The 144,179-nt window shown below is 27.0% G+C and overlaps 7 protein-coding genes across 8 annotated transcripts in view; 3 read left to right on the plus strand and 4 right to left on the minus strand.

Annotated features, from left to right (window-relative positions):
- Positions 1-9,694: 9,694 nt before the first annotated feature.
- LOC113558929 (mitochondrial import inner membrane translocase subunit Tim23-like) lies at positions 9,695-12,639 on the plus strand. Its single transcript, XM_026964521.1, has 4 exons — positions 9,695-9,722; positions 9,834-10,074; positions 10,188-10,360; positions 12,512-12,639. Exons 1-4 carry the CDS (start codon positions 9,695-9,697, stop codon positions 12,637-12,639), a joined length of 570 nt encoding a protein of 189 aa, XP_026820322.1.
- A 1,923-nt stretch (positions 12,640-14,562) lies between these two features.
- Positions 14,563-15,820, minus strand: LOC113558092. Its single transcript, XM_026963607.1, has 3 exons — positions 15,560-15,820; positions 15,386-15,484; positions 14,563-14,646 (listed from the first exon to the last, which is right to left on the minus strand). The coding sequence occupies exons 1-3, from the start codon at positions 15,818-15,820 to the stop codon at positions 14,563-14,565; spliced, it is 444 nt and encodes a 147-aa protein (XP_026819408.1).
- A 5,614-nt stretch (positions 15,821-21,434) lies between these two features.
- On the minus strand, positions 21,435-34,662 carry LOC113556338 (venom dipeptidyl peptidase 4-like). Its single transcript, XM_026961212.2, has 16 exons — positions 34,547-34,662; positions 33,490-33,694; positions 32,461-32,555; positions 32,309-32,383; positions 30,733-30,785; positions 29,428-29,633; positions 28,710-28,879; positions 28,536-28,633; positions 28,240-28,372; positions 27,952-28,169; positions 27,060-27,267; positions 25,666-25,853; positions 23,253-23,447; positions 22,496-22,656; positions 21,737-21,942; positions 21,435-21,672 (listed from the first exon to the last, which is right to left on the minus strand). The coding sequence occupies exons 1-16, from the start codon at positions 34,547-34,549 to the stop codon at positions 21,583-21,585; spliced, it is 2,304 nt and encodes a 767-aa protein (XP_026817013.1). The 5' UTR covers positions 34,550-34,662; the 3' UTR covers positions 21,435-21,582.
- A 4,222-nt stretch (positions 34,663-38,884) lies between these two features.
- On the minus strand, positions 38,885-41,378 carry LOC113558091 (terminal uridylyltransferase Tailor-like). The gene is made up of 5 exons (XM_026963606.1): positions 41,306-41,378; positions 40,560-40,823; positions 39,663-39,885; positions 39,365-39,591; positions 38,885-39,306 (listed from the first exon to the last, which is right to left on the minus strand). The coding sequence occupies exons 1-5, from the start codon at positions 41,376-41,378 to the stop codon at positions 38,885-38,887; spliced, it is 1,209 nt and encodes a 402-aa protein (XP_026819407.1).
- Positions 41,379-43,986: 2,608 nt separating this feature from the next.
- LOC113558090 (relaxin receptor 2-like) lies at positions 43,987-57,331 on the minus strand. The gene is made up of 21 exons (XM_026963605.1): positions 57,221-57,331; positions 57,018-57,143; positions 56,472-56,573; positions 53,710-53,821; positions 52,858-52,926; positions 52,710-52,781; positions 52,449-52,592; positions 52,316-52,384; positions 52,131-52,202; positions 51,947-52,018; positions 51,794-51,865; positions 51,663-51,734; positions 50,976-51,047; positions 50,833-50,903; positions 50,550-50,717; positions 50,305-50,450; positions 49,708-49,858; positions 45,211-45,340; positions 44,921-45,111; positions 44,686-44,832; positions 43,987-44,126 (listed from the first exon to the last, which is right to left on the minus strand). The coding sequence occupies exons 1-21, from the start codon at positions 57,306-57,308 to the stop codon at positions 43,987-43,989; spliced, it is 2,286 nt and encodes a 761-aa protein (XP_026819406.1). The 5' UTR covers positions 57,309-57,331.
- Positions 57,332-71,401: 14,070 nt separating this feature from the next.
- LOC113556452 (SRSF protein kinase 3-like) lies at positions 71,402-118,434 on the plus strand. The gene is made up of 10 exons (XM_026961403.1): positions 71,402-71,598; positions 106,203-106,421; positions 109,740-109,827; positions 110,415-110,609; positions 110,732-110,879; positions 112,791-112,889; positions 113,232-113,356; positions 113,620-113,727; positions 115,202-115,364; positions 116,269-118,434. Exons 1-10 carry the CDS (start codon positions 71,528-71,530, stop codon positions 116,451-116,453), a joined length of 1,401 nt encoding a protein of 466 aa, XP_026817204.1. The 5' UTR covers positions 71,402-71,527; the 3' UTR covers positions 116,454-118,434.
- Positions 118,435-133,723: 15,289 nt separating this feature from the next.
- The window catches only part of LOC113556730 (histone-lysine N-methyltransferase NSD3-like), a 10,612-nt gene continuing 156 nt past the window's right edge, over positions 133,724-144,179 (plus strand). The window contains exons 1-7 of one of the 2 annotated variants that reach the window (XM_026961852.2): positions 133,724-133,946; positions 137,186-137,522; positions 139,946-140,070; positions 141,038-141,120; positions 142,228-142,375; positions 142,449-142,864; positions 144,125-144,179. The exon at positions 144,125-144,179 is cut by the window's right edge and continues 156 nt beyond it. In XM_026961852.2, coding sequence (XP_026817653.1) covers positions 137,201-137,522; positions 139,946-140,070; positions 141,038-141,120; positions 142,228-142,375; positions 142,449-142,864; positions 144,125-144,179 — 1,149 coding nt within the window. In that variant the 5' untranslated portion in view covers positions 133,724-133,946; positions 137,186-137,200. Of the gene's footprint in view, positions 133,947-134,612; positions 135,100-137,185; positions 137,523-139,945; positions 140,071-141,037; positions 141,121-142,227; positions 142,376-142,448; positions 142,865-144,124 lie in introns of those variants that run through there. The other variant, XM_026961853.2, reaches the window with a different exon arrangement.

Here is a 144,179-nt window from a genome sequence, read left to right on the forward strand (position 1 = left end):
AATTAAATAAATAAAAAATTTTTTATTACAATATCTGATGAGTATATTATGAGCTTAGTGGTAGTAGATGTAAAGCAGAGAAATATTACAACTAATTAACAAATAAATATATACCTATATTATCTAGACACCCCCCTCCCCAAAACCAATAAATCATATAAAATACGCCACTGATTACTACAATAATTACAATAATATTACTACATCATACGTACTTTTTAAAAATAACTTTTATTATTATTATCTTATTATTTACAAAACTATACTGGATAAATATTGAAAATATATTTAGAAAAATAAATTATAAATTATTATAATATATACTTAAACGTATTACGTATTTACGTAATATACGTAAAACATCATCATACCTATATATAATATATATGCATATGAACATAGAACCATCATATGGAATAATATATTATAATCTATTGGCTCAATTCAACGGTTTTTTTTTTTCAGAACAACGAGTAAATAATGTCGATGTAATATTAAAAAGCCAAAAATTTTATGAAAATAATAAGACTATGAAAAGCATGTACATTTCCAAAACAATCGTTCAGCAGTTTATACTTTATGTATTTGACTAGCTTTTAAACAAAATTTAAAATACTTCTCACAGTCCCGCGAAATAGTGTACTTGAATAATGGTTGTAACGCTGACATATTCGTACAGTGGTATCTATTTTAGGTAAAGGTCATAGACCATAGTAGGTATTCTATGATGAGTTAGTGCAATAGTGCGTTGCATCTTTATACCGCGTTACTACTGTTATTACTTATTAAATAGGTATGGCACTTCACTGCTGTCTACTATACTGTTAATAATTTGGTACGTAGCACATTCAACTGAAAGCAACGACTGTTTATTTGTGATGAAAGATTATACTGTATCACTCAAGTGCCAAAAAAATAAATAAAGAAAAATTCGCCAGCTCAAGTCTAGATGTAAATTGAATATCGAAAATTATTTCACTTATCGTTATTCATACATGTCTATGGGCTATGATGGAGCATTAATCGGCACACACGTTATATAGTTATATTGAAAGAGGCAAAATATTTCTAACAAACAATTTACCATCATTCAGTTATTTAACATAATGTTTCTTACAACGTGAGTGGTGGTATATCGTATATTTTAGGCTGCATACTAGTTGCGGTCATGGATGATTTTTGAGTTAAGTACATATAACAATATCTAAGTTGCGGTTATAGCAAAGACTGAGCTTTTACAGTAATGATAAAATGAGTAAAAAATTTAGAATTGAAGTAATATATTAGTATTAATTAATATAATATTATAATGAGTATACCTAAAAAAATTAATTTGAAATTTGAAGCCCACGGTTTTTAAGTAGTCCAATCTGGAAATTGTTTTTGTTTTTTGTATGTACAAGTTCCATGCTTTTATATTGGAGTTGGTGTTAGAGCTATTAAATACCATGTTATGTAAGTTTATACTATATAATATACTGTATAGTAATCTTAAATGATTATCAACCGCCACAGTAGTTTGTTTCGTAAAAAACGATATGATAATTATAAATTTATAATACTAAACTTAAACTGAAGTCAATTACTGTTGTTTTTGAAATATAAAAATACAATATATTTAAGACATTTTTATTTATTTTTGTACTTTTATCCCACTATTGAGTTATAAAAGCGCAAACAGTGACCGCAATTAGTAAGTAACCATTTAGTTGGTTGACCGCAACTAGTAAAAACCGATATTTTATATAGAGAATTATCTAAAAAGGTCCTCGTAACGACTAAAGAGTTATAAGTCATACTCAGTGCTGCTAACACGTTTAAATATTTGGGAATCTTTATCATGCCGTATCTAGTTATATAATTAATTTTTTTTAGGTATACTAAATACAATACATTTTATTACGTAGCATTATGATTAATTATTTCAAATATATCCATTTTTACTTACTATTAAAAATATTTATCATTATATTTTAAACCGAAACATTTTTATAAATAAACCAATTTTGAAATTTAATTCACTGTAATTATCAAAATGGATATAATATTAAAGGAATATTTTAGTTAGCGCACTCTATTCTCCGTGTGATACCCAATACACCACGAGCTAAACGCCACAATTACGTAAGTGGATAACAAAGGAATAGATGGCGCCGGGTTAACCATCATGCTCCGTGTGTCATTAGTTTTAGGTCAAACTTCACTGTATATAAATTATTTATATTATTATACAACATGTATAATAAACGTAACATAGTATATTATACTCGTACTATGTATTCAGTTATTGAAATTAATATGAATGTTTTTTTTTTTAATTCTAGTTATTCATGTTTTGTATTTAAATGATTCTAAATAATTTAATATTATGATTTATATAAAAAAAAAAAAATTAAAATATTGTTTGACTTATCTATCTTAAACAAAAATATATTTGAATGCTTATGCAGTAAACTATACAGTCTAAACTAGCTTATTTAATTTAATTAGAAATGATTCATATTTATTATATTTATTATAATATACTGATGTACTAATGAATCCTTAGACAAAAAAAATACTTGAAGTATTAAGCATTGTGAAATAAAATAATGATTTCGGAATAATGTACCATAGCAGCTTATTAAAATGTATACTAAATACCTATGTCAGTAATACAGTCATACAGACTTAAATTTAAGTTATCTAGCTACCACCAAACCACATACTTTAACTTTACACTAACTTATACTATTACTTTTAAATTTTAATGTATAAGTACTAAGTACGGCTATGTATCAAAGTATTAAACAAATTGTTACCTACAAGCTACAACATAACACATATTATGTAAATGATTAATAAATATATTAAAATGCATATTATTATGTACATTGTACATAATTTAGAAATAAAATTCAACAATAATTTAAAAAAATAAACAATCTTATTATAAAAAATTATACAATATTTAAATATTTTCGATAATTTTTTTTAGACAATACTCTTGAGCAGTTAACATTTAAAATTAAAATATCCATTTTTTTGATTTAAGATTTAATAATTATTTTATCATTATAAAATTAGTTACTAATATATTAATTATATTTAAATTATTATGTTTAATTAAATTTAATTTAATAAAATTTTTATATTTTTAAGCGCTTTTGAAAATACTATTTCATAGTTTCACTATTATATTAACACTTTTATTAACATAATAATATGAAAAGATAACATTTCATGAAACGGATAGGTAATTCCTACTTATATAATAAAAAACAAAATCTGATGTAATTGTTTTCATTGTATTTGTAGAACCATCTTGAAAAACACTAATACAATTTTCAGTTTTGTTTTTGTTAGTTATTATTTTATTTTATTATTCAATATTAATTCGTGTTTTTCTTTTTTTATTATTTATTTATTGCAATAACATAAAAATAAAAACAATTAGTTAACATTATATATCACCATAATATAATATTTATTAAGGAGTTAAATGTAGTCCATGAATGATGCCCATTAGGTTAGGTTATTGTTGTCAATACTTAATATTACGGTAATTAGTGGCAAGGATTTGGGAATCTGTGATTATAATTTGAAACTGATTTCGGTAGCTTTTATAGTTTATTTGGTACAAATGGGATATCAAATGCATTTATTAAAAATTATACCATTATAGGTCTATTGTGAAATACTGAAATATAGTAATACATTTTTATTTCACTAAATGACTGATATATTTTAAAGTGTAAGTTTTTATTAACTTCGATATTTAAACGAAGAATAATGATTTTAATTAATTCCCCGAAATTAAAAATATTATTTGCGGGATTTTTCCGATTGTTATTTTATTTTACTACTTATACTTATACTTATACTACTTATATAGAACCAAGACATTTTCACAATATTTAGATTTATTTTAAGCTATTGCCTATTAAGCAATAGACCGATTCACACCAAATTGTTCTGCAATATGTCCGCTACGACTCAAAAGTCAATAATAATAATAATAATATATGATGTAAATATAATATATTATTATAATAGTTTTAATAATGAATGTAATGTACTCGGAAAAAAATGAATTCAACCTGCCGTATTACTATCGTAGTAAAATAAATTACTAATAGCATTATAATTAATACAGTTATAGTGTTACAGCTGGCTGACAGACGATCTCCAATCCGAATATTGTTTTACGTACGAAACTATAATTTATCATTGAATTCAAATTCAACACATCCATTACAGTGACCTACTCAATGATGAAGTGCACTCCATACCTACAACTGGTACAGCAGAGTGGTTACCTACTTGCCTGCTTTTTTAAATTCCATTTCGTAACAGTTACAAATTCTGTGATGGATATTTAAATATTAAAAATTTGAGAAATGGAACCAATCGTGGCTTAGCTCTGTCGCCGATAATTTTTCAATAAATCGTTATCAATTGCTGTTAAAAACAACTGCGTTATAAAATGTTTCCAAATCATATTATCAATAATGCAATACGTCATTTACATTGGAAACACACACTTGTGAATAAACGCACAATCGCTGTACAAAGCGATACACATGCTCCGTTGGCAATATGTATATATGCTGAACCGTAAGACATAATATACTTTTACGCGCACGTAGCTTTTCCTCGACGTTCCGTTCGACCGGTACTCGTCGAAAGAAGAAGGGATAACATCACAGTAATCCTATATAAGGGTTAAACAAAAACAACACCGCGGCAGTCTCTGTCAGTAAACATTTCAAGACACATCGCCCATGCCAGTATGCGCTACGATTTATTTTATTATTCAAACGAATACTTGCCGTGCGCGCACTGTGCAAACTTACACATATTGGGTTTTTCAAACGCCCGGGTATGATTATCACAAGATTATCTATCTTATATTCTTTTACTTTTGAATTTTTTTTTTTTTTTTAGAATTTGAATTTATTAAACAAAACACATTGTTATATCTACTACATCTAAGCAGAGCTTGTGTTGATAGTAGAGAGTTACATGTTAAAAACTTAAATTATAAAAATATATATTAATTAATTACAGCAGCAAATTGATCATAATCATATAATCAATCATAATTATTTAACTTAACTTATTTTATTTATTTATATCAAATCTACCACTATACCTCATTTATTTTTAAGTCTTAAACTCTAAGTTGGTATCTATCAGCTTAATGTAATTTAAATCTCGTATTTATTACTATAGTTATATTTTATTAGGTCGTATTATTACTTAGATTATTATTAATTAGTTTAGTCAGAATTTTAAGATTTGTAGGTTTATTTAGGTTCTTATTTTATATTGTTCCGTTTCACATCGAGGTAAAAATCACACTATTCATCGTATGATATGTGTTTGTGAAATGAGCACTAAGCTTCTTTTAAATTTTTTATATTATTATAATTAATTATTATTAGAAGTATGATTTTTTTATTATTATTTATTACCACATTATAAAGTACTTAGTTAATTTACTAATTTTATAAATTAATAGTATAATAGTATCTGATTATTTAAATACATTTGATTGAAAATTAGTAAGCACCTGAAAAGATATCAATAATTATAGTATAGTCTCGTGTGTATTCAAAGTGTATAGTATGCTAATAATTAAGTTTTTAAACACCGTCATATACCAGAGGTCACCAACTAATTTCTATAGATGTCCGTTTTGAAACTTACCATACTGACCGCGGTCCCTAACAGTTTTAATAGTTTACACACGTTAATAAATACATTTTTTTTTAAATTAGTATTTATATTGATTTATTTATACAATGTTTCAATGCAGATTAATTTGTTTTTTTTTTGCCGTAATATAAATTTTAAAATCTACTTCGCGGATAAGGGTCCGTTAAAAAAAGTGTTTGTGGTCCAGATGCAGACCGCGGTTTGCCAGTTGGTGACCCCTGCCCCTATACGTTAAATCAAAATATATAACATTATGATTAATGTAAGATTCTCGTTTATCAATAATAAACTGTATGATATATATTAAAATGTATGAAATGGAGCACATCTCAATATTGTATTAATTTCTATTAAATTTATTACATCATAAACACATATAATTATACGCGTTAAAAAATTGAATTATAGGATGTAAATATTTTAGTGACACACTGATAGTTGATACTGACCATCAAAGTCCTAACCTTATTGTGACATTTATCTGTAATCATCACATACAATAGCAATTAAAACCAAGGTAAGTGCAATAAAGAGCATATTATGTATAATAAAATACAAAGAGTAGTATACGAAATAATAATACGCACACACGTTAAAAATAAAAAGATGAAAATCACTAATCGTTCTTAATCACCTTAAATACTTAAAATTGGCACATATCAACTGCGCCGATCGAAATTCGAGTGTAGTACATTATTATATGTTAATTGCACCGATAGATTCCTAAAAATATATATTATCGTGTATAATACTATTGTAAATTATCATTGATTTTAGTACTTAAAATAAACCATGTTGATCATTTGATAAATTAGAAATTTATAAATATTTTTGATGACTTTAGACTTAAATAACTACGAATCTTTTTTTAGCTGTTGGATTCCCTAGGTTTATCTAAACTTTTTAGTTATTAAAAGTTGACACTAAAGACATTTCAATTTAATGACATTCGGTACAATAAAAGTTGTGATGGTCATAGACAGTTTTATAATAATATAAGCTAGGCTAGCTTAGCTTTTTAATTAATTTTTAATGGCACAAATGATGTACATACGATTTTTCAGTTTGTTAAAAATACTTCGGCACAATTGATGTGTACCTTTTTAGTATAATTTTTTTATACCAGAGCAATAAATGTACATTACATAGGTAGTTTCCTAAATTTCGCAAAATTGATGACGAACACCAAATATACCGTTCACAACCTTTTTAGGCAGCTAGTCACCCATTATTTATTTTATTTATTTCACTGGCCAAATTTGTAATAAAAACATGTAAATATTAAATTATTAAAAATGTATCTATTTAATTATTAAAATTAAATATATAAATATAATATTTATATCAGATTATTATACTATTATTATTAACTTTTGTGTCAATGCTGCCTTATCGTAAAACAGTGTGAATAAGAGCATGGTATAAATATAGGTAGGTAATTTCTTCATATCTTCAAATTTATCTACTTATTTTGAAAAATTCATTCTTTATAATTAATAATATATATAAATGTTTTAAGGTAACCATAATATTAGAAAACAATTATTTTAATTGCATTATTGGATATCCATAAACATTCCCGTTTTTTCTTAATTTTTTGTTTGTTTTTTCCGATTATAAAATTGGGAATTGTATACCGCTCCAAAGTGCAAACTAGATCCAATTTACTACCCAAAATCACGCTCAGAGTTTATAACCGAAGCTTTTATCGACTACATCTTGTACATAGACACAGAACAAAAGACATATCTTTGAGAAATCGATACATTTATCACCCCACACAGAATCTAAAATGTATTGAAAAATACTTATCATGTTAAAAACGGGTTACCAAAACACCAGACTCTAAAAATAAGGACCAGGGAGGACACAGGTTGAATACCCCTGGTCTATAGGCTCTGCCTTATAATGTCTTATATTATATAATACATGTACAGTATATACTCGTACATATAACACAATAGCATGATACACAATATAAATAGTGGCCGGCCGGGTGCCTATAGTAGCATTTCTCTTTTATAAAAGGATCACAACTACCCGGACGGCTGTGTTCCCGGTAAAATGAAGGCAGCTGTGTTATAAATACCCCTGTTTTATCTACCTATTTTATACGTATTTCACTGTTTAACACGTATTCCATAGAAGCCGGGTGTCCTTATGGAATTTATCAAAAGTGAGAACACAAAACTGCTCGTATACGCGATGTACTTTCACCTATTCCTCCATAATTCACACAATGTTTTTTACATTTTTCTGCTCATTTTTAACAAAATATTCCCTTCTCATATTTTTATAATTATTGTATTCCTCTATACAACCATCTCAAAAGTCATGTGTATCACATCGCTATTTAATTTACTAATTTGTTTTAATTATATTTCATTCAGGTTATTATTGATATAGAACCATATAGATGTTAAATCATTCAAAATATTTATTGTCATTTACGAATATATTATATTTCAAATGGGTTCGACAATAAATTAGATAAATAAATATTTTTTTATAATGCGAATCAAAAATATGCAGAATTATAATTTTATTCGTAAATTTTATTGTTTATTTTTTTGTATACACGCAAGTGATTATTTCAATTGTATGTTTGGATTTGTGAAGAATATTGAACTTGATTCAAAATATTTCTTTTAAACGAAAAACCGATTTCACCATGGATTACACTAATAACTGCACGTCTTAACTATACTGTACAGGCATAATACATATCAAAAATTGTGAATATAAGTTTAATTCATATATTGTGCATACATAATAAGTATCCGATAAGCAATAATTATAGGTTCGTATGCGATCGTATTTCGTTTTTAAATAATAATCAGGATGATTATTATTTACTATAATATATATCGTACATTGTTGCAATATTGTCATTTACAACAACCTAGAGAATTGACTACTAAAAGATAAACGTAATTTTAGTAAAGTCCAGTCAATAATATTTACACTAAATGTAAAAGTAAAAGTCATATATTGTATATATTATTTTATACTATGTACAATTATTTTGTACTATCGATGAAAACTTAAATTATTTAACAAGCAGATTGCCTAGCATTTATTATTTGACTTTGTTTATACGAATATAAACATTATATATATATATATATATATATATATATATATGAATAGTTCATACTTATTTAGTTTTGGTAGGGGGTCGTCTTATCGAAATAAATTAATTCGATGGCCATGGATCAAAGAAGGTTGCACATCACTGATTTACAATTATAACTAATGAATTCTATTCGATAAGATTATCGAATGTCTTTTATTCTGAGTATTATCACGGAGCGTTGACCAGTCACAACAATCAATAGGATGGGTGATCTGCGGGTGGGAGAGGATGAAACAGATGTACCTCGACCTCATCACCATTTGCATACCATCGTTAGTTGTTTTTGTGACGGGCAGAGCTACCCGGCAAGAATCGATCACAATATCGCTGTCCAGCGCTAAATCATTTCCCGAATAAAAACTACTATACTTCCTGCGAAAATCCGGTTTTATAACGAAATACTGATATTCTACCCCGGGAGTCGTACGCATTCGGGAATATTTGTATGTTTGTCATCGACCACCGTTCACAATGGAATCAGTCCAGTATACTTCTATTATAGGTGGCGCCACTCCCGTGCTCGCCGACATCAAAAGATGTGACCCTTTGGCACGACCCTGGTAACTAATAATATGTTCATTGGGGGCCGTCAGTACGATCAATCTTTGTATCCGGAGGAGATCGTATGTGTACCGCAGTTTTCGTAGCGCTGTGTTTGTAGTGTACACAGTGATCGGCAAAGCATTAGCGTTATTTTTTTTTTTGTTTTGTTTTTTGTATACGTATTCTTCAAATCCGTATCGTCGACGTAAGTCACTGCACGTGCAATCTTTATGTAAAACGAAACAAAACAGAAAACCAACGGTTGTTTGTGATATTATTTATTTTGTCTTACATCATTCTTAGTTCGGCTATAACATGGTAGATATAAAAGAGGATGATAAAGGTATTTAGTTTAGAGCGCTCTACACGCACATAATATATATACATAAATCACTTAATGTGTAAAATATAGCAGTAAACTTAATTATTCTTAAACACTTCTGTCATTATATAGATAATAAAAATGAAGTATTGGTTACATCACCAAACTACGGTCAACCAGTTCAGCCTCATCAATCGGAGTATATATTTCTAGAAGGCGCTGGTTCCAAACAACGCGGACGTTTTGAAATGTGTTACATTGAAATCGGTACATGTTACACGATAGGCGCTTCAATCGGTATTGCAAGAGGAATACACAATGGTATGAAAATTGTGGCGCGTGATAAACTAACTCCTACATATAACAGAACACAGTAAGTCACTTTAATATTGTTATTCAATTTGTATGCGTACTTATAATTTTATATATTGTTATCATTGCACTTATTAGGAAGTAATAATATGATTAATAATATGTAATATTTAGGTTGATAAATAGCGTTTTAAAACATGGAACTGATATATCAAATACATTTGGAACGATAATGGTGTACTACAGTATTTTCGGTATAATACTAGAGAAGACTCGAGGCGATGAAAATTATATCTGTAATAATATTATTGCTGGAACAGGCACGGGACTTTTATATAAATCTACAAGTAAGTTTTTAATACATTTATTAGTACTTTAATTTTATAATATAGTTTAAGTTTATTGCATTTTTAGGTTTAGATTTAATGTTTACGGTTAATACTAAACATATTAAACATTATTTACATAATTTAATTACAATACACGTTAGGCATCATCTTATAACGTAATCATTATAATAAACTGAAAATAGAATAATATACTTTTTTTTCTTTTTGATGTCTCAGTAATGAAAAAATAAATTAAAACAAAAATTATAAAAACTGGTATTGGAAAAATTATTTCTAATGATGCCATTTCCCTTTTTAAAAAAAATTCTTTGATGAATATTTACTTTATTTACTATTACTATATAATATTTACTTTTCTGCTAAATTTTTCTATAAGATATTTACAAGTTACCAGTAAAAATTCATTAGTAAATATTCTCCCTTCAAATTAAAAAAAATATTTAAAAGTATAAGGTTGGTATATCATATCATATGCAGTGGCGTATTTAGAATTTTTTCAATGGTGGGAGAGATATAGAGTGGCAAACGTGTAATTTCTTCCACGGAAGGAGGGTTCACCTTCTATCACTACCGTTTCTAAAAAATATTGAAAATGTATATACTTATTGTCTTATTATCAATAAGTACCTACACATAAATATATAAAACTGTATTCTTTTGTTTTTAAAATGTATTATTCATAGTCAATTTATTTATAAAATGGAAAAAACCATAAGAATACAATAGTAGTAGGTACCTATTGATAAATATACAAATATATATGTAGGACGAAAACAGTAAAAAATAATGCACCAGCCAGTGATCCGAACTTAAGAGACTCAGGGCCTCAATAGAGCCACTAAAGAAAGGCCCTTTTTTGGTACTTGACGAGAGCCTGGATCCCGGGAAGGTAAAGGCCGCTGGGCAACTATCTATTTTGCTTAGATGGAATTCGACTATAATGAGTAGTGAATTTATTATGCTGGATTAAAAATAAACTATTGCAATAATTAATATTATAAAATAAGTAATAACTCGTATTTTAGTGTTTTAGTTTGATTATTATTTGTATTCCATTTAATTATTAGAATTTTTGTTTAGAATGCCTAATTTATATATATATATATATATATGCCTTTGCAGTGTAATATATTTTGAAATAGCAACCAAACGCTTATTATTAAAACCATGATAATAGCTAGATCGTTATTGACAATAATGACGATTGACAGAGTTTTACTATTCACAATACGAATTGTTTTCAATCATATACATATTTAGCAGTAAGTCGTGTATTGGTTGCGGGCATCAACCATAATATTTCAATATTACAATAAAATGTAGCGTTTTCAATAATTTTATTCTGTATTTCTGTAATATATGTAAGACATTATTAAACCTATCAGTAAAAAAAGACCAATTTGGATCTTTCCTTATATCCCCTCCCCTCGTAAATACGCCACTGGTAATATATATATAGCTAATATATTAATTTTAAAAATCATAACAATAATATATTACAATTCATTTGTACATAAAATTAGAAATTTTATATTTGTGCTGCCTTATAAATCACGGAAATATAAAATTATTATATATCTACTAGTGCGTTTTTATATAAAATTTATATTTATATTTATAATTTATAGTTTTACTATAATACTAGTAATACTACCTATTAATATATTAATCATGAATATTATTTGATAATTTAAAACCAAAAAGTGAAAACAACTTTAATATACTTATTCTAATCGATAACTTAATTTGAGTTTACCTATATGTTCACATCCGTTGACTGATGAGGATTCAAAAAAATATATATGAAAATATAAGTGTAATTTTAAAAAAGTGTGCTTGAAAAATATTTTTCATATTTCAAGTAGATATTATATAGCATTTAGGTTATTATAGGTTTATATAGCATCTAATTTGTTTCTACTTATGCGGTTTTTCGAAAAATAAGCATAATATCTTGCCTCAGTTGTAATACATAAAACAATTGTATGTTTAAATGCATAATGTATATTATAGTCTACTTATTATAATATCAAATAAACGTGTATTTCAAAAATCTTTATATGTCGGAGAATAAGTAATGATTAATTTGTTTTAATTTAAATATTTATTTTATAATAATGAAATTAAAATAAACTGGAAATATTTCAGGTGGCCTTAGAAATTGCGGCTTTGGTGGTCTGATCGGCTTCGGTTTAACAATGATGTACAGTTTGATTTCATCGAGAGTTACAATCATTGAAAATATTAAAAAAGCCGTCATCCATTCAAAAAACTGAAAAAATTTAATTTAACTACATCACAGGTTTCCAATGTCTCACACTACTGTCGATTTTGTTTCACTATAATATATCGTATAATTATACATTATATTTACATTATTATACTATTTATACTGATATACAATTCAACAATTTTAATTAAAAAAAAACTTAATTAATATTTACAAGAAATAGTCCTTTATCTTGAAATTTCGTAAAATTAAAAAGTTTCCTACCTAGTCATAATAAATGTTGTTCTTTAATGGTTATTTTGATACTTAATAATACAAATATAATTTTCAAACATCAAATTTAAAATATAATAATTAAAAAAAGTTTTGACAAGAGCAAACACTTGATATTATGTACGAATATTATAATTTTTTATACAATTTTGGTAAATTCCGAGAAAAATGCGAAAGTCTTATCACATTCTTTGTAAAATTGTTTATATTTTTGGCTTAAAATATACAGAGAAAGATATTGTAATTGTTATACGATGTATCTATTACTTCATAGTTCACATATATAATTATCTTTATTGACTTTATTATTTTAAAAGATATATATGTATATGTATATGTATATGTTATTTAAACTTTTTTTAATACAATTTTATTAACATAAAATATATATTATTTTCGTTTTAAAAATGTTTGGCACATTTTGTTTGTACAGGATTAGAGATTTTTCCTATAATCTCGCCTAAATATACAGGCCATCTATATATTTATTTGTTCAACTATTAACTATGTACCTAAAAATGTTTTATACCTAATTAAAATATATTGTATGTACCTACTAATGTATTCGAATTTAAATTTATTGTGTTAAGAACTAATTAATTATTTCAAATGCTATTGTTCTATGAATACTGAATGTATTAACAATATATTGTGTACACGTCGATCAATATAATATTCAATCAATTATTTTACAATCACTCAACGAGTACATCGCTTGCACGATGTTGGTCCTTTCACACTGTTTTATTGTAATAATTTATTCAAACTTATTATAACGTTATAAAAACTAATCAAAGTTGTGATAAATTAATGTTCAAAATAAGTTAAAATAATTGAGAGTCATGATATTCACCGGTATTTTTTTGTTGGATTGCCATCTAAGTGATTTTTTTTTTTTAATTATTATTGTTATTATTAATGGTGTACAATTAAATAATTTATAATAATAACTACCTCTTTTAAACAAACTTGTAATAACGATGATAAAGAGTTACAATTTTTATACAATTATATTAAAATAACAATCATAACATGAATACATATAAATAGTAATGTAAAATTATGTAATTACAAAATTAAACAGAACACCATTATCTGCATTCGCCGCCTCTTCCCATTCAGCGCATCCACCGTGGGAACGATGATGAGTTTTACTCTATGATCATTGATCATGGGCACGCGCACTTATGTTTAAAAATTTTGGTGATGAGCGTTCTTGACGACCATCTAGTTGGAGGCAAGGATCAGGTCGATCAGGAATGTCTTTTTTCTTAATATACTGGGAAGTTGTCAGCAGTGGCTATAGTCACACAAAGCGCAAGCGTAGGCACTTGACACGTTAGGCCTATAAATATTAATTTGTATCTACGTACTTCTATCGTATTTAATGTGTATCAAACGTCACAAGTATTTTAATTTTTTCTATTTTCGATTATGTAGATCAAAATTTTTTCTTAGTTAAAAAAATTTAAAATTTAGTATAAATAATATAATTATAAGACAAGATTTCTCATAAGTTTACTCTCAGCTATTAGAAAATATTAAAAATACATACCTAGTTACAATTTTTTTTTATATAATAAATTAACAACAAACAAACGCTGTATTTCGCTGTAATTCAAAAAGCATTAATCTTAAGCATTTATTTTTAATATATTTTAACACATTATTTGTGTTTTTTCCTTATTAACTACAATTACAATTCAGTGTTCTCAAGACTGCTAGTAATGTATTTCATCACTTCATCATACAAAAATTCCCAATCCTTCGACTCCAAATCCTATAAAATAGATAAATTATATTTGTCAATTTCAAACCATTGTTTCGCTGATATCTAATCAAACACATTTTGTTAGAAACCAAAATTACATAAAAAAAAAAAATGCTTTAAACATATTGACTGCCAAACTATGAGACTAGCTAATATAGCCATGTTAGATTTAATGACTCGACAGTATACTTTTAGTACTAGGCTTTATAACAGGGGTAATCAGCAAGAAGAGACTCACGAGCCACCTAATATATTAATAAATATGGAAGAGCCAAAATGTAAAAAAAAAGGTCATACATAAATAAATATACATAAATTTATATTAAAAAAATTTTTTTGTAAAAATGTTACAATAAGATACGAGCCGCAAAAGTCTATGACGCGAGCCGCGGTTTGGCCCCCCTGCTTTATAGGGTCTTCAAACTCTACAGTTTGAATTCATTTTTATGCCACGTAGGCCGTAGGGTTCTGATAACCGTCACAATACATAGTTTTGTAAGGGAAAATATTTTTCCATTACTTCCTTGGAAATTCTTAGAAATTTTGTTGAAAAACCAATATTTCCCTTTAATATTTTTTGTGAAATTGATATATTTAATGTAAAAAATTATCGAAGCATTAAAAATCATGAAAATGATCATGACGATCTCCTCAAAATTATTGTTAGATAAATTAACCCTACATGGCAGTCGACCTTGTTTTTTTATAAATTTCTTATAAACTATAAAGTGTTAAATAAATTACTAACAAAAATACTTTTTTCAGTAATAATATCAATATTTTTTAATTTAATTGGCACATCGTCGTTTGGAAGTTTGTTGGTTTCTATTATCGATTGCATTTCATTCTAAAAATAAGCAACGCTCAAAAACAAAATGTAAGAGTCCGTGTGTGGTATGTAATTGAAGATTTTTAATATTACTTTCGTTTGTTCAAATTGACTTTCGTTTAAACTTTCAATTTTCTCTTTGCATTTATTTTTGTCAGGTACTATCGCTATTGAATTATCAGCTTGATTAATAAGCACAAATTCATCGTTTAACGTAGAAATATTTCTATTACTTGATTTTTCAGGTTGATAGTAGGTCAATTCTTTACCTATTAAACCTTTAAAGAAAATAAATTTGAACAAACTGTATGAACATTTGAAAAAAAAAATTATTTTATTTATGGTTTTAAACATATTTTTGTCTTCAAATAAATCCGACCTTAACAAATAATATGACAAAGCTTGCAAAACATATTATTATTAGGAAATCATTTGCATGGTGATTGCTTTAGTTTATTTTTGTTTTATTTTTTTTTTTTTTTTTTGTTTATAGATAGATGAATTATTTACAAGGTATCAAACAAAATAATATCTATAGTAATATAATTGTAAATTTACAGCACTTTTTGGGAAGAAGATTTTAAAGTTAAAGTGGGATTATCTCTCTCAAAGCCATTTTTTTCGTGTAATACAAAATAACAATGATTCTCAAAAACCATAATGTGTGTTTATAGACAGCACCTTTTCAAGATCATACACCCAAATGTCACCATCACACAAAAATATTTATCTTATACATATTATAATTTATCACACATGTTGGTTCGTAACCAGTTTAGGCTTCTCTGTAATATCCATCCTTTTTTTTTGTCTTGGCAACTGGTTATCTGTTAGCATTATCCACGTTGTTTCGTCCTCTATTTTTTTTCTCCATCTCTCGATTCTTTCTTCTTTAGAATTTCTCGTAATGCACTTGGTCATTTTCATAAAACTATTTGTAAATTTAAATCGGTATGTGACTCCTTGTATCTAATAAACTATGTGTTGGATACTGTTTATCATTTTTATTCATTCCCAATCAGCCTGTACGAATCGTCAAATTTTAGATGGAGCTATACCTGTACCTATACCTGGTGTGCAGTTTGTTTGGTGGTGTATTCTTTAAACAGCCGGTAATTAGTTAGCACGTCTCATTTCAAGCTTTGTCTATCCTTAATGTGTGAACAAACCTTCCCTACTCGGAAGTCGCAAAATCTCCGGTTGAGAAAAAGAGTGCTAAAACTTTAACTGTTTAATCTTAATGTATGAGGTTCAGCACCCCAAAGAGATCCAATTCGAGTTATCTGCATATTTAAAATTTTTGAAAATTTTGATAATTTCTATATGTATTAATAACTGTTTTTGTAACTGATTTAAGTACACTTCTCCTCATCTTTAGAATTTTTCGTACTTTATGCAACTAAATAAATCCACTTTTTAGCCTTTAGTCCAAGGTTTCGAAGCATATATCATCGAGTCCGGCAGCCTTATAGATTTTCATATTGTGTATGGCATTTTAGATCACAGAAGCAAATTGTTCAAATAGATAGCTTGTTTCATTACATTACTCAAGTAGTATTTTTTTTCCGTATTACACTGTTTCAATGGTGTACGCAGAGGTAGGTTTAACCTTCCACGAAATTTCTTTCTTCTCCCATTTTTTTTTATATGTTAAATAATATGTCTATTATCTATAAACTATTCTATGTCTTTGTCTTCTGAACAAAAATAACGAGCTGAACTTTGAACTAATTAAGATAGTGAGCATGGCTGAACTAATGATAGTCTATGCCTATAACCGAGACTTACACCATAGGGTATAGACAAAAGACCTATTTATAATTTTTTTTTTTTTAATAGACTGCTATCACAGCAACACTGTGTCATATCACATTCATATCATAGTACAAATCATTATTCAAATATTTGATTAAATATAACATTTTTATTGATAATAAATTGTAGTAACTTTGAATAAATTTAATTTGTATCAAGGCACTTGAATGTTGACTTAACACTTACAAATTACCATTTATGACAAGTTTAAACTACCAAGTTATAGCTGTAATTTAGAATTTAGCTACTATTTACAAATAATATGAGTGCTAAAAGAAAATAATGTCTTAACATAAAGTTTTTTTTTCAAAAAAAAAAGAATATTGTTTAGTTTTATTATATTTTGTTTATAATGTAGGTATATATATATATCATATAATATGTTGTTATAAAATATGTTATATTTTAAGAGAATAATACAAGAAAATTCATACAAAAAAAGGAATTTAAAAGAATTATTTCGTATGATAAAATGATGGTGATATCTACTAGCTTATCTATAAAGTGGCGGAGCCCCCACAGGTCTATAATCAATCAATATTGAAAACCCAACTGAACTAAAATCCTGTGTACGCTACTACACTGTTTGTTTTAAGTGGTTTGCTATTTTGAAGTTCTGTATGGACGATCTCTAGTCCTCTAGAGCTTCCACACTATCTTTGTCTTCTTGTTTAGGTTAGGTTTATTTCCTCTTTTATTGTTTGTGCGCTAAATGGGTCTGTATGATATTCTTTTATATAGCAGTAATTTTGTTCCATTGGTTTTGGCTATAGTCCTGAAATATGCTCTTTTCAACATCCTCTTTGTATGGTTTTTGCTATTTCTACTAATTTATCGTAATTATATAACGTAAGATCTAGAAAGCTTATTTGTTTGTCTAGTTCTTTAACAAAAGTCGAGCTTTTTTGAAATTAAATGTTCTTCTAAAAGGTACGATAGGTGCCGAAATGTCACATAAAATAGGCCTACGTTAGATACTTGGTATTGAAGAAGTTAGGAATCGAAGCTAAAATCAATGCAATTAGGAACGTTTTACCAGTAAGTTACGCCATGTGCATCGAGGAAGAAGATTCATCCGTAGCCGTCTTCGACTACTATCATCAATGTGTCGTAGACAGTTTTCTGATCCAAAAGTGGGATCATTGCTCATATTGATTGACTCAAAGCATCTCAATCGTATTGCCGTTCTTGTTAAAATTCTAAATTAAATGCATCATATATGAAGCGGATTATAAGCTGGCATTCCTAATTTATACTACATTTTTTCGGTCATTATCAGGCCCGAATCCTTCATAGAGATAACAAGATATTCTATAGACTTACTATGATGACTAATGATTGTTGTTATTATTATTATTTTATGTAATAAAAATTTTAATTTTAAATATTATTTTAAAATGAATAATAATTCAAAATATATCTTCAATGACATTATTCAGTCTTTACGCGATAATTATCGTAACCATTTGTGTTTCTGTAAAACTCCCACTTATCTTATACCGTCGTATGTAAGTCAAAAGTTCATTGCATGGTGAAAACACTGCAAACATGCTGTGGTCTAGCACTCGTCTAGTGGTATATCTATAAAAAGAAGAATTTATTCACTCTCAGAGCTTTATGATACAAATTTCTCCATCACAGCAGTGATCAAAACAAATATCAAAGAGGTAAAGCAAAAAATTCCTCCATAAACAAAATCACGCCAATGATAGTTAAAAATTTCAATATCCATAATAAAAATATTTTTTAAAGCTAAACTTGATAACCATCGATGACTGTCGTAATATTACAAAGAATCTTTCCGAAATCGATATTTTAAACATTATACATATCAACTTCTGTCACCCGCCTTCAAAACCGTCATAAGTCACCAATCCCAATTATTACTGCTATCTTGGATAAGTTAGAAAAAAACATTTTTTTTCTCGATCATCGAACCTAACCGTCAGTATGTAATAACGGCAAAAAATCGCAAAAACATAAACTCTATTCCTCAATCTCAATACTGCCAATGTTTCAATCATACAAAAATTACAGTAAGCTCCCATCTAAATGTATAAAATGATCAAAACAACACAAATACTCCGAATGCACTAAACATAAAAATATTGCACCCGCCTATATAAGCTGAAACGAAAATCAACAACTCAACAACTTCTTCAAATTACAGAGCATATAAGTAAAAAAAATAACACACCAGATCTATTTTCACTCTTTGTACACCTAAAAACTTTAATAGGTACTCTTAAAATCAACGGACAACATATAGCATGGTCTCATAATATTAAATATCTTGAAGTAATATTAAATGAAAAAAAACTTACTTGGAATAACTCACATATCTTCCAAATTACAGCAAGATTACCCATCGCTTAAAAATATTGTATCCACTAATATTAGCCGTCAAACTACACTGAACTAGAAGTATTCACTAATTTTATATAAATAAATTATTCGTCATCTACTACTAGATAATGTACCTGTCTGTGGTCAATGTGCTAAAACTCACACTAATAAAATACAAATCCTACAATCAAAAGTATTATGAGTTATTTCAAATACTCTATGGTTTGTTCTAAATGATGCACTACATCAAATACTTATCGGTAAACTTCTTCGACCTTTCAGATAAAGAAAGCAAGCAGTCTTCAAAATTTCGAGCTAAATGTCCGCCATAACAGACGCAAACTCCATTTTGGTCGTCCTCATAACGTTTTAGATTAGTTCATTGACTTTACTAATGTAAGTAGGTATAATATATTTTGCATAACTGTAACATTTTTAATAAAACTGTACAATGTTAATTTGTAATCGTATTCTGTTAAATTTATCAACTAAACTTATCTGTTTTAAGAAATGTAAAAACATTGTAATTGTACATGTCTAAGTTTAAATGATTTTTTAGGAAAACTTTAAAAATAATTATGATATTACTATATTTATTAAACTATGAAATATATTATAAAAAAAAAAAAAAAATACTATTTTATCAAATAAAAAATACAATTAAAAAAAAAAATTAATAAAAATGAGTTTTGTTCGATGAAAAATATTGTTAATTAATGTGAGTTAACAAATACTCTATAGTCAGTAAAATACACATTTCTGCAGATGGGATAACATTAAGTAGCGATTAATACAATCTTCGCATAATAATCTATGACAACATAACATTAAAGCAGGCCACCTTTTAACTTTTTCTATATCGTGCCAAATAAAAAATACAAAATTGAGAATGTGTCATAAAAAATTAATACTTATTATTTACTTTACAATACTATAATTATAATATATATTATAACACATAATATAATATATGGTTATTTCATCTGGTGCTAGCGTGCCATTCAATAACGTAAGATGTGCCGCAAAAGGCACGTGTGCTACAGGTTGACCACCCCTACATTAAAGCATGTATTCTCTACGGCCTACGCCACAGTACATGCTATGCACATTTGATATTAATGTTTTGTAAAAGGAAATACGATCGGAATTTGCACGAAAGGAATATTTTCCATCTTTAATTGTCGTTGCCTGGTAGTAAATTCCGGCATAACATTCATGTTTTGATCTTTTTTTCCAGAATAAAATAATCTACAAAATTTTACACCAAATATTTTTAGTGGGACTCATCTTAATGCGTTATAAACAGGACTTTTAACGGTTTTGATAACATTATTTTAATAGAAATAAAATAGGTATTATATAATATGTTATAAAATGTTATAAATAAAATTCAAATACTAATGAACAAAATATATCAATAAACATAATTTAATAATAGTTAAACAACGTTTTTCAAAATAAAGTTTGTCCTTTTTTACGCTATACCTATAACATACATCGCCATTCCAATGAATATTTTAATTTATTTTTTTAAGATCTTTTAAGCATAATACATCCATATATTGCTAACCTTTATTAATAATGACTAATATTTTTTTTAAATGTACTTATTAGTATATGTCTATAATATACTATTATTATGTATTTATGCTAAATTTAATGACGCATACAATTAACACTTTTTAACTTAAATTAACCAAAAACGTAAAAAAATTAAATGTATTTTTAACATTGTAAAAAAATCCTGATTGTCAATTAAAAAAAAAAAGCTTGCAAATTATTGTTAAACGTTATTGAAAAATCAAAATTTAATTTAAAAATAGAATAATTTTATTAACAATTTAAAAAAATCTTGATACTCCATACAATTAAAAACGTACATAGGACATAGTTAAATAATATTGTTTTCTTATAATATAACAGCGTTTAAGGATATTAATACATCAAATTACACTTTATATTAAAGATTCTAAAATAAATAAAATAATTGTACGGTAAAAATGATTTCTCACATTTAGAAGTTGATGAGACTCGTCTGGATAAAACTAAAACATTAAATTATTAACTCTGTTAGAATTTGTTCGAAAAAAGGAAATTTAAAACACATACTTGCTGTTGAAATGTTATGGCTTTGTGTTGTAGCTCTTTGGATAACATTACGGAGTGTTGAAAATGAACATTAGTGTCAGCTAATCCATGAATAATCATATATTTTTTGTTACGTAAATTATCTGATTTTGTTATCAAACTAGCATTTTGATAACTTTCAACGTTTCCCTTGTACATATCCATAAGCCGTTCGGTGAACATTGAGTCTAGAATTTATTTTAAATTAATACAAAATAACATTTATTAGTTCACCATTGAATAAAGCACTCGACTCTGTGTTTTAAATTTAAAGATATTTATTATTTAGTTATTTTTATAGTTGTGTCTTCGACTACCATTTATTAAAATGTATAATTATATCACATTTAATTGTAATTATACCGTATAATGCGCCCTAACATTGCATGTATTACATGGCAAATGCTTCAAGCTGACTAAATCGAATCTTTTAGTTCTATTACTCATAAATTATAACTAATAAAGCTAAAAATATGTATATTTTTTTATTTTCGACCTATAGTTAATATGTGGTCATAAAAAATAAGTCTTCGATAACTTTACATCCCTTTATATAATACTGAACTGATTCTATATCTTTATCAAATATTTTTGTAATTATATTACTATAGGTACCTTCTACCTATATATTTAATTGTTTATCACTGAACTTTGGTCTTATATAAGTAATGAAATAATAAATAAATTATTATTATAAAAAATACGATAATAATATTAAAAAAAAGTAAAAATATACAATACCATAATATATCCAGTCCGTGACAGGTGCAACGGACAATGCGCATTTAAATATCTCCTCGACATCTTTAGCTAAAACCATACCGGCTATGTAGCCACCAAAACTCCATCCCCAAATACCGACTTTATTTTTGTCAATAAACGATAGCTCGGTTTGTAGAAATCTGTTTAGTATATTTATTAATTAGCAATAAGTTAATATTACACGTAAGTATATCTATATAACATAATACATTAGTCGATTATCAATATTTTAATGTTACAAAAACAATATTTGCATTTGATTTAAATATTGCCATATTAGGTATAGGTAACGCTAATAATACATTGGGTACACCATTTTTAAGATATCAAATCAATCGGATACTTGTTATTGAAATAAATTATTCCAAGACTAATTAACGCATCGGACAAGATTGATTAGGTTATAAAGTATATTTAATATACAATTAATTTTGGTGTATATATTTCATCATATTATGGTCTACCTAAAAATATATTATTTTAGTATCATCATTGTGTGTTGATTTTGATCTAAGAATCAATTTAAATAATGTTCAATAATTTAGTGGTTTTCATTCAAATGGATAACCATATTAAATCATTAATCGCATAATATGATATGCCTATGAATATTATAAAATATAAAAATATCCTATACATTCGCTGTTAGATTAGGTTATAGGTATATATGTATGTATTATATTATATAAATCATATATAATTTTAAAATTTAAGCATTCTATAATATTTTACTTACTTTGCGATAGTCATTTGGTCATAGATTTCAACTGTACCCAATTGTTTATAATTTGCAAATAATGTATTACTACCCCTTCGTTCTGTGCCACGACCATCCACTAAAGCCACAACAATCTTGTGGTTTGCACTTAAATACATATTCAAATCTATATTGAATTCGTCCAATGCTACATTTAATGTTGGACCACCATAACTATATAAAAAATAAATATCGTAATGAATTATTATCCGTCTGATGATTTTAAATATAATCAAAAATTATATACCAATAAAACGAGTAGGCAGTATTTTTACAAAAAAAAAAGGTGAAGGCCGCATGTGTTTTTATCTTGGGAATTTAAAACATGTTTGATACACTAATTCAACCAAAGCAGAAAACATGTCGGTCCTTAAGGTAGTAAAGTATAGGCTGCCTATCAAAGTAAACACCCAATGATGTAGATGGTTGAGAATGTTGAGATGCATTACAATAATGATATAATATACATAATTTGTGGTTAAAATTGTACACCCGTTACTTATTAAAAGGATTTCGTATCCTCGTGTGTTGTCACTGTTTAACTAACGTAGGCCCATAGTAAATTTTATTTTCAGAATAATCCATTTTGTTTAAAATATTAGAGAAATTTGAACTGTTATAAAATTTAAAGGTAAGAATATTGAATATTATTTAGGGCCACATGTCTTATATTTTAATTTTTAAAACAAGTTTTAAAGTGCTTAGCATTAAAATGTACACAAATATTACAATGTTGACTATACAGTCCTTGTTTAAAAGGTTATTTACTTGGACTGCTATTTTGTTAAATTAATGTAATTTTATAAATAATAATCGTTATAAAAATGAAAAGATATTAAAAAATAATAAAACAATCCACTTACTTATGAAAATAAAATATTAAATTTTATTATTATTATTATTATTATTGGTACTAAGAAAATTAAAATGTATAAAATAAATGAATTATTTATATTATGTGCAGTACCTACCTTTTTTAAAATTCAAACTTATCGTCATCGTAAATGTATTATTTATTATACTTAACCCCAGTGTTTTATAAATCGGTTTTAATTTTTACTCGTTTTATATCTGTTCAGTTTAGTTTTAATTCTATTACACGGCCGTAATAGGTATAATTCCATTTTTATATTATTACTCTGTTTTTATTTATTATAACTACTACGATTTTAGATAAAAACGTTTTCATTATCGATTGGCATGTGTAGGATATTTGTCATATTGTTGTACTTATCAATAAATCTAATCAAACAATATCCAAATTATACACCTATATAATATTATGTACACATTACATGAAAAGACCTGTTTCTACCACAGTCTAAATCCAATTAAATTACCAGTTTCGTTTTTAAATTCTAACGAATAACTTTTCGAACGGATAATTTTTTAAATAGGCCCATGCCTACCATGATTTTCAACCCTTAAATATATCCAAAATATACATATATGCATTTTAAAATTAAAATCTAGACATTTTTCGTTTAAATTTTATTAAACACACCGAGCAATGAAATGTGTTCACACCGCAGAGTACCATTGCGTAAGTAGTAGGTGCCGATGTGGTCGTGTAATGTTTATCGATCATATTTTGCGCCATGAAAAATTATCTGTTCATAAATAAAATTAACAAACATAAGGTTAATTGGAAATCGTTGATTGCTTTTACTGTTTCTAAGAAGAACGCGTATCTACAAACAGTCAATAATAAAAAATTTAAAAAGTTTAAAGAAGAAAGAATTCAAAGGTTAGATTAGGTCAGTAATACATTAATACCAATATTTTTCAAATAACTTTTAATAAAATATTTATCCTCACATTTTATCAACTTCGACGTATTTTCAATAGATATACTGCAATGTTCTACTCTCGGAATAATTAAATATTTAAATTAAGTTGAAGCTACTATAACAATGCTTGGATGTTTACATTCGGATGAAAGTTTTAGTAACTTTAATACAAAATCTGAAACTACTGTTTCGAGTTTAAATATTTCTTCATCAAATCATAGAAAACAATATAAAAATGTTAAAGTGCATTTATTGATTATTTTATTACTTCAACGACTGGTTTCAAGATTAATAATACTACAATTCAAAAAAAGCTTGTTATGTTATTACAATGGTAGAAAATATACTGAGTGAAATTAAAAAAAGGTTTAACAACAATGTCAATATTCAATCCGACGTTAAAAAATTTTTTAAACAATAGTTTTGTTTTTATAAAACAAAATAATAAATATTAATAAAACATTAACAAATATAAATAAAAAATATTTATATTATTATACGACTTATTTTCATAACATAACCGCCCCTGTCCTGAATTTTAACCCTAGACATGCCTCTGACCGTCACCATTTTATAATATAATACCATTAATCCCTACTTACGTGTAAATTAATAAAGGATATTTGTTTTCCGATGAAATATTAACTGTCGGTGGAATTAACAATTTGACACGAGCTTCACAGTCATCAATAAGTGGCACGTTCAAAAATGTCACGCGAGGTAAAGCGACATTTTTTAATTCTATAGCCAGTTTTTTATTTGTTTCCCAAACAGTAATACTATTTTCATTCTTGAAAAAAAAAGCATATTTACAATATATTGATAAATAAATAATAAAGATAAGAACTATTGACTAAATGTATGTATATTAAATATAACAAAAAGTTTAACGCGTCCTATTATTATTTTAGTATTTTAGATAAAATATATGTCAATAATTGATTTTTCATTGTCAAATTTATTTTAATTATTTTTTTAAAAACTCACAGTTACATAATTTATAGCTATTCATTTTTAATAATACGTCTCCTTTTTCGTTAAAATAATATTAATTATTTTATGATAATTTATAGCATTTGTCATGTAAAGTCCTTTATCATATTACTTATCTACTCAAATAAAATAAAATATCATTTTTTCGATTATAATAATGAATACATTTTAATCTTTGAACGTCAAGATGGGTATCAAGATATCTACGATGATATGGTTTTATGATAATCAATATAAATATTATTTTATTTTATTTCCAAGAAAAATTTATTATATTTTAGGTTGCATCCAAAAACCGCACAGCTTATCGGTCATTTTATAACAAATTACCGCACATTTAGAGTGGGTTAAAACCGCACACTATTTTTAGTGAAAATAGTGAAAAGATAAGATTATAAAATAAGTACTGTACAATAATCAAGACTTTAGTTGCCACTAAAGTTACCTATTTATTTTTAGGAGCATTTGTTTAAATTTCGGGAAGAATTTTTACGTAACGGAAATCGTATAAAGTTTTTAAATAACGTCGGCAGTCGATTTCAGCCAATCAAACGTTGAAAGTTTTAAATTTTTTTTTAAATTAATATTTTAAATATTTGAATGTATAAATTTTCTTGATGAAATATGAGAGTAATGAGAATAAATAATTAATTATACACATACACATGCGTTTTTTGTTTATCGACCTTTTTGAGGTCGAAATCATAACTGTGCGGTTTTTGGATACAACAATTTTGAAAATTGTGCGGTTTTGTCCTGTATTTTACCAAAAAAGGTTTTTGGAGTCAACGATATTTTAAATAAATTTCGCATATTTAATATTTATATACAGTCAATCGTTGTGGCAAACGATGAGGGTGAACTAAGTATAACATTTAACTATTATTGTAAAGAATAATTATTTTGTCTACAATCTACGTATAATATAGTTATTATATTATTTGATCGCTGTACGATAATTTGATGAAGGAAAATAACGATTATATTTAAGACAAGTGCATACAGTTTTCACTATGTTCACGTAAGGTATGTTTGGTCCTGTACATATATGTGCGTAATAGGTATTATTTTCACTGAGCACTGCTTTGCTGAAAGTACATCCCGTGTTACATGTCAAACACTCCGGTTTGCCGGGCTGTCGTTCCAAATCTATATGCACTCTGTACACGTGTTGTACTTCGGAACTATGCTCTATATTGGCTAAATAATATCTGGAAAATTATTATTGCACATGATTTAACGAACGTCAGTCTGCCTAATAATACGTATAAACAAATATATCTAATACCTAAGTAAAAATAATGATTATATTATCACTTATGCGTAGTATATAATTTGAATAATCACTATTGGCTGCAAACTTTAATGGTTGTGCATTATATAACATCATAATACATTATGATGGCGTAAAAAAAGGAAAAAAATGTTCTTTTATCTTTATTTTATTAATTTTGTGCGTAGAAGGAAAAAATATGAATTATTATTACGTTAATATTTTAGATTTTGAACAAAGGGAGGAACTTATTGATTTATGGTAATGTAATTTTCTTCTTTTTTTTGTTGGTTTTTTCTGCTATTATTTTGCTAGAAAAGTAAGTGTTTCAAAAGTTCCGTACAACTTTTTACCGTTTAATTGTAAAATGCATTTATCTAATTTCTAGGTACTTAGGAGATGAAATATCTGTGATTTTCTTATTAATTTCTTTAAGAGTAAAAAATTACTGAGAAACTCAGATATTTACGGAACAACTGTTTTTAGTTATTTAGCCTTGTAGTAGTTTCAAAAATAACGATCATAAAACTTAAATCTATTAATCTTTTATAGTTTTAAATAATTTAAATAATTCAATCCTATCGTACTGTATGGTACCTACGTACAGTTAATTAGGGCTTACATATAATTCAATTCGAAGTCCCATTTTATGAGTTTATCAACTTCAAATTTACCAGTGGTTATTGGCATTACTTTGCCATTTGAGATCACACAAACATGTCTGTACATATCACCGTCGTCTTGTTCTATTGGGTATATTAATGCAATCTGATTAACGGGGTTAATAAAGAATGACTGTCGAAAATTGAGCCAACCGTTTTCTTGTCGAAATTCCATCATCTGCCAAACACGATTACGTAATTATATGTTACACACATCACATTATTTTATATCGCTATAGTTTACTCACTTCCACGACCTCAGCCGTATTATTATGAATATAGTAATGTACAAGATGACATTCATTTTGAATTCTGTTCATCCACATTGCATACAAATGTTCATCATCTGACCATGCAACTGTATATAATATTGTCTCATTACTAGTAAAAAAATACACCGGTTTTTATTTCTTTTTTTTTTTTCAATTACTTTCTAAGTTTCCATGCCTGTATAATATACTTTAAGTATATTATATTCAATGGGTCTAATAGGTATATACTATACGTAAATATTTCTAAATATTGATATGTTGCCGGTACTTACGGGTATTGTTTCACTGGTTTTATTGGTATAGGTATGTCCTCATTTGTTATATTTAGAACTTGTACAAATAATTCGACTATTGGATTGGGGTCATCAACCTATATATAATATTGAACATTTGATTATTTAAATAAATCACATGAACTTTGAGTGTATACTATTTTGATCGAATACTTTTGGATAATGATAACTAAACGTTCTGCTATATTGGTCGTACATAGTATCTGGTATGCCATATGTTGGTAAATATACCGTTGGTACTAATTCTTCGTTAAACGTCGCGTAGGCTAAACTTTTTCCCCGTTTAGAAAACCACATTGCAGAATTTGATCCAAAGATTTCTTCTAAAACGTTAAATAAATAATTACTATACTTTTACATTATAAAGGTGTGGTATAAAAGTTAAAATTATTTATCAAAAATCCTTGTGGTGAACAAATATTCTTATTATTTGTATTCATTTTTTTTAAATTTCTATTTCTATATTATTTAATATTATGATTACCTATGCTAAATGTTTATTGATTATAACGTTTTATCATTGATAGCTGGATTGAAGAGACTATTGATTTTGTTTCATTTGTAAATGGTAACTGGCTAATTACCCATACCACTAAACCACCCTCTGATATCAGATAGGACGCAACTGATTATAGCCTACCACTTATTATTTTAGACCATTCGATGATTTAAAAATACATAATTTATACTATGTGAAATTCACACGTATCAAAATGAGATAGGTACATATCGATTAAAAAAATTGTAAATGTTTGTATTGGTTTATGTAACGATATGACGGTTAAGTTGATATTTCACAAACATAAATTATTATCTTCATACACGAAATATCGAAATTCATACATCAATAATTATAAATAAATATACTTTCCTGTGTACATCCAATCAGGGATACCGTTGTACAAATTTTCGGATCCGTGGAAAGTTATTTGCTTAACATGGTTTGGTTTCGCAGCTGTGGGGATATAATATATATTGTAGTTGTCGACAATGGCGAGACTTGAATCGTTAGGAGACCATTTGGCGACCATTATTTCCCTTGGATCATGTTTTGTGTCTCTAAGAGTTACTTGTTTTCTGACAAAATAAAATACAATTATTGAACAATTTATAGGTAGGTAACCCTAAAACTATACATTAGCACATTTGTTATTGTAATTTGTAGTACACGTTACATCTCTTCTACACCGAAAAGGTTTAACGAACTCGGTTTATTACACTTTCAGTTACCTTTCAGCAATTTCATCACAGATCTGACAAATTATTTTACCAGTTACAATACTTCGTGTTAACGAAATATTATTGTACTGTTAGCCGTGTACACCACTTTTTGTAATGATTTGACCTATGCAGCTTTAATATAAGTGATTTTTTTTTATTGGAATAATTAAAACACAAGTTAAAAATAAAACGACTTCGTAATTGCTCTCTTTCATTAATTTCATACTAAATTGACAATTTTTATGATGTAAGACATATGATATGTTGCAAATGCAACAGTGCTCCTAATGCTAAACTACATATACCTACCTACTAATACTTTTTACCTATTAATATTTACTACGCTAGTCTACGTGCTAGTTTGCTATAATATGTCATATTAATATGAATCGCCAACCATATCTAACCTATAATTTGTATACGTATACTTTTAAGTTTTATATTTTTTTCAAAAATGTCTGAAACGTATGAATAACACAAGCAATACAATTAGAATGTTTAGAGTGAAAAAATGTACGTTAGATACCTTACGCAACCGAAATTTGAGCTCAGAGTAAAATTCTAGAATAATAACATATTGTTATATTGATGCCATTTAGTAGTTGAATATTACATATAATATATTTGAAGATTGAAATAGCTTTAAAATATAATACGAAAATTTGTAATTTGTTTTAACTGTTTTAAGTACTGAGCTACATACAATCATAATACTTGTATTAAAATTGTATATATAAATACCTACATTTACATTTGATAATATATTTGTCTGATTGTGTTATGTATAGGAATACTATGTTCTAATTGATTTATAATATTATTATTTATTACTGAGACACTTTACAATAATGTTATTCAATGCATATATTATTATTAAAATATGTGAATTTATCAAAATAATTCAAAATGGGCTTCGTAAATATGTGAATTAGTTAAACGACTTTGACTTACTTACCCAGTTCTGATGTTGATAACGTCATAGGTTGCAGTCGATAAATAACTATAAGTCTTCATCATAAAAAAAAAACATTTCAGATAAAACTTGAAGAGCGTATGTATGAAACTAGGAGTATTATTTATTCAGTACACTTAAACAAAAATACAAACAAGTAGAAAATGTTATTCTGAAAATAATCATATACCAGAATAAAGTGGACCACTGAGGCAAATTTTTTTACATTTCAAAGGAATGAAAAGTTATTTCATTCTAGAAATGATTAGGTTGGAGTTTAGCTTTGTCAAATTATTCAAGGTTTTGTTTTAAATGGATACTTATTAGCTACTTCTTTCCCATTTTTTATATTTCTCAGCTTTTTTTCAAAAACATATCTAACGAACTCTCTCAATTCAAAAATAGACCAATACATGTATAAAACGTTGGGAACTTGCCTTATTTTATTATTTAAAAAATATATGAAGCTATAATTAGTATTAATATTTAACTTTGCAGCATTAAAATAATATTAAGTATTTATTAATTTAAATACTAATATTGTTTTTAAAGATACTCACATACACAAATAAGATATACAATAAACTAGCAAGAGAAACTAAAATCAAATTATTTCAAACATTCTAATATATCTATACAATTATAAAAATAATTTTATATGAATTTAATTTTTAGATGAGTATTATTTGAATTTAACAAGATAATAACTTGATTCAAGCATTTTTTTTTTATTTTTTTTTACCTTTCAGTCCATGAGTATTTCATAAATATTAAATATTATGTAATTAATTTAACAGTAAGAACTTATTATTAAAAAAAAAAAATTTAAGTATAAAAATAACATAATTTTAATTAATTAGGTATAATAAAATTATTTTTCTCTTTTTATCATGTAGTTATAAATTATAACTTATTTTATAGTGCATACAATTTTAATTTCGTAGCAGAATATTTTTCTAGGAAATTTGTTGTATAAATTCATATTTTGATCTAGTAGTTATACCTACTTTATAGATGCTTTATACGTATTTAAAGTTGTAACGAGCGGAATTGTGTGACACAAGGATACTTCGAAAAATTTGCTCTTATAAACTTTAGATAGGTACTGCAATTAATTGTTTGAAATTCGATGTTTATTATGATTTTGAATAATAAAAAATATTTAAAAAGTTTTCAGAAAAATGTTATTCTTTATTTATTAAAAATGCATGTAGAAATTCAAAAAACTGAATACTTCAAGTATAATCAATGATGAAATATATGTGTAAATATATATTTTTTATATCGTTTTGTAATGACTTTAAAAAATATTTTCTAAAACTTAAATAGTCTCAATGATACGAGCACAAGTTCACTAAGTCACCCTGTTATTATACCTAATGTAATACCCTCAATGACTTTTAAAACCATTTTAGATATAAATTTATATTTTAATCAATAGAATAAGTTACTATATTTAAATGTTAGATCAATTGTACTGCCTTTAAAGTGTTTGAACCTATTGAAACATCAATTGACTTACAGCATTACTATGGCTTGGAATAAAAAATATGCTCATAATATAATAAAAACAATTTACCTTATTGAGGTTATAAGCTATTAATAGATATTTCTTGTCAGCGGAAAGCTCGTATTTATGACAGTATTTCATGTGCTAAAAATATAAAAATTTAAATAAACATGTCATTTAACATCTATGGAACCATTGAGTTATAAGTTGTATGTGTTTACCTGCATTGAATTGAATGCTAAAATAGATTTAATAGATTTATTTATATCCAATAAAATAATATTTCCGTTATTATCTCGTGTCAATATTTGATCATCTAATTAGTAAATAAAAAAAACCAAAATTAAAATTAAACAAAGAAAAGTAGGGTATTTTATATTTAAAAAAAAAAATATTTTTTTTATAGACACATAATGGTTTTTTTAATATTAACAATAAAAACATAATTATGTACATAGAAATTGCAGATAGAAAAATGACTAATATAGGGTTTGAAAACCACATTTATTGTAAGTCAAACAATTTTGTACGTTGGAATTAAAATTTAAAATATGTACCATGAATTCGTAAATTATTTTCAATAAACTCATGCTTGAATAAGGGAAACAAATATGTAGGTATATGATCCACTTATTGGCTGGTTGCAGAATTTCCGAACGTAACAAAGGGAGATAAAAATATTTTAGAGATGTTAAGTTTTATTTTCTAAAAACATGTATGATATTTCAACAAGTATATTTCTTACTTTAAAGTTAGCGTTATGTTAAATATTTTTTTTTTTGTTCTGCTTAAATTATTTTCATGCCGGATATATTGCTTATTATTTACAAAATAACCTAATGTAGTATACTTCTTATTTCCTAGTATAGTGTATTATTCAGACTAGTTATATATTATGGAATATATTATTATGAATTTATATTCATATAAATAACAGTTTTTGAACATAAATTACCGCCAAAATATTGTTTTGTTAATAAGTACATTTGACAATTTCAAATAATTTAGTTAAATTAAATTTTTTAAATTTATTAATTAAGCCTGGTATGTTTATAATTGTATTTAGAAAGCTATTATTTAGATAAAGAAAAAGACAAATATTGAAATAATTTTACTTAATAAATATACACAAATAATATAAAACCTCTAATACTTATAAATAACTAAATTCCAAATTTTAAATGTTCATAATAAAAATGCATCATAACCAGATGAATTATAAAAATGATAACATGTGTATTACAATTTACCTGAAACCCAAGTTGCTTTGAAATCAAGTTGATTATTATTCAATAATGTTTCAAATCGAAGTGGTCTTGATTCTATGATTTGATGTTTAGAATATTCAGGCTCATCAATAGTGAAGTAAATTATGATAGTCATTATTGTTACAATAAAACAGAATGATAACCACACTGTAATAAATCCCTTTCTAATTGTCATTAAAAAGTGTTCCTGAAAATATTAATAAAATTAAAATTAAAATATCAAACACAAAAAAAATTATTATTTTTAATTCACATTTTATACTTAATTTTTTATTGGAGAGTAAGCTAACAAATTTTAAGCAAAGAAATTGACTTACGTTATCACTCACATATCTTAATCACTTTTTACTCAATCATTTCCCAAAATTCCCCTGTATCATGCACACACCCTTGTAATCTGCATCAATACAGCAATATATGTACAATTATTTAACTCTCGTCTTATTTAAAAAAAGTCGATCACGTAATAATTGATAAATTTATATTTATAAAATTATATTGATGTTTGAAGACTTCTGACAAGTATTCCTATACTTTTAAAAATAAATTTTTAGTAATATTAAATTTAAAGTATACATATGTATAGTAAGTATATAATATTTAAATTACTGAATTCATGTTTTTTTATTCAATTAAAATATCACGAAAAAAAAAGTTTAATAATAATAATATTTATTCCATATTATTATATTTAGTATTTATTTCATGAATGGATATATAATTAATATTTTTGAGTAACCATTAGATAAACATCATTGTAATACTATTAAATAAGCTGATATGCCTATTGTTAAAGTATTAAAATCAAATATTTCCTTAATAAAATCCTATTTTTAAATATATAGAATAATATATTATAACTATTTGAATTATTCATTCCATATTATACAGTTGTCTCGATAAACTCATTATTACTTATAAATCTTTATATTATGTTATATTGCATCTGTTTTTATGTTTAAATTAATTTTCAATCATAAAATAAACGTCAAATTAAAAAATAAACATGATCAAAAATTCAATATTAAATATCACTTACCATTATCAAATGTTGTGCGTGGCAATTCTTATTTACCAATGAAACTGTATAATGTCTTAATACAAAAATACGTATATGTGCGTATTACATACGTTCGCGTGCATTAATATGTTAAGTATGACTGCTTAGTATTCACGCAATGACAATCCACCAACCATATCTATGAAAACATTTGGTATTTAAACAGATGTTTCGGCATTGTGCTATTTAATAAATATTAAAATGTTATTTTCATTTTAATTTATATAGTCTAGTTAATACTATATAATATTTTTTTTATGACTAATGAAATAAATATTATTTTTTATATGCTTATTTTTCTTTAAAAACCTATAGAGAGATTTAAAAGTATTAGTAACAATTATTTGAATAGGTCCTAATGAGTAGAACCAGAATTATATGCATTTGCATATTTTTCTTTATTAGTTTAAAAAGTAAGAAATTAATGCATTATACATTTGAATCTTAGCCTAATGAGTTGGTATTTTCATTACTTTGTATACTTTCAAAATTTACTACAATACCTATAAGTATATTATTTTAGCGTGTTTCCAATATAATGCATATATTAAAAAAAAAGTAGTGATAAATCATATTATTTACTAACTTTGGATATCATATTGACATGTCAATCATTTTAGATTTTTAACGGATTGATGATGTATTGATTCAATGTAATGACATGTTTATATTTATCAATAAAAATACTTTAGTCTTTGATTTTAATATTTTTTCTGTTACTAGAAAAGTGAATATAGTTGGTACTTTAGAAGATTAAAAGAAAAAGTCCTCAGTACTTACTTAATAATTGGAAAACACGGTAATTTTTACGCAAATCGATTTTCTTATTTTATTGTGATTCAAAAACAAATTACTGTAGACACTTAAAATTTTCACCAAATGTTAAATAATAAAATATAATTAAATATTCAAATATTCAAATAATTTAACGCATATTATATTATGTTTAATGTACACAACGACATTTTCAAAACATTAGAATTAATTTTGTGCTTTTAACTATTTATACCATGAGCCTATTCATACTGTTTTACGATAAGTCTGTCGGTATTGACTCAATAGTTGTTTAGAATAATATAGTATGACAATGTACATTTACCTACTTACTGTATCACAGAGTGGTTATATTATAATTGTTTTATACATTTAAAATGCATGTTGTCATTTAAAAAAGTAAAAACTTAACTATTATAATTATAAAAAAAATAGTAGAAATATTTTTTAGAAAAAATTTGTTTCTTATTGACTTCAAATTATGTAAGAAAAATATTTTCAAAAACGTTTTTTGTTTTTGAAATAATGAGTGTTGTTTGATAAAAGAATTACTCTATACATAAAATATGTTTGGGATTTTTTAATAATATTCATTTTATATCAATTACCTAAAGAGTTATAGCTGATGACTAAAAATGGTACACATTTTCAAATAATCATACAAGATATTTTTCATTCAATATGTTACTGAAACCAAAAAATTAAAAAATATGTATATGCATGATAATTTATAACAATAACATTATTTTAAATAAATATATATTATTTTAATAAACAAATATATTATATTGTGTCTTTGTGTATTATTAAGACGTGACAGCTTTCTTTGGACAGCTATATTATCTGAAGTTCTACTACACAGAGTTTCGTGATTTTATTTTTTCCAAACACAATTACATATAGTGAGCACAGCAAAAGATCCATCTAATGAGAGACGACCGAAAATGTATCGATTAAATAGGTTTTAGAAATATTTTCTGTGTAGTTTCGTGGCGATGTGCGTCGATCGCCGTCGTGTGCACTGTGCGCACACACACGCAATATCATTATTAACTTTCGCGTCTACTGCAGTAGTACTGCCGCATCGTCGTCGACGTCGACGGCGAAGTGCGTTACTGTTTGACGTATACATTATGCACTACGCACACGTCCTACGAGTATTATACCTCTATTGCTGCGTTATCGTCGTCATAAAAACCCTTAATAAAAACACTATTTCCGATTTTATCATTTCGTGTACAGCACTTACAACAGAGAACACTGAAAAGTAAGCGTACAACTCTTACGGTGACATTTGTATATACATTTAGAGATTTTGATTAATATCCTTTAGACTTAGAATCCATAACTGTTCAAGGGACTAGCCAACGTATTTTATTACGTAAAATTGATTTGACCCCGTCACATTGTACTCTTACCTTTTCGTTTACTATAGACGTAGATTTCCGATAAGAATGGCTTTTGCGCTATGACAATAAACAAAGCACTACAGGGTCAAACATTGCAGGATAAAGTTAGAGTTGTATATTTACCCCAACCTGTATTTGTCACGATCAACGTTATGTTGTCCATAATTGAAAAATTAAAAATACATATAATACCAAACGACAGAAAAGATACAAGGAATATAGTTTAGAAAGAAATTCTATATAGTGATAATACACGCGTTCATTGAAATTTTCATTTTTGTTTGTTTTGTGTGAAATATTTTTAGTTTCCCCGTATATTAAAATGCCTTTCGTATAGATTGATCCATCTATAAATTTAGATAAAACTTAAGAAGTTTAATTTCTTTCCATTTTATGTTTTTTCTAAACATTAATGGCACATTATCATAACGGTATACACATTTTTTGTACTTATTTATATATATAATCATTCAACAGTCTTATTTTTTTACTGTAACCCGGTAGCGACGGGTAATTCAGCTAGTTATGATAATAATATGTACAGTCATTAGGCCTTGTGTCGGGACCTAGCGTTTTTCTAGTTCAATATATCGTTTTAGCGATGTTCGTTGTAGTCATTTCAACTGTAATTTAAAATGCAATATGTTCATCAATAATTAAATCAACCTACCGTAATACCAATAATTGAATAAAATTGCAACATAAAAACATATAACATGAAACATACTTAGTTATATAAACTGACTGCAGATCATCTCACTTGGAATCGTTCACGATGATATTATATCATTGTATTCAAATCAAACATAACATCCACCAACCGCGACCCACTCGACACGTAGTGTGCAATAGAGCGGTACCCACTTTCCCCTATCTTTTATTTTTATTTTTTTTCATTAAAATTTGTTAAGTTTTTATATTGAAAAAAAAAACACCACGGTATAGAAAAATAATATTCTTTATTGTAACATAAACATACGGGTAATTTAATTTCATATAAATAGGGTACCTATTCGTAAGTTTGTGTATATTAGTTCATTATTACACAACAACCATTGTTGGTACTGGCATGGAACTAAATTTAAAATATTTTTAATTAGTTTTAATACATATTTAAGATTAAACATTTTAATCCTTCTCAAAATGTCATTTTAATTGCTTATAAGCTCCTAAAATATTAGGTGTGTGGTTTTTTCTAAATCAAAATAAATTACATTAAATATATACGTTATACATATTATTTTAAAAGAAAAAAATTCAGTTAAAAATAAAAACGTTTATTAAAATTAATAGTTTTAACATTTAATTTATAAGCAATGTATAAACTGTACAGTGTACATACAATAAATTGTACCATCTTTTTAAAAGGTTTATCAAGCAATGATAAGACGGAAAATTCACAAGCGGTGACACACAACACAACCTACAAGTTCCATAGACTATAGAAAACTCTTTTCATTACAACTAAGTGCATTATTCATTTTATCTGTTTTTATCTTACATCTTAAATATTTGTTAAGTCAAAATAAAATGTAGGTAGTAAAAATAAAATCTTTTTTATTGGTTCAAATTGTGATGTTTCAAAATAGTAATAAAATGTAATAAATTCTTAATTATTATTATTACCATTATTATCTAATTATAGAATTATTATTATTTAACGTCAAACGATTGTTCTCTGTATTTTAAAATATGTTGACAGAAAACGCCACAGCTTCACTGAAGAAAAATTAGAAATGCATAATATGGTTATTAATTTTAATAAAAAATGTATTAATTTATAAATTTATAATATATTTTTTACAATATTTAAATATAAGTACCAATATTAATATTTCTATTGATTTCGTAAAAAATCATGATGTATTTAACTAAAATATTCTTGCATAATATATAGCATATTTACTTATTATTTTTTAGTGCATAAAAATCCGCGCTCTAGCTTATTATAACTAAATTGATTTTCGATTTACAATATTAAAATCCAGCGCTGACTAAGTCAGACAGTTAAGATTAATGAAACGATATATAAATATTAATTAGTACTTGATTTTATTTAACTTCTGTATTGTTGTAATTTCTATTAAATATAAATGTATATTAAAAACTTAATGTAATTATTTTTATTAACATATTAAATCGCATTTAACTTTCTTCTTTTGTTCTTCATGACTTCTAAAGACAAATTGCACGAATAAGAGAAAATTTGTAGCTTATCGGGTTTTGTACGTTTTGTTAAATTGTTTAAAAGATCTAAAGGATCTTGTAGGGCAAGACCTTCAACACGAAAGCTATTTTTCAATTTTATACACCAATCAATAGGTAGACCATTATTTTGGGGGTCAAAACCTAATATATCTGGATTCATCATTGGAACTTTATACATATTGTCTTTGAGTATAGAAGTTCCAATAACTGGACAAAGTACAATTCGGTTAAGTTTATTGGAATCTGAATAAAATTTTAAAAACCCAAATAATAAGTTCCAACGAGAAATAGCTGGTACTCTCCATATTTGTTTGGCTTTTTCTACAGTACAGAAGGTACAGTTCCAACCTAAAAAAAACATATCAATTAATATTACATTTAACATATAAGATAATGTACTTATTACCTTCTATAAATATGACATCTGATCTAAATGAATTCGAATGGTCTGCATGTTCTCTGAGTAATAATAATGGAGGTACAACTTTTATGGCCATCAAATAAAAGAGAACCAACCATGCTAAAGCATAGCTGTTAAACATACATTGTTCTTTTATATAATTGTCTAATGCCCAACATTTAACAACTGCACAAACTACCCAGTAAACACGTTCATCCAATGATAAATATAACCTGAAATGTCGAATGCAAATATTCAGTATTATTATAAAATAATCATTAATAGTAAAATATTTATAATTTACTTGACTAATCTAGTGTTATATATACTGAGGCCACTTCTAAAAGATAAATCACAATAAAAGCCAGTAGGGACATGAAAAAATTTAATAATAGGCACGCGTGCAGTAGTTATTGATCGTATTTGTGAATATTCATATTTTTGAGACCGAAATAATTTTTCAACGTAACGTATTAGATCATTTTGAGCATATGGATCATTACTTAATTCTCCGCAAAAGCTGTTAGCTATAGAATTTAATTAAAAATTGTACTGTTATTATTAAAGTATCTTCAAAAAATTTAATTCAATTTGATAGTTAATTAATTTCTAACATTATTTGTTCATAATTATAAACAAACATAATTCCTTTAAAAGAGTATATATTCAGGAAAAATCCAATTTATAGCATTATTGTCTATACTGGAAAAATACTCCTTAAACGTTCAACTCTATAGTGATTAAAAAAAACATACCTACATCATACATCATTAAAAAAAATACAAACAATCACACAATACATACAACATACAACTAAAGTCCATATGAAATATAAATCAAGCAGTTGACATACACACTTCAGTCATAAGCAGTAATCAATTCAAAAATCTACCACCATGGAAATGGGAGCTTACACTAAACACCAATCTCCTCGGCCACAGTAAAAACGACGTAAACAACGTCATATTATCTCTCAATTTTAAAATATAAAACAAACTTTCTCTGACTATTTACAAAACATATGCAGGCGCGTCAAAATCAAAACATGGAGTAGACCTTGAAGACGTCAAAGATGAATTTATCATACAGCACGAACTACAATAGACAGCATAATACTATTGCTTATTTGTATTGCTAGTCATTAAAATATTTTTATTATTAATTTATTCTTATGTTTTTAAATACCTAATATTAGTATTACCGATTTCAATGTATAAATCCACATCACTATGTTTATTTGCAAGACCTGTTATGCGTGATCCAAAAGCGTATGTTCTACTTCCTTTGAAATGATGGCAAGCACAAATACGTATTGAGTTTAATAACAAATCCAATCTATCGATTATATCATGATTGTAAATTTCTTGATTAATTGCCGCGAGTTGCGTGTTAATAGACTTTATAAGTGATTTATTATTTACAAACTGCATTACTTCCGTTTTATTTACTTCGGATAATCTGTCGTCTATGACAAATTAAAAATAAAATAAAATATTTTATATTAATGACTACACAGTACATACCAATCAATTTATAAGCAATAATAAATGTATAACAATATAAGGTAAAACTAAATAATTTTAATAACTATATCTAGTAGTTTCTGTCTTTTCAAAAAATGAATAAGTAATTAACTAAATAAACAGTCTATGATCAATCTGCCTTTTTATATATATAAAAAAAAAAATTATAGTTAATCAAAAGCTCACCGTATATTAATCCAATAAACAAATAAAATCCATTAAAACGTTTTTCAAACACTAAGTAAAAAGCTTAGTTTTTTATTGTATACTTTAGAAAAAAATTTATATTTGAAGTTTTAATTTTTTTTCCACTATATTTTCGATACTACTAAAAATTTTAAATCAAAATTTTAATATCTTTATCTCAACATATACAATAGTTTTCAAGAGTAAAACATAAATTAAAAATATAATGGAAACTTGCCTTCAGTTAAAATACTTGAAGTATATTCACGTTTTTTTTCCAACATTTTTTCATTATTTAACAAATTGTTCATGATGGTAGCTCTATCGATATTAAAAAAGATACAGTTAAAACTTAAGTTTAAAAAAACATAACAACTTCACTTTTTTTTTTACAATTACCTTTTAATTTCCTAATATTAGTGTTGAAAAACTTTTTTACTAACATTGGAATCACAATATATTTTGTTGTTATGGTATTTTATTGTTTTTATATTTTTTTTATTATTTTTTTAGTACTGTGAAATGAAATCTGTCATTTGAACATTAAGATCAATGATTTTAAATATTTATTAAAATTGTAATATATTATTAATTATTATTCATAAACCTTGTGTATTATACTTGGTACTTACTTATACCGCTTACGCCTTAGTTTAATTAAATACTAGACATAAAATCCACAGTTATTTTCATCAATATTCATATTATTTATTAGTTCCGATTTTACCTCCGTATACATTTGCTTGTACATTCACTTCCATTTAATTAATAGTTTTTACCTATACAAAATTCCACTAGAAAAGTTGATAATTTAATGTGAACTCGAAACCCATCATCGAGTAACGCCGTGAGGCCTATTAATCCAAATTGTACATAGTGATACAAGTGAAATTATCACTCTTTATGTATTTTGCCTGACTACGTGTGCTTAAATGTATAGTACATATTTTATTACTCATACAAACGAGCAAACGCGCATCAACACACACAAATGTTCTACACATACCTACTTCACGCAGCTAAATGTTCATTTCTTATCCTCATCATGATTTCCATTCCGCAAACGGTAAGATCGAAGGGAAAACTACAGGTAATTCTGTGGTGTTATTAAAAACAATATAAAACACCACGTCGTTTATCTCATGATATTAAATATAAATAAATCAACGCACTTACCGCGTTTAATAGGTTTATCTTTAAATGTTGTCAATACATTTATACTTACAAGTAACAACTTGAACGTAAATGGATTCCGTGTTACCATATATTAAGCGAAAATAGTCACGAATAAAATGTCGTGATGTGATTGATAATATTACAGGCTGAAATACAATATTATAACACGATGTTATTCCTTATTAGACGATGTTATGCTACGCGTGTTAAACAATAATTTATTTGTATCAAATTATAAAATTCCATTTAAGCAGTGACGTAGCCAGAATTCTTTTTTTTTGAGGGGGGGATTCAAATAATTGAATGATAATGATTATTATCACCAGTGCAGTCGACAACGTGAATACGGCATAACAGAATACATTTGACCACGACCAAATGATCCTATTTCTATATTATAAACATTATATTTTTGATAAAAATACGGTCGAAAGGAGGGGGGGGGGGGTTAAACACCCAACCCTCCCCCTGGCTACGCCACTGTATTTAAGGGTATAGATTTAATACAATATAATATCATATTTTATCGTGTGTGTATAGATTCAGTGTATATAATACGACTCGAAACGTTTCGATCGAAAAATATAAACAGATTTCGTAGCGGTTCTTACGCCAGTAAGCACTAAGCTGTCCTCATATCCCATCAATATCCCTCAATACAATATGAATGTCTGTATGTCTTATGGTGTTTTAGTAATAATCTAATCACACGATAAACATCTTAGTAGGTATAGCTTTAAACTTTAACAAAAAAAACTACATCTTTATTCAAATCCTCTGATTCCAATATATCTTCTCTAAATCTAATAAATGTCACCCGTTGTCTAAAAAAAAAAAAAAAACAATAATAATAATAATCCAACTTCACTCGTTCTCGTTGTTTATGTACACGCACATATACAGGCGCTAGGATCATTTCTTATCGTTACAGGAATCGTATAAAATAATGTAATAAATTTAAGTAACTACACATATTTTTTGTTGTTTATTCGTTTTGTATTTACTTAATGACTAATGCTATAATAAATTAAAAGCTTCAAGTGAAGATAATATATGATATGTCAAAAGAAAAAAAAGTACAATAAACGTACAACTGGATAATCCCAAATACGATAAGCCCGATAAAATGTTGACTGTTTCAAAATATGTGCATACAGTGTATCATGTGCATTGTAAAATATCTATTACGAGTACCATATTGTAATATGTGAAAAACATAATTAAAAAGTTAAAATTAAACTACAATAATGAATACAATATATTAGAAAAAAATATAAAATTTAAATACGACATATCGTTTAATATTTGTTTGAAAAATGTCATAAAATGCTCTCAATACACGTAGACTGTATGGTTGGATAAAATGTAAATTTATAGTGAAATAGGCTGTTTATCAACACTATTTAGATATTCTACTATCATTATAAAATTTATTTATAATATTTTTAATTAGCTGTTACGTATTATAGCCGAAATAAATATTAGGTATTTAGTCAGGTATCCATTATTCCATGTCATAAATAGCTGAAAATATTCGGCTTGTAGGTAATGTGTTATCGATTTTTTTTACCTACCTACAATGTACCTACAGTGCAATGTAAATCCATTTTTTGGTTAATTAAAAACAGACTAAATAGTATTTACTTAAACTAATTTTAAAAGTGGTTTACACAATACTATACATAATAGTAGTTATACTAGTTATACTAGTTATACTATACATTATAGTTGTTCGTCGAGAAATTATTCACCATTTGTTGTTTCTAAACTGTTTTCTTGAGTTCTATTTTTTTCTTCCCGTTTTTCTTCAAGTGCCTTCTTCCTATTTTTCTTGATGTATTTTCTTCTGTATATGGATATCGGATGCGACGATTGTGACATTTCTACATTTGGAAAATTATCAAAATAAAATTAACATAATGGATAGCAAAAAAAATTATCGGAATGTCAATATCAATATAAAAGGAATACACTTTTTATTCGTCCCACTTTTTAAAAAAAAAAATACGTTTTTTTCAAAATTGGAGATACATATTTATGACATAATCAAAATAATAAATTCTCAAGAGTATCTTTAGACTAAGATAAGTGGATAAATCTATTAAAATAAATCAGTATAAGTACTATTTTGTATATTTTATCATCATTATTGTATTATACAGTTACTAACTTACTATCACCAGTCATCGCATGGTATTATATGTTATAAACTATTATTATAAATTATATACAGATATTCAAAACCCCCGTAAAGTCTAATTTCTGATTTTAATTATCGTTTCAGTTTCTTGTTCTCTTATAATTAACTACCTTAGAATTTTCTGAGCTTACACGACGTACGTGTATTAAGCACAAAATATCAATGGTCCAATTTTATGAGTTTAATAACTATTATTAATAACTATGAGATTTTTATGAGATTTTAATATTTAATTGGATTACCACTGCTCGAGTAACGGTAAGTCATCTTGAAAAAATTTGTTGAGGTTACGGCTGTTATATACTTTGGTGTTGTAAAAGTATACAGTAATGGATTTACTAATGCATTAATTGGTACAACAAATATAATTAACCACACGTACATTTTACCTACAAAACATAGTATTGTAGTTTAATTAGAATACAATAGCTATTATAAGAATGCTTTGATTTATCAATAATGAAAACAATATTGTACTTGAAATATGGTACTTTCTTAAAGCTGCCAATTTCAAAACGATTATGGGTGACCAACATAAAATATTCGCCAAAACAATGAAAAAACAACGAATTGCAAAATCGAAATCACCAGCGGAAATGCGAGCAGCATGTCTTGTTTGTCTAACATTTATAAACATTAATGCATACAGAACGGACATCAGTAATAAACTGTAAAATCAACCAAATAATATTACTTATAACCTTATAATAAACATTACTAACTGTATATAATATTGTGATTAATTGTAGATATAATTTTAAAACTACCTTGTTGTATATAATCCCAAAAACATGAACGCCGAATATTGCCATCCATTAACAAATGGATCTTCGATATATAAAGGATAGCACAAACCGTTGGAACCGTAGAATTTTGACGAGTGCTTCCATAAAATCACTATAATTAATTATATTATGATACATAATAGTCATATCAAAAGTATATAGGTAAATAAAGTGTAATATTATATTATAAAGAATTATTCAATAAGTATGATCACCCCAATTTTTCTTCAACAATATAGTTATTTAAAATCTTATTTTTGAAATTTTTAAGATTTTTTATACTGTTAAAAGAGTGTTCTTCATTAAACAATTAACAATATAAAATAGGGGTTTTCTAACTAAACTAAGAATTTTTATAGCCACGGGATACTTGTAAGTAGAATAACAAATCTCAAAAATTTACAAATATGATTTTTAAATATATTTGAAAATTCACAAAAAAAAAATGAATTTAAATAATGGAGGTGAATACCCATGCATGATGGATCACTTTTTACTTTTACTCCAAATGTAATGAATGTTAATACCCATATTTGTGTGCAATCTATTAACCTGATTTAAAAATCGTATATTACAAATAAATACAAAAATGCAAAAAATAATTTGAAATTGTATAATTAATACAACCAATAGGGTATTAAGATAACACCAACCATGTATCTTCTAACTATAAAATTAAAGAATAACATTGATATATTAAAAAAAGCACCAAGATTTTTGAATACCAGGCTTATAGGATTTCTATGCAAATTTAAATAAAATTCCAGTGACGTAGATAGCTGTGTATTTATTTAAAAATAATTTAAAACTATGAGAAAATTATTTTGGTTTTATCTGTCGAAGATAGGTCGATAGTAACAAACGATTGTATTTTAAATGTTTATATAAACAGTTAAAAACACTAAAGCAGAATTTCAAATAACAAGTTTTTCGTTCAATTATTTTCTTGGTATAAATAAATGTATAAGTTTTAAAATGGGTCAATTTTATACATAATATAACCAAAGTAGTTACGCGAACAAAATAATACGTAAATATAAAATGTGAGATGGTAAGTAATAATCTATACCAATATATAGTTCATTTACAATTGATTTAATGACCTACAAATTCAAATACAATTAAGAATGATATACCTATTACTTAATCGGAAAACAATAATGTTATCCTATTGATTTTATCTAAGATAATTAGACCAGTGAGCACATTCAAACTTCGCCACAAGTATCTTTTTTTAGCGAAAATCAGGCAACACTATAAAATGAATACCTATTATTATAATTAAAACAAAAAATTTATAATTTTTATAATAATAATTGTCCACATTAAATAATATTTAGATATGCGTAATATTCCGTATAAAACATACAAAACTTAAAAATGAAAATAATGATTGTCTGATCAAATCAATAACACACATTTTGTGAGATGTATTACGTTAAATAATCTGTTAATACATAATCGTAGTAATCATTAAATATGTAGGTTATTATAAATTATAATATTTTAAACCGTGAGCTAAAATAATGTGATACAATTTGTAGATATTGTAAGTCTAATCTAAAAGTTTTATTTATTATATTATAACCATTTATAAATTTCAAGAGATGCCTAGTTTACAAAGCTACTTTCAAAAAAACAGTCCCAAGAGTTCGTCCAGCCAAGGACTCTAATTCTAACGCGCAGTCCAAGACCAAACCATATGGAAGCTACAAAAATTCAATTATCACACACAGCGAAAAATATCGCCGACATTATATCAACTTTTATTCCAAACTTAAACTCATTAATTGGTCCCCTTATCTTCCTCCTCACGTCAGTCCTAAATGCACTTAAAGCTAATAGCAGTATTCCATAATCTTATCTCTTTCCTTTTATCATTATATTTATAAATATCCTAATTAACTCTATTCAAAAACGTCAAATTATATTCCTAATAACAATCTCAATTATTTTATCAAAATATTAATTATTTATTACTTATGGTATAAATATGTTACTTATAAATTTTAAAATTGTCAAAATACTTGTAATAACACCCAGTGTGTTGAAACATTTTAAGTTATAATAAATAGAAAAATAACCATTTATAGTATCCTCTAACACAATCATTTTATTTTTTAATTTTTGAGTTTATTTAGAACAGAAATTTAAAAATCAACTTTAGAAATTTCGACGTTTCTCATCGCAATGGGCGTCAATATATTTAATGTGAGAAAGCCTTAACACTGGCTGAGTTTTCACACACACATTACAACTTAGAAAATAAAACTTGCGGAATTTACATTATACCTTTTCGTCACCGTTTTATCTAACCGGTATTCTAGCGGAGCTTACAATCACCCGAGACCAGCACAATATAAACAGTCAGTTATGTAAATTATGTAAGTGATTATTTTTATCAAACTCTAATCAAGAAAATTAGGGACAAAAATGTAAACAAAAGTGTATGTTCGTTATAAATAAAAGACTGTTAATTATGGACTACAATATAAATCAAATATACGTAAATATTTTCACTAGACATATTACGAAATAATATTTATATTTATATTTTTCGTAATCATGCTGATTCAAAAATAACGTACAAACAGGATGTCCATCACCAGGACAAACATTTTAAATAGGATCTTCTGGATCTTCAATAAATTCATAGACAACACAATAATTTACTTTCATCGGCAGAAGCGTTATATACTTCATTGAGTGAACTAAAAAAAAGGTATTGTAATATGGTTGATTATACTTATTCACAACATAAAAAAGGTAGGCAAGTGAGCACAGCTCTGCTGTACATTAGATACCGAGTAGATGACTATTATGGATGTGTTAAATTTAAATTAAATTAAATAGAATAGAATATATATATTTTACAAACAAACAGATAATATAATACTTAAGTTACATAACATTAATTACAATTGTTTATACACTTTCCTTAAGCTATAATGCTTGTGTTGAAGGCGTGAGTTCATAAAATAATAATATATCATTGTAAACAAAAAACGATTCTGAACGGAGACGGTCTGCCAACATATATACATATATATATATATATATATATCTCATTAAGTATATTTCAAATGGCTTTTTGGTAGAGGCATTGAAGTCGTTTATTTTATTTTTAGTATTATGAAAATTTAATATAACTTTCTCTAAAAATATTGCATTTTTATCATATGATTAGAATATAATTGTTAAAATAATATATATTTATAACGCACCTGTTGAAATAACTCAAAACATAATAAGATTTTTCTGTAAAACCCGTAAAACAGTAAAAATAGATTTATAATATGTATAATACAATATATTGAAATAAATCAAAAAATTAATTTTATACAGTAAAATTCATAATAATATAATATACGTTAAAGTTTTATGTTCCCATTACTAATGTTTTTGAACTATAACAAAATAATTTACATCGTTATTAATCCTTAAATAAGCAATTGCATCCAAACTTGAGCTTAAAATGTCTATAGAAAATAATTGCCTTGATATAATTTTTATATTTGATGGTTTCATTATGAAATACCTACAGGAAATCTTATATTACATTTTCAAAATAAACACAATAAAAGTTTAAGAATAAACTTTTATTTAAATTTACAACTAAAAAATAATTTTCACGATTTTATTAATTTTATTAAAATTCTAACTTTAAACACTATGAAAAAGTATTTTTTCGATAAATTTACGATATTTTTTATATTAAAAGAAACTAAAAACTTATGAGAAACTTTGTGTTAAATTTTCAAACAATTATACTCAATGAATAATTTTTAATAGACATTTATAAAAAAAATTTTAAATTTAAAATATATCATGTCTTTAAATAGCTCAACAATTTAGAAATTTTTAAAATTTTATCGTGAATATAAAATGCTATTATAAACGTTTTTTTAAGAATATACTTTACAAGTATCGACAGTTATTTGTTTTCGAGTTATACCAGAGTTATACAAAATCGATTTTGTCAAAAATTCCCGGTTTTCTTTTATTTATTTATTTTTTGTTTTTCCTAATTTAAAAAAAATATATTGGGAATAACGTAAAAGTATCGATTAGATCCAATTATCTACCAGAAACCACCCTCATTTTTAAAAATCAAAGCATTTTTATTTTACTTTTACAAGGAGATGATAGAGAAAAAAAAAGAAAAAACACATCGTTGTAAATCAAATCATTCTATTCATCGCTCCGCTTAGAATCTAAAATTAATAATTACAACGGCCAAGGTAGTATAGGTTATCTCACTATACATTGACAATCAACAATCAGCTATTCAATTAATGAATAATTAAAGTACCTATAAACTATAATGCAAGTCAATTGTTTGTATATTAGTAATCATAAGTCTAATAGTATTATTACTGTTAATCATTATATCTGTGTATTATTTAATCCAAATACTTGACGTACATTCATATATCTTAATTCAATAAAAAAAAAAACAATTTCTTGCATAATACTTACATGGTGCGATTGATATACTTATACCGACCACCCAAATTGATAACATACAATATACGGCTGTTTTCATTTTCAAGACTTGATAACCAGAAAATGGTACAGCTATGAGTAGAAATCTGTCCAAGCTGAGAAACACCAATATAAGCATAGATACCTATAAACAAAAATATTTAAAAATAATTCCTAAGTGGTTTATATTCTTATGCATTTAGACTAAGAAAAGCATATTACAAATACATAATTCCATTTGTCAAATTTTTAAGACATACTTTAACGATGATTTGCATAATATTTGGGAAATTATGAAATGTAAATAAAAAAGTATAAAAGAACTAAACAGTTTTATCTGGAGAAAATTTAATTATTAACAAATTAAAAAAACCAAATACATTTTAAAAGAAGCAAAAAAAAAGAATAATTTGTTTCCACAGATGCTTGAAAAGGAGCAAATGCGTTTTTAAATGATTCATTATCAGTATCTGATTTTTTAATGTTTTCTTAATTATTTCAAAAATAATACGTTGTGCAAAAAAATATTAAATAGATTGTTCTAAATATCTTGTTTGTAATTATTATAAATATTTCGAATAATATAAGTACTTCTGATGAAATCACAGCCATAATGCCGACTATGGTACACAAATTAGACGACTCCCACTCGTGTGCATACAAATAATATTCATTCCTGTATAATTGATCGTGATAACCAATAAACATTAAGTATATCACCATGAACAAATCAGCAACTGAAATATACATATGTGTACAAATATTAATTGTACGTTTACAATTATAATTTATAATATTATATTGACTTTGAAAACCAATATATTATTTGTTTTTACCAGCTAAATTCCGTATGACAAAGTTTATCGCTTTATTTTCATCTTTGAATATATTAAACATCCGGCCGTATAAAACTAATAAGTTAAAAATCAAGGTTAGAACTGTTACCATCCATAGGAACCATCGAAAAGTCGAATTTGGGAGGAGATTATAACTTGATGATAACCCTTTATGTATTGTATAGTTTATATTTCATAAAACAATAAAATGCTTAGATGATTATTTAAAATTTAATCGTTATTAATTTGCCTAAATAATATTTAATTATCATTGGGCACTTACCATCTGTGTTCGGATAACAAAATTTAACATGTTGGGCGTACAAAACGCAATAATGGAATTCTTTTAAGTAACTGAAACAAAATCATTAGAATAGTTTAAATTTCAGTGTCCACAATTTTTAATTTTTAAACAATTTAACTCACAGAAATTCCAGTGTAGTCAAGTTATTAAATAATGACAATTCAATATTTTCTTTATTTATGCCTTTCATATCTCTGTAAAATATATTAAAATTTATATTATACAAAGTATATTGTTTTATTTCTATTTATATAAACATTCAAAATACTCATAGTACTGATAATAAATATACTTAAATTATCTTAAAAATGGAAAATAATAATTATTCCTCAAAGAAATAAAAAAAAGCGCAACAATCACTGTTCCCCGCAATTTTCACTTTATTTTATTTGTAAAAAAATTTGTATTTTTAAAAATAAAATATTATTTACAAAGTTTTATTATTATCGTGTTTATTTAAATACATAATTATTTTACGATGTTATGTCAAATAAGTAACATAAAGTTTCGGCTCGTACTTAAGTAATTAATATATTCTATATCAATAAAAGCGAAAAATACCTACTTATAGACCCAAGTGTAAACAATTAGCATCATTAAAATATTAAGAATAAACACATATTTCTCGATTACTCAAACAATAGTTTATTGTATTACATTTATATCGTAAATATAATAAATATACATGTTTTTTAACTATGTCAATTTAATACAACTCAATTATCATAAACAAGGGTATACATTACGGGTAATTAGGTTAATACATATTTAAGTAATGTAGTATTCATCTCTAAATAAGTACTACTTACAACGAAAAGAGATTTTTCATTTCCGAGAAAACAACTTTGTTTATTCTTGTAATTGGATTATTTCCTAAAAATCTAAAAAAATCAAAAAAAAGTCTTATTCACTGAATTCAAAAATGTTTACTTAATATTACAATTTATTTAATAGTTTTAATGGCTGTAATATTTCATGCGTGATTATTGTAATCTGATTGTAAGTTATATCTCTGTAAAATTCATTATACAATTATCATATTATAAAAATGAAAATTTCAATATTTATTTATAAATAAAACTTGTATCATTACAATTCTGAAAGACTCAATAAGTTTTTAAACGCATTTTTATGAATCGATGTAATTGCGTTGTTACTTAAATTCCTGAAAATAATAAAAATACTAAGTACAAATACAATTTAATAATTTATAAGAACAATAGTGGTATGTTATTATTATTTTATTTTCAATCAAATTAAATAATATATCGTCTTACAAGGTCATTAGTGTTGGCAAGTATGCGAACAGGAACTCATTTATTGTTTCGATACGATTCCCTTGTAAATCTCTATTACATAATGTAAAGGATAATTATTTACAAAAATAATTATTTTTTATAAACTGTTACTTTCATCTAATATATTAGTTATATAATAAAATTATATACAAGAAGATACTTACAACATAAAAAGATTCGGTAAGTATGGAAAACATTCGTTCTTAAAAGTCAAGAAATTATATGATAAATCTCTAAAAAAAAAAAGTATGATCGAAACAATTGAAAAAAAAATATATCAAACATTTTGATTCTTACATCACTTTTACATTAATCATGTGTTTCCAGGAGTTTAGATTTAAAAACACCAAATAATTATTATCCAACATTAAGTGTTCAACATTAACCAATCCGTAAAGTGCATCTTTTTCCAAAATACTCAACTCATTATGTAGTAAAATACTGAAAAAACATAAGTACTTATATTAAATAAAAATTAATTAACATTAATTATTTATTGACATTTTTTTAATTGATTAAGTTATTTATAAATGCACTAAAAAAAAAAAAACTACTTACAGAAATTTTAATTTATTTTGATGTTTAAAGACAAATGGCGGTATTACAGATAATCTATTATATTGTAAGTGGCTGAGAAAAAAATATTCTATATAATTTCATGATTCATATTGATTGTATATTTTTTTTGCATATTTTCATAACTTACATCACTTTCAACGAATAATACCCATCAAATGAATCATTAGAAAGAACTATATTGTTGCTCCTCATTGATCTAAAATACATTAAGATAATGTTGCATGACTTTATGTATGATGGTAATAATATTATTAGATATTGTTTTAAAAGGAATTAATTATGTATAACATTTATGATAAATAATTTTACTCTTATATCAGAACTTGTGAGCTAAAAAAAACTATAAAAATACTGGAATATTTAATTATGTAATAAGATTGTTTCATACTCAAAATCTAATAAATATTAATAACATTTTATTAATAATAAATAATGAGAATTTAAGTCATACAAAAATATTTGAATGCTTTTGTATATATTCATGAAAATTGTTAAGACTCTTCAAAGTATTAGAACCCTAGTTTAAAACTGCTGGTTCTTTGGTATTTTAGAATACGATGATAAGGTATTCATTGATTTTACCAAAACTGACGAAACGGCCATGGCGAAAACAATTGTTTTAAACACTGAGTTTGATTTAAATTATAATATCGGTATACTATGATTCGGAAATTACCGAAAATACCGTGTAGTTAATAACCGAAAACATTACAATACATTGTCAGTTATACGTTATACCGTTGATGTAAACAAATATTGACATCACAATTTAAAAAACACCATCAGCCTTATCATTATTATTCCATTGAGTGAATTAGAAAATTATGTAACATAAATTAATAGCACAAAACATATCGATTACTATGAAATACTTATTATTATGTGCATATTATCAATGCATTTGTTATTATTTCGGATTAGTAAATTATTTAGATGATTAAATAATCTAAAAAAATGCAATTATACATTTTATACTTACATTTTTTTTAGATTAGAAGATATATTTCTAGGCACTTTTGTTAGTCCAATATTATTACATCGTAACCACGTTTCATTGAAACAATCGCATTCGGCGGGATAATTGCTTAAAGCTAAGGGCAGTACAACAGATAGTTAAAAAACGATTATATTATACTACGATATTTATTGTATTTATGTCGTTACTATGTTCTTAATTGTATTTAGTTTTATTCTAATTTATTCGAATTCAACACTTTTATAATTTTTCATTGAGGTACTATCACATTTTACTTCTATGATCATTTTAATATTGACATTGATATTTTATCAATTGGATACCGGCCAATCTGGAATTTGAACTATTACAATTATTCTTAAAACCAAAAATGTGTGACAACTCAATGTACAAGTAGGCAGTGCCTAGCTAGTACACAAAAAACAACAAAATGTGTGGCACGGCGTAATATATAGGCAATATAGCTACATACTCGTGTTGAATGAACTATAAAGAACTAAAGCTTGAGTTTAATTGAATGTGTTTCGTTTAATAAGAATATATTAATATATTCTTTAATTAATCCTTTTATATTTATTTTGTACACATTTCTATGCCGGGTTGAGGTAGGTTACGTACTTGCGTATTCTGTGATGGACATTTCGTTAGGAAGTGAATAGGTATTAAAATCACAAACATAATATATTATTGAATTATTCAAAAGGTTATTTAAATTTGCATAACAAACTAGAGACTAGTGGTACCGAAATATTAAAGTACCGACTACCGAGTATACAGTATAGACTCATTTATGTTCAAACAAAAATACGTGTTGTTAATATTCTAAATTATTAATTTAAATCCATATATTAAGCAAATATTCTTGAGTTCTTATTGATTCAGTAGTCGCAACATGATGATATTTAAGCGATGACGCAATATGTTATAACATTGAGTTTTATAACGATTATATAATTACTACATATTATAATTTTATTTTATATTTAAATTATATAATATATAAATAGTGCCTAATTAATATTTATCATCATAAATTCATAAATATTTATTTTCTAAAATATATAAATGCGAATGTTTAGATATTATAAATAATTTATGTATATTGTATATAGTCCACTGTAGTTCGTCAATTTTATTTATAGGCAAATGAAAAACTAATAACAGTAATCAAATCTCTCGTATTTAATACTCATCCATTACAATAAATTACTCTGTGATGAGGTGCTCTCGAAATAAACTCTATAGGACTATAATAATAACAGACTAATTTAACCATTTTTTCCTTACAAAAAATATAAAATATAAATATGCTATCAGATTAAGTTTATTTTCTTCAAGGTTTTTAGTGATTATTCATCTGAATATTATAAAAATTATATCAAAGTTAACGATTTTTTATAAAAAAAAAAAATATTTAATTTATGCAAAGTTAAGTATATATTATATATTTCGTAAGCTTCTAAAACAAATCCTTATTTTTATTCAATATATAATTGGTGTAAAGATTTAAGTTCGAAACCTCCATTTTTCTCTGCTCCCAATAAACAATTAAACAATACAAATATACTACGTAATTTACTAGTATTTGATTATTTTGTATAGTTATTATTTATTATACATTTTGTAATTGTACTTATTTCATAAAACAGTTGCTAAATTGAAATTTTCAATAACGTTTGTCATATAATTTTTTTAAATATATCAAACTGGCTGTGAACTTTACTGAAAATAACGTTTTATTTTTACATTTCCATGAATATTTGTTAAACTTAGGCATAAATCAACAGTTTTTTCATTTTTTATTTAAAATTAAATAAATTGATATGAAAAACTTGCATAATAAATCTTTGTATTTTAAAAGTATTATATATTTATATAGATACATACAATTATAAAAATAAGATAAATTTAAATACCAATTATAAAGTTTAAAATATATTTACTATATAGTGGGCGAGGGGGGGGTGGTACTATACTCAAAATCTCAAAATGCAATATAAATTTTAGATTAGTGCTGTTTGCTTTTTTGCATGTTAATACATTTACTAAAAAATAAATTTGAATTTAAGTAAATTATATTATATAAAAGCCTTATGCCGTATTTTGATAAATTTGTTATAAAATACAATAATGTTCATATATTTTATACAATATATATATATATGCATAATACACAACGTAGTAGTGTACATTTTAATATCCAACGTAAGTATATTAATCTAACACAGTGTACTATAATAATATTGTAACCTACTTTCCCTACCTTTTCTGCTTTTGTAAATGTAAATATATGAATTAAACAACTAAACATAAATATAAATAAACGTTTATTGAAATATTTTTGTTTATCATTTTTTCGATTAACAGATTAACCATCACGGCTTTGGTATTGACGGTGACGGTTAGTCCGAAATTCTACTGAACTCAACAACTTCAAACTTAAAAAAAAAACTGTATCTATTTTATGCCTAGATTGTACTAATTATATTTAACCAAGTTATGAATAAATCAAAAATATTACGATATTATTAAGAGAATAAATAATATTACAATTTAAAGTCACTAATCATCTATATTGATAATGTTCTAGAAAATCTAAAAATTATTAAAACCAATAGCATTTATACATTCAATTTGGATTATATATTTTTTCTACGAGATTTTAAATATTTATTTAAGCTAAACCCAACTAATTTAATAATAATTAATTATATTAATATATTATATTATTATGTATAATAACTTTAATTTGATTGTTAACTTACCACAAAGCGGAATTGATTCATTACATGTTGAATTTTGTTCTGTATCCGGTTTTGTGATATTAATTACTTTGTCATAATGTTGCATACTTCCAAAAAAATCGGCTATAAAAGTATTAATTTTGATGAAATACCTTACATATCATTATAAACACATAAAAACCAGTAATCAGTTTTACATTTTATATTTGCAAGTTTACATTATATAATAAACTCTCTATTATATATTGTATATTATATATGGAGTATATATATATATAATATATTGTATAATTAATTAAGATTAAAGACTTAAAAACTTATTTGAACAACATTTTAGTCGGAATTTTATACTTTAAGAAAAAAAAATGCGTATTAAAATAATAAAAATACCAAAAGATAAAATATACAAATTTATCACAGTTCACGAGATAACAAAAGTAATTTTTTTTCTAAACTTTAAAAATATATTTTATACACAACATAGTTACTTATTGAGAACCTGACCAAACATAACGTTAATATATGTTTTTTAAATAAGTTAAATATTTATAATTTTTATATACTAACTGCACATGAGAATATCTTCATCTTCTCCATCTTGGCAATCAGAAAAATTATTACATTTATATTTATTTGCAATACAAATGTCTGACTTACTGCACAAAAATGAACCTTCGTGACAATCGTTTGAACCTAAATGTGATTTAATGACATTATCCGTTTATTAGATTAATAACATACTTAAACATTGCAAAAACAAAATTACTGACCATAATTTAAATGCAGAGTAATAAGGGTCAGTGAAATAAAACAGGAAATAATGAAAGTACTAATAATGGCCGATCGAGTTGCGAGCATTGTGATTTTCAGAGATATGAACGTTGTTGAACACTACGAGATAGTGACTATATAAGCTTGGACATTTATTCAAATTTACCAATTGTTTACAATTTGTGTTTGTTCGTCATTATCCCTCACTGTTCTAATCTGTGATGAACTCAATGATTACAATATTATTTAATGGCAACTAAAATTCAAATTGAATGCAGTAGTGGATGGATGGAGTTCGCATTTAAACCCTTCGGTACACTTTGCATAATAATTTATTACAATGTATAACTAGCGTGTTCGGATTATGAATAAACAAATCTAAATTTATGGTCTATTCGTGTCAATGGATTATTAGTACATAACACATTGAACAATTTTACAATGGAAAATTAAATCAAAAATATTATATTGACCAGTTTAAGTATACAGAATGACTCGCTGAACATGCTCATCCCATTTTGTTCACTTAATAGTCTATTCAAATTATTTTATTTTTAATCTTTGTAAAGACTTTGTTTAAAAACTTTTGAGATTTTTTTGTACTACTTAAGTAATGTCCTGTTTTGAAATAAATTTCTGTTTTTCAAATAATAATCCCCTTTTTTAATGTAAATTATTTATTTTGATTTTGATTTTGATGTATCTATAACTGAAAAATTAAACAAATACATTTTTAGTTATTGAAAAGTTTATACTAAGAATAAATATTCTTAAAACTGCTTTTAAATAAATATGTATATAATAGTTGTAATACTAAATCTAGAATTTATTATACTTGGTCACTTGGAATATTTTTACAGATTGTCATTGTTGATAGATTAATATTAATTATAAATATTGCCGAGTCATCACTCATATTTTTTAATCCATTATCCTTAGTAGGTACACAAAGTTAAATGAGTAAATCACCCTATATATAAATTTGTATACAGATTTTATTTTATTGATATTGAAATAACAATATTTTGGAATCGACTAATGGACCATTGCCCATTAGCTTCACATTTACGTATATAATCGATTAAGTATAAAGTAAATAATATTTTAATTTTTTTAAAGAATTTTATGGTGTTGAATTCGTTTTTGGAATTTGAACCTAAACTTTTTTCAGTATGCAGAACAATTATTATTACATCGGATAATATATATTTTATTAAATTCAGACACTATAACATTTCAAAAATCTTTCTAAAATTAAATATATTATTAATAGTATTTATCTTGTTATTTATTTTTATTTTTTAAATTACATATATATTTTTAATATCATACCCCAAAAATGTTTTTTGGAGAATTTAATTCAATGTATAAATATCAAATTGTGAAAAAATAGTTAAATAATATTATAGTCAATAAGCATGTATATTTTAAGTTTAAATAAGCAGTGTATTGGACCAATATTTTTCGGGGCACTCATTTATGCTAATTAATTCAAACTTTAAATACTTATAACTCAAGATATAAGTTATACACTCATAAAGAATAATATATAACTAGTTAATTACTCTTTTGAAATTTAATTTGTAGACATCAAAATAATCCGACAAAAATTCTTCTTTAGAATTTTATATAAATGAAAGTTTTGATTCAAAATAGTAATACTTATGAAGTTATAAATTACAATTAAAAAAAAAATATGTATCATTTTTTAAATATAATTTTTTAAAGACTATATTAAGTAAAAAATATTGATTATTTTCAAAATAATGTGTCTTATGTCAAAAAATTCTCCCTTACATGTTTAAAATATAATATAAACACAATAGTCAACACTTTTTAAACACTCTTTATTATATTATCAAATTTATTATTTTTGTAAACCTATTATAATTACTTTATTTTGATAATATTTAATTCAATAACATTTTAAAACGATAAAATAACATTACTTTATTAATATATTTTTTATTGTTATTATTTAATATTATACTAGTGTTCGCTGTACGAATAAGTAAATTAAGCTATTAATATTTGCAAATTTAATTTTCAAGCAGTATCATCTTTGCAGTGTTTTAATGTGAAATCGTGTAAGTTATAAAATTATAATAATATAATAATTGACATTGAAATGTATTATGCATTTTATATTAACATAAGCGACATAATGTTTAGAACCCTATTTTAAGATAAATAAACTAACTTTTTACTAAAGACTAGATCAGGCTCACCTATTACACGTGTGTATAATATCTTATATAAGTAGTAGTCAGGCAAATAGAGAATATGAGAATATAAGACAAATAATATATTAGATGAGACAAACTACAATATTCTGAGATACTATAAAAATAGAACCTCGGCAGTGGCTGATTTGTTTGTGGTATTTTATAACGCCATTTATGCATGCTCACAATATTGTACTATTGATTTAGTTAGTAATGATTCTTACGCGATACCGTTAAGTCTGAAACTAACATTTCTATACATATATATTAATTAAAATAAGTAATTGACTAAATATATGTACTGCAACTTTGGTTACCTATCCAAATTCCAAACAATTAACCTAATTATACTCCCGAAGTCCCGAATATATTCTGTAAATATTTTTACCTACGGGCTACTATACATTTTAGTAGATTAACGATAAATGGCCATAATATGATCTTTGTGTTAGCTAATAATATGATGATGATAAGTTAAAAATATATTGGCATTATACATTTATACATTGAAAATATAATAATACATATAGATAGTGGAAACTGTCCAATTGAATATTTGAAAATAAAACAACAGAACGAAATATTTTTCTGAAAATTTGAACTTATAAAAATCGAATTTCCAATGATCATTATTTTTTTAACGTTGATTAATTATAAGTTATAAATATTCAAAATTAAGAGAATAAAAACCGACATTTTGCGTCGTACTCTCAAGCGTCTCAAGCCAACATAAGTCTAAATGCTAAAACACAACTGTGCTTAAAATGCCTACTAAAAGTGTTTGAGGCATTTAAACATTGTGTTTTTTTTTTTATTATTAATATACAAATATATAGTATAGGTAATAACTATTTACAATTTTACAGTTATACAACACAAAATCTAAATTTTTCTTTTAATAAAAGATCCCCCAATGACTTAATCGGGTGTTATGACTTATGAGTGATCACTGACATGACAATAAGATTTCAATTACTTGGACAGTGGACAAGCTAAACAATTATTGCTAATAGTACGTGTATCGATAAACAAGGCTGAGCATTAACGAGTTAAAAAGTTAAAGTTAAGTTACTTTTAATTAAGGTACTTAACGAGTTACTTTGATTTTCAAAACTTGAAAACTTGAACTTCTAACTTAACAAGAAAACCCAGAATAATCTTAACATATTAACTGTTAAGCAATAAATTCGTTATGTCGTCAACAATTATTATTTGTTCATAACAATAATTTATTCGTATTATTTCCTGTGACCTTTCATGTAATTAATTTTACAAGAAAAAATGAAAACTTACCTATTTTTAAGTAAGGTAAGTTACTTTTTTTTCAAATTAACTTTTAACGAGTTAAATAAATTAATAAAGTAACTTTTAACTTAACATACATTTTTCTGTATTAACTTAACTTAGAGTTCAAATAATTAGTTAATTTGCCCAGCCTTTTCGATAAATTTATTTTACATAATATTAAATTGTATAAATATTTAAAATATCCCAGGTATATTTTCTAAGAATCAACATTGGACATTATTAATATTAGAAAATTAATACATTAATAAATTATTATTGCAGTTATTGACGTCACTCGTCGTCAAAATAATTGTTTTTTTTTTTTTTTAATTTTTGTTTTTTTTTAAGTACTAACTATAACGTGGTTTTTCTGTATACTAGAAATACCCATCTATGAACATACATTTCCTTAAGATACGAATTAGGGAGGAAAGGTTATGGAGAGATATCTATCCCGTTTTTATACAGTTCTGCAATGCCTCGCAAATACGCCATTGACTAAAACATAAATAATGATTACTTAGAGAAAAAAAGTGAAGATTTATAAAAGGCCTATATCCTAATGATGTAACTACTCAAAAGTTAAAAGAAGACGTATGTTAGCAGAATGTCTCTTTCAGTAATCTTGAGAGACAGAACATAAAATAAATGGAAATATTAACTCGATCAACATCTGGGGACAAAAGATTAAATAATTTTTTTAATATCATTAAATGAAAACCAACCAGCTTGAGGTAAATTGCACGAGAGGAAAAAAATAGTTTGTCAAATCAAAAATATTAAAAAAAACAAATATTATTTTATCATTAATACTTGAAAAGTCTATAATAATTATTTATATTTGGTGTTTTACTGTGTAAACCTAACGCCACGCCCTGTAGGTTAATAGCTACTAATGTTTTAAAATTATTTTGTTTTAAAGTGATTTATATAACATGTACTGTCTTAATATGTCTTCATAGAGTATCAGAAAAGGCGTAAGGGAATTTTAGTGCTGTCAGCAGTGTAACTTTTAATGGCAAAATAATTTACAAAAATGATCATGACATATTAACATTTTCAAAAATAAAACACCTATTTTAAATTCGTTGACTGAACAATAACATGAAAATCTAATAAATAATAATAAAAATAATTAACAAACTAGAATGTTTTTAAACTTGCTTTAAATTTTTTATCACATATTTAAAAGTTTATATGCATATTTTTATGCGACACTTATCTCGAAGTACTGCTTATAACTAATTAATTAATAATCATTCAATTTTTATAATTAGCACCTATAATTCAATTTTTAGGAAAATATTCTACTTCGGAAAATGTAATCAAAAATATAAGCCATTGTCCTTAAAAGTAATAACTTGAGAAATTGAAACGCTATAAAAGTAGTTTTAAAAATGTATAGTCACGACTTCAAACTAAGCAAAAAAAAATATTTGGAAAAACATTATTTAATACTATTCAGTATACTCGGTTAAACGGGTGTTTACCTATAAAAGAATCGGCTTATATACATATTCATTGTGTATAATATATAATAACATTATGCAAGTAAAGTAAGTCTGAAAAATAATATAACAGAGAATGCAAATGGTCTCGATGAACAAAATTAATTAGCATAATACTTAATATCGGGTTATTTAAACAATATTAATTTTGCATAGAGATCTCGAGAATGCAATTAATTTTCAACGGGGCACTGCGGTTCTCTGTAATTGCACCTCTGATATTTGATTTAAATAGATTTTAACACAAATCGTCCGTAATAACTTATAAGGAAATGAGAAGTTTAAATAATAATATGTAGGAACAACATGATTAATTATTTTAATTATTAAACATTGTACTTTCGAATTCATTCAAATTTAAAAGGCAATAATAAACAATTAAATTTATCTTCAGGACATCTAAGATAAAATACTTCTATTTATTAGTTATACATATATTTAAGTAATTTACTAGTAGATAAATCTGAATTATTTTATTAAATTACTATAGAAGAAATAATTGTATATATTTATAGATATTTAAATAGCTATTGGATAAAACCAGTATAATGATATGTCTAATACATTATAATAGGGGCTGAACTATATTAAGTCATTAATTGACAACAACGATTAATTAATAAAAATTATACATATTATTCTTTACAATTTTATTTTTAGATTCAACAATAACTGTTTTAAAATTTGATGCATATTTGCCTATTTAACTTCCACAGTGCCCATATATAATATTATAGTGTACTTATTTAATACAAATAAAATATTCTTATATTTATACTTTTATGGCAATACTTTAGATGGTGATAAAACATGTAATTAAGTTAAGTCGGGAAAAATAAATAAGTTAAGCACTAAAAAGACTTAACAGAAAAGGCTCTTTTGAATTGCATTTATTTTACCTTTGTATATATACATCGTTTGTATCACAATATTATTATTTATCAAAAAAAAAAAAATGCTTTGATTTTATCCATTTTAAGTGAATTGAAAATTCAATTTTATTTATTTGCATGACACGAGTTATATTTATTTTAATTCAAATCGATTACACACAGTTTTGAATTGACATTCTTGTACATTGAAGTTTAAAAAATATTTAAACGAATATCTCCCTACTTTTTACAATTGACTTCGTTTAAATATTGGTATTTGTGAGAGAAAAAATTAATTGAAAAAATTCTTAAAGCTTTTTTTATTTACTTTTAGCATTATATTTTAATTATTCTTGTTAGCACTAAGCTGCAACTTGCGGTTTTCAATAAATTTACAACGAAGACTATTGATTTTTTTAATGCATACAATGATATGAAAACATAGATAATAATATTATTAAAAAATTGTACATACAATAAACTTTTAATATTTATACTTTGTATTTATTTATGGTAAACAAGTATTGCCTATTGATTTTAATAAAGCGTTAAGTCAACACACACAAAGGAAAAAGTAAAAACCTTACCCTAATGATACTCATATGTTACACACCCACTCAATAAAGTATATTTGTTTTTATTATACATAAATAACTACCCGATATAATATAATTAGAAAAGATATTTAAATGGTCTTGCATCTTTCTATTGTTTTATCAAAACAATAGCTTGTTTATACTAAAATCATGTTCATCACATCACTTATCAACGGTTCTATTGACTCTCCCGACGTACTAGCCACTGTTTCATCATTTCGTATTCTCACCCATTCTACGAGACATCATTCCCTTTTCTCTGTCCCTACCCATCTCACCTCGCATGGTAATAACCAGCCTCTCCTCGGAATGCTTCGCCTGCTAAACCAACCTTAGTCTTGCCAATTTACCTCTTTCTGTTTACTTATTTACTATCTGTTATCTGCTTTTTGTCTAATTTATAACTACTTTATTGTACTTTTACACAAATGCCCTCAGGGCGTATAATTATCAAATAAAATAAAAACGTGTTTCATAACCTAACAGTTTTAAACAAAAAAATGTATTTTATATATTTACATATAATATTAAGCAGTGATAGTACTAGGGGGGGGAAAGCCGGAGATTGATCCCCGCACGTAAAATATAGTGGGCGTATAATTATTTTGTATTATATGTTTAATTTTTGATGTTAGAAGTTAAAAAACTATTTTTATTTTACATGATTTATTTTTAAGATTTGGTGATGACCACGTTTAAAAAAAATGTAAAGCAAAAAATAAAACCATACACAGCGTAAAATAATTTAATAGTTATTCTATTATTAATTATTATTAGAGCGCGTATAGCTGCGCGATCGGCGTACGTCGACGTTCGACGCAGACGACAGTGCACATTACATAGAGACAGAATATTAACAAAAATTAAATGGAACATATATTATTATGAATAATAAACATAAATATAATAAAAAATTTATTTTTTAATCGATGATACTACAAAATCAATGTCATTTATATTACTTAATAATTATGTCGTTGTCATGACAAAATAAATTATTATTTTATTTTGTCATGATCGTTGTATTACGTTGTCGTTTTTTTTGTAATATAAAACTCGGGATTCGCCATTTTGGTCAACATTCTAGTTAACGATAAGATTTAGACTCGTTTAATTATACTATAATAATTAATATTCTGAGTGAAACTAGGCACGTATTGATGCTCAATGGCGTAAATACCGGGTAGGCGAGGCGGGCGACCGCGACGGGCCCACAACTGACGAGGGGCCCTAGTCTAAACAATAATACTCTATATTTTATATTAAATTCCAAATCTCACAATAGAATAAAAAATATGATAATAATATTATTTTGATATACATTTTTTTTTAAGTTTGTATACTGTACAATTCTATCGTGCATATTTAAATATCGGATTTCTGTGTAAGCATTTTTTTTTCTCAATATAAAGGTTCTTTCATTTAGTTAAATAAGTTTGTTATTATTACTAATCTTAATAGTCGCAGCAAATAGCTGTGTAAAAATCAGAATAGAATAACTTTTATTTAGTTTGATTATTGTCATATAAGTAGGTAATACGATTCTATGAGTAAGAACTAGCTTGATATTATTAACTTTGTTAATTAACATTATTATGTGTTTAAAATTCAATAAGTATGTAGTATTTTTGTAATTTTAATTACAATTATTAAAAAACAATTGTAGGGAAGGATATTTCAGTCTTGGTCTATGTTTGCGCATAATTTTAATATTTTCCCCGGTCGTAAAAAATTTAAGTTCCGCCTCTGCATCAGGGGCACACTGCACACCAGTGGTGAAAGTGAGGACGGCGGCCTCCGGGTCAGACGTTGGCGCAGGTTGCATGGCAAGTATATGTTGCTGTTTTACCCATTGCTCCCTGGCATTTTTTTTCTCCTTGAGCTTTTGCCAATCCTTACGAATTCGCGCTTGCTGTGCCTCCGTCCTCACTTTCCTACTGGAGTGCAGGATTCCCCTGACGCCTCGGGTACCTGTACCGGCGCATCTGGCATTTTGCCCTTTATCGCCGGTAGGTCCACCGCGGTCGCCACGCCGGTGCTGTGGCTAGCCGATGTTTCTGACTTGCCATTTTCTGCAGGGGCGGTTTTTCTGACTGCTGTGACTGCAGGAGAAAATCGCTGTCCGGTTGTCTTATTGATCGCTGAATTTCCACCATCCGGTCTTCTTAACCCGGGCGGTAAACGGCCGCCCGCACTGGGTTCTGTAGAAGTTTGTCAATGGACATCCGGTTCATCTCAGCTTCCGTCTGCAATTTTTCCTGATCGCAGCACACCAGTCCCGGCTTGGATATAAGGTCCGCCACACCAGTGCCCCGTTTCTCGTACCCGCCGATCTTTGTGTCTGGAAAAGAAAGTTAGTACAATGTAATTGTATTTATTAAAATAGAATGCTATGACAGAAAAAATTTATCGTAGCTGATGTTCGTTGTGTTAAACTAACCAAACTACGCGCGCGTTCATTGCATAATTTTTTTCGTGTTTACTACCGATCGACACCCGTTCACATACAGTTAACAGTTTATAAAAATTATAAGATAGTTACGTTTTTACAATAATACTCTATATTTTATATTAAATTCCAAACTTCACAACAGAATAAAATATTTTTAAAATAATATTATTTTGATATACATTTTTTTGAAGTGTGTATACTGTACAACCATCGTGCAATTTTAAATATCAGATTTCTATATAAACGTTTTTTTTTTTTAATAAAAAGGTTCTTTCATTTAATTAAATAAGTATGTTATTACTAATTTTAATAATTAGTAAATAGATGTGTAAAAAGCGGGAAAACTTTTATTTAGTTTAATTATTGTAACATAAGTGGGTAATACGATTGTATGAGTAAGAACTAGCTTGATATTTATAACACTGTTAGTTATTATATTTTAAAAATTTCAAATCTATAAGCCTACATTTGTATAACAGCAGTCACTTAAGAATATAGCGATGATTCGAGCATTCTGGATCGTTTATCTAATACGTTGATTTATTATACACCAATCATCATTGGCCATCGCAATCCAAGTTGAAATGAGGTACAGCATGTTAGTATTGCTCTGCGCCTTACAATATTGTTCTCCGTTTTATTAATAGACTGCGTATAGCCCTATTATAAATTTATATTATAATATCGGAGAATAAATGAAATTTCATAATACGTTTTACGTTGATACATGTTATATAATATAAATTAGACAAAATTGCGTATTTGTGTATAATATTATCAGTAACACAGTATACAGGTAGGAAATATAAACTATGAAGTAAATAGAAAACTGTCAATATTTTGTAGCAAAACATAAATACTTACATTTTAGATATCGTTTACCGATCAAACATAAAGCAAAAATAAAACGATAACATTTTTGAAAACAGTCACGAATTTCTCATAATGTTACCTTGAAATTCGATTTTCCACTTTTTTTTGAATTTTTACTCTAAACTTCCACTCAGATTTTATTTTACAATCTCAATATTTCAGAAATTCAAAACATTTATTATACCGTGCAATTAAAATAAATAAGTTTAAAAAATGATTTAAAATTGTTCTAAAGTAAAACTTATTATGTATTCAAGTCTATTTTCAGACGTCTTATCCGATAAACAGATCAATCAGTATGGTGGAAATGAAAATTACATGGTTTTAGTATAAAAAACGAAAAATAATGACACCATTGTGTACGTGTGTCCGGAAGTTTAATATAGCTATGCACTCAATCGTACCATACGCACGTACTTTTCATATTGCCTACACAAAAACTCCTTAAAAACGGACCATTAGCCTTAATATACTTTTATACTCATAGAATCAACTACTATGACCGTAGGAAATAGTTTAACTGTAAATAAGTACATGTATGCAATACGCATACACATTTTTTTTCCCATAAAATAACAAATCACATTTGCGATTGATTGGAATTCTTTCCCACGTACACTTAACACGTATAGCACGCGCGTGATGTACAACGACATGACAAAAATTTATTTCGTGTTATATGTATATGCGACGACCGTGGCTACACCCTACACGAAATAAAAGTGTAGTATATCACCACAGCAAGTTTCAATCGAAATTTACGAGTATAGTACTCGCTTAACCGCGATATTTTATTTCCGCGAAGATGAATATTGTAGATGTAATATTGTATAATATAGAACTTATTTATCTACTGGCTGTGACACATACAAATCGCAGTGCAAATCGCGATGACGGTATGTTATTAACTGAATTGTCTGGATCCGAAACATTTGGTCAAAAACGTTTCGTCAAAAGATATAGTTCATCAAAAACAATTCGTCAACAATTAATCTGTCGACAACACCTTTTGTCAAAGTAATACAGTCGTCGCACTCATCAATAATAAAAATAATTTATGTACCCACTTATTAATTTCGAATCAGAACAATTATTTATTGTACTAAAATTAAATATTTTTAAATTAATTAATCGGGGAAAAAATATTTTTACTTGTTAAAAATGTTTTTAAATAATTATAGGTAGACGTCAATAGTTTTCATACTAATATATGCGATTGTAAAATAATATCGCAGTATGTAATCATATAGTGGCATGTCAAACCGCATATTTCAACAACAACAAAAATGTTAAAATGTTTTTTAAATTTATATCATTTTAACGCTACCTACACAAAACAGAAGTTAGGTAAAAATAATATATGACTGCGACGACGTACCGGTACTGTATACCGTGTTGGGACTTGAGATATACGGTTTTATATTATTATCTATTGGACGCTTCTACTTAGCGTAGAATTTCAAAACAAACCTAAAATAAGTATTGATTGCTCAACTGTCAACTGTGCTTTTAATGAATTATGAATTTGGACCAATAAATAACCTTTTTACCGCGTATTTCCTTTTGCGACGAATGGTCGCTTTTAACGAACTTACTATCTCGTTATCCGTGAATTATAGACATATGGTATTATACTTACTTGGTTTGTGACCTGCCGCGACGACTGAAGCACAGTCCACCTTTTCTCGTAAATCTATTAATAGTTTACTGTTTAGTCAATCGTTTGAGTGTGTAAATCGTATATATGGCTGTTACCGCACGACCGTTTAAAACTTCAACAGATCGGTGTACCTATAATAAACGATTTATTTAACGAGGTTTGTAATAAAGTTCGTGAACTATAATAGACAATCGTGGTTCTGCGATTAAAAAGAAAAAATACAACCACCGCTTATTTTCATTTCGTATGTAATTTCTCTGTTCCCTGCAAGACGAAATTGCTGTTGTAACGATTCACGGCTTATTTATGGATTTGTACACGACGTGTATTGCGACAAAACCCGTAGTCGTTACGACTTTAATTCACGATGACGGATTTAATAAAATGTAATTATTGGTGGCCTGCGTCATTCGGTCAGACCACGATCGCCGCCGCGCTTTTCGTCCCGAATTTATTGTTCTTCCGTAAATACTCGCTTTACTTATCGTCGAAATCTCCAATAAAACTTTCGGCAATAATTGAAGATTACATTTTATATCGTGCACGTGTGTATACTGGGTGGTATTCACTTCGAGTCCGCCGCCTGTAAGCTCTATATATATATATATATATATATATATACTATAATATTATATACTATATTGACATTGTCATATTGTCATCAAAAAAAAAATATTCCAATTTTTTTTTTTTTTATACACATCGCGTGATAGTTTAAGATTATACCCACTGGCTACTGAATATTTTATGATATATTGTCCATTTTCGTTCTGCACAAGATATTAAAAAATAATAATAAATACAATTCGAATATGTAACGGTGAAATAATATTATAAGCTTGTCATTTATAATGTAAAGATTAAATAATGTTTATTACTGTTTTATCGAAAATAATAGTGTTGACGGTGTGGGCAGGGTTGCAGAAAAACGGTATAGGCACGGTTGCGAGCAGACGCGTGATTTATAAGTATTTTATTTCTTGAATAATATAAAGAAAGTCGAAGAGACCGCAACAACATTCGCTGTAAGACGCGGTCTGCTCGAAATAAAAATAAATCGTTCTGTGACGTGTGTGTCTGTGCGTGTGAATTTTGAACGACTCTCCCCGTACATCCGCGTATACATATAAAATATCAAAATTGATTTTTCGGCGGCGATTAAGCGTGAATTTCAGCAGAGACACACATCGGAGTAGCGTCGTCGGTGTCGTTGACCATCGCTAGTCATTTCTACCGTGTGTACGTGTGGTCGGACGAGGTGCAAAAACGTCGCGGCTTTGCGGCAGGGGGGGGGAGGGGGCGGGGACGCCGGCTGTGAATCGCAGTGTACGACTAACGTATATTGTATAATGACGCATACGGAGTGATCCGATTAACGTGCACAGATAATCGTTATTTTTGAAAACGGTCGTTTTAAAAAATATGGCTTTTACGCAGGTAATCTTAAATATCTTAGACTGGACAACGACGTTTTTGAGGCGAGGGGAACATGGTGTCTACTACATTACTATCGTTATGGTTTTGGAATTATTTTTACTCTTTTGAATGGTAACATACGTGTTTTTTAACGTCCGGAGCAGAATATCATTCGGAATATTTCGAAGTACACGAAAAACCAAACCATACACTTTAATATAGAATAATAGACGAGTTATGAGTATGCATTTGAGTATTAATTGAACGGAGCGGTCGACCCGTACCGAACTTTGAATTTCTACAACTTATGAGCTGCGGTTGAACAATAAAAACATCGTCATACGTCGACCATCATTTTGCCGACCCGAAGACGGTATAGCTGTGCGCAAAACGAATGTTTACAAAAACGTTCAAACAGTCTTTTCGAAGCGATAAGTGTCACGCGCCGAACGGATCACCCGGTATCCACGGAAAGTGCGTGCGTGTAAATCGCCCGCACACACATACGTATACCATGTACATACGCTTCACGCGCCGCACACGTATACGCGGGGCCGGCCAGCACTCCAACGGTGGGTGCGATTGTGCGCCGGCGCCCGCGTCCCCCGGTCCAAACGATTTACGTCGCCCGGCGTTACGGCGGTGGCGGCGGCGGTGGCGGCGGCGGCGGCGGCGACCCACATAACGGACTCGGGGGTGGCGGAGGCGACGGCGGCGGCGCTTTCCCCCTATAAAAGCCACGCGAGTGCAGCACGTACGGCGGCAAGCGCATAGCAGTCGCATTCGGTCGTCCTATCGACACGCACTGCCACCGCGGTTATCGCACTCGCACGAGCCCGCGCCGTCGTAACAGTATTATTACATCATAGTCGAGTACAGTCCGGCGACAATATCGTCTTCGCCGTGTCCTTCGACGGCCCGCGAGCACAACATTATTTCCGACGGACGAGCCGCCGCCGGATCGAACACTCGCAGAGAATACCGTGCGGACGCATCGCACATGGTGAGCATGGCCGATGCGGACGGCGGTGCCGACCACCGCGCAGACACCGACAACGGGCTACGGCTGCTCGATACGGCCACGAACGTGGACGGCCGCGGCCGCGGCCGCAGCGACTCGTCCAGTGGTGGCGGCGGCCGGCGTAAGGGCAGTCAGCGGCGAAACGGTTCGGCGGCCGCCGGCGACCGCCGCCGCAGCCGTCAGCCCGACGGGTCGGCCAGTTGAGGGTACGAGAGACCGCAGCCGCAGCGGCCACCGTCGCCACCCGGGAGACGGGCCGACGATCGCGGCGATTGCAACAGCAGCGGCACCAGCAGCGACAGCAGCACGGGCGCCGGCACCGGCACCGGCACCGACAGCACGTGCACCACGGGGCCCGGGACCGTGTTCAAGTCGGCGTTGGCCAAGTACCCGCACATGTCGCTGTCGCTGTCGCCGCCGTTCAACCGGCGCCGGAACCTGCCGTCGTACAGGGGACGCTGTAGCCTGTGAGTGTGCACATCAATTATTATGACTTGTTATTAGTGTATTTATAACGCATAAGGCGATCGGCAGTGGCGGCTCGTGAGGTTCACATGACGGGGTGCACAACACATGTATAAGGTGTGTATATGTCAGATGGTTTAAAAATTTATTTTGCTACTGGTGCGCACAAAAATAATGTATCTACTCTGTATCTTGTCTAAATACATTCACTGACGGCGCGTCTTGATGGATAATGTGCGTGAAGTTCCAAATTCGCGATCCGCGAAATTATTTAATCGTTTGTAGACACATTTCTTAACACATAAAAGCTGCAAAAACTTGGTTTTCATTGATATATAAATTTTATATTACGGACCATTTGCATAATAATCAATTATACGTTACTGTTATATGAATCTAATAATTTTTTTATACAATTTTTTTCGGGTGGTTCGCGTGTTCCTGTGCAACATATCACGAGCCGCCACTGGACTAGGTAGGCAATGCGACGACACAAAAATAATTATGAAATCGGTTTGCGTTCGGTGATGTCTGTACGCGGCGAGTCCGGAAATTTCCGATCGCCAGTGCGTAACGTAATAATAATATTTATAATATCGTTACGGCGGGTAGGTCGCACGTGTTTTTCGATTAGGTGAATAGAGGAAGTCGTGGAAACCGGCGGAAAACGACTATACCCGCGTATATAATATAATATTATCGTTTGCCCGAGACACGTCGATTTCGTATGTTATAATGCATCATAATACGTGTACGAGATTGCCGTGGACGGAACTATATCGGCCGCTACCGCGCGACGTACAATAATATCGCGACTTGCAGCAGGATTCGTCCCCTCTGCACTCGTGCGTGCGTGACATATTTTATATACCGCACAAAATGCTTATACAATGAAATGAATGTACTACCGGTAAAAAAAATATTTTATAAATCTTCAGTAATTTATGTAGTTGAAAATAACCTAACTTTTAAAACAGAACATGAACATAATGCTCGACAAATATTTAATATCAGAATACCAACTATGCACAAAACGCTAACACAATCGGTCCAAAAATTTACAATATATTACCGTTAGAAGTTAAACGAAGTAACTCTTTCAAGATTCTTTAAAAAAAAATTACACTTTGGTTACTACAAGAACAAAATATAGACGACGGACTCACAATAAATGTATAGGCCTATTGTATTATTTACTACTAATATTAGTTAATTTATTTTAGTAATTGTTGATAAATTTAGTTTTATAAATACGTATTATTTAATCAGACAATTTTTTACACAATACTACATTATAATATTATATTGTATATAAACGAACAAAAGATATGTACTTATCTATACTGATATCTAAATTATGTGAAAATGTTTATTGCAAATTGTAATCTTTTAATTTTATATTTAGTAATTATTGAATTTATTTAAATTGTGAACTCATAGGCCCCCACACGAACATGTTCAGCGGGGCCCATCATCTTCTTGGAGAATAAATAAAAATAAAATAGAATAATATATATCGTATGGGTGTGCTCGGATATCGAAAACGGTTTTTTCTTCGACGGCAGGTCGACGGCAGAGCGAGCGAGTTCGTTTGAATGTATAAATATTATAATATTTTCGGTATAGGTAATATAATATACACCTGCGATACCGCATTTATATCGGACGTACGCGCGTTCGACAGCCCAATGGGGCTTATGGGTAAATAATAATAATAATAATAATATTATTATTGTTATCGCTTACCTCGCGCGCGCGGTCGTCAGCCGCACGCGGTCCACGTCATCGCCAGCGCCCCTGATAACAGAAATCGATAAATTTATATTATTATTATCATCATCGTCGTCGTCGTCGTACACGCCGCGTTGCACAAAGCGAATATAATTCGTAAACAACGGACTTTAACGGGCGCAACGGGGTTTGCACGCTTTTATTGGGTGCCCATACCGCTGCTGCACTATGATGGCTGCACGAGTATATTATAATATTACCTGTGCACGATCGATATTCGTTCGACACGAATCGTTTTACACTCGTTACCGGTGTTGTGTGATCAGATGGTGGCATGGTGCACAGTATAATACGTATATATCCATAATATATAACGTACGTATATATGTAGTGGCGTAACGAGGGTATGTCGAACTGTGCCCACGTCAGGGGCGGAAATTTGTGCTTAAGAATTGATAATTCATTTTGTTCCACCGTCAAAACGACATTTGTTCGTTAAACGTTTTGAAATGTCTATTAAATGGAATTTATAAATTTTTAATTGCTAAAACGGCGCTTTTTAGTAGGTTTGCCAGCGGTGCTGCTAACGAGTCTTCCTGCACGCCAATGTATACGTATGCTGTACATTGTATATCTATAGACGATAGATTATAAACGAGTTGAACTGATCTTTTCAAACGACAGAAAACGTTGATTATTTGAAATTAATTATCTAGACAATTATTTTATGTTAAGATTTTCAATTTTATTTCAATCCGCGAGATAGAATACATTTTTTTTCCTCGCGGAGAATCGTTATTTTTCCAAGCTGTCGCTATAATTTAGCCTATTTAATCGATTTTATGTTTTCAAGTTATTTTATGTACCTACACTTATTACGTACGTTTAGGTATAGTCGTTTTCTAGACTTCTAGTATATCGTTCATTCTTTGTAAACTCAAATGGGTAACCGTATTTAGTACACATGCACACAATATACGAGTGTAAAATATCAAAACATTTAATATATTAGTATATTACCATTAAATGTGTATAGCAAGTTTTAAATCGTGTAAAAATATATTCAGATTTATTTCAACAGAGATTATCTAGGTAAAACTTCAATTGATTATCTATTAATTTTTATAATTTTTAAGTTACTTTTGCACACGCTACAGTGATGCATTGACATAATCTTCTTACTCTTCGTTACTTGCACGTGCAGCCTACATATGTTTGTTGTAGATGGTGGAAAGCGGGTGAACGAAACGACGCTTAATAGTCAAACGAAAAAATTGAAATAATCGCTATACACAATATACGTCGACAGATAAAAATTAACTAAATAATATTTTGTTTTTTGTGTCTAGTTTAGTGTGAAGTCTGTGCTTGTAATACCCCCAAACGAATTACAGTGTGGACCCACGCGAGTGCAGCCATTATACCATGTTTTAATCATTACGCATAGGTCTTATCGAATTAATCACAGTGTCAGGCGCCAACAATAACAGATTATCATTGATATAATATTTGTATTTAGTACGCGTATATTTGCGTAGGTCGTATATACATGTGTAATGGTGTAATATGTAGTATTTCGTCGAAGATAAAATATGTCACCAACTGCTAAAAAATTCAAACTGAACCAAAATACTAAAAATATTTCTTCGAAAGCCTAATCTATTAAATCACATTGACGATGGGTATTTTTAAAAATTTCTATCTCGAAACCTGCAATGCTCGTGTTTATATTATTACTATAACACATTTTGAAACAGATAAATCATAATTTTTAGAAACGAATTGATGCGCATTATATTATCGTGTAGCCTTCGGACAAAAGCTATTTTATATGGGAAAGGTATAAAAATAATAATAGTCTTTCAATAAGCTTTCAAAGTTGATTGAAAAATTCTAAGTTTATAAAACGATAATCAGTTCTTTTTGGCCGCAATATTTTTTTTTATAGTGTCAAAATATACCACGCCGTCCATCACTCACAATAATGAAATTTTTGAATACTTATATTTGAACTCCTGTCTTTTATTTTTAATCAAATATATGAGCATATAAAAGGAAGACATTAATTGGTCCGTCAAAATAAATTTTGTTTAATTAATTTACAATATAATATTGTAATATTGTATTTATTAAATATATTTTTATCAATTATGCATTTAGACGACTGCAATAAGTACTACAATAATTTAATTATATTTATAATTACATTTTAAAGTTACAAGTTTTACAAGTTAATATTCAAAAGGTTAATTTACTGTATTTGATCTCATAATTATGTATGATTCTACGTAGTACTTAAAACGGCAGACTATTTGATTATGAATTTTCCCTGGTGATAAATAACACGTGATGTGCATATATATATTTTAATCAATGTTTTTGTTGTACAATAATTGAAACTTATTTTGACCCCTTGACTATATTAAGAACCCCCTCGAACTCTTGACAAGTATGGCAAAAAGGTTTTTTTTTCTTTAAGATATTTTAAATTTCACAGGTGCCTCTTTAATATGTCATGATATTTCTCAACATAAAATAGTAATATGAACTATAAGCCATTGTTGTTTAAATTAAAACTAAACATTTATTAAAAACACTTGCCTCTTTTCAAAAATTATTATTGATTATACCAGAATATTATAATAAACCCACGAACCTACCCGTACGAGACACGAACAAAACTAAGATTCACGATATTTGTATAAACTACAGTAGAACAAATAATAATAATAATAGTTCAGAAATTGAAAAGTGTGATTTAGATATTTAATACATGTTCACAATTCTAAATATAATACGCTGTATAAAATGTAATAAATAATGTGTTTCTTCAAAGTTCAAAAATTTCAACGATTTGTAAGCAAGCCCATTGACGATGTCGATAGTGATGATCTGCTAACAGTAACTAAAAATAATTTTAAAGTAACTATCTTTTATACTATTATAGATACCATATTAGTCGTTGGTCATTTCTAAAACTCAAAATGACATTTTAAGACATAATAATTGTTTATCTGTACATATTACATACATGGTAAAACGATTATAATCTCAGAAGGATAGATAATTAAATCGTCTTATGATTTCATTGTTATAAGTGTAAGTTCTGGTTTTACTCGTCATATTTTTTCCTTTAGACGTTTTTTATTGTTAAATTTTTAAACTTTGTTTTCTCAAACAAATGATCATTAAAAATTTAGTAGAACACGTCTATCAATGTTTTCCTCCGCTATTTTTACAAGTCGTAATTTAATATTCATCATAATTCAGTATTCCTGTCTACTGTAACATCCTCTCAATATCAAAACTGATTATTTGAGTTTGTTATCTATACTATATTCGTAAAACACCTACACACATTCACAAGATCAACCATCAACTGAGTAACATCGATAATTCAAATATTTATAATAACCTCATACCTAAATCAAGAATCTGTATTCTGTAATAATAATGACATAGTGATTACTGATTGGTGAATAGTTTATATTATGTTAACCCATTTGAACCTGATATTTTTAAGCTCAACATTTTTTTTTATTTGTATTTATATTTTTAGTCTTAAAATTATTTTTTGTGAGTTTTAGAATTTTCGAATTTTTTTCGCAAAGTTTTTTATATTATTTTTCATAACCTGCACGTACATTCGTTCTTTATAATTATGGCAAGTAAAAATATTATGGTTTGCCCAAATGCATATACACAATTTTATTTATTATAGTATATTATTGTACGAATTTCAACAAATTTTGAATATACTAGTGGTTAATAATAAGTTTTTATATCGAAAAAAAATTTAAAAGATCCTCAAAACTAAATTTAGTACACGACCCTCAAATGGTTTAGTTAAAGTACTGTAGTTTTTATCATGTAGCTTACTTAAATGCATGTAATGTTTTAATAATATAAATTAAATATTAAATTTGAAAGTCAAATTCGGCAGGGATTTAAAATATTATGTCGATATAAAATTATCAGTTATATATTTTATTTTGTAGTTATACAACAATCTCAAGAACTTAACACGTAATTTTCGTTACTTATTTAAATCCTACTTTTAAAATTGTTTAAGAAATAATTAACACTGAAGTATAGTGTATCTATACATATAAAATATTATACAGAGTTTAATCTCATCCTAAGATGATGAATTAAGTTTAATTTGATTGAGAATTTTATAATTAGATTTTATAATCTTATAGTTTAAAATGATTTCGTTCACTAATACAATTTAAAGTATTAACCATTCGAAAACTTTTTAAATGTTCGTAAACATAAGATATATGAGTAATAATACATCAACATTTCTGCAGTAAAAAATGATATACTATTATCAGTAATAGAATGTTTAATTAAATTAAATTTCATAAGATCGAAAAAAATTGTTCAAATAAAAAAATATTTTTTATTGAATGTGAAATCATCTAAATATGACTAAAATTTATTACTCTGTAATTTTCCATAGGTAATAAATATAATAAATGTAGTAAAACGTATAATACATACAAACATAATTACATTTAATTGTATTAAATTAATATTTTGATGTATACTAAATAAACTGTACTTGAAAATATACTTCAAGTTTTTAACGTATTTTATTTTTAATTTTTAAGTTACTATATATAACTATAATAAATGCATCTATTTTTACTTACGTAATTACTTTTTATCACAATAGTATCACACTATCACTTTTATAATAGAACGTATTAAAAAGTTACAACGCTTAAGGGACGTTCTTTATTACGTGGTTTATTTATATTTTTTATTTTCCTATAAAATACGCTATATTATAAATTGAGAGTCCATGTTTTTATTTTTTTTCTATAGGTACTTACTAAATAACTTCACTGCTGCGTATTCATTTAAAATAATAATAATAATAAAAAAAAAAAATAAAACAATGAGTAGAAATCGTAACCAAACGTTTTAGAAACCAGGACAAAAAGGTCATAATATCTGATAGTTATAAAAGCAAAATTAAAAAAAGAAAAAAAAATTAAATTACTCCGTAACACTCGTACACGCACCTACATAATTGAATAGATGAAAAAAATCTTGTGTCATCATCTGCATTATAAATCTAAACACATTTTAAAAGATTTTCAAGTATTATACTTGATAAAATATAATGTTGTAAACAATCAATCATTCATATTTGTTCCTATAAAAATATGATGTATAAATACCAAGTAAAATAATTCACTTTTCTATGATGCTGCGCTGGTTTATTTTTTCTTTCTTTATCTTTTGAATGATATCCAAGCAAAAATTGATGAAATATATTAAGTAGTAAATTAACAAAATGATTTAACAAATACTGAAATACGTTTTGTTGTATTAATAATAATAAAGAAACTCTATAATGTAAATTACTTAACAGAGAAAAAATATTTTTATTTCAATTGTGTGATAGAGTGCGCCTATTATTATATTTATTCGGCATAAATATTGTGTAGCATTTATATTTTGACGAGTTGTATTATTATGAGTTAGTACGTAGTAAAGACTTTTATACACAAATGAAAACACAAAGTCCGCAAAAATTGTTAAAAGAAATTATTTCGATTCGATTCGTCTTTTTTAATTATACAAATTCAAATTAATCATTATCTATGTCACCATCGTCAGTCTTAGAGAGCGCCACTAGTAATGGTCTAAACAGTATATTAACTGCTATACACATAGGTAAGAGCTACATTTAAACTTAATCGTGAACACAAACTTAAAATGTGTCTACCTCGTAAATTTTTTAATTAATTAAAATAAAATACATCAATACAACTATATTAAGCTTTTTTCGAATTAAGGGCGTGCCCAGACACACTTGAAACACTTCGTGCCGTAGCTCCACCTATATGATGAGTGCAGACTGCAGTATATACATAAACGTCATAAACATATTCTCAAACCCATTATCCATCGTCATATTTACCTCTTGGTTGTTATTGATATTTTACAGTGACAAACAGTGTTTTTTTTTCACTTATCAGCAAAAAGAAATCGTAATGAGAAACAACAATGGATCCTCTCAATTGACACTTGACATAAATGTATCCATTGTATGAAACAGTCCTCTGATAGTCTGATGTATGCGTATTTAGTATAATAGGTACATGTATCATACATATTATAACATTGAATACGTATCATTGACATAAGGATTGGGATCCATTTATTTTATACAATTATATGGGTATTAGGTAGTGTTGGATGTGTCATACACTCATAACACGAGGTTCAGTATTTCATCAAGCTGTCATTATTGTATTTGTATAATATATACGTTTTATGTAGGTACATAAGTACATTTTACGCGGTTCGACATATTATAATATATTAGTTTAGTTACAATGTTTTACAACCTTTTTTTAATATGACAGCTCACTATAGATCCTTCTTCTACATAATGACCCATAAAAAAATACTAGTTGTATATTGTAATAGTCTTATACAACTATGTGTAGTTTAATCTTTTAATCTTATAATATACTTGTAAATTGTGACCCGTCAAAATAATTTCGAGACACATTACATTTTCATATCGAGTAGAGAAATTTACAATAGCACATGCGTATTATTATATTTGATGATTGAAAAATTCGATTTTTCGTGGATAGTTACTACATTTACAGTATTTATCTTAGAAGTTTAAAATAATAATAACTAAATGATTATTAAGAGAAAATGTTATAATTTTAATTGTATTTTAAAAGATTTTACACCGAGATGGATACATTTTACAAAATATATTTTTAATGTATTTTTCAAATATAAAGAAATTACCATATTTTAAATGGGTAACTACTTATTTATAAAAATAATTCAATAACTAACTGAAAATAGTTGATAATACTAAAACACGATCTAAATAATATATTTTTAAATAACGCGTTAAAAAAATGTGACTTACAAATATCTCTAAAACTACAACATTTCAGTGATCCATAGTCAGACACAGGTTCCAATAGTTGTAACTAACACAATTTAAGCCATAATACGAACTCAAAAACCGTTTCAGGTATCAAAAGTACACCTCTCATAAATGTATACACAATAATAGATACAATAATGGATTGTTGTTCGATATTTATAATTTTTTCAAACTTCTGATGTTATAGCCCACAGCCACTTTAGTGTGACGTGGTTGTACGCATCGACCGAAACAGTACTTAACTTTTCAGACATTCATCTCGAAGTGTTCCCACATGCACATGTTTAAGAATGTACATGCTATAAAGTAAGTTATAATTATATTTACAGGCTACAGTGAGTTGCACTATAACGGGAAACCTATGGTATCTCCACTCGTAAAAAATAACACTACAACGGCTCAGTTTCCTTTTGACAAATTTTAACGAATTTATAATTTTTATTAATTGTCAACTAAAATACTATCAGTTTTTTATAGACGGTCAAATATACCCGTACATCGAAATCTGATTAAAAAAAAATATAATAAGAAGTGTATAAGATAAAAATAATTTTCCATAAAAACGTTTCAAATAAATATAAAAATTTACAACTTAATAATAAAAACCTTTTTTTAAACGAACTATAAAAATATGCTGAACGTAATCATTTACGAATTTTTACAATCGTAAAACTATTACCACGCTGCTCCACGTTTTAGCAAATAAACGTACATCACTATCACTGATCCATTTTCCAGTGACTTTAGCGCCTAATAATAATATTGTTTAATAAATTTCATGGTGAAACAATCGCACGGCGTCGTGGATAGTCAACTAAATGTCATTTAATCCTCTCTCCAAATCGGTCACATAAAACTACGGCGAGAATTAATGTCTTATGTTTTCGTGTGTGGTCTTGTGATGTATTGATGATATGTCAAGTTATAAATTATTTTGACTACTTTGAGTATAATTAAATAATTATCACACGTCCATACATGTTATGGTGAAATCCCATTAAATTGTACCTTATGCTCTATAGTAACCATGCAATTATGACTATTATCAATTATTTTGAAATATACATATGATAAGAGTTGTATATATAATATAAACTAAATAACTAAAAAAAAGACATTCTGACTTTAAATGAATCATTTAAAATGGTTTTTTTGACTTAATTTATTTATAAAAATACTGAAACAACGATTAATTTATTAAAATATGATATGTAAATTGTAAATGTTCTATAGTATTAAACGATTGGTAATAAATCCAAACAATTCAATAATGGCGTTTGATTGAATATAATATAATTTTCTACACGACCATTTCATGAGTTTATGGTACAATCAACATTTTTAGCGACTCTAACATGATAATATGATGTATTATGTCGAATATATTAGGATTTATAGTCTTATGGCTAAAGATATACAACAAAAAGTGGATTATCATATTTTCTATTATTGTTTGTTAGAGTGTAAGCTTATACGTATGAGTACGGTGTGACATAATTTAATGCTACACAAACAATTTTCTCATTATTATTTATTCGAAAAACTGAAGAGGTATTATATAAAGTCTATAAAGAGCTTATAGTGTAATTTTTTCCACAACACTAACATTTCGGACATGGATACCATTCGAGTAAAATCTAATTCAGAATATTGGTATTTTTTTTGGGTGTAAACTTGTGGAAAAACTTCATAATAATATTGTGGGTAATGAACCGTATTTTTTTCTTCGAATTTTATAACTATTAACATTCGTGAAATTCACGTTGGTTGGTTGGTTTCCATAAAAAAAAATATAATATAACACGTGTACATAAAATTGAGAACTTTGAATTCGTTTAAAAAACTACACGAGTCGTGGCCAAATACGAACTACAACAGCTGGCCAATTATCTGACATTATAAATGATAAATAATTATACAACTTCCGTAAATTATTCCGTACATTGTTAGAACACGATCAATAGGTAACAATTGAAAAACAATCAGTTTCCCAATCTGATAAACTTAAATTTGTATCGTGATTTCCTTATTTATAAATAATTGTTTTTTTTTTCATTAAAAAAGTTTTTATTTAACGACTTATAAGTTGATTAGGTACCAAATATCTATTCTATAATAATCATATATAACAATATTGAATATTAATTAAATTCAAAGTCAACCCAAAAAATAAAAAGGATTATAAGTATAAAGAAAATTTGGTAATTTAAAATTAAACTAAAAAAAAAATTTTAATTTTAAAGCAACATATTATGAGCTATATTGTGTATGTAAAAATTACGAATATTATGATATGATTCAATAGAAAAATTGTGGTCCAAATATTTATTTGTATACGAATCGTAAACAAATAAACTATTATATTATAATAAACGACGATGTCAGCTAATTTTTAGTAGTGTTGTACCTTTGTTATATATGTATTGCTACTAAAAAAACCACTGAAAAATTACATTCTTATTCAGTTCTAGAAAATATGTTTGTTGATCAAAAATGAATTAATCACAATGAATCGAAGAAGAAAGAAGTACAGTAAAACTCCGATTATCCGGACTAATTAATGCCAAGGGTGGTCCGGATAAGCAAATATCCGGATGATTGGTATATGACATATTAAAAATTATATAATTATATAATTGTATGAATATATTGTATGTATGTATTTATTATTAATATGTATGTACTATAATTTAAAATTCGTAACAATAGGCGTTCGGATAATCGGAGTTCTACTGTACTCTGATAAAGGCAGTGGTGAGGGCATGGGTCGGGGGCACAATTCTAAAAGGGATACAAATTTCAATAGTAGTTATGTAATAATTTTTTCACGTAATATTTGAAAAATGTTTATTTAATTCAACATCTTACTACAGCTCTATTTTTATTGTAAATAGATTATTTATATTAAGGCTGTTGGGTGTTGGAGCACAACATTTGAAACATTGAAAATTCATTATGCCTGGAATATCTTAATATCTATATTATATTATACGTATAATTAATATGTGTGGTAATATTCTTGTAAAATATGTAGGCCGTAGGCATGTATGTATTTATAGCGGGTCTGATATGTTTGCCCGACAATTCAATTGCCCGACAATACTTTTACCCGACATAACTTTTACCTGACACTTCATTGGCCCGACACTACATTTATCAGATACAATAATTCAAAAAAACTAAAATCAGACGAATATTTTATCATGGATAATTATGTGAAAAATTAAGATGAATAAAACGTATCAGTGCAATTATAAATGACAGAGGAAATCAATCAAATTTATAATTTCTAAGGGGAATTGCTCATAACATTAAATTGTAATTTGTAAGTAGTATAGGTTATGTTTTAGTTATTATTAATTTTTGACATATATTTATTAGTTCTACATCAAATTATCCCGCGTAAATAAAAATAGGTATTCCACGGATGTAATATTTTCCCACAAAATAAAAAAATTATCGGCACTTGTTTTTGTACCTATATTGACAACATTATTTTTGCATTCGAAGATATGGATAAACGAATAAATAGTAGGTACTACGAATAACAATAAATACTTAAAAGCAATAGCTCATAATTTATTAGTATTATAATAATTATAATAAGTATAATACTTTTTGACGAAAAACATATCATTTTAATATTTTTTAATTTATTTTTTTGTATTTTATAAACGTTAATAATAATTATATTGTATTACTATCTATGTAACTTTTATAAAAAGGTTTACATTTTGAATTAATATTTAATGTTTTGTTTTCGGGATATTTTTACCAGTATATTTTGACATGTTACCATATTTATTTACAACACAACTTAATATGTCATAGAAATGTCAAATGTGTTATTATAAGTTGTATAATTTTGAATGTAAGATTAATTTGTAAATGACATAATATAATATTTTGTTGAAATTTTGAATAATTTTTGACACAAATTTATTCATAATTTAATATTGTCGGGCAAGTATAGTATCGGGCAATTAAGATGTCGGGCAATTGAATTTCGGGAAAATGTACTGATCCCATTTATAGCATAACTGTACCCATACGAATGTACGTGGCTTGTTAAATGCATATTTTTCATTGAGGGAGTGTGGGTGAGGGGGGCGCAAATGCAGTGATTCGCCAAAAGCGCCACCAAACCTCAACACGGTCCTGCTCACAGCATAACCATTGATACATTTTGATTAGAAATGGAAAAACAAATTGAATCCTATAGTGCCATACATAGCATATAGTATCTATATATCAATTGTTTTTTATTATTTTCTAATCTTAACATTATTCTTACCAACTACCAATGATAAAACTAAAACAAAAATTAAACGAGATGTTAAACAAAGCATCCAAACACCACAATTTAATTTTCACATATAATAAAGTTGATGTGGATAGTTATATTTATAATGATGAAATAAGAGTAGTGCAGTTCCAAGAGTACTCGACTACACACAACCCATAAATAGTTATACAATTTTAGTATACTAGATATGTGGTCATGTGGACAATTTTTAATAATAAAAACCCGTAAAATAATTACTTCTCCTAAAAGGATTTTTAATATTTTGTTGTCATTCAAAAATAAAAAGCTTTAGATGCTTTAAATTCTCATTAAATTTTTAAACTATAACTCGTATTATAATTGTCTAAATATTTTTACTCTTTTTGAGTTACCTATATAATAAAAACATTTTTTATTTAATTTCTATAAATATTGATAAAAATATTGTGCTCAGTTAAATAGCTTGTAATATAATATCACACATAATTTGTTACTCTTATAACTCTTTAAAAATATTAAAAATACACATGCACAATTTTTTTTTATAAGTATTTGGAGTTTAAATTTTAATAAAAATCACCAAAATTTGAAACTTATTTTGTAGTTAAAAATGTATAAAATAATGAATTATTATAGCTAAGATTTGAAAATTTATTACAAGGTTGCTCATAAATATTTCATACTGAAACCAAAAAATCTAAGAAATATGTAAGCACATTTTATTTTTTCATTGACATTTAAAATTCAAATTTAAGCGAAATTATATGTCTAAATGAAGAATGATGATGGCGTCTGTTATTTTGTTGTAATACAAAAACATTATTTGTAAAGATATAACTTTTTTATGTATTTTATGAACTTCACTAAACTCAATAATATTTTCAAAACATCTAGGCTAATTTTAAATTATTGTCTATTTAATATTTATTCCGCGAATTCACGTTATTTTACGGTAAAGTGAAAATTGACTTATTATGTAATAAGTAATACAACAATAATATAATATGGTATATAAATATATATATATTATCATTATAATAACTAAATATTAATAATATGAATTATAAATATATAATAAATGAAATGTTTTTGGCAAGAATTTGAAATCCGTCTATCATAAAAATAATAATAAAATTAATTATATAGTTTAATAGCAATATCATGAAATATATCTGGTGACAGGCTGTCTCCATTCAGAATCTCTTTTATATACAATCAATGATGTCAATAATTAAATTCAAATTTATCACATCCATTATAGTGACCCGTTTGACATTACTGTAACACTTTTTTAATTTATACATTACTTTAAAAATGGACTTAATATGTTTAAGTACAAATTGTTCAGCAAAATGAACGTCATAAAAACTTGGAAAAATATAAAAATGAATATAGAACATCTACATACAAGAAACTGCACTTTTGGTATTGATATCTGCAAATAATGTTTTGCATATACAAATAATATGAATACCGATAAAAAAATTGGCAAAATCAATGAATAAGTGTATTACCAACTACTGTACATGTTATCGTATCGTGTATTTTTTTTTTTTTAACTTAAATTTTATTTAATTTCACTATAGTATATTATAATACTAAAACAATATTTATTTTAACGACCACGTTGAAAGTTTTGGCTCAAGGCTTCTAAGATTAGGTTAATATAAATTACCTTAATCCCAACTCCCTGCAAGCTTGATATTGTCTGATGTTTCTTATGCGTTTTTATAAAATAATAGTATAAATAATCCCATTCAAGAAGGGGTGAAAGAAAGAAATTTCCCCGGATTATACATTTTTAGAGGTGACAAATTGTTTGGAGGTGAAACAAAACAAAAATTTGTTTTGTTTTAATGAGATTACCATGTATATTGCTCCGGAGTAACTCTGATCCTTAATCCGGCACTGTAGTATGCTTATTGAATTTTATACTTAAAATATTTCATTTGTATATAATCTACTAATTATTTTAGGACAGATACATTGTTTCATCTCTCACCAAGTCACTAAGACAGTCTAAGAGTAGTCGAGCTCAATTGATAGAAAAACAAATAATTTCATTTAACACCAAACTACCAAAGATTAAATTTAATATTTTATTATTCATTTTTTTTTTTTCATATGGATGGAAAGCTAATAAAATTAAGTGGTGCCGCTTCAGAAAATAGCCGAGGAAAAGCATTAATTTGTTTCTTATGAGTAGCAAAGTGTGCCTTTTAAAATCTGCCCTCAGGCGTCGTATTCGTTAACACGGAACTGAGTTAGCCACACAACTATAACAAGTAATATGAAACTATTCTCTTTGTCTGCTTGTATTTCAAATGCATATATACTCATCTCGTATCTATACAAATTTCTCTACTCATCTCCGTTAGTTATACTTGCTGAACACCGTCGATATAAATATAATATATGTATTATATTATACTAATTACTAAATTTTTATTTTAAATGATTTGGATATATAACAACATAATTATTATATTCTGTATATTTTATGTGAAGTACATCGCATTTTGCTAAATTATTTTGATTAATTAATAATAATTAATATCCACAACACATCATAGACACAAATAAATTTAGTCAAATTTTCCCAAAAATTAACATTTCAATACTTACCAACAACAATCGTATTTGTGTATTAATAATTTAATATAAAAACTAAAGAATTTTTCAAAAAAATTTAAAGAATAGCCCTCAAAATTGTTTACCGTTACTTTAATTACAATTTTTCAATAAATGTCGCATTATGTATAGTGAAAGTACCAAAATAATATAAATTATATATTTATATATTATACACAATATTCTATATAAACATCAGGAAATAATTTAAACATTCGTTTTTGTTGAAATTCATTTATTGAGCATTGGAATTTAAAATATTCCAATAAAAAAAATATAAAATATATCATTCAATCATAGTATGATAATTTCCTCGTTATGAGTAATAACATTTCAAAGTTGTCGTTGAAATGATAATTTTTATTACAATAACTATATTATATATATATATATACATATATACTTTAAATTAAAATATAATATAAATATATTGACTATAGTAATATAGTGTAATATAGGGTTATGCCGTGTTCTCGTTTCGTTATTTTCAATCGCGATAACTATATTATTATAAATAAATTAAATTAAAAAGTGAACAACTCTAAATTAAATTTCACGTTTTGAAATTAATTTATTGAAAAATGTAATGAAAACAGACCTCGGCTCTTAGAATTACGCAATATTTATTATTATAAATAAATTATGAAATTTAATATTGTTATAAACTTATATGTTATATCCATCAAAAACTTTTGTTAAAATTTATTTATTGAGTTTAAATAATATTATTAACACATGTATAATATTAATCATTTAGGTATGACAATTTGGTAGTATAACTAGTGTATAATACCTAGTTATTACCAACAGTTATAATACTCTCAAGTACAGAAAAGCTACTCGTGTATTTTTCGTAGAAGGAAATTTGTATTTTGTTTTATTCTAAATTTCATTCTATGTCAAAACAATATGATTTTAATTATTATTAACTAATATTAAAAACTATATTATTTTTCTGAATATTAAATACAAACGAGTAAACAAATTATCAATTACTTTCTTCAGTATGTTCGTAGGATGATAGCTAGGTAAACCAACAGCAGTAGCTTGTTGTAAGCAGAAGATTTAAGTATCCAACAACCTAACTGGCTTAACTCATTTAAAACTTGAATAAGATTTTGGTTGAGCTAACACCATCTATAGAATCAAAACTTATAACAATATAATAACATCCTTTATGATGCTGCAACATATAATTATATTAAAATGTTTAATGATTGGGAAATTATGATAACATTGTATACATGTAAGTAACACAACTGAGCCAGCTTTATAATAATACAATTTTTGTTTTTCTTTTACTATATTTTTGAAATTGTATATACGTACAAACTAAGGAATGACCTAGTTCTCGAAGATTACACAGTAAGTAGACGATTATTTAATTAGTTTATTAAGAAGGAAATTAATAAACTTCAATAATTAAATTTAATAATCCGTTGTTTAATTAATTTATTAGTTTCTTAATTTCAAAGCCCAAAATTCAATTCATAAATTGTATTACTATAATTGTAGTTTATTAAATATATTAATACTTTAATTTATATCAACATTCAACGATTAATTATTTTGAGTAGGTACGCTAATGATCGAGAAACATTGTATGATTTGATTTTATCATACCTGCTACGTAATATTATGTACATGACATTATTAGGTATAAGTATAATATTTACCTATGATAGTTTACTAATTTAATGAATAAGACATTTTAGACTTATAATGTAATTTATTTTGAACTTATTGACGATTACCTACCAATTTGAAACACTATAAATTCGGAAAAACTAGAAAACATTTTCTATTTTAATTTTTTTTATCTATACAACGTCATTGTATGACGTATACAGATATGTATTTTTTGTTCTACTCCATCATAATTCAGGTATTGAATGTAGTCAAAGAGACAATATATTTATAATTATTTATTTTTTATATTTCATAATTTTATATTCAAGGTTCTAAATTAACTAGCTTAACTGTGATATTTATTATTAATTCTACAAAAACGTAATATTGGTAATTATTAGTTTAAAATCAATCGTTTCTAAAGAATGCTCTAATATTATATCTATATTTTATTATAAATTTGCTTTAATTTTTTTTTTTATATAATATTGGACTTTAGGTATAAATTCAAGCAATATACATAAATACAATTTGTATTATTAATTAATATAATTTAATATGATCACAATAGTTTTTTTTTTTTTTTTTATGCAATTCTTAGAGAATTAAGTACAACTTATACAGGTTATTATCTAAATATAAACTTAACCCATATCATATTCTAACAATATGAAAAATAACTTTTACTTAACAATAAACAACATATTTTAACATAGAATTTATTTTTTGAACTCTAAAAAATCAACCACTTTGGTTTTTTTAATCTTCCTATATGCTATATCATACTAAAAATTGTTATTTTTTTACTTCTGAAGTTATAAAAATTATCTTTTTTCTCAGTTTTTAAAACAAATTATACGATCAAATTCGATTATATTTTCAGCATAGTAATAACTCGAATACTTATAATTTTTTGTTTTGCGACACTTTTATTTTGTAACATGTAATTACAATATCACATTTACATTTAATTTGAGAATTTATCTCCTATGGCAGTCACTGGTTTTATTTTTCAATTTGTATTAATCAATTTTATAATAAATAAACTAGGTTAGATTCTTAACAAGTTTATATTTTAAAGTTTTAACTTCAATATGTATAATAATATCAATAAACACATGTACTTATTAGAAATGTTTATAGAAATATATTGCAAAAAGTTAAAAATTGCAATGTATTTAATGTATAGTAATATGCCCCAGCATTTTCGAACTTTGTTTTCTAACTAATTTTCTGAATTTTAATTTCTAAAGATTTTACTGTATTCCATGGAAATATATTTTAATTTCCTTTATTTTAGCATAATATATTTAAGATAAAAACCGAACATTTTTTTGAAATTGTTGAAAACTCAATTTATAGAACTGATTTTTAATTAATTATTAGTTCAATGAATATCTACTATCAAACCTCTTTAATATTTAAAACTCTATCAAATAAAATTTTCAATACCAACTAATATGAATGTATAAGTATACGTAGACAGACTGTTTAGATAAATTAAACCAGTGGTCTTTAAAAGCATCAGCTGCTTTAAGAAATAATTTTAAGCATCCCATAAGCATTTAAATTCATGGATTAAGATTTTCAGTAAAGACATTTTGATTTATAATCGTTCGAGTATAATATAAAGTCAATTTTTAAATTGTATAAGACGTATCGTATATGGGCATATATGGCATGGGCTATTATAATCTATAATTGGTTGTCAATTCCATGTCTCCATACGTTCATTATATAGGGTTGTACTGACATAATTTATTGAATAATATTTAAGTTCACACTGAATAACCAGTGGCGTATTTGCGGACAGTATGGTGTATGGGGAATGAATACCGACGTAATTTTTTTTTTTTTGCTTTTTTTAAGAAAATATATGTAGAGAAGAATTTCTATAAAACAGAAAAAGCAGGCAATAGTACTTGAGAACAACTATTTATATGACGAGTGACGTCAATAACTAATGCTTGTGTTAATAATGTCAATCCTAAGAAAATAAACATAGGATATTCTAAATATTTATATTATATATTATGTAAAATTAATACAACCATATTATAATAGGTGGGTACTATAATAATTATAGAAGCTAATAGCTCTCATAGCCTAACTAGTGGCGCTATCCCAACTAACCAATCCATCACACACGACTGAAATAACCAATTCACAAATAATAATAATAATAATATTGATAACAGCCAGTAAGAAAAATTGGCATGTTGTCGATCATTCATAATAACATCAGATAAACAGATAAAGTAATTTAAGATGAGCTAAGTGCCTGTCACAAAAAAAAATAGATTTTATATTATACCTAAGTCCTAAATGTAAAGTTGGAAATATTAATTATTATTGTATATAATGAAAAATTAATATTTAAATGTTACTTAAATACATACCTTTATGAGCTTTATGGTTATATTATGTAATATATATATGTGTAGGTAAAGACTGACGCTTCTAAACTATTATTATTTATTACTTTACAGTTTACACAACAACCAAAATAATAGGTAAGATGTATATGTTACGCCTGTTACGGTCCAAGTAGATAAATCATTCATTGTAATACAATGCCTGGACATTGTATACAATATCTAAGATGTTTGAGTAAAGTAAATAATACATATGTAATTCCCATATAGACTAACAAGTAATCACTGTATAAAATGACAAAATTTTATAGTAAGCAATGCTAATACTGGTGTGGGCAATGTAAAAATGTGAGTGATAGAATTATCTTAGAGTGTTATATTTTACAACTAAATGACATTTGGACCGTAACATATACATGAAATTAACTTAAAAATAGTAGCTATATCGCATAAGCATGGGCTCTTAAGGATGGACCTGATTTTGTAAATACAAGAGCTATAGCCTATAAGTATTCAGTTTACACATCAATAAAGCTAAAATGGAAGTTAGGTTAAATATGTATACACTCGTGGCTCATAAGTTGTATAGTAATCAAGAGTATCTCTCATCATTGAGTTTTGAATATAGATAACTTTTATTGGATGTGATAAATTAGAATTCAATAATAAAACATTACATACGAAAAACGATTCTTAGCCGAGGACTGTCTGGCCAACTATTTTACTATAACGATATTTAACTACATTTATATCGCTATAGACTGAATTCAAATATATAATTTATTATACAATATGCCGCAGTAGAATGTCATGTAAATAATAAATAGAACCCTGGTATGAATAGCATAGAATTGATTAAAATATTTAAATACAATCTCGTTGTATGTATGAACTATTAAGTATTAAATATAGCCAATATATAGGTATGTAAACGTTTCAAGTACCCGCGAATAACATATTTTTGAATTACAAAAAAATAACTAAAATCGTTATTTTCATTTAAATATCTAATTTCATTCTAATTCCCACATAAAATGTTACGAGTAAGTATTTTTGAGATTTATAAGTTGATGTGTGAACAATTTAAGAAGTATGTGTAATGTATTAGATTCACAAATACACAGATATTAAAATACAAAATTTATACATAACACGTTGTTCACTACAAAATAATTTGAATATATTTTATATTTTTAAATAACTTTAAGCATACAGCGTATGAAGAATCATGCATAAATTATCAAGCTTTTTGACTGATCAAAAAAAATTTTATAAAAAAAATATTCCAGATATTTTCAAATAGCTTAAAATTAATGTAGAATGTAAACATATCATTGTATGTTTAAAAAATAATAATTTTTTCAAGCTTTAGCGATTAATATTTTTGTATTACAACAAAATAACAAAAATTGTTCAAGATAAATCTTTATTTAACATGTTAATGTGAAATTCGCGTCGTTAAAAATTGTAATATTAATTTTGTACAATTAATAATTAATTATTGTTTTTTAACGCTATACATAACTTTTTTTTAACTCCAGATAAAACTTTTGAAGAATCTTGAATACAAATTTTAAGCTTTCAGTCATATACATTTTAATCAACACTAAGTGTGTTTTATAAAAACAAATTAAATAAATCGAAAATATTGTACATTATAATAAATCCAGTACATCTGGCACATAGCTACATTTATATAATCTTATAAATAAATAATAAAATTTTTTTAACAAAAATGGATAGTTTATTTAAACAGTTAAAAAATAAGCCAATGGGAAAGTAGATATTTAAAATGAATTATTCAAATAAACAATGAACATTAATAATATTTAAATATTAAAATAGTTGACCAAATATTGATCCTGTAATCTTTTTTTCAGTATTCTGTAATATATTATATTATTATATTATTATTCTATATTATATTAGGCTTGAAAGAAAAGAAATTTTTTTTAAACTTTTAAGCTTCGAAATGATTATTTAGTATAATAATATTTAAAACTGTACAATTTTAATTAATTTAATTAAAACACGTAGATATGTGAAGTTTTTATCATTGATAATAAACTTATTTGTTTGAATGTTAGCTAATATAAAGTCATAAAGTCTTGTCTGTTTTTCATAATTTTTTCGTAAAAGTACAATCTTTTTCTTGAATTTTCAAAACTAAACCATACCAACTTCCTAACTTTTAACTGATCTGAGGAGAAAATAGTTTTATTCGATGATTCACATAATTGCCTAAAGAATATAATTTACAAGAGTACATCATTAAAACTTTATATTTATAGTTAAAAAGTATTTTGAATTTTCTTTGAATTAAGTTCTAAAATAGTGCCTTTAGTGGAATTAGTCATTTTACTTAGCTTATGTAAAAAAGTTTTTACTCGAACAATTTTACTTCATACTACAATGCGTGCATTTTTACAAAATAAATATAACTATTTGTGAAGTGATGTTGCTAATTGTTTCAACACAAAACTAACCGAAAAAATAGAGAGCTTCAGCACCTCGAATTTTTTCATAAAAGTTGCACTCCTGATAAATCGTATTACAAAGTATCACGGTTTAGTACACGGCATAGTACGTATGGTGTTTTTACAGAGAAAACTAAAAAATCCAAGGTCACTATATAAGCATGCAATTTATCGTTTTTTTTTAAATTTTGTTAACACCGTTTTCGATTTTAAACTTTCAATTATAATTTATGAACTCTTGCCACAGATAAAGGCTGTCTGTTTATATTTGTATAAAGCTGCTTCATCGTTATTTTATATCGATTGAGTGCACCTCAACCAGATCAATATCAATTCAATTCAGAGTTTCATATAACTTCTACTTTATTTCACGGATAAGTCCATTCTCTTTCAAGTCATATAAAAACTATTTTCGTTTCCACAGATATCTTACAAACGAAACGAGGTGATGAGCCACTTTTAATTAATAATCTTCCTAAAACTCACCGACCGTGCTATTTTTGTTTCTTGGCTTAGATTAATGAAATATTATATGATATAATAGAAAAATAAACATGAAGTTTAATATTCAGAGCATAATGTTATATTTGTATTATAGGAAGTATCCTTAATCCTAAATAAGGTTATAAATAAAACTTTTATGATATATAAATACATTAAATATAAATATAAATATAAACAAATACATAAAAACATATATGCAAAAAAAAATCTAATAAAAAATAATTTATTTTTGTGAAAAATAGTTGCGTATTATATGTGCTTTATTTAAAATCATTACAGATTTAAAAACACATTTTTTCTAATTAATCTACTTTAATTTTGTATATATATATACAAAATATTGACTTCAATATATTACACTGTAACAAACATCAAGCACAACAACTTAACTAATTAAACCTAGGTACAAAATATAAAGTGACAATTACAATAGATTTTTCAATTACTATTTGAAGAAGGTACTAGAAAAAGTGATTTCAAAAGAAAATAGTTCCCTTTAAAACCTTTATCCTATCCCAAAACACGCCCCTTTCATCTCCTTAATTAGGAATTATTTTTAACTATGTATTCACAGTCACGTCTCAACGATATACTTGGTGTAAAAGATTTTACAATCGTCCGAATACCTACTCCGAATTATTATTATTATTATTATTATTTTGTTTATTAACGCCTGAACAGCCAATATGACAATTTGTTTATGTAAATCACTGTATTATTAATGAGAATAATAAAAAAAAAACATAGGAAGATAACATAATAATTAATAGGATCATATCACTTGAAAAAAATCATAGCATGGGATGCAACCTTCAATAAAAACGATTAGCCTAAACGTGGAAAAACAACTAACTCGGATTAAGTGTTTGACAGTAACTATATAGGAGTGTAAATCCCCAAATAAATATTCAAATCGTTATCAAAGAGAATAAAGTGGGGTTATGCAAGTCACGTAATTTCTAATGGTATTATTGGTGAAAAGAAAAAGGAAAAAAATCACTCGGGAGAACACTACTGCAGGAAGAAACGTTGTATCGAACTTAAACACAGAATTAAGGATCTTGACGTAATTTTGTCTGTTATCATCGATGTAAGCCGTTTCAAACTCGCGGATGACTGTAAACACAATGACTGTAACGTCTGTAACGCACATTTTTAAACAATTATTTGGTGAATCTTCTGTGCAATACAATTGCATACGTATTGTGTTCTAAATTTCAAATCACTCGTTGTCTAGTAAGACTTTTTACGGGAATCTTTACGGCAAACTTTATATCATTGCTTGTTATTGGGAAATCGGAGTGAATGTGGGTAATAAGATTCGTATAAATTGTGAGTACCTCCATAAATCTCGATTCTGGTTTCGGGTTACCGCCATTAACCGAGTATCAAAACACCGTGCTTATATTATAAAAGTTATATAGGTATATTACATTAAACTGTTGTGTGTGTGTGCGTGTGTAAGTGCAGTTAAATTATTCATAGATCGTTTCGTTTATTTTAAAGTTTCATAAAATATACGCAATGGCGAACGACAGAGAGATAAACAATATTCGTATATTGTAATTCGTCAATACGTACTGGAAATAAAACTACTGCCCATTAGACATCGGCTGGCTACCAACGTACATATACTTATATACATACGGTTATAAACGAATTGCAAGTACGGCGTTGGAATATATTATTATAGCGCTGAATTATACATTATACCACAGACATTATAGAGTACTTACTATTTGTTATTACATCCGTGTCCAGTGTCCGTTTTTTCGAAGTCCAGACTTGGGTTCTAGAACTCGCGAATTTCGGATAAAACGCAAGTATCCGATCAGATGCAATCAAACGCAAAATAAGTACCAATACAATTTATTATTCTTGCGGTTGAAAAAAAAAACAATTTTCCCAACAAGCCCGTCGTTTATTCTTGTTGGATACACCATCAATCATCATCGTTCATCGTAAACCAGAATTGTATACCCGGAAGAGGAAATGTTTTCGAAACGATACCGATATTCATCACGTGATTTTCGGGGGGGGGGGGGGGGTTATGTACATAATATATTATTACGTTATGCGTAGGTACGACGAGCCGCAGCCGCATAATTAAACAGAATAATACACCGTCCAGAGGATTTAATCGAAAATCGATGGTCAATTAATTTAATCAAAAACCGACGGTCAATTAGTCTTAAGAGTATATTATTATTACATCGATACACAATATTATATACACACAATACACATATATATTGCAAGTGCCGCGATACGTATATAGCGATACCGCGTAAAATCCATTGTCTTTGTGCACGCCAAAAGTCATGTCATCGCCGCCGCTGTCGGTTCACGTGTGTTCAAACGGCGTCTCGTTCTGTTTACTCGACCGGGCGGCGGCAGCCTTTTCCCGTAATGGAAACGTCCGCTGTTGTAATAAAATTAATAACGGAAAAAAAAAATGTCATTCGACACGCTCCTCGGCCCCCGTGACACGCCAAACTCGTATAATATAATATCTCATTTCGGACGTGTAAAATAATATTTACCGTCGGCGAGGCGGCGGTGGTGCGCTCGTACTCACCTGTCCTGCGCGTATCATACAATATAATGTACCCGCGCGCGTGTCCATCGCCGTACGTTGTTGTTGTTGTTGTTGTTGTTGTTGTAATGTACGCGCGGCTTTGCGGGAAACCCGATGCAGTGTACACACACGGCACGCGCCCCGCCGGCAGGGGCAGCGACGGGCAGGGGCGACGCACCGTCTTAAATAGATAATAAATAACGGTCGCGCGTGTGGGCGCCGCGCCGGCGGCGGCGACATTGACGGCGGACGAACGAGCGACGTTTGCGTCACATAATAATAATAATAATATCATATTATTATTATTATTGTATATATTGTATTGGCATAGCCGCCGTCGCCGCCGCCGCCGCCGCCGCCGTTGCCGGGCAAAACACGCGAGTGCCAACACACACACACACACACGTACACGACTATACGGCGGTGGCGGTCGTTTTACGATCAGTCCGCGAAAAAGCGCCGTCCACGCCGTACGCGTACAAAACGCGCGCGACAAACACCCATAGTCGTCGTCGTCGTCGTCGTCTCTTCGTAAACGCGCGACACCGGTCTACGTTTACCTGCTGCTGCACACGACGGACTATCGTTTCGTCATCATCCACGCCACATACAACAATAATATTATATCGTTGTGCGGTGCGTTTCAGCGCTGCGGGTCGGTGAAATTTTGTCCGCTTGAAAAATGTCCGTTCTTCGGAGGAGTCCGTCGGACGGTGAGCTCTGCAGGCGGTGCGCGTTATAGTAAAATATACGTTTGTCTCGCCGTCGACCTAGCGAAGAGCGGCGGCGCGTCATTGCTGTCGTCGTCGACGACGCCGGTCAACGACGACGGCGGCCGCGACGTTCGCCGTGGCCATTGCGGCGGCCGCGGCCGTGGCGTGGTACGCTTCTGGCGGTGCGGGGTCGGGGTCGCCGCCGCCGCCGCCGCAGCCGCCGACATCGGCGGTGGCCGACACGGTGCTAATTCATGCCGCCGCGTGCGCGTGCCAACTGATCGCGTTCACGGCCGTCGTGTACGCGTTGTCCGCGTGCTGCGGCGTGCACGTCGTGCGGCCGGCGACGTGCCGCGACGGAAGGCGCAAGGCGTGCCACCGCTATCCCGGCGGCCCGCTGTCCGAACCCGTGACCACTCGCGACTCCGATTCCGCGGACGGCCAACGGAACGACGGTGGCCACCCACCGCAGACGTGCGCCGACAATCACGTGCACTACCGGCGCAGGAAGATCAGATCGGCCGCGCCACTACTACAGCGGTAAAGATGAATGCCCGCGCAGGACCCATTTCCTGAGATCGTTAGTCAGGACTATTTTCTAGGTGTTTTGTGGCTGATACGCGCAATAACAATCGTTTAAATATTATAATGCGTGTACTCCGCAGGAAACTCTCGTACACTACATTATTATGTATAGGCGGGTTCTGTATCACTGATTTCCCACCAACTCGTGCTTTACTTATGCCTACCTATACTAACAGACTTAATGACCAACATAATATGCAGGTGTTACACGAGGTGACCGCAATAACGTAGTGATAAATAGGTGTGCCGCGCAAAAGTATTTATTATAATATAGTATTGAGAACCAGTAGGTAGGTACCTATGTACGATTATACGTTTAAAGTGGTACGGGTCCGAGACTGGGAGATTTAAATATGTTAATACTTTACATATAATACTACCAATAGGTACATTTAATATGCATCGTACCCCGTGTTTCTCAGACAGTTACCTATATATATATACGTTAAAATAATGCGCATCCCATTGTTTTCTTTTCAAGTCAATCGGTTATTGCTTTTTTTTTATTTTAATATATGTACATTAATATATACCGGCTGGCGACTACCTACCTTATACATACATTTTAAAACGGATAAAAGATTCATGTATACCATATACACATACATATTCTATTTAGTATCTACATGATATATTTATGTGACATAACATATTATGATTATATAAGAACCATTTAATTCATAATTACATAACACAATACATGTTACTTATATATTTTACAAAATCCTTAAAAACTATACATAAATTCTATTCGTGTAAAAGTGTAAGACTAAATAGGCTGTTTGGCAATAAGGAATAAATATTACAAAATTGTAGTTAGTTAAGTGAATATAAATAACAATTTCAATTTTACCGTTATTTTATCATTTTTTGTAAGTCATTATAATTTAGTATTTACAGCGATTTAAATTGTATAAATACAATTAAAAAAATAAAAAAGTGAGCAAGTGGGTATCGCTCTGCTGTATAGTAGACTTGGAGAGTAGGTAAATAAATATAAATTATAATGGACGTGTTAAATTTGAATGCAATGACAGGTATCATTGTATACGAAAAACACGATTCTGAACGGAGATGATTTGTCAGTCAATGATAATTAGTTGGATATAATATATTATTACCTACATTTAAATTGTAATATATCGTTATTTTACTCGATTTCGTAAAAAAATAAATTTCATATGCTCTTAAAATTTTTTCTATATTGACACTTGAGTTTTTTTTTTTACAGTTATTTGAAGAAAAAGTTATGGAGAACCTTGTGTTTGTTTTTTTAACGTAAGATATAAATTACAAACATTTTATGAATTTTCAACTTCAAAATTCCTTGCAAATTTTCGGGATTTTGACATATTTCTTAAACATTTAAACTTTTAATGCTTATAAACAAAAATTGTGACTAACGATTTTTTATTTTTTTTTACTACAATTAGAATTACATAATATAATAAATCTGGAATTAAATTTTAAAGATTTTTTAGAAAGCCAAATTGTTTTTATCGGCATTTCAAGAAAAAATATTTAGAAAAATCGAAAATTTAATCGTAAATAGATAACGCTAATATAAACATTTTGTAAATATTTCAGGTATTTACAATGATTCGTTTTGGAGTTACAACAAAATCAAAAAGTCGATTTTGTCGAAAAATGGGTTTGCGTAAAAAAATCCCATTTTTCCGTTACTTTTTCAGGGTTTTTCCTGGCGCTTTTAAAAACTACTGAAAATTTTTAACTTACCACAGTACCAACTATACTCAATTTCCTTTTCAAAGAGAGGCTGAAGTCAAAATCAAAGCACTATTACTACTCCAAAACGTGATGACAGACACAAAAAACCACGCATCATTGTAAAATCAATACGTTCATCACTCCGTTCAGAATCTAAAATAATTAAACGTATTTAAAAAAAATAAATAACAAACAATAATGTACTCGTATAAATATTTTATAACGTAAAATTAGTGTACCCCTCTCAGATTCTGCCATGGCATTGATACAGCGTGATACAAAGCTTCAGCATTCAGCTAGATCTTTTTTATTGAAATAAACTTGTTGCTAGTCCAGAAAATTTCCTGGATCATTTCCATCGATGAGAATTAAATGAAAAAATACGCATTCAACTAATTAACAATCTTATAGCGTTAAACAATTTAAGAGAAAAATTACCGTGTCAAAATATCTATGGGCTCTATTGATATATTCTATCAAAAGTTGAGGTTGTTAAATCTAAACAATTTTATTTAATCTAAATGTTAAGACAACTGGGTACGCGGTCGACCAGCAGTTTTTAAAAATAACTACTATTATACGATTTTAACTAATTATATAGTAATGCAACTGTTTATATTATACAATTTAGTTTACCTTATAGTTCACGATACGATTTAATTAACAAATTACGATTTACAATAAAAGACATTTTACAATATCCGATTTTATAAAAAATATCAGGACATAGACACCAATTATCTAATACCTACTAATGGTATTTATAATTTTTAAATAGATATGTTTACTTATTGTATACATTACACCTATGTATTATATAATAATTTATTTGATCCTATACAAAAAATAGTATTTTTCATTACAGTTGTCACCTAATATAGTACGAAAATTTCAAGCACTACAAATTTTAACTATAGTGCATTTTTCTGATTATCTAAAAATAAAACACCATTGTGATAATTCAATAGGGTGGTACAACGAAATTGATACACTTAAGCCATATTAAAGCGTATATTATTACACGTTAGTGTTTGAATTGTATTATATTAGCTATATAATATTTCGATAAATTTTAAATTTTAATACTTTAAATGTCTTATAGATAGGTAATACATTAAGCATCAAAATTTATTTAGAAACAGCCCCAAATAAATCCATACATTTAATATTGAGTCACGACTCATAACATATAGATCTCGCTATTTACAATTTTTATTATATTATTACTACTTGCCATTTGGCCATTTGGTTTATAACATACAAATAAGAAATACACAGTTTTAATAAAATTATGATTGCACAATTTTATAAATATTGTCGGGCACCGGGCACTTGTCGTTGATTTAATGTAAAATAATTATTATAATTTATGCAAAAAAATATGTACATATTATACTTTTATCGCAATTTTCATCACTACAAAAATATTATTTTTTAGCTACATTTACAAACAAATATTATTAATTTACCTATTCTACTGTAAATTTAGTATTCATTTGAATACGAAAAGGTTATGGTATATATCGTGAGGCTTTTACTTGAACATTGTATTGCAAACAGTAACAGTTAGAAGTCCTTGAGAATAATTGATCAAATGCTTTTAGAACGCAGTCAAATAGTCAATACAATATATTACCTATAAAATAGTAGGTGTATATGCGTAACGTGTATAGTGGTAAATAATAACCAAACTGACTTTCTTTATGAATATGTTGTTTTGAAGAAAAATTAATCAAAATTGAATAATAACTAATAAGTAAATACTATGAGTGTTATTTTAATAAGTTATTTGTGCTATAGACCGTTGTTATACTATTTTAATAGTGAAAAATACATAACCTAATGTCGAATTATTGTTGTTCCAAATATTACATTAGTATAGTATTTTAAACACAGTTATTGGCAACAACTTACCATAAATACTTAGCCTGAAACTCGCATTTTATTATAGGTCAGGCCTTCGAACGTCAAAATAGTAAATACTATTTAGTATCTATTTAAATTATATTGTGTTCAATATTATGAACATTTTAGAAATCAAGTTTTAATATTAAGTATTAATTATTGTTGTATTTAACCATAGTCCATACAGCAGATAATTTCCAGATACGTAATATTCTTTGATCGTTAGGTAAAAAATATCAAAAATAATGTATAATATTATATTGTATTTTTATATAACCATTAACCATATACGATTTACCTATAGTTAGGACTATTTTAAGAGCTACGTTATACGAATAAATAAAAATAGGGCAACTGGAATTATAGACATTAAATTTAAAGTTTTATCATATAATTTAACAACGATTTTATTAAGTACAATCCGTTCTCGAATTTTAAATATTGCTATAATCCTATATAATATGTAGTCATTAACAAATATTTATTAGGTTTAAATATTATATCACATTAGTGGATCTATTCAGTATTCACCACGATCATTTTTAGAATACCTATAATAAAATAACCGATATATTATTCCTTTATTTTATTTGGTCATACGTTTGAGAATTTTTCAATAGTTTCTAGTAATTTTCCGAAAACCAGAGTTTGTAATTTATTTTAAATAATTTTTTCAACTACCTTTTTACTAGTTGATTATTGAACCTAACCAAAAATTGAAAGTTATCTAGAGAAAATATTTTTGTAACAACCAAGATTTGAACTGTTTTCTTAATCTATTATCTATTTTCAATTTCTATATGAGTCTATTTGTTTGAATCTAATACTTTGCGTCTATATACTAATAACATTTTCCTAACTCGATTGGCTACAGCACAAACACCTTATAAACTAGAATCTTAAAGATGCAATTTAGACTTTAAAAGTTTAAAATTGATTATTGTGATTACACAATGTAAAAAATTAAGTATTATTGAATTAGAGTAAATAGATAATTTTATTAAAATTCTATGAAATGTATTATTATGAGTCCGATTATCATCATATTAATTTTTTAAATTTTTTTACACATTAGTTAGAAATCTATTTTATTAAATTATTACTTCATTTTAGATCCACAGGTAATAATATAATATAATATTTCGTTTACCTAAACTCATAAAAAATAGTTTAAATTTATTTAATAATGTGCCTTAAAAATTGAAAACGGCGCTAATTTTATACAAAGTTATATCCAATTAATTAATAATTAATGACAATTTTGAATGGCTGAATAATTAAATACCATCAAGTAGTATTCAATTAGCATTGAGCTTTTGAACTTTGACAGGAGGCGGGCATAAGAGTATAATATAGTTGACGGGAAGGTGATGTGAATATGTATTATGGCTAATATGTATAGAGTACCTATATAGCCGCTATTAAGTGATCAAATTCTATACGAGTGGCAGCTATTCGACAAACAATTTGCCATAAAGAATTGCGGAGATTCTATAGTTATATTTATATACAATATATAATCCTCTTATACCACTTAAAACCATTGAAAATTATAAATTTATTTTCCTTATATTATACGAATAAATTATAAACAAACGTTATAAGATGATTTCCTTGTACATTTGGTTTTCCATAAATTGGAGAAATTTAAAAGAAATGATAATATGGTATATTCATTATTCATGACATCTTATGATCAACTAATGCAGTTCACAAAAGTATATCTTTATTTATCTTTATTTTATTCTGTATTAAATTCTGAAAAACAATTTAATTAATTAATTATTTAATGTTAATTACGAACGATATAGTGATAACAATTTGTAGTTATACAAATGGTATCACATAAGCTTAGGCCTATCACTTATTAGTTATCCACATTATTAATTATTATTGTAACATAAAATTCATTTATTTTCAGTTTTCACGATGGCACTTCGAGTAGGTAATATTATTTTAAAGCAGTACAACAAAAACACATTATTTATTATAATTTATAAAGCCGAGTAATGTATAATAAAAACGGTGTTATTTTTCATATCTGTGTTTACGCTTTTTTTGAATAAAAGCGTAAGATTTGGTTGTCAAAAGTCTTATAAAACACCTTAATTTAATTTCTAATAGTAGGTAATCAAAAAACGTGAAAACTATTAAATTTACATAAATTTACAATAAATAAATTATTTACCGATTTATCACCTTGTAATAAATACATCAATAAAGGACCATAAATATTGAAAAATCTCAATTTAAAAAATATATTATTTATACTTCCGATATTCAATCTTGTATAATGTTATGTATTTTTTTTTTTTAGATTCTGGGTGGAGATAATGTGATTGTATATTGATTTTACAATAATGTAAATTTTTTATGTCAAAAGACACTATTATAATAAAAGAAAAAATGTTTCAATCTCTAACTTTCAATGAAATTTACGGTAGAAAATCGGATCTAGTTGGTATTTTTGGAAATTCAAAAAAAAAATAATTTTCTCATGGTAGAAATCCAAAAATGAAGAATTCAGACTAGTTTTCAAAAAAATTTTATATTTATATTTTTTAGAGGCGATATATTTACAAAATATATTCTTGTACCATTTATAAACATTTGAAATTTTTCAATTTTTAATTTTTTTGAATTATATAAAATAACATTGTTGTTAAAAAAGTTTGAAAATGTATTACAAGGTTTCCCGTAAGTTATTCTTACAACCTTACTGCAAATTTTAAATATCAAAAATAGCCCTACAAAAGGTACTTTCATGAATAATTATTTTTATAAACGTTTAAAATTCATATTTTTCAAAATATCAAAATGTGTAAACACATAAATTATATTTATACAATTAATAATATTTAAAATTAAATGTTTGATTCTTTTAGTGAGATTTAATTAAGTCAATAATATGAGCCATTTAATAAAGTTGAGCAATATTTACTTTGAAATAATGGATATAATTTAAGAGTAGTCTATAAGACCCAAGTAGGTTTCTGATTCGCAGTTATCTATAATATCCAAAAAAAGTCCCAAAGTCTCAATTTAGTATACTGTTTTTTATGCCCCCACATATTAATAAGATGGAAATAATTTATACATTTTTTTTTTATAAAACTAATGTATTTTAACATTCTTAAGTCTGTAATTAAATTTGTAAAATACTTTAGATCCAACTAATTATATGAATATAGTTATGCGCTGTATAATGTATATAAGTACCGATCCATATATATATCAATATATATCTTATTTTTCTTCGAATTTGCAAATAACTATAATACATGGTGTTGGTCATCTTTTTCATAAATCTTATCTAATGGCTATGGCTCTATACCCTACCTCACCTTTATTCCTAACACATATTTTCTGTTCTGTCTATCCATCTCTTCATTGATCTTCCACTTCCTCTCTTTCCATCTACATTACATATCCCATACCTATTCTACATATATTATGTAACTTTCAGGGGAGGGGCTCGAGCAAAATACGTGCAAGAACATATTTAATACATAGTATATACCCATAGGATTTTCCGGTAACTGAAAATAATATTGTACTTACATAATAGTATGTACAGTGAAGTACACATTTTTAAAACCTCGAATAATAAAACCTAAACAAATTAGTGTTTATCGCACACGAATACTTCCAGATCAATGATTGTCAAATAATTTTGTCATATAGGAAGGGGCTGTTATAGATATTTTATCATTAAAAATATAATTTATGGTTATACTAATAGTAGTATACTATTAATATAAGAACCAATGTCATGAACGATGAACGTTGAAATTAACAGCTTAATACAATAGTTTTAATTAATATTATCATTTCCCTCGCAAATAAAACATTTGAAATTAACTTAATAAAAAAAATATTACCACTAAGTCCACAACTTGATTTTCTATAATGATCTTAGTCATCTTACTATTTTTTTCATCCACCGAGTGTTTAGAAGTAAAGCAACTCGTATCGAAAAATAGACAGTAATATTCCTTTCATTAGCTAGACATCATAAAATAGTAATAAAATACACAACACTGAACACGGAAAAAAAAACAAATACAAAACACGGCGATAACTAAATATTATGACAAACAACAATCAATGACCAACTAATGGCCTAGGGCTACGTAATATAGTGTAAATAGTGTATTACGTATCCGTCGATACTTCGGGCTGTTATTGAATATTCTCGATCATTGATCGGGATAATTCCCGTAAATTTTGTATAAACAACTAAATATTAACAATAACAATAGTCTAGTTCTTAGATATGAGTCGAAATAATAATATACTGTACACAGTGACACAATGTATGAGAATACATTCATAATACAAACATATTCTGTGGGAATTTAGCTGTTGATTATTTTTTTTTAGAAAGAATACCTATACATACAAATACCAAATATACATTTATATAATGTATTAATCTAATAAACATACATAATTTAATCATATTATGACTTGTTTAAAAGATATACCAATTATGTTATACAACTGTAACTGGTCGAACTGCTTACAGGTCTGAACCACACGAATCAGAATTGTTCAAAAGCGTTGCCGACAACAACCCCGAAGACTTATTAAAATCATCAGACTCGGACCTGGACGAGCCGTTGGACTATAAAGAGAATTCCTATTTTCCAGTCCGTGTGGGGTCCGTCATCAACGACCGTTATCACATAATAAAGAAACTGGGTTGGGGTCATTTCTCTACCGTTTGGCTCTCTTGGGACGACGTGTGAGTATAATAATATAATATAATAATACATCGTATTTTATTACTCGAGTAACGCACGCAGTTATCATGGCTCCAAAGACATATACAGCGATATAAATACATATATAATACAAGTTAGTGCCTATACGGAGGTTCGTTAGCCGCGTATAGAAACAATAATAGGGGGCGGGCTTTGATGTACCGAACCCCTCAAACATAAAGAAGTAAAAGTATATACGGGTATTAAAGTAGTTGAAAAAATAATTAGTATTATATTAGTATTTTATGTAATGAATATTGTCCATCTATTAAATATTATCTTTACAAAATTCATTAATTGTTACATTTATATACATATATAGAAAAAAAAACATAAAATTATAAGAAAGCGTGATGGTAACAAAATATTGAAAACTATATTAGTACTAATATTAGACACATACGTAATGAACGATATTAAAAACAATTTTAGAAACTGAAATACGATTAGGTATATAATAAGTAAAATTATTATAACTGTAAGTCTGTAAAAACTGTTTAAAAAGTTTCTAATGTTACTAATCTAAAAATATGTAAAATACTACGGGGCTTTGTCTTTGCTTCCGAAAAGTTCTGGAACTTCAAGCATTTGCATTTCTCTACTGTGTCGACTGTATTTTTTCCTAATTTCTGTTTTTTTCTACTTTGAAAAAAACGGTAACCACTAACAAATCCCAATTTTTTCTACAACCTGTCAACATGTATATTTACAACACAAATTTGACTTTGTTTTGTATTGCCTAATGGCTAATACCCATAGACTTTATACTCATAAGTGATATAAGTGATTTTTTGGTATAGTTTGCATAAAGTTTGCCATCAGAGTGATAAACACTATAACGTATGATTAGTAGATTCTCGGTCAAGCTATTCATCGTATTGATTGTGTTCGTGTCTTCGTGAATTAATTTAATTTATAAATTTGCTTAGGAAAATATAAGTGATCCGCAAGTGTAGTTTTAAAAAGTTACACATCTGAATTAATTTATAAAAAAAGGAAGATTTTAAGAGAACATCGTATTTTTTTTTTTACTTATTTGTTATTATTATCATCTACTTTGTTTGTATTTTTTAATCTACTATTATATAATATAAATATATGATACTAGAGTACTAGGCGGTATGCAGACGAGACTGCCGCAGTATATATTATACACTGTTGTAGTCTTGTACAGCTGTACCTGACACTAGAATAATACACAGAGGGTTAGTATACTCACAAGTTATATAACGCATAATACGTAAATTTGTCAAACAAACTATCGGACTTTGAATAGTGTCGTCATGGTACACATTAAACATAATATAACTGCGGAAAGTCAGAATAATAATATTTTCATCGTTTTCGAAATTTTGAAAATTATCATTCATTCGGTGCACGATTCCGATCATGACGGAATAACCACGTTTTTACATTTAAATTTGGAAACTACTAACTTATTACGTGTATCTTTAAAATATTAAATAATACGAGAATGACAAATATAAATATCGTACCATAGTAGGTATTTTAATTGGTTTAAAACCTTATCCGTCACTCATATTTAAAATGGTCCTGATAATAATTATAAGAATACGTTATAAAGGGATTTGCATACTTCGGAAACTTGTTTAAATGATTATTTATTTAAATTATTGCGGTGATGTTTTTCATATCCCAGACTTTGATTATTTTATTTAAAAAAATTATAAAAAATTACATTTTTTGCATTAGTGGTTTATAGTACTATCAATCAGATTATTAATTTATTTAACATTGATTTATTAATAAATTTTTTTAATAGAATGTCATTAATTTATGTACTTATATGAATCAGCGATAAAATATCATAATATACAAATATGTTTGTTATTTTTTAATTTCATAAAATACTAAAATATTATTTAATCATTTATTTATTATCATTTTTCATTTATATACCTAGATAATATAGAATTTAAAATTAATTATTTTAATACATTTAAAACTTATTTTGTAGATAATACCTACGTATACATAAAAAAAAGTTGACATAAAATTTACCAATGAATAAAAATTCTTAAAAACTTTTTATGAATAAAATATTTTTTAAATTCACTTAATTTTATCTGTATTACCAATTCTTATTCTCCTTGAACTGTTTGAATTTTTTGTTTTTGAGCTTCTACATTATTCAAACTGCCTGTAAGCTGTATTATTCTTATTAATAAAAAGTAAAAAATTAACAGAAATATAAGTCAATTTTATTTTAAACATAGATACGTTATATTGTTGTTATTTAATTTTTCTTTATTTTACAAAAAAAAAATGTATATTAAATTCTAAAAAATATGTAAAAATATATTATTTACTGCAAAATATGTAAAAAAAAAGCTTGATTTTAATTAAAATTACTTCAAACAAATTTGTAACTCATCACATTTTCATTACTCGTTAAAAACATGTACAATAAATTCCTAACCCTAGTAATTTTATAAGGACAATAATTTATTACTTTCGAAATATAATCAACTATTATAGTGAATATTTCAAAATTATAAATTATGACTTGTTCTAAAATAATAATTAATTTCAAATCATCTTCCTAATGGTCAAAATGTCGCATTAAATGAATGTAGATGTAGAATAATATTAAGTATAATATTTGAATACGATTGTTTTGAACCTTAAATAAAAACTAATCGATTTAAATTATTTACTAAAATAAACTCTCTAAATTAGATATTTTATCGGTAAGGCTTGTTTAAATGGATTCTAGTTGATTTTCAAATACAGGCCTTTACCTGAATTTAATTTTATTTGGCTAAAATATTAAATAGCAGGTCTCTGATATTCCAAATAGAATTTATATGTTATATTAATACTGCTACAGTTACAAAATGCCTTTTGTAGTCCCTCGAATTACTTTTCAGTTTACAAAAAGAATATTAAACGTTATCAAGGTTAGCTAATTTATCTACCTCTTTAAAATAAAAGAATAGAGATATAATATAATTTAAATGTTATTTAAAATTGTTTAGTCTACTGTAAACATTGGTAACAACATATCACTAACTTATATATATATATATAGTAATAATGAAGTTTAAAAATAAATGCTGGAAAATATAAAAATATAATTTAAATAAGCTTTTTACAATATATATATTTTTTTTTATATATACGAAAATTGAAATGTTATTATTAAAATTATTATTATTATTATAACAGCATAAGCTAGATATTTAACGTAATAGTTTTCTGTACAATAGGGCATAAAAAAATTTAAATAATTTAATTATTCTAACTTTGTATAATAAGATTTTTTTGTCGTTGTATAGGGCACACAACTTTTCAGCCCTCAAGGTCGTGAAATCCGCAGTTGATTACACAGAAAGTGCGTTGGATGAAATTCGAATGTTAAAAAGTGTAAGTATGTCACCGAATTCGTACACATAGTACATACCACATACGTCATACATACTAATATTAATAATATTTAATATACTCTATACCACGGAAATAATAATATGTTATCTGACATTTTTAAGTCATTTTCCCACATTTTTAGTCATTTTTATTGATTTCACATTAGTTCACTTCTTATTGTTTCTTGTTGATTGTCATTATGCCGATAACTTACTAAAAACTGAAATTATCACGGACTAAGATTAGTACCTATCCGATTTTATTTCACCGATTACGTCGTTGTCGTGTTGTTATGAATATTATTGTACCTAAATTTTATTGTTTTTTTCGTAATATTTTCGAAATGCTGAAAATTAAAACGTCGGTTAGTACTCTACTATATTTGTAATTTTTTTTATTTAGTTTTTAAGAACATTTTTTGTCATTTTATAGTAAAATAGAGTACAATTTTAAAAAAAAATTCATTTTTATTAATTTAAAACAAATATTTGTAATTTTTTTAGGTCATTTTTTAATGTTTTAAGGTCATCAACTTCCGAGCCCTAGCTTATCATAATAATAATAAAATGATATTATTTAATATTTAGATTTATCGTCATCGAGATTTGGATACAAATCGTACGAAGATCATTCAGTTGTTCGACGATTTCCGAATAGACGGTTTGCGGGGTATGCACGTGGTTATGGTATTCGAGGCATTGGGACCCAATTTGCTGAAGCTCATCAAGAGGACCAACTACCAGGGGATACCGTTGTACTTGGTAAAACATATCATCAGACAAGTAAGTTTGAGTGAACACGTTCGCAGTAAATAAGAATATATAACAACGAACTGCGCGCATCATACAAGTATCATTTACGCTGTATGCATAATACCGATTGTTGTGTATATTTATACATTTAGGTGCTGCAAGGACTAAAATACCTTCACGAGACTTGTCACATAATTCACACAGACATCAAGCCTGAGAATATATTGATTTGTGCACAACACCAATACATAAAGCTAACAGCAGAAAACAGTTGCAAACAGATGTCTATACTGAGCTTACGTAAGTTCACCTATATATAATAATATTATGTGCCAATATGTGTCCACAACATAACAATATACTGTGTAATAAGTTCGTTATACGTTGCGTTCTATTCAATTTGAACTTCAAATAAAAGTATTTAAATACTATTTATATTTTCAATTTATTATTCAAATTATATTTACTAGAAATACAATTATTTGGTAGGTATTTATTCTGAATACGAATGTATTCAGAATAAATCTAGGACACAAACGCTAATGGATCGTGAAAGTTCAATTTAAAAATGATGGATTTACAGCACAGTAAATTTTTCACCAACAATTCTTAGAACGTAATGTGCCTATATTAGGTAGAGTGGCAGACAGTTAAAAATATCCTAAATAGGATTTATCAGAGAGCCGTCAAACCAAAGTAAATAGATTTGGCCGGAGAAAAATTTAAACCAATTCAAAATAAATAAAGAAAAACATTAGATATATAAAAACCACGATTATACAGATAAATGTAAATTATCGGTTAATTCATTTAATTATATTGTTTTTTTTTTTATTATTAATGTTTTTTAACAGAAGCAGTTAGTGCTTTAAAAGTTTTACTCGGAAGAAAATTATATTTTTTGAATTACTTGGTTTCCGATAAGTGAAGGAAAAATTATCGAAAATAATTGTGAAAAATTAAAGACACAATTTCGTATAATTTCGTTGTATTACGAAAAAAAATATTTGACTTTTCTTAAGTAGGCGTTATAAGCAATATATGTAAGCAATTACATATTTATAAATGTAATATTTTTAAAAATAATTATTTTTCATTTTAATGAAAGTCTTGACATCGAAGTTTGATCCAGAGTTATATCTGTTCTAATTATCTTGCTAGTCGGTGTGAATTATGCTTTTACTTGAATACATATTTCAAATTGAAAATCCTTAAAGGACATCGTTACCGTATGTGTTTTTCCGTCTTACTAACGTACAATATAGTAAAATTGCGTTTATTAGAATTAATTTCATGCTTTAATATTAGATTCAATTGACCTTTTATCAAACTTAAAGGTAAGAATATCATCTAGGGCATCTCGTAGGTTTTATTGATATATTAATTTTAAAGTGAGTTATGAGCATTTTGAAGTTTGAATATTTACCTTTACAAACTATACAACTCAGTTTGAAATTAAAATATCAATAAAAGCCTACGTGTTTCCCAAGACAACATCTTTACCTTTGAGTTGAATAGTAAGTAAATTTACTCTATTATTAAAGCAAACAGCATAATGGATTCTACTGAACTCAAGTTTGCTATGGCGTACGTTAGTAAGACGAAGACAGCACATGCAGACGCCCTCTTAAATATTATTCGATAAACTAAAACATAGGTCGTCAAACTTATTTCATTCACCGCCTTTTTTGAGGATCAAACATTTTCCAGTCCCCAAAATGTTTTAAGCTTACCGTCAGTAGTGTATTTTAAAAACAGTAGCCTTTGAGTCTTATACCGCCCCCTCCCCTGAAGACTATATCAACGCCTACGGGGGAACGATATCACCCACTTTGAATATGACTGGACTAAAATAATAATATTATATTTGATTTCCACTATACGATTATTATTTATAATTTATAGTTAAAGTAAATATACTGAAAAGTTAAGACAGGAAAGTGTAGGTATCTACATCAAAGCATATAACTGCTATAACTTTAGGATATTGTTTATTCTTATACCGTCATATACTAATATATACATTTCCATACAATCCATATACACATATAGATGAGATATTAATTTATCATTTAGTTAAATACATAAAGATGGTTTATGACTTTATCAGTGTTATTTATAGTCATCGTTAAAAACTAAGGTTTAACCTAAGTTTAAATAAACTTGATTTTCATATAAAATAATTGTTCTAAATATATTTTACTTTTATAGGAAACAGAAAAAATGGAAAAAATAACGCTGATGAAAGATTACAGGGTAATTATCGATTAGACGGAATTCGATCGGAACAATCGTTGGATATGGAAAGCGGTTAGTATTAATATGAATTATCGTATTAAACAAAGGGGAAATACGAAATTAGTTCCAAAGTTTCAAAATAAAGTGTACGAATTGATTCCTGATAAAAATTACTTACTAAAACAATTATTCAAATTAGTTCCCGTGCGCACAAATAGGTAATACTTATTACCATGACTGATTTGTTCATTAAAAATCTGGGAAAAATATTCACCTACGTGAATTTTTAAATATATTCGTTCAAAACGAATTACAAAGCATTTACCCAATGTCCCAATAACCATAATATTATTAATTATTATTATTTATTATATTTGTTGTATAAAATATTATTACATTGTGTGTTTTATCTAGAGAGTTATGCCGAATCAAATTGTTATTTTAGAAAAATTAGTAAATTCAAAAGATTATACGAATTGTTGGATGATTTGGGGAGTGTAAATATCAAAATAGCTGATCTTGGTAACGCTTGTTGGGAGGTAATAATTATATATTATATCTTAACTATTAATAGCGTGATGGTATTTGCACCATTAAATAATAACATTATGTTCACCGTAAATTAATGTTTGTGGCTATTAATATCGAGTGTATAAATCCTATATTGAACACTTGATGCTGTAACACATTATTATAATACTCACCTTGAGAATATTATACATAATATGTATTTGTGTAGTATTGCAAAACAGACATAATTTCTTTAGATAAAATTTGTTATAATTATTTTTATTTTTCATAGGATAATCACTACACAGAAAACATTCAAACACGTCAATACCGAAGTCTGGAGGTTCTCCTGGGTGCTGGGTACGGCACACCTGCGGACATTTGGAGCACAGCTTGTCTGGTTAGTGTGTTTATATAAATCATATAATGTATTATACATATATGTATGAATATTTGTCAACTGTGTCCAAAAAATTCTAAATAATTACTTTAAACCTTTTCCTAGAAATATTTTATCACACATATAATACATTTAAAAAATACTTAAATACCTAATATATATTGTATTTCTTAAATAAATATATATTTGTAATGATTTTATGTAGGTAATGAAAAACTTTAAATTGGTTTTACAATATATAGTTTTGTTTGAGGGCGTTTTTGCAAAACTCTTTATAGGATTCCAGATTTGTGTATCTAAAATTAAAAACTGTACATTAAATAGTAGACATTTTTAAATTTTCAATTGAAAAAAATTTATATTACATTATTTATTAAACAGTTTTACAATTATTAACAAAATGTAAGCAAGCTCTCATAACATAATGCATATGGTATGTATACCATCTTATATATACATATAAGATATGTGTAAAAACAACTCCGCTGCAGTTAAAAATCCTAAATTTCGAACTCGTTTATAATGTTTATATATCTTAGTGATAGTTTTATAATGTACAATCGTATAAATCGTATGTACTATCTATATACGTATAAGTATAATACAAATGTATACGGTAAACGGACAGTTTGTGCTATCTATCGTTTGAGTTGCATATCGCGGACACTTAGTACGGTGATAATTGATAGAAATCGATCGCGGGCGTTTTGTACGGTATTTAAATGGTGTTGTTTTTATTTTGAATGTTTTTGCATATTTTGGATAAAATGTATATTATTGTATATATTGAATAAAATAAATATTATTGCGAAAAATTCATGTTTTATAGTATATTTCGTAATTAATATTTATAATTTAATATTAATATTTCGTATTTAATTCTAACCCTGCTGATTAAAGTATAAAACTTGGTTTTTTTGTCAAACATAAATTTTCCAATTTTTCAAACATAAAATTAAAAATATTTCCACTATTGAGTGTGAATTATAAATTTTATTTCTCAATTATATTATATTAAGACAAACAACCAATCACTAATGTATTTCAATAAATAAATAATTTTGTTTTTGTAGGTAACTAAATTTTTTTGTTTATCATAAAACAATTTAAATGCATATTTTTGCAAATTTTGGTAAATATAATGCATATTTTACAATTGTTTATTTTATACAAATGTTAGCCCTGATATTATTATTTTTATTATTTATGTATGTTAACATTTTTAATTACCTGTGTTTTGTAATAACAAATTATGTCTAACATTTCATGTCTCAGCATTTTTTTTCCTGAAAAAGTACAAACTGTTTACCATATACATTTTATTACGTTCTGAAATAGTACAAACTGTCTGCGGTTTTTATTTTTTCCGGGTGACCATACAAAGTGTCCTACAACCATTTATACATATTTATTGTAGTTTGTATGTCATAGGTTTGAACAAAAACACTTAAATGAAAAATATTAAAATTTTCAGGCATTTGAGTTGGCTACCGGTGATTTTTTATTCGACCCGCACTCTGGGGCCACTTACAACAAAGACGAAGACCATATAGCCCACATAATCGAGCTATTAGGCCAAATACCGATGTACGTAATTCAAAGCGGCAAACACTCCAGCAGCTTTTTCAGGACCAACGGTAATATTAATGGTTTAATACAATTCATAACCTCATTGTTTTTATAAGGCCACACGATTTTGATAAATCACGTTCATATGCACTTGAGAAGACACTGCAAGTTTGATTTTTAAGGGATTATATGTAGGCAATTTTAAATGGAAAAAAATCAGGAAGATTACATTTCTAGATAAAATTTACACAATAAAAATTAAAGAAGTCTTACTGTGCACTATCGTTTTTATTTTGAAATACCATGTCTGTAAAAAAGTTGTTCAATATTATATAAATCTAAACATATAACGGACTCTAAATCTATATTTATAACTATATTATAATAATTAACTTTTTTAGATTCTGAGTGAAGTATTTAATGTACCTATTGATTTTATAATTTTGTGAGATTTTTACTGTCTATTAGTCATCAACTTTTTAGAACAGTAAAAATGCTTTAATTTTTAACTTTTAAATGGTTTTTGATAGAAAATTAAGATTTCCTTATAATTTAAAAGCAGATAACCTTAGATTAAATTTATATTAGCATTTTCTATACATGGTAAAATTTTGACATCTGCCAATTTACAAATTATTTTTTAATTAATAATGTATACAATTGTTAGTTATTTAAGATTTGAAAAATTAAAACAAACATTATAGTCTTTAATTAATTCGGCAAGGTGGTTAATGTTCTTTATAAATGTAGGTATTCTATATTGATATAACCTGTTAAACCTAAAACATATTGCTGATTCAGAACTTTTAATTAACGGCTCGTCTTAAAACTCCTTTAAATTAACCTTTAATTGAATGCCCATTATGGCGCAAAATAATTATAGGTACATAATTTAGGTGAACCTTTATGTACCTGTTATAGCGCTATACCTATAATTATTTTTATTTATTTTTCCATGATGCTCCGTTACAGGAAATTTGAAGCACATCAGTAACCTGAAACCGTGGTATCTGTACGACGTGTTGACAGAGAAATACGAATGGAACACTAAAGAAGCCAAAGCATTCTCGTCATTTCTAACACCGATGTTGGACTTGGATCAGGATAATCGAGCTTCGGCTACCCAATGTCTCTTGAACCCGTGGATGTTGGCATAACATATTCGTAATTCGATTATTAATAATTATATTATCATAAGTAGGTAGTTATAGTGAAATTTCCATTATTGTATTAAACATGCGTGTGTTTGAAAGTTTTTATTTTTAAACTAATTACACAAACAAATCATTATACATTACATACATACATATATAATGTTTATATAGTAAAATAGTACCAACTGTATAAGCCCGACTGTATACTGCGTCTATATAACACCAATTAAGTTATATTTAAATGTTGTAAAAATATAGAATATACTCATGTATGACAATGTATTTTTTTTTTGTGATAAAGAAAAAGAGATGGAAATTTTAAGAATTCGTACTTTTCTTCAAAAGAAAAACGGGCTTAACTATCATATACTGGCCTCATAGGCCACGACCTCACGCACTACATTTATATATGACTCAATTTTTACTTATATAAATATATGTTTTTATGTATATTAAGATTTGCAGAGAATTGGCATATACTTGATATTTATTGTTCAAACCTACGTTAAAAATGTTAAATAAAAATAAATAATAATAATTTTATATCAATATTAATTGATATAAAAATTATAAAATTTACAATGTATTAAGATTTCGATGAGAATAAAATCTTTGTAACAAATAATGATATACCATACACGGGGTGCTCGATTTAACAGTAAAATAGCAAGACACTTAAATAATTATTGGGTTACGTTAATCGATCGTTGTTATTACTATTATTTATACAATATAATATGTTATATGTACCTATTGTACCTTTGAATTTGAGTATTTGACCTAAAATCGCTATCCGTTTCACAAAATTGTACATGTCGTTCATGGCATTTATGTGTAATTAAGTATAATTTTTAAGTACCTACTCGTATAATAATTACAACTTATTACATATCACCAAGCTATTAAGTTTATTTAACGTTATATTACTTTATGCAGAATGTTAATTTCAAGCTAGGCAACGTTTGAATTTATGTTGCATAATTTATTGTCAATTTTATCTTTTACGTTATCGTAAAATAATTTTTTGGAATACCCTCTTATCGTATAGGCTCAATCAAAAGGGTTTGGTAAATTTACACGTGAAATATGGCAGCTAATCAGATACATATTAACAGTTCTTGCGTGAAAATAAAGATACCGTTACGTGTTAATATAATTCCTAGATATAGGAATACAATTAAATGTAATACTTACTAAACAGTGTACACGGCGTGCTTAACATATAGAACTAGGTACATTATAATATAATCTTAACTATCTAAATATATCTTATGTCTTTTTATATAAATTATATAATCTATCTGTATATCTTTTCTAAATAAATAATAATGGCCTTAAAACAATTTTTGATTGAAATACAAATTTTAAAAAAATAATTAGTTTTAATTAAAAATTAAATTTAAAACTTTGTAATGTAACACAAAAACAAACCAATTTCAACCTCACCAACTGTATTTAAGTTATCACTTTAAGAATCAGCTCAGAGGAATCGGCTCCCCCCGCCAAAAAGGAACATCATAATTCATTTCACCGTCGACATATCCGTAACAGATATAATAGGCCAATAACTATATTTTTCAATGTATATATAAGTAAATCTTAAAAAGGTGTATAATTGTTTGAACCATAGAATAATAAATACGATTTTAGGAAAACAAATTTCATATCTTTTTTCATATATTTTGTTGTTTTTATTTTGTTTAATTTTGTATAAGCAGTAAATACTTAAGCTATTTTTCATTTGTATACGCTATACGGTATACCTGAATACATAGCGATTCAAAATGTCGAGTATTGTGGTGTAAATAATTAAATTTTAGTTTTCAGTAAAATGGTGTACACTCTAAGTTATTTAATATTGTTATGACTTATGATAAAACGTATTATGATGGTAAATGGGTGAACTGTGAAATCATTATGGGTAACTGTAACCAAAAAAATCTAGCTTCCCCCCCCCAAAAAAAAAAATTTAACTGTAGTTTTGTTTATGTATCATACTGGTAACAAAACATTTTTTGTACAAAAATGATTTAAATTATTAGTATATTTATTGGAAATAAATAAAATCGAATTATATAAAATACCGTATTTTATGTTTTTAAATCTCAGTATATATGTACATAAGAAGGTAAATTATAATAATTGTATAATGTATATTGTATATACATATAGAATATTATAAATCTTACGATTACCTATTAAATAAATAACATATAATTTGTTAAAAAGTATAAATTAAACTATTTAACTATATATAACTACATTCTAAAATATGTATAAAATAGTATATACTGTACCGAGTACTGACAGCCAAATAATAATTTATAATTATCTAGAATAATATTAACAAGTTGAAAACCAAATATTTTTTTGTTCCTTTACTGTTCAATTACTCAAAACTCAATAAGGTACAAGTAAAATAAAGTTATTGTACATAATCTACATAATATTAAATATACTTGTAGCTGGTTATAAAATTGAAACAAATGATTATAACTGTAGGGCTCGGAAGTTGATAACCTTAAAAACATTAAAAAATGACCTAAAAAAATGCAAATATGACATAAAAATGACAAAAAATGTTCTTAAAAAATAACCTACAAAAATTACAAATATTTATTTTAAATTAATAAAAATATGTTTTTTTTTTTAAATTGTACTCTATTTTACTATAAAATTATATATACCTTTATCAAAACTTACAAATTACTCAAAATATGACATAATAATGACAAAAAAAAAAGTGGGCAAATGGGTATCGCTCTGCTGTATAGTAGAGATGGAGAGTAGGTCACTGGTCACTATAATGGATGTGTTAAATTTGAATGCAATGGCAGGTATCATTGTATACGAAAAACGATTCTGAACGGAGATGATTTGTCAGTCAATGATAATTAGTTGGATATATTATATTATTACCTACATTTAAATTGTAATATATCGTTATTTTACGCGATTTCGTAAAAAATTAAATTTCATATGCTCATAAAATATTTTCTATATTGACGCTGGAATTTTTTTTTCAACTACTTGAAGGAAAACTTATGGATAACCTTGTATTGGATTTTTGAACCTTAAGTATAAATCACAAAAATTTTATGAATTTTCAACTTTAAAATTCTTTGCAAATTTTCGCGATTTTGATGTATTTTGTAAACATTTGAACTTTAAATGCTTATAAACAAGAATTGTGACTAACGATTTTTGATTTTTTTTTTACTACGATAAGTACAACTTATAATAAACCTTGGATTAAATTTTAAAGATTTTTTGGATAGCTAAATTTTATTTATCGGCATTTTAAGAAAAAAAACTTAGAAAGTCGAAAATTTCAATTGTTTATAAGTAGCTTAAAAATGTCAAAATATTTTGAAAATTTCAAGTATTTACAATGATTTGTTTTTGAGTTACAGTAAAATCAAAATATCGATATTGTCGAAAAGTGGTTATGCGTAAAAAATCCTGTTTTTCCGTTATTTTTTCAGAGTTTTTCCCGACGCTTTTAAAAACTACTTGAAATTGTTTACTTACCACAGTACCAACTATACTCAATTTCATTTTCAAAGAGAGGCTGAAGTCAAAAATCAAAGCACTATTACTACTCCAAAACGTGATGACATACAAAAATAAAAATACACACATTATTGTAAAATCAATACATTCATCACTCCGTTCAGAATTTAAAATATCCTTAAAAATTAAATAAAAAACTACTAATATATATATATATAGAAGACGTTTTGAGTAAGTTATCGGCATAATGATCGACAAAAAACGATAAAAAGTGAACTGATATGAAATTAGTAAAAATGTCAAAAAATGCAAAATAGAAATTAGTTTTTAAAATTCACTTACTAATGAACACATTTATGGCCAGGAGAGCATCATCCAAAAAGTTTCAAAAAAAAAATGCAAAATGCATCAACTTCCGAGCTCCAATTATAAGACTATATAAATATTATTGTGACGATACTATTGATTAGTAATTAATGGTTATCAGTATTATTAATTACTTTAATAGTTTAATCACTTTAATCGTTTATTTAATTTAAAATTATTATGTTTCAAAAATTGCTAATACTATGGTCTATAAAATTTATATGTATATAAATAAATAATGATAAGCAAAAGTAAGACAACACCTTTACATAAACATGTATAGGTATAAACTAGGACTAGATAATAGGTATGTTTTTTATAATAAATTAATTTTATTATTTATTAAAATGTATAAATGTATACTATATATACCTATTGGCTATTACCTAATACCTAGTGTATACGAATATTTATATTATTTATATAATATATTATGTAAATCTTGTAACGATGTTGAACCTTTTTTGATTTTTTTTTCATACATTAGGAAATGGATATAAAAACGTTATCAATTTAAGTATAAAAATCATCAGTTTTTAATTTTTTAGAAAAAAAATATAGTGAAAATTAAATTTGAATGTCGGACTTCGATAATTATATAATAATTAATTGAAAATTACCTATTTTAGTATTTTACTGACCAGGTCCGGGTAATAATAATTATCAAATTCCACAACACTTTTACACTATTACTAATTGTTTTCGTTGTTCAATAACGTTATACAAACAACGAAGTACGAACACTACAAATACTATCGAAGGCCGTTACGCATCGTAAATTCATAACCAACTAAATTTTGTGCACATTTATTTTTTAATATTTTTAGTTTATACTTTTTTGTACATAAAGTCACAAAACATTATAAGGTTTTGTAAGTTTCACAATCACGTGCGTTTTTCAATAAACATTTCCAAGCCAACAGCATAATAGTTCGTAATTAATTATAAGTGTAGCGATTATTTTAAAACATTTATTGTACCTACCTAAACTTGCAAATAATTAATAAATAATATACATATTCTGATATTCATAAATAATAGATCATTTATGTAAAATAGGTACCTAAATAAAATAATATTATATACATATAACATAATATTATATTATAGTGTATGATTTTAATGATTTTATTATTTTCTATGTATAGCTGTGGGACGCTATTCGGTGATCGTCGCGTGCTTATCGCACCGACGACCGAGCGATTCCACATCTACTTTTATTATGTTTATATATATATATGTATTTATTGTGCGTGTGCATGAGGCGACCCGACGACGGATAATATTGTTCTATTCTATATTTGTCAATTATTATATTATACCATTGATTATAAATACTATAGATGGGCCACTCCTGTAGAAAATATGCTACGCCGTAATTACTCCCGATAGAGAGTGCAAAGGAATTCGGCATTTCGGCCTATAATAAAATGAAGTAATTATTTCTAATCGTCGTACTCGTCGACGACCGCCGCCGCGGACAACCTGTGTCGTGCGTCGTCGTCAAACGTCACACTGCGAAAAAATAATCAGTGTTTGACATAAAATGATTCCGTATGATTGTAATATAGTGCAAGACGCTTACATGATATTTTGTTATTATTTAACCTATTTTTACTTTAAACACAAAAATCGGCCATTAAGGAGTACTTGATTCCTACAGGCTACAACAGTAAATAAAATAAAAATAAAAATAAATTTTAATTATTTTAAACAGAAATTCAATTATCCAATTATATATTTATATATTTATATACAACACCAGTCATAATTTGACGCTAAACGCTATAGCCACGGTCTTAGATTAATAGTAGCCAATAGTCGACGGAAAATCTGAAAATAAAAAATAAAATCATGTAAAAGAGTAGGATCTGGATTTTTAGGTTTAAATATAAATATATTATAATACAAAATAATCAAATACTAATTAATTACCTCTTTACAACTTTAATTTATTATTATATTTTTTTTTCAAAAGATTTTTTTACAATCTGTATTTTAAAAGTTTATTTAATAAGCAAATAAGATAATACTGATACCCTTACAAGTTACACGCTGTAGACGTATAGTTTGGCGCGCGGACGCGATTTTAAATCGCCATGAATTCGGTGAAATTCGAAAGCGCAAATCGACCTTTTTTTTCAATAACTCAAAAGCGCAAAATGAATTTGCGGTTTTGTACCTTGGTAGTGGGATAAAAGCGCAAAAATAAATTGTACTGCTTGATACAATATTTTACTGACCTAACGAGCGACGCTTGACGCTTTCCATGTACACATGGCCTTACCTGTTCTCCGACAGATTGCAGCAACGCATAGTGACGGTTATTCCATTTGTACTGCATTTAACTATACATCGTAATGAAAAATTTTTCCATGTGGATCGAAAATCGTAATATTCAAGACAAACAGTAATTTAGAATATTTAGTTAATAATAGTTATACTATTTATTATCAATTTACGTCAAAGTAGTATTGTCTATTACCGTCCGAAACAACTGATATTTATGAAAAAATGTTGCATTTAATAAAAACATTATGTAAGAAAGAATTAAAATCTCAAAATATACTTTTGGATTTTCAACTATCTGCTCATAATGGCGTTTGCGTATATTTCCAAATGCACAAATTACATAATTTAATGTTTTATTGATTTTAAAATTATAATCTTATTTTTTATGATTGAATAGTCAAAAATACCATCTGAATCAAATAGAATGTCGTCAAATACAAATAAAAAAACTTATATTACCAAATTAAGAACTAATGAAACATCAAATAATTCATATTATCATCCCCGACATGGACCAAACTTTGATTCTGACTGGCTGAACGATTCTGTAGCGTCTGGTTGTTCACCGATTTCAAATTTAAGTGCACAAAATACCAATTAATATATATTTACAGTAAAAAAAAAATAAATAAAATTACCTTTTAACATAATTAAAAAATAAAATATTAAGAATTGTATAACAATTGCATAATTTAATGTTTTATTAATTTAAAATAATAATCTTATTTTCTATGATTGAATAGTCAAAAATACCATCTGAACCAAATAGAATTAAACGTGGAGGTAGAGGAATGGCCATTCAAGAACTAGCTGAATCTATGGGTTTAAAATGCAGTAAAAGAAATTCAAATTCGGTTTGTTTTTTTTATATTTATAATTTTTAATATTTTTATGTGTAATTAATTTGTTTTATAACATTAGTGACTATTTACCTAATTAGTTATCTTATAATTATTCTTATTTATTCCTTTATAGTACTTCTCAAATTCAAACATAGAACGTCATTTCAAAAATCTTCAAGAAGAAAATTTAAAAAGTAAATTAGTAACTTGACTATTGATTACATAATTTTGTTTTAAGTAAGTTTTTAAATTTTGCTATAAAGGATATATTTTACACAAATCCCTTGATAATTCCAAAATCTCACCAATAGGTGATCTACATTAGTGATTTGTCTGGATTATTCAACATTTTTAAGTTTACTTGATTTTAAATCCACAAATTTCATTTATTAGTTTTGATAAGTAACATCTGATCAATTACAAAAAAAAGTGGTAGACGAGTGCACCGCTTTGCTTTACATTAGATGTTGAGTGGGTCTCTATTTTGGGTGTGTTAAATATAGATTCAATGATACATGAATGTATACTAAATAGTAAATACTTAAATTTAAAATGACTAATATACTAGTCACCTTTTTAGTTTTTAGGTTTATATTAAAGTATACATTTTAAATTCAAGATAATTAGTATTAAATGAATAACAAAGATAGAGGTAATTATACAATTAATATATAATTGTGAATTGTATAAATTGATATTAATTGATAGCAACAATAAGCTTCAATTGGATATAAAATATGATTAAAAAAATCAGCCATTAATATTAAACCTTAATAATAACTTGTATTATGTACAAATGTGTCTACACAAAATGATAGTCCTTATGATGAGTTATTTTTTGTCTATAAACTCGATTCCGGTGTGTAAAAGCCGCCTTTAAGGTGCTTGAGTGAAAATCGTTTCACCGGAAATACAATAGGAAATGATGATCTAGAAATTGGTTGTTTGTCGCCGCGACAAATCTTACGATATATGGGCAGTTGTTTGTCGCGACTCACGTGGAAAAGATAATAAGGTTACCAAAAGTAATAAATTATTATAATAATAAATTAATTTCAAATACTAACTATGTATAATAACAAGACACTGTCGCAAAGTGTTACAAAATAAATATTATATTAGAATAACACGGGGCCCCAAAATAATGATAATAATAACATATAATTAATAATAAGAATAATAAATAATATAAAATATGAATTTTACAATAAATTATGACCTGAATAATTAAGTTACCTTTTAAAGGCCAATAATGGTATACAATATAAAACAAAAGATATAGACCTGATTCCGGTAGCGGTGTCAATCCCACGATCCGAGTTGGCAAACTTCACTGGTATGATGGAATATGAATGGACGACGTAGCAAGTATAATAATACAATATAAGTTAATAATGACGCGAAAATGTGTGTAATAAAAAACACGTGGTTTTTGGTGTCATTGGACAACAAAACCGGGCACACACGTACACAGTGTAGAGCCGACATAATGACAAAAAATCGACGAACGTAACTTTATACGACGCAAACATTCGTATTATAAAAAAGGCACGTGATTTTTGTGTCACCGGGCACACACGTACAGAAAATGTATCGAGCCTACCGCGGCAACAACACAGGTCGACCGGTTTTTGACGAATGTGTCAGAAGAAGATGTGAAGATGGCGCGGCAAAGTTGATGAACCGACCGTGACGGTGGCGATCACAGCTTGACCACTCGGGAGGGAAAATGGACAATTGTGAATTGTGATGACCGGACTGTCACTTGCGTCGCGATAACCTTTGACCCGGCTGAAACGCGCCAAGAGGGTAGGTGTTCGAACTTTGGTCACTAAAAATGTGATAAATTCGATTGCCATGTCTGAGTATTAGAAAATCCAATATTATTTTTTTACCAACTCGTACACCAGAACACTTTTTTTTTGTATTACAGAGCATATCTTAATTGATAACTGCATATTTTCTTCTTTTGATGTGTTAATAATAAATAATAAACAGTGGTGGAATAAATGAATTCAATTTAAATTGCTTAAACAAATATTTCAAAACCTTTATAGAAGTTACATTAAAGGTAAAAAACACAAAAAATATACGTCAAATTTTTAACCACACACAGAATAAAGCTATCAATTCGGCTGTATTATGATGGCAAAAAAACATTTATAAACTGATGTTTGGTTGGTCTTTTACAAAAAGTTTTATGTATTGGTATAAGAAAGGATAATTTTTTTTGGTTCAAGTACTACTTATAGTATTGGAAAAAAATATATATATAGTGTGCAAGGGCCTCTGAGTAGGACAAAAGAGAGAAAGACGCCCTAGCCCATTGGCACCCTGGAGAATGAATTGTTTATATCATTACATATTTACATTATGTAAAATAAAGTTTTATCCATAAATGAAGAATTATTATTTGTATACTCTATTTATAGTTATACTTTGTTTTTAATAAAAGAAATTGTGTATTTGTAATGATTTCTTGAATATAAGTTATAATAAATTATTGTAAAATGAAAAACTTATGAGTTATTATGAGTAATAATGCAAATAGAACATAAAATTATCAAGTCAAATTAAAATTATGATTTAATAACTGAATATAAAAATATACAAAAGTATTTTGTTCTTAGAATTTACAAAATATTTAAAGATATACTAGATTTACAATTTAATTATATTTTTTAATGGAACACTAAATATTCCCTAACCCATTGCAATATATTTTCAAATATATAAAATAAACTCTTGCTTGTAAATTATGTTGAACGAATCGTACACAAATTGTTTACTCTGTTAAAACTTAAAACTGAATATGCAAAAATCAAAAATGTTAAATAAAAGCTTAAACATCCAGATATTAATTCCTAGTTATACTTTTAATTTTCAATGGGCATTTCAACTAGTGGTTGAAAATTAAAAAATAATTAATATCTACCCACTTACTAGTTACTAGTCTTCGACCATAGTACCTATAGACAGCTATAGTAAAACTATAAATCTATAATAGTATATAGCTATAGTATTAAATTTCACCCTGTACAACCTTTATACCTATTATAAAAAAAAAAACAAATTACATTATAAATAACACTGTTAATATTGTTAAATGAATATATGATTATAATATATTTATGAACATATCATAACATCACTCATTTTTTAATTAATATTAATAGAACTTTCAAGTTTTCATCTTAGTACTAAAGCCGGCTAACATGCAATTTTTAGTAGCGCAACAGTTTAATACTAGCCTAAGTGGCTAAATATACACATTTAAATTTTAAGTACAAGTTGATATTCAGAGTTGGAAATTTACAATAATTTTTTAGATATTTCATATTTTTTATTATTAATTATTAGAACTAATTTACACAACATTGTTATTTTGTTTTAATTATAAAATATGTATCATTATTTTACGTTAGTCTTAACTTTTTTATGAAACTGAATTTTAGGTGTCTGCGAAATAATTAGTCCGTCTTTTTATTTTTTATTTAACTCTTTTTTGAAACTCAGCATTACTTTATACGCTTTCCAGTGTAAGAAAGTATTCGGCCCTTTTGATTTTTAGTCAAACGGACTTGTCGAGAATACGATTACGAGAGACAAATAGATGATAGTGTAAGAAACAATTGTTTGGTAATATAAGAATAAAATTTATAAACCCATATTAATATCATAAAAAATGATGGGAAAATCATTGGGTTTAATGCTAGTTTATTATAAAAATCACTGTTATCTTATTATCATTTAATTTTATTTATTAATGTTTTGAAAACTTGTGCATTTTATACCTAAGAAAAAAAGATATTGCTAACGTACAAAATGTTAGACGCATAAGGAATTTAAAAAATTTCTCCCCACTTTCCCACTTTACCAGTTCTCTTTTTTGTTTATACATTATAAGAAACAATTACACGATTTAAATTATAATTCAAATTTAGAACATGTATATTATTGTATCGTCTTATCTTGTTTATGTACATTAATTCTCAAACCGTAATAGTTTTGTACTTATGGCTGAATAAAAAAAAAAAAATTAAAATTTTGAATAAATAAAAATACCATTAATAAACTCTAAAATAGAATACGAATCAAATATATTTTACAAAAATTCATAAAATATGACAATAACAATGACATGAATAAAAACACCTGGAAAAATCGTAAAATGTAACGTTTACGTTAAAATAGTAAAACATAGAATGTTTCTACCTTTTTTTTTTTAGATTAGCGTCAATTAGTAATCATATGGAAATTTAGGGGCTTTATGGCTGTTCATAACAAAACTAAGATAATTCACGGTTTTTAAAAACTTAGCCTAGTCCATTGACTGTGTTGATTAAACCTGAGCTTAACCGAGGTCTAAAAATTAAACCAAGTTTTTCTAAACTTATGTTAAACCTTAGTTTTTGACAATGACTATGAATAACACCGTAAAAGTCTAAAGTAAGTTCAATATAATAGTATGGTATTATTATTATTATTATTGTTTATATTTGTTTTGCAAATTTGTCATCAAGAGGACGCCACGCCGCATGTATTGTCTCCCAGTAGCTATTTTTTCCGTACCTAGTGCACATTTTACAAAAAAATGTATTTCTTACGTTCAAGGCATGGTTGCAGATATAGTCATAGTACTATAAAGGTGATACACATTTTTATGTTTCGTAGAGCACATTTGCAATTTCTTAGTGCACAAAGTGTGTCATAGACCATAGTACACCAAAAATAGACACTGTTGTCTCCGTCTTACAACTACATGTCTACATAACATAGTAAATTTACGCTCAGCAGATGACGTTTAGTTTCGTAAGCTTAAAAATTAGAGTCAGGTCGACCTATTATGAAACTTGATAACATAATCTGTGTTTGTATGTTGGTTTTTCACGATCGTTCAACTTTTTCGCAAGTTATGCGTATATAATACATCGTAAATTTGCCAGCCAGAACAACTTAACCCTTAATCTCACTTTCATTTAATAATATTTTTATTATTCTGATATATTTTTACCATTTACCACAAATACAGTAAATTCCTAATTAAAAAATGTATTTGAAAATTATTTTAATAACATTTAATTACTATAAAAGTTTTTTTTAAAGTAAAGTAAAATTGTAAAAACCAAAATGAATTTGTTGCGCGGTGTTGTTTATTTTAGTTAAAATAAAATTGTAGTGCCTCGTTTTCGTCGGTGTAAAAATAGCGATAATGGTTAACGGTTTACGGTTTACTCACACTAATGTTCATTTACTTCTATTTCATGTACATTGAACGATTGAACTACAAAAATGTCAATATTACTGACTAAAAAATATTTTATGCTCATTGGCGTATTAAGGCTAGAACAAGATTTATTCTGCGCTCATATTAATAAAAAACTGTCAAATAAAATATTAAAAGAAATCTTTAGGGTTTAAGCTTTAAATGAACAAATTAAATGGTCTGTCAGTCAATCAAGCTTTTCTCACATTTTTTGGAGAAATGTAAAACTAGAATACGGAAGTGTACCTAAAAATTAAAATAATTTCTATGTAATAACTTATTACACTAATATTACTAATAAGTAATAAATAATGAACAAATTAAATATTTTAAACTGTAATGTATACCATGTTGTTATAAATTATAATACGGGGAAATACGAAATGAATACAAGTGACAAACGTGTATATAATAATTTATACTTGAAAATAATACGAAAATAGAAATGCGTCGGTTAAAGTACTATTAATTAGGTCTTTCCAAATTAAACACACTCGCACACTGGCGCGGTACTGATATGGCAGGCGGCATAATGTACATCGAACATAAATATTATTATTGTTATTATTTATTACCACTACAATTATGCCTGTCTGAATTTCGTCAGAGCTACGGCCAGCGGGGCATTTCCAGAGCTAAAATGTGGTGTACTTTAAATATTTAACTCGTGCATAGTTTTAAAACCATTTCGAACTATATTGATCAAAATAATTATTTTTAGAAAAATCATAATATAGTAAGACGATAATCTAAGACTGGTGTGACTTGTGTATAGTATTATACTTACATATAGTAAAAAGACCATATGTACTATTGTGCATAGGACACTATTCTTTTTTAATTTTTATGCATTGTCCTAGTGTTATGAACACTAGGTACATAAAATCTTACTCGTTTTTTAAAAATATTACGATTGAATACATGATAATGATTTTTTATAATTTGATAAGTCATTTATGTTTTATATTTTATGATTCGACCTAATGCATATTAATACAAGAAAATAATTTTATGTTATTGAAGTTAAACATATAGGAAATTTGTATTTTTATTTTTTCAGTAATCTTATACATTAGAATATTCATTTTTCTTATTTTTTCAATGTATATTAAAATTCGAAATATTTTCATCATAAAGAAACACACATAATAAGTTTACATAATAATACAATTTTAATTACAATTTTTTTTTTTTTATAGTTGATAAAGTAAATCAAAATAAAAGGGTAATCATATAAAAAAAAACAATTTTGAGTTTATATAGATGAAAATTATGTATGAGCAAAATAGGTAGAAATGTAAAATAGTATTAGTATACAGTTACGTACTAGCCAGTATTCTCAAAGAAAGGGACTTGTATATTAGAATTTACTTTTTTTTTTGGATTTTTTTAACTAGTCATCATAATTCATAGGTAATAGCATTGATTTTAGAATATACTAATTTAATTCTAAAATCAATAGTAATAGGTATGTATGAAGTATTTAATTAAATTAAATTTTATTAATTTATTTTTGTGTTTGAAGTAGTAAGTACTTTTTATTGTAAAAAAATGCTTGAATCTTTAACTTCAGTATATTTTTCGTTAAAAAAGTGAATTTAGTTCATACTTTATGGGTTAAAAGTTAAAATTCCCAATTATTTTCCTCATAACTTAGAACTCCGTTGTCTTTCGACATCAATAATAATAGTAAAAATTAAAATTAAAAAGTGTATTTTATGTTTTTATGTACAAATATACCTCAAAATTACAAAGAAAATAATGCTTTATATTATGTTTTTACATATAAAATAACCTAATAAAATACTTGTGCGTTAAAGATCGCCTCACATCATATACATAATATTATAATAGTCAATAGACATTATGTGATTATGTCATATTATTATGTCTATGCCTGACACCAGTGGTGTAATTATACATAAAAGCGACCAGAAACAAATTATTTTTTTTCTTGAAAATAATAAAAATTATAATATTTATTACCAAAACAGTGCTAATTTTGATAACTAACTGATTAGATTAAGTAATAATGCAATACGTAATTTGAAGATATTAAAAGTGTAAACTAATGTCTAATTCCAGTATTTTTTAAAACATGAGAATTAAATTTATTTTTGATAGATTACAATAATAATTTACGAGTCCTAAATATAATATTATGATATTATTGTAAAAAGTAATTTTTTTTGCCAAACAAAGATTTTTGAATTTTCATCATTCAAATGAACGAGTTTCGTTGTTCGTTTTTTAAATGTAGAAAGTAAGTACTAGGTGCATTTCACTTGTGATAAATAACAGTTATTAATAACATTTTTAAACAAATCCATAAAATATAATATCAAGAGATAAAAACAGGTACAATGTATAAATGTTCATAAATTATTTTACATGCAATAAATGTCTTATTTAAACATTTGAAACTATACTGTCTATTTATTATATTAAATTATAAATTTATAATATCGCATCATCATCCATATTTCTAAATTATATACCAAAATAAATAATAATATAAGCAAAACAAGTTGCCAGACGTTAGAAAAAAAAAACAGGAATTAATTACATGATATTAATTGATTTTGTTTTTATTCTAAGACAAATATAATACACACCACACATGATGAGCTATAAATTATTTATCAATATTTAATAACTAGTGATGAAAAATAATTTTTATGAAACAAATTTAAATTCGTTTTTATAAAATTGTAAATTAGAAACTAGTTGTTTCGAATTTTATAAATACTCGCCCACAATATATGATCATGACCCGCTTTGCACCATTTTACATATAATATGACACTCATTGACAATGGCGGATCTAGGATTTTTTTATGGTGGGTGCTATTTTGTTAATAATAATAGTCCTAAAGTACTTATTATGTACAATTTGGGGAAAAAAATTAATAATTTGGTACTTAAACATAATTAAGCAATATAAAAATTGTAAGCAATTTAACATATATTACTTTTTTTAAATTGGCGATTTATTAGTAATTTTTAATAAAAATATGTATAACGGAGGGTGTTTCCAAGCACCCCCCCTCTAAATCCGCCACTGCTCATTGACATTAAATATTAAATTATATTGAATATACAATATAATTATTATTTTTATTACTAATACCAATAATATAAAATTAACTACCTTGGCAGTACCAGAAAGTAATATGTAATTTTGAGAATTGTGATTTCAAATTTCCATTGAATGTATAATGTTGAAATTATAAAATATAATTCTATAGAATTATGTTATACGTATACGATATACCCATAAATATTTAATATATTATAGATACCACCATGATATTATTATTTGTAGAAAAGTTATTAGTGCTATTACTTATTAGTTAGTACTATTGTCTATTATTGAGGTAATGAGGTTGTAGCTTGATTATATTTAGATATTATTGTTATCACTTGTCGGTATGGACGCCGAATAAAGATTTCCAATTAATTTACTTTAGTATTAATTGTATTAATTGTTTTAACTGAATTAATAAATAATAAGTTACTAAGTTTTTCAATTAATTATTCAATAAAATTATATAAAATAAATTGATGTTAGAATATAAATTTTTTTTTTTTGTAAAGTTAAGAGGACGCTCACCCGCATGTGCTTACACACGTACGACATTGTAAAATTTCGTTCACCAGTTTCAATAGCGTGATTTTAGTTTTAATATTAGAGTGAATTAACCTATTATCAAACTTTTAGGTAAGAATATTATTTGTTTTCTCTCGTTGGCTTTTTACGATATTTTAATTTTTAAGTGAATTTTCAATTATTTAATAATTTCATACTCATAACTCGCCTACAAATTACGTGTGTAAGACAGAGACAGCACACGCGGCTGAGACGTCCTCTTAACAGTTTTAAATACTTTTCAAAAAAAAAATAATTTATATTATAACAAGGGGACTGGATAAATTCTATTTTTCATGTATTTAGTGTTTAGATCAATGAGCTGAAAACAATATATATATTGTATGGTATTATAAAATATATATAAAATACCGTATGGGACATGGACATATTGTTATTTGCTACTAGGCAGCTTAATTATAATTTTGAAAACTAAATTTAGTTTGTATGCTTTTTTTCTAGGTTTGTTTAAAAATGGATTTTTATTTTTTTCATTCTACAAATAAAATATGACAGATTGACAAATATAAGTAATTTTTAGAAAAAATAAACTCGCTATACTATGGTATTATTCTATTATTAAAATTATAATAAATTACGATATTAAACCAAAATAGTCCAAACGAGCTGACGGATTAATTTAATTTCAAAATGTACTAAGTCTATTAACTAGTATATTAATCGATCAATACAAGGTGCATTTTTCGTTCCTTTTAGTAGGTATTGTTTATAGTAAATTTATGCTGGAGAGCTCGGAGCAAATTATTTTTCATTGCATTGGCTTAAATAAAATTCTTTTAGTATTTTCCATATTATACTTTCATGTACGCCTATTTTTTTTACAACAGTCGGACAATAATATTTTTAGTCGTCGGACACTGTAATATTATTTTCATTTAAAAATACGTACGCACTATGTAATAACATAACATAATATCATATTATTATCTTTCGGCTTCGGTAGGTTATTCCAATGGAAATTCAACCGAATCGCTTACGAGCGGCAAAACAATACGGTGTTATTATTATTTTAATCGGAATTCAGAATTCAATAGTTTACAAAGTGCACTTTGGTCTGCAAATAATATCGTGTATATCTTATGTTATTATTAGTAACGTATGAAATAATCGAATGCCGGATGTCCAAGTCCCCCCCGTCGACGTGTTCTAGCGAGACTCTTTCGGATTACACCGATAACACACACACACACAATGTACGTACACACCACCGGCGAAAACCTGATTTGACTGGTCGGACGGGGTCGCGGGACGAACAGCAAATGGCAACGGGCACGGGGACCCATTGGACTCGGCTTATTATTCACATTCACATGGTCGCCGCCGCCACCCGCCTGGCCGGACTCGTGTTCTCGTCGGCTCTCATTCTTCCCGCGTCTGCCTTCGCGCTCTGTCGTCTGCTGCGGCGTATTGGCATTCGCGTGTCTGGTCGGTACAGCGGCGTTAAAATCCTGTTGATCCCGAGTGGTTTTTTACTCGTCGTGATATTCCAACAGTAGTTATCGCCGTTTTTGCCGTACGTTTGACATCATCGTTGACTTCGCCCTCAGGTACGTATTATTATTAATAATTTATTATTTATCATGCGTTCGTTCGCGCCGTTGACTCCTCGTGCTCGATTTATTACAATAGGTCAGTTATTAATTACTGTTGGGTTAGGTCCGGGTGTCGCGACCATGTCCACATAATTCCTACTGTTCGTTTTTTTTTTTTTTACGAGAATCCTTTTTACGCGGTTAACGCTCAAAGGCTTCGTCAATAAAATATAGCCGCGACGACTGCGTAGCGTTTCAATACCGTTCAAATTTTGGAATATTACAGTTTGTGCGGTCAGCTGTCGCTTCTATTTTATTAATTTTCTGGAATGTCTATGTTGTTGTTAGTCTACAATATAATGATGCGCAAGTTTGATAGCGCTGTTTGCGCACCGTCGTCCGCAAAACCAAAGAAACCGAACCATGTATAAGTTACAGTGTTAGCATTCACTTCGGAATCACGATCGCCGAGCCTTAGGTGCATTTGGTATAGGCATTTTCTACACATTCTTTTATTATCTATAGTCGTAAGTGACGGAATTCTCTATCTAGCTGATCGTAGTTGTCTTATCATTGTTCGTTCCGGCGTAGCGGTGGGTGATTTGCGCGGGACGACGTTATCAACTATGTGTGTTGTTTAAAACGTTAACACAAGCTGATGGTAATATTATTATTTTGAGTCGTCGAATGGCTCTTAAAAACACACACACAAGACTCGTTCATTAAATTATATATTTTTTTTTTATTGTCGTATCGTCAGCCGTCGCCGTAATTTGATTTTGGAAAAACCACTTTTTAGTTTTTTTGGATTATCGTGATTTAATAAACTTTAGTTTTTATTTAATGTGTTAAATGTCATGCCTATTTTTTTTCTATGTATATTTTCTTACCGATATCAACGTGCTAATCTATAGTCGAGTTATACGGATTATGGATGTAGATATTTGATTAAATATTATTTCTGTAGCCCAATTTTGTCTTGGTTAATATACTTGGACTATTTTATATAACTACTTTTTGAGCTATAAAAAAAATACTGAGAGCTTTGTTCTAAATCAGTTTTCAAGTGCTACATTGAAATTAAATGGTTGACATAACCAACACTTATTTACTGTAATATCCAGTTTGTACTTGTGAAATGAATGCTACTATCTGTCAATCTTAATAGGTAATGTGAACCATTCATTGTAAAATGGCTGCTTTTTATTTTATTTGTAGTATTATATTGAATCCACTGTGAAATTGTTTATTCCATAAGTATTATTACAGTGAGTTCCGCTTGATGTGTGATCACATTGGTTCAGACCATTTTGATTTTATTAACTGGTTGGTTCCATAAAACATATTTTGTTTATTGATGAGTTTATATTTATATATATGTTTAAAATTAAATTAAGTAAAGAAACTACCTATTTTTGATTGTACTTGAGAATTTACCAATTTCATTTTCATATTAACCTGAAATTAAAATTCATACTCAATTAATATAGTATATACATGATTTTTAATTATTTTAAATTAAATAATTATGTGTGTACATTTTAACTATAACTTTTGGAACAACTAAAAAGGATCATTTTCGACACATTTTTGAATAGGTAAGCTCCTTTTAACTTTTTCAAAACAATTCTTGTTTCTTTTTAATGAAAGTTTGAAATACCATTAAAACAATAAGAATATTCTTAAATATGATTCAATTATTCGGTATTTGGTGATTCTAATAAAAGGTTAATTTAACATTAGTAACATAATATCCGGTTTGGTATTTTCAATTTTGATTTCAAAAAACTGTTGATTCTTAAAACCATTGATCACATTAAGCAGTGAAACTCTCTGTATTACTTTTTAAACAATAACAAATATTGAAAATACAAATAATGCATAGTTTCTGTTTTATATTGTTAATGATTAATGACTAATCGACAATACAATAAATTATGCATATTTTTAAAATTTCAATATGAGTTTATTATAATAAAAATGTATGCAATTTAATTTCTTTAGACAAGTTAATAAAATATGTAAATGTAAGTTTAAATTTGTTAAATTATTATATTAGTAGTATATATCAAACAATCCTCTATAAATCTATAAATTAACTATTATTTTAAGAGGACGTAGTATACCTGTATGTGTTGTTTCCGTCTTACACATACGAGACAACAAATTTTTGTTCACCAGTTTCAATAATTGTGTTGTCAGTTTTGATATTAGAGTGAACTTACCTATTATAAAATTCAAAGGTAAGATTATTATCCAGGGCCCCATGTAGAAGATTGATATTATTTTTAGTAAGTTATGATCTCTTTGAAACTGTACATTTTAAAATGATCAAATAAAAAAAAAAAAAAAATTTAAAATTTTTAACTTAAAAATAACAATATCCATAAAAGGTGACATGGGGCCCTGGATAATAATCTATCCTTTAAATTTTATTATAAGTCAGTTCACTCTAATATCAAAACTGACAACACAATATTGAAACTTGTGAACGAAAATTTGCTTTGTCACGTGTATAAGACGGAGACAACATATGCTATGCGGGTTCTACGCCCTCTTAAGCGTTTAGAACCTTTTTTTACTAAAACTTATATTCATTCAAATAAATATTAATTTAATATTATTCACTCATCTGAATTTGATTGAGTTTTTTGTGCACAATCAGCACAACCAGGAGGAATAGTATTTATGATAAAAATAATTTTATTTTATTTATCTAAAGCTATATTGTACATTATGTTTGTGTACGAAAGGTATTTGTAATTATAAATTTGGCAATATTTTAAATAAACCATTTAATGAGTAATGGCTATTAAAACAAAAATAATTCTGGTCATAAATACCAATGATGTTTCATTCAGGTTAAACACCCACCTACATAGTTTTGAGAAAATAATTTTTCATATATTAAAAAATAAAAAAAATTGTTATATTATATAATTTTTTTTTTGTTTGAATATAGGTACAGTTATTAGCTATTTGTAGTTTTGTCATTAATTTATATTCACCCAAACTTTGATTTATATCTTCTTTATAACAGTCTTATTGGAATTATCATTCTGTTTAGATAACATAGAATGACTTAGATAATTTATCTATAAAATAAAAATTAATTATAATAATTTTAATTGGAATTGTTTAAATCAGTCAATTATCTATACAAATAATTCTTGATAACTAATTTAAATTAATAAATCTTACGTTTAAAATGTATGTTTTATAAAATTAAATTAATATTATACATTTTATTGCAGATAAAGTATAGTACAATGGCTAATTCTATTAAAGAGAATAAATCAAAATATGTTGACAAAGATCAATTATCATGTTCAACTAACTCACTAACTCCTGTTAATCATGTACTGACCGATACATCTAACTTGGATGATAAGTCTAAATCATTGAGTAAAGAGTCTTCTGTTATACAGACAGAATCTATAGAAAATGCGAAACATGAAACTTCTACTAATGAAAACAAATACGATTTTGAGATTGGTGATATTGTTTGGGCTAAAATTGGAAGATATCCATTTTGGCCTAGCATGGTCTGCGTTGATCCAGATACTAATATTCATATTAAAGGATCACTTGGTAAGTAATTATAATGTTGGTATTCAATAATATTTTAATAATTTAAAAATATTTATGTACACAATATTTTAATTAAACTTAGGTATTGGAAAATTTTATGTAGGTTATTATTGTTTATGTTATTAGAGTTCAGATGTTTATGACCAAAATTTCATTAAAATATACATTTAAAAATGTCAAAGTATGCAATTATATGCCATAAAAAAAAAAAAATTAAATATTAATATTTTTCCAGCAAATATATGCAATAAAGGGTTAATATTAATTTAAAAAATGTTTATACCTCTTTTAAATGTGTATTTAAAACTATTTTATTGCAAAATACACATTTATTAATCATGAAAATAATATTAATTAGTGTCTTAACTATTAAAGTTATATTTTACATTGGTTTAGCACTTTAAGTATCAGTATTACGCTGTACAACAATTATTTTGCTGATATTTTCAAATTTGACGATCCGACAATATGTTTTTATAGACTGAAAATGACCGTTCCATGTTCCCAGAGTTCATTGGTGTGTACTTAAAGTTTACAATGTCATCAGCTTCTATAACATCCGGAAATCCATCAAATGAATCTGTTTCATCCACTAGTATTTTAGAAATTTTGGATAGTACTTAATACCCAGAATTTTTATCCAAGACTTTGAAATTTTGTGTTGATTGATTTACTTTGTGGAGTTAATGCTGCAATTGCTAGTTTTTCTGAAACAATATTTATAGTGGCAACTGAATTGGACAAAGGTTTCTTCTTTTCTTCAAGAGATGTTAGAGCTAAAGATAAGAACGATAAATTTGATTTTATAAAAGCTAAATTGACTTCAACTCTTGGTTCACCAAAAACTTCTTGAGCCGTTCTTATAGAAAAAGCATCATTGGGATCAAATTTGTTTATAATTTTTTTAATCACAGTAATAAATAGCCGCCGTCAATCATGTTCCTCAACGCGTTACGATTGGTTCTGGGGGCAAACTTAACTCTGGTGCTTCACTTTTAAATAATTGTATTCTTGCTGGGCATTTAAGGAAGACTTTTGACAGACAAAATAAGTTTGTCAACCAACGGATAATCGCTACAGATCTGCTCAGCTACTCGATGTAAAGCGTGAGCGAGGCAAGTTACATGAAACATTTTTGCGTAAAATATTTGGATCGCTGATCCAGCCTTTACCATATATAGTTCAACGTTGCTAACTAGTAATAAAACTTGATTGTGTACTACTCCTTGGGGCCAAATTAAATTCATTATTCTATTAAGAATTTGAGCTATTGTTGTACTGTTAGTTTTTCAAGATGTTCACAATTAGCAAGCATGACTTTGTCAGGTACTTCAAAATCAAGTACACCAACAATAAAATTGCTACATAGCGCCCGTCAACATCTGTGATCTCATCAATTGATACCCAAATTGTATGGTTAAAGACTTCAGCTTGTATTTTAGTTAACAGTTTTTTGATAAATACTGTCTACATAATTTTTCCTCGAGGATAGTAGAGTGGAATATTAGCAAAAACTAAAGCTTCAGTAAGATCAGAGTTAAAATCAGATTTCTTGTTGGTATTTGCATTTAATAACAATTGACTTGTACTCTGTTCGCTTCTTTTTCTTTGATTAAACACTTGCTCATGCTTTGCAGTTGTCAAGTGTTGTGCGACTAAAAATTATTTAGTTACAGTTACTTCACAGATTTGCAAAATAATATTTTTCCGTCAGAAGTAAATATATGTTTCCCAAACTCTTCACAAAATTTTTTGGCATTTTTATTATTATATATCAAATGTGAATTAGAAATAATATTTTAAATGCAGCGTTGAACATACGAACTGCAGCAAACAAACAACTAAATATTGAATGTCGACAAAAATAACATTCAATATTAAATGCGTTGTAATCTCACGACTTCACACTTATTGGTAAAATCCACTGGCTCGCTCATAATATAATTAAATAATAATAATAACATGCAGATCTTACTCATAAACACAATTAATGAAAATAATTGATAGTAATATGGACAATTTTTAATATTATACATATAATTTATAAAATATATGCTACTTAACCTAGAAATAATCAATATATGCATTTATATGCTCAAAAATGTCAAATATTCAAAATAAGTTTGCTTATTTGTAATCTAGACTTCATAAATCGGATTTATATGATACTCCGGTGTAATTCTGGCTGTGTAAGCATGTTTTTTTTAAATAGGTTTAATTTGGGTGGCGTAAAATCAGCATTAGTACTACAAAAATTAATATATATGCTTCATATTTTGAGTTTGGTACATTAAGTACATTGTCTATATTATTTATAAATAGACTATTGTGTGCAATAGATACATTTTTTTTCTGATTAACCTCTGAATTGATTATTTTTTTTGTCCTGTTTTAAGGTATTTAAAAAAAAATTTTGTTTTTAGAAAATAAAAGAAAATTTTCATTGCACGTGCGATTCTGTAATGATCATGGTAGAAGAAGTTGGGCAAAAACTGTAGAAATATTTGATGGAAAAGATAAGTTGCTTTCAAAACATCCCAATAGTCTAGTAAGTTTAATAATATATTCTGATACAATATTTATCTCATAATAGATTCAAAGTTAAAAAAAATAATTAGCTAATATCTTTATACTATGTATTTTTTTCAACCTATGTTGTTTGTTATATTTATTTTATATTTCTTTAAGAACTATTAAACACAAAATTGACTACACTAAAAAATAACAACAAATAATATGAAAGAATAGTAGAAATCAAAATGTCTTATGTTAATTTGTTTATATATTGTGTATATTGCTGCATAACTGTAGATTAACATTTAAAATTACTGAAAATACGTCAATCTCTCACTGATGACGACATCTACAGCTACTGTAAAGTAAGATATTATGACATCACGAGATTAAATCACTGTTCAGAAATAGTTGGATAGTTGAATAGTTTTTGATTACATTTTAAATTTTATTATTTTTATTAATTAAAATAAGTGATTTTTGTGGAAAGATAATGTATTTGATACAATTAGGTATATTTAATTCAAATTTATAATAGTGTTACATAAAGTATAATTTGTACAAAAATTATAATAAATTATGTAGTGTGTTGAATATTTAATTTTTTATTGTTTCTGGAGAATTCCATCGCTAGATGTCTTCAACCATCATGTGCTTCTTGTGTTTTTTTATGCTATTTGTATGTTAATATACAACATAAGCATTTATTTATTGTATAATATATTAATAATATTAATTACAAATTACAAATTTTCTTAATATATATAAAAAAAAAAAAATACTATTTCAATTTCAAGTAATAAGAATTAATAGTTAAAAGTATAAAACTATTACCTTAATATTTTAATAAATTATTATTTTATTTAAAATATAAATATCAGTTACATATTTCAGGAGTAGTCACAGAAATATTATAAATTTATCACTTTCAACTAGTAGTTTAGGTGACATTGTCAAATTATCTATTGCATTTATTTTGTTATTATTATTATTGTTTTAAGGCATTAATAAAAAACAGTAAGAAGCAAATGTCGACATGGGATGCGGCAGTGAAAGAAGCTGACAATTGGTTGAAAGTAAATAGGTAATACTTAAGATTAGATAATTAAAAATTACATTTTTAACTCTTTCCAGTGTGATAGAACATACTTAACTCAACAAAAAATAAATCCCATCTGACATTGAGGCAAATGGTTAACTACCTATTGAATATTTATTTTTTTCTTATTTTCAATGTCTATTTGTTAAAATTTAAGAAAATTATGTTTCACATTATATTGCTTATGCATTTACAATCCTGGAGGCCTTAATGCCTTATTTTTAAAATTATATGTTACTTTAATTAGATTGTGAATAAATGAGGTTTATTTTTCATTTTATTTAAAATGTATGGTTAACTATTACTATTTGTGTTAAAGAAATACAACTGGCCACAGTGTAATAGTTTGTTAGTAATAAAATATATTTATGACTAGTAAATAAAATACTTATACTGTGCTAGTTGTTTATTTTATTATCACATCACAACAATTAATGTTAAGTAATCAAATTTCCATAACCCAAAAATTTACAAAAGCGTACTTTAGATAGAATAGTTATAATGATACCATGTTTATAAGTTTTGTAAAAAATAAACTGTGTTGTTTAACAAAATGAAAATGAAAAAAATGATATCAATTAAAAACCACAAAAGTAAAATTGATATGGCATACAATTGTTTTTAATTTTTCTTTGCAGTTGCAAATTTTCAAATAGTGTACACATAAATTACTAGAAATAAAATAATGAAAAATGTTTGATTGTAGATTTCAAGTCATTTACTAAACACAACAATTATTAATATATTAGTATAATAATTTATGTTTTTACCAACATTTTTCAATGTTATTTCATCAGTATTTTATTTGTTTCTATAAAATACATATTATTAAAAAAAAATTTATTTTATTTTTCAAGTTGGATTATAAAAAAAACCATTGCATAAAATCACAAAACATAAATGTTAGCTAAAAATATACATGACCTAATTATTTTTAGTAGTTCATTTTTTGCTTTTTCAAAAATATATGGTTTTTTTAATATGAAACATAAATAATAAAATTGTAAATGTTAGTATAACAATGGTATAGAATATCCTCAAAACCATGTACATGAGAATCTTAATAATTGAAAATTAACATTTACATTTTAGAGAAGAAAGAGTGTCCAGATTTGCCAAAACAAATGGTTTGGCTCGTTCTAAAATAAGTGGTTTGGGTCCTGCCAAAAGAAAGAGTTTGGGTCCAAAAACTGCTTCCACTACACCTGATGATGAGGATACCTCTAACATTCCTACAGTTGTGAGTTATAGAATTACTTATTGTCATTAATAATTACTGTTGTTTTTGTAATAATAAGGTATTGTGTCCTTAGCAAGAATTTTTAGCAAGCAGAAGAGCTATTGATCTTGCTCGAGCAAAAGCTATTGAACTTGATCGAGCAAAAAATTGTGAGCCTAGTACAAGTAGTTCTCATGAGATAAAATGTGAACCTAGTACTAGTAGTTCTATGTCTCAATGTTATGTTCAGTTAAAAGATATAGCAAAAAAACCTGTGGTAAAACTTATAGAACCACCAAAAAAAGCCGTTAAAAGAAAATATGTTGATTTGGAAAAAAAACAGTTAAGGGAAGCTTTAAAGAAGAAAAAAGCTAAAAGAGCATTGCAAGTTAAAAAGTATGGCTTCTCTTATTCTTCATCTGAATATGAAAGTACTGATGATGAAGCTGTACCCTTGGTACCCTTTAATCCAAATCGAAAGGTGTTGCAAACAATTAAATTAGCAGTAGCGTAAGTAAAATAATTAAATTTAATATATTTGATATATTATATTATATTTAGAATGAGATTAGACATTGGGTCAAACAATACCCGTTTGTCAACCCCGCTGAGTCAACTATCTATACGCCTGCTGTATATTAAAGCCACACATAAGTTGTTGGCCGCCAAGGTCTGATCTTATTTCTAATAGAGTATATAAGTAGCTTTAATTGTTATATTGACAAATTATAAATATTCTTTTATTAATTTTATGTTGTTTTTAACATAAATTTATAAGTGCTGCTCAAACCCCTAGCATGTAGATATTGTGATACTACTTAAAATAACTTTTTGGTATTTGAATTTTTTTCCATGTTACATACAGTTTGTGAATGTAGTTTTGCACCAAGTATTTTGTTTTTCTTTGGATAAGTAGCTATTTGAAGATATAGAATTGTCACCCTTCCATGTAGAAAGCAACCAGAAACCAACACTTAGAATATTACATTAATACCCGTTCTCCAATAACCTCAATGGAAGCATTGGGTATACCATCGTCCATCATAGTCAACAGATTATTAAATTAAAAAAACAATAATCTTTTAATACTAAAAACTATACCCTTTCTCAAAAAAGAAGATAGTCGGCCAACTGATGTCCATTACTGTGCATCTACCAATAACTTGTTTTGTTGGGTGGTCTTCAAATTAAGTGTAATAATATTTCCAATTAGAAATATTAGTCGTAAATGTTAGTACGTTGTCTTCAAAAAACATTGGCTAGCATGGAGGGAGAATTTGGCTTCTCCACTGCTGAAGTAGTCAATTATTTAGAATGGTTCTATTCCGTCTTTTGACATGAATAATAATAATGTCATCTATTACTGTAGAAATATAATTTAAACTTACCTTATTATTTATCATTACTTAGGAGGTTTTGTTTAATATATAGAATATATTTTTTTATATATAAGTAGCTAATACATAGATAACACTTCTACATGTAGCATTTTATTTAACTAAAGAACAAATCCCTGAATCAATATCTCTTTTTTGGTTGAATTCTGATAATAATGGTATTTTTATTAGGTAATATAATATCAGATTTATTAATATTTTATTTATACTGTAAACGATACAAGGAAATTACGTTTTTTTTAGTAATAAAAAGCTAAATTTTAGTACATTGTACTATACATGTTAAATGTTAATAATTTTTTATAGTTAATTAACATAACATAGAAATCTTTTAAACAAATTATAATCATTTATTTAATATTTTATATTTTAGGAATTTAGAATCTGATGGAATAAAAAGAATTAAGGAAAAAAGAATTTTGATTAAA

This window comes from Rhopalosiphum maidis, chromosome 3 (assembly GCF_003676215.2).
Source record: "Rhopalosiphum maidis isolate BTI-1 chromosome 3, ASM367621v3, whole genome shotgun sequence".
NCBI lineage: Eukaryota > Metazoa > Arthropoda > Insecta > Hemiptera > Aphididae > Rhopalosiphum > Rhopalosiphum maidis.

Coding starts and splice junctions, on each gene's coding strand:
- LOC113558092 (XM_026963607.1), bottom strand. CDS start 15,820: ATGTTTAAAACCATAAATAAAATAATTTTTTTTTTCAAATGTTCATAC. Junction 15,485..15,559: donor GTCAATTTGAACAAACGAAA/GTAATATTAAAA, acceptor GCTTATTTTTAG/AATGAAATGCAATCGATAAT. Junction 14,647..15,385: donor TTACTGAAAAAAGTATTTTT/GTTAGTAATTTA, acceptor TCTATTTTATAG/GATTTGGAGTCGAAGGATTG.
- LOC113556338 (XM_026961212.2), bottom strand. Junction 28,880..29,427: donor CCCTGATTGGATGTACACAG/GAAAGTATATTT, acceptor TTAACGTTTTAG/AAGAAATCTTTGGATCAAAT. Junction 28,170..28,239: donor ATACGGCTGAGGTCGTGGAA/GTGAGTAAACTA, acceptor CGTGTTTGGCAG/ATGATGGAATTTCGACAAGA.
- LOC113558090 (XM_026963605.1), bottom strand. CDS start 57,308: ATGCTCGCAACTCGATCGGCCATTATTAGTACTTTCATTATTTCCTGT. Junction 50,904..50,975: donor TTGACTACACTGGAATTTCT/GTGAGTTAAATT, acceptor ATTTTGTTTCAG/TTACTTAAAAGAATTCCATT. Junction 44,127..44,685: donor TTACCGTTACTCGAGCAGTG/GTAATCCAATTA, acceptor TTCCAAATGTAG/AAATGTCACAATCGTCGCAT.
- LOC113558091 (XM_026963606.1), bottom strand. CDS start 41,378: ATGAACAATTTGTTAAATAATGAAAAAATGTTGGAAAAAAAACGTGAA. Junction 40,824..41,305: donor TTCAAGTATTTTAACTGAAG/GCAAGTTTCCAT, acceptor AATTTGTCATAG/ACGACAGATTATCCGAAGTA. Junction 39,307..39,364: donor AGATGTCATATTTATAGAAG/GTAATAAGTACA, acceptor TGTTTTTTTTAG/GTTGGAACTGTACCTTCTGT.
- LOC113558929 (XM_026964521.1), top strand. CDS start 9,695: ATGGTAGATATAAAAGAGGATGATAAAG. Junction 9,723..9,833: donor TATAAAAGAGGATGATAAAG/GTATTTAGTTTA, acceptor GTCATTATATAG/ATAATAAAAATGAAGTATTG. Junction 10,361..12,511: donor ACTTTTATATAAATCTACAA/GTAAGTTTTTAA, acceptor GAAATATTTCAG/GTGGCCTTAGAAATTGCGGC.
- LOC113556452 (XM_026961403.1), top strand. CDS start 71,528: ATGTCGCTGTCGCTGTCGCCGCCGTTCAACCGGCGCCGGAACCTGCCG. Junction 106,422..109,739: donor TGGCTCTCTTGGGACGACGT/GTGAGTATAATA, acceptor GTCGTTGTATAG/GGCACACAACTTTTCAGCCC. Junction 109,828..110,414: donor AAATTCGAATGTTAAAAAGT/GTAAGTATGTCA, acceptor TTTAATATTTAG/ATTTATCGTCATCGAGATTT.